This window comes from Cibotium barometz, chromosome 14 (genome assembly GCF_041138505.1).
Source record: "Cibotium barometz isolate CiBa-2024 chromosome 14, ASM4113850v1, whole genome shotgun sequence".
Classification (NCBI taxonomy): domain Eukaryota; kingdom Viridiplantae; phylum Streptophyta; class Polypodiopsida; order Cyatheales; family Cibotiaceae; genus Cibotium; species Cibotium barometz.
The window spans coordinates 39,308,074-39,452,252 of NC_141059.1; the positions used below are offsets into that span (position 1 = coordinate 39,308,074).

A 144,179-nucleotide genomic window follows, 5' to 3' on the forward strand; every position below is an offset into this window, starting at 1 on the left:
CCGATCCGTTGAGCTTGAGCTATGCTCAAGAGCTCCACCGTCGCGTGTGGATAGTCACTCGCCACACTGCGATCCTCCCACTCATCGTCACTTCGAGGCGGTTCCTAATCCTACAGGTGGTGCAACCTCTCTCGCACGAGTCTCATAGACCATATATTTGTCTTGAAAGTTTTGTCTTCACAAACATCTCATGTTATGTGTATGTGTGCACGTGCATGTTTGTGCTTAGAACCCCCCACCCCGGCATCCCCGGCGCAACCCGCCCTGCACGTGTCTAGTCACACAACTTTTCTTATCACACCTGCACTTATAATTGGCATCTATGTCTTTGCTAAAGGGTGGCATTAGTTATGTGTTCTCATTTACACTTATGTCCACTTTGCCTCACACCCAACTCCATGCAACTTGTCTCTCCTTCTCTCCTTTCCTTTCTCTTTCTTTGTTGTGTTGCAGAGCATCCATGTCTTTGCTAAAGGGTGGCATTAGCTATGTGTTCTCATTTACACTTATGTCTACTTTGCCTCACCCCCAACTCCATGCAACTTGTCTCTCCTTCCCTCCTCCCCTTTGTTTTTATTCGTCGTGTTACGGAGCAAAGGATGCATGGAGAGAGAGAGAGAGAGAGTGAAAAGAAGAGTCCAATAAGCGAACCATTTTTTTTTTGGAATATAAAGAATAAGAAGAGCCTTCCATGGAAAGAACACACCAAAGTTACACCAAACCATTGATCATAAGAGAACATCCCTAAAATTTGGCTGTACAAACTTGTCACTATATCTACTTTTCAAAGAAAGGCTTTAATAAGAAAAGCAAAACTACGAGGAAGACAGGAAGGCAAAAAAAGAGGGGTGAGGTGCATCCAATGTCTTTGCTTTTTGTGGGCTTTTTTTTTTTTTGTAATGCGAGATTTTTATTTGTACCAAGCAGTGTCCTTAAGGATGAGAGTTGGAAGTAAGACTCGATCACGAGACCTTACCCAAAACACACACACACACTTCACTAATTGCTCTACTGCACTGCTGGTAAAATTGCAAGCCAAGATTTACCATAAATAGATACTTGAAGGGAATAATTCTATATACCCTCAACAAGAGGTAACCCTAGGGCGGTCGTTAAAGTAAGTTATTGGAGAAGTGGCCGTGAAAGATAGGTGATAATGCGATCTCTAATCTATCTGTCTATGTCTCTTGTTAAGAAGAGGGTATTTTGAGGCCCATTGAGCATTCAAGAAAACAATCAACGCCCTCAAGAAATCAACGCGTTGGCGTGCATGCGCGCGCGCGAGAGGGAGAGAGAGTGTGTGTAAGAGCAGCTTGCTCGCCTCTTCATATAATTCAGGTAGCCCCCTTTTGCCATTCAACTACCCCCTTTCGCAATCCCATCTACATCTGCATCTGCATCTGCACCTTCATCGTTTGTTCCATTCACTCCCTTGCTTTTCTCTCCTCACGGCTGCTACACGTGTGTGTGCTTGTATATCCATTTACAACAATCTTTCTTAATACATGTATGTATGCTCTTTGACTCCATGTGTGTGTGCTTGTATATCCATTTACATCAAGATTCTTTCTTACTACATGCATGTATGCATCCTCTTATATACCTTCATGTGTTAATGCTTGCACACCATGCCCTTCACAAATCATGTAGAATACACACTTATGTTCTTTGCTTTTCAAATCACATGTATAGTTGTGTACCTTGGCAATCATATGTGTAGTTGTGTACTATGCACCTCATATGTATATATATATATATATATATATATATATATATATATATATATATATATATACACATTCTACATCATATGTATCTATATGTGCTTTGTACATCTCATGTTTTTGTGTGTACTTGTACACGTGTCTTACGTAAAATATGTATAGTACACACATCTTTGTGCACTTTGCTCATCATACATGTGTTTCTTTTAAGTACCCAACTATGCATTGTAATGTAGTTGTCTCTTGGATAACTCATCTATAATTTACACATTTTATGTATCTTGCTTATCATGTCTATAATACACCCCTCAATATGCCTTGCACTCTCATGCATTTTGTATCTTGAAAAAATTATGTATAATATAAGCACACCTTATGTGAGTTTATTTCCACAATCTCTCCCGATTCGATGGCATCTTGCTATTGAAATATTTGGTAATGGATGGTAATTGGATACTGAAACCAATTAGTCTTCGGATCGTCACCCGGAGGGGTTTACTCCATAAGGCCCTTGAGGGGACGCTGGCTTCTGCAGAGAGCGGAAGCTCAACTTTTGCCCATCATTATAAAAGTCTTGAGCCTAATTATCCACAATGTTGCTCCTCTCCAAGCCCGACCCCCCACAGGGAACAAGGAGAGTCCACCAAGTCCCACCTGAAGGCGAAATATAATCGGGGGTGTTCATTGGTTGTGGCAAGTGGAGATTGAATTAGATATCCCTGGCTCAAAAGGACAACCCATAGGCAATAACCCATAGGCAAAATACGATCGGGTGTCCATTGGTTGCGGCATTTAGTGGGGATCGAATTTGATATCCTTGGATCAAGAGTTCAATCACTTACCAACTCGCCTACATATTGGAGAGAGAGAGAGAGAGAGAGAGAGAGAGAGAGAGAGAGAGAGAGAGGTTTTTCAACTCCGTGGGGTGCCAAAATGGCCCATGAGACTAATGGTGACACATTATGTGAGTAATTTGGTGGGAGATACACATAGCATTCCTTGTAACCTGAATAAAGCATAATGAAAATGAAAAATAGATGGGAACTGTGAGGTTTGTTGAGAAGGCATTGATGGATGATGAAGGTATGATATGTCAAAGATTGTTAGGGTTGCAAAGCTATCTAAAGACCTTGTCCAATAACAAATATGAGGGGGATGCTAACTCATGTGTGAGAACTTCTTAGTCTATTAGTATATTAGGAGATATGTTTAGAGAGAGAATACATAAAGTAAAGACACAGAAAGCTGTGTTGTGTTCATTAATACACAAGGCCTTCTTAAATAGAAGTTGAAAAGTTACAAATGAAGAGGCACATCTTTGATGAAAGAGTTTGACTCTTGAATTGACTTATAGGGTTCCTTGAGAGGGCTGCATTGGACCGATGGACATTTCATTTGGTATTGGCAATAGGTCCAAGCGGGGAGCTCCATTGATTCCACCAGTACTCATGGATCATTCCACTTGTTAGGGTGGAAGGTAGTCAGTACCATATTTGGAATCGGTTGTTGTTGACTAACCTTGGCCACCCTTTTATAGGCTCTTGGCCGGTCATCGGGCATCCACACTTGGGTGCCCACTCGTCCATACTTGGGTGCCTGTCCTGTTAGCACATTCATCCCCAATTTCTACCCATTTCTTGTGTCCTTTTGGTCCTTTTTGCATGGCCCTTGATTGTGGGCTGGCCACTTTCTTGGGATTTTTCTTAACTTTAAGCTCTAGAAAGGCTCTTGATCAGCATTACCCGCATGAGGGTGGATACATGGGTGCATCATTCAACTACATTGAATGATGTTGGGATAGAAACAGAAGTGTTGAACACAAATCCTAGTTCAGCATTACCCGCATGAGGGTGGATACATGGGTGCATCATTCAACTACATTGAATGATGTTGGGATAGAAACAGAAGTGTTGAACAGAAATCCTAGTTCAGAATTCAAGAAGTTGCCAGAGAATTTGATGTTGTAATTAGACAATTGTGCATTAGAGAACAAGAATCAGTATTTGTTTGCCTATCTATCATTATAAGTTACCAAAGGAGTATTTAAGTTGGGATTTCTGATGGTGGTTGGTCATACACATAAGGATATTGATGCAATGTTTAGCAGGTTTTCTGAGAAACTATTGACTAGCCATACATTCACCTTCCCACATTTAATGAAAATATTCAAGGATAGCCAAGTATCTGCTCCAACCCCATTCTTGATGACAAATGTCCCCCCAAACTTCAAGGAATTCATCGATGGGTACTTGTCTGATGGAAAATAAGTGCTAGTGGGGCACTCAAAATGATTACAATTTAGATTCTTCATGCAGGACAAGGTTCCAGTCATGCAATATAAAGTGCATCCTAAATCCATTGAATGGTTGCCAAAGAATGGTGGTATTGAATTATGGAAGAAGGATAGTGATAGTAACACAATACTACCGACCGATAAGGGTTCCATGTGTTGTTCCAATGTTTGAGTACATTAAAGATCACTTAGAGGTGATAAAGGAATTAAGGATTACATACAATAGTGGAAAAGATGGGCTGATGTTCAAGGATCTGATGCAGCTTTCACCTTGTACATCAACCCAGTGGATTAAGTATTTGGAGGCCATGGTTTTGGCACTTGAGAGACCAAGTGTCTAGGACTGGGGCTTCTATCAAAACTTTTGGCCAAGAACTAAGCACACATGTGGATGACATAACTATTGATATTGATGATGAATTCTTAGGATTGGAGGAACTTGATGATCACTATTGTGGACCACAAAGTAAAAGGCCGAAGAAAGCTTTTCATTCCATGGTTGATGTTAGAAAGGGAGACTCTGTTCTTATTCGACCATCAAAACCAATATATCCTGTATGGTTGGGTGTAGCTAAGAGTAACATAGATGCCAACAGAACATCAGGAAACTACAAGAGGATTGTAATATAATATTGGGCACTAGTATGGAAAAAAAGAAATGTTATTGATGCTCAGGTTTATAGAGATTGTTGGAACAAATTCTGGATATGTAACAAGAAGGATCCTATGTGTCACAAGAAGGATCCTATGTGTTGAGAACTATCAAACACGATAGTTTTTGCGTGGGTCACTAAGGGAAAAAAGTACCAGGTTGTGTTCTTTCCACTCACACTTGACCACGATCTAATTAACCAAAATCTCACCCATGATAATTTGGCATTGTGCCAAAGTCATTTTTTAAACAGTTATCACCCAAGCGGGTCATCAATGTTCATAGCACTAGTTGAGCTTGATATCTTAACACTCCCCCTCGAGCTCAACTCCACATACTACACTTTAAGTATGCTCCTAAACCTCTAGAGCTTCTCTATACCAAAAGTGCCATATGACCCTCTGTGTTGTGAGAGATACCAAATCTACATCACCTGCTAAAACCTTTTTCCTCACAAAGTGATAAAACACCTCAATGTGCTTCATCCTAGCATGGTATACTATGTTACTTGTCACCTCAAAAGAGGAAGTGACCACACCTTAAAAGGCAAGGAGAAGACGGCACAAGAAGACATCATCAAAATCTAAGAAGAAGACACACTTGAGACTATACATAGACTAGCTAAATGGCTACATTGTCCAAAAGAATGTAAAGACCTCCAAAGGGAAGGTTCATTTCCTCTTCTACTCACACGAGTGTCTCTTATACTTGGAAGATCCGGATGCTAATGCAAAGCTGCAAGCCATAGGCATGCAAAGGCAAGTTGCTGTAAAAGTAATGGGTTTAGACAAGTATGCAGAGCAACTCCCGATGTATATCAATTTGGAATTGTTTCCAAAGTTTTTAAGGAACTATAACCAAGGCACAAAACTAGTCACCCAGCCAGATGGCAAAAGAGTAAGGGTTATGATTAAAGAAAATGATATCCAGGAAGCAATCCATCTGAGAGCACCAACTAGGACACACATAGTGGAGAACGGATCTTCCATTTATTGATATGCTCAAAGAGAGGAAGTACAACACCCCAATGGAGTAGAGTATAAAAATATAAAAGATCCAGTTACAAGAAAGTCTTGTCGAGCCTTGTTCATGATGATAATGCATATTAAACACGATGGATAGACTCAATCGAGTTGACCTCCATAAACTATAAAAATTGCATCTGGTTACATAAGATGAATGGGCATATTACATGTATATGAGGAGAAGAACAACTACCTCTAGGCCCATCAAAACAAAGTGGTAAATCCTTAGCTACTCACAAAGTTGATAAGTCATGTCAGTGCCATCCCCCTACCCACATCACCAATGAAAGTCATAAATCCTTATCTACTCACAAAGTTGATAAGTTATGTAAGTGCCATCCCCCTACCCACATCACCAATGAAAGATTAAACACCAACACCGTGGGGGGATTAGGAGGTAGAGGAAGAAGCAAGGTAAGAGTTAAGTGCTCTTATTTCTAGTACATAAGAAATCTTCTTATTTCCAGTACACAAGAAATCCTCTTATTGCTAGTACATAAGGAATCCTCTCATTTAAATTACACAAGAAATTTGCTTATTGCCAGGTTGCTCTTATTGCCAATACACAAGAAATCCTTGATAAATTGGGCAAAGAGCAAGTATAAATTAGGAGGGTAAAGAAGACACCCAAAAGCCAAAACAACCAAAGCCATGAGAGTATGCCCTAGAAGAAGGACCAAAATCCAAAGCCACAAAGATAGTCTGCCCTAGAAGAAGGAATATGAGAAAGTGAAAAATGAAGAAGTATGTATTTTTGATAATGAACCACTACTCCCCCTTTACTTCAAAGTATGTATTTCTGATAATGAACCACTATCTCCCCCCTCTACTTCAATGCGTGATTATGAAATGGAGGTAAATCATAATGGTTGACCATCAAACTGGTCTAGAGCATATAATCTTGTTGTCACACTCACACAAGATGTGATTGGTGCATATCAAGGGGCTAGCAGAGTAATAGAGTAAAGATACAAATCTTCAATGTAGGTTTGCAAACCACAGTGTCTGTATCCACACAACATGAATGCCTATGTAGCAAGTATGCCTATGAATTTGCCAAAAATAGAATCCATGCCAATTACATAGGCTATGGATGTATCTAGAAGTGTCTTGTATATGTGCCCATGCCATTGCCACTTATAGATGATATGTAAGTCACAGACAATGTAAATGCAAGTATGTTTGTAACTATGCTAACATCAACCCTAATGAGTTAGCACCAGAGGTTGATGCATGCCCTAACAGAATGTAACCAAGGAACATATTCATTTCAAATCTCCTATGCCAAGCCCCATTAACAATGCCAAGGAATAGATTCATCTCAAATCTCCTATGCCAACCCCTATCATGTTTATCAATGCCACTGCTAGTACTTCAGATAAACATGATAGGGATATAGGTAGCTCAGATGATGATGAAGATCCAAAAAGAAGAAAGATATTCAGTATATCACATGAAGGGTTGAGAATGCTAAATCTCCTCCTAATGCATCAAGTGGACAAGTTTTCCATAGAATTCACACAAGGTATGATAACCTTGATGTTAGAAGGGATTGCTTGACCACTCCATCTAAAGAAATTGATGAAGACCATGAGCAGTACCTACTCTTGCAACCAAGACACATGAAAATTGGATTGCACATTGCAACATATTATCAGCATGTCTTATGGATTGGAACTAAACATTACATAAACATATGATAAGTAGACTAATGAATTCAATCAAAACAAAAGACTTTGAGCTTAAATTATCTATTAAGAGAAGAAAATGGCACAAACAAAAGTAAAAAATCGCAAAGCAGGTCACAACGTAAAATCAATGAACTAGAACACACCAATAATTTAATAAGCATAAAGTTTGCATCATGAGAGAAAGAAGTGGAAGCTCACAAGGCACAAGTATGGGAGCTACAAAAGCTGTTACAAAGAGAATGACACATATATGAGAAAGATCTTTTAATTAAAAGGGGATGCATATACACAATGCAAGCAAGACTTACACATGTAGGAGAAGCAATGGTTGTATATGAGAAGAGAAATGGGAGCACAAGAATCCACCCTCAACCACAACAACTAAGTAGTCTCTCCAAAAGGAAAGAGAATTGTTGAAGAAATACTATACTCAGCTATCAAGACTTTGCACAAAAAGCTAGCACAAGCTCGTGAAGAAAGAGAATGGCTGCTTATAAATTTCCATCAAGATGTAGTAATCCATTTGTAGGAGCAAATGCGAGAGACCCATGTTGATGTAGTGAAGCTTAAGGTGAGCTAAAGCCCATGTAAAAAGGGAAATGCAAACATCATAAAACTAGATAAGAAAACAGAATTAGAAGAAGAGAGAACTAGTAAAGAGGTAACAATCATTGATTGAATGTCTTAAACTAGATAAGAAAGCAGAATTAGAAGAAGAGAGAACTAGTAAAGAGGTAACAATCATTGATTGAATGTCTTAAATTCAAAATTATACAATTGCAAAGTAGCTAGTTGAGTAAAATAAGCCACCACAAGTAGCAAAAGCCTGCAATAAAAAAATGGACAAGTTGATTGAGGGGGCATACATGCTTGCTACCTTACTAGTAACTCCTAGGGCCCCTCCACAAACTCCCTTTACATACATTTACTAGTATATATGCTTACTACCTTACAGGTAACTCCTAGGGCCTCTTTGCAAACTCTCTCTGTACTTTTCTTCACTAACCCTCTCACTTCTTCAGCATAACATAGACATTACCAAGGATCTTACCCTAGGGAACATAGTCTTAATAATTAAAAATATAGATCATGATCCCATAGTAGTGATGTATCCATGTTAACCTATACCTTCTAGACCCTACTACTATTTATTGTTTCACCCTTCATCTAACAATACCTAATTTCAAATATTAGTGTAGTATACTTCAAAACTCCACCATATTGGATGAAATGGAAGATTTCTTAGAAGTATCTATCCTAGATAACCTTCTACTAACTATGCCCGCTACATTAGAAATTATCCATGCTATGTTTAGACAGGTTCTAAACATATGACACTCACTTATATCTTAAACTTCATGAAATGAAAAATTTCTTAGAACTGTCTATCCTAGATAACCTTCTACTAACCATGCCTGCTACATTATAAATTATATACGCTAGTTTAGAATGGTTCCAAACATAGGGGTGGCTAGAAGCATATGCCCTTCTACTAACTATGCTTTCTACATTAAAAATCATCTAGGCTAGTCTAGAAAGGTTCCAAACATAGGGGTGGCTAGAAGTATATGACACTCTCAATTTATACCTTAAACTTCATGAAAGTACTGTATACCCCCCCACATGGAATTATTAAAGTATACAATAAGTTTGCAAACATCTAAAAGCCATGTATACTTCATTAATAAATAATTTTGCCTTGGAAAATATAGAATATCCCCAATTTGTAAATCAAAATGAGTGCTCAATTTAAACGCTTTTTTTACTCCATTGGAATAACCTCAATCTGTAAATCAAAATGAGGACTCAATTAGAAATCTTTTTTACTCCAAAAAGGCACCACCATTGCCTAGGGATGAAGAGAGAGGGGGTCAAAGGACATGTTGTAATACACTTATTGTATTCACCGCCCACAATATCTACTAAAATAGTACCTTCTCACCCTATTCCTCAGTCATCCAACAATGTCACTAACACCCATCTTATTCTTCACCATAAAAGGACTTTCTCACTAAGCCTCTAGACCCGGAAGAGTTACTGGCTCTAGATCAACCTCATGACCAATCAATGTGGTAAGTACATCACAAGAGGTGCAGGAATCAAGGTAATAAATGATACAAGCTTTACCACTTACAAATTATGAAGAGATGATTTGAACAAACCCACTATTGAAACCAAAGTATATGTTATGGAGATTACTCCATTTAATTCAGCTACAAGCATATGTCTAGTCGATAATCCAAAGAAGCAACCATGTATGTCGTATCCCATCAAAGCATTAAGGCGAGAGTGGATAGAGCTAATGACAATGGTAGGTTAAGGGACTCTATGGGAGAACATGGCCAAGCACACTAGGTTAGCCAACCCGTAAGTGTAAGACTTGTTGAAAATTCACTTGTGGTCATCTGCATCATTTTCCATGGTTACATACATTGGAAACATGTCATGCATGTAAGTGTTGTATATGATGGTGTGTTCACTTGTGGTCATCTACATCATTCTCCATGGTTACATGCATTGGAAACATGTCATGCATGTAAGTGTTGTATATGATGGTGTGTTCACTTATGGTCACCTGCATCATTCTTCATAGTTACAGGCATTGAAGCTTCTAGCATATAGCCACAGCATGGAGAAAAGAGTTCCTTTGCGTAAAAGAATGTGGTTGGATATACATGCATGAGATACCAGTGATGAGGGTTATCCATGCCAATATGCCCATGAAGAGAAGATACTCTCCACCTCATTGGAATTTGAAGAGAAGATACTCTCCACCTCATTGGAATTTGAAGATGAGAAAGAAAGGAATTCCCATGTATGCTACAATTTTCTAAACTTTTAGCCTACAATGTTCAACATAGTACATAATCAGAGGTAATCATAGGATGCTACTATGGATTAGATCTTGGTGAAGGATATGGTGTTAGTAGTGCTCTTCATACAAGTTTATGAAGCTGATTGTGGTACTTATCCACCAATGAAAGCAATGGTGTGAAGGCTATAACCCCAACATTCTCTCCTTCAAAATGAATCAAGGCCACACAAAAGAAGTAAAGTTGTAATACTATTATATCTTCAATACTTGCCATTTATATCCATCAAAATTTTGAAGACATTGTCAATACCAATTTTTGGATGCCATATCTATACGTAAAGAGAACACTCAAGAAGCTTGGTGATCAGGCTTTTAAGTTATAACCAAATTTTGAGGACAAAACTTGCATCAATGTTGACCCCATTTTCGGTTAACTAGATGCTCTCCGCCATACACATTGGGGTAAGGAATAAGTGTCATGAAAAGACACTATAAAAGTTGTAATCTTTATGTGAAAGTTAGCCACACCCAAGCCCATATAGTTAACTTAGGAGTTTTAGGGACCCAAGTGTAAAGAAGGGCCAATTGTATATAAGGCATAATCTCATAAAATGAATGGACACAATCCCCCTTTGTGATGCATGCGTTATCTAAGCTTTCTACTTACTCTTTTCTCTTGAAAAAGAGTTGAAAGTAGAGGTCACTTTGTTGCTTAGTACATGTTCCTATCTACACTTTGTGTGAGAGAGAGTGGATAGTGAGGAGAGTTATAAATGTGAAGCAAATTCCTTGGTGACAATAAATATAAGAGTTGAAAGGAGAGGAGCTAGCTTGGATGGATTCAAGAGACTTGAGCTTGGAGGCAAGATAAGTTCCCCACGCTGGTTTTTGTATGTTAGTGCTTTTTTTGTTGCCTGTGATGAGTGACGGAGTTTAGAGCTAGACAACACATGCGTCATCTAGGGTAGCACATTTAGGTATATAAGCTAAGTATCAAAAATCACAAAGCATCAATTTCACTACAAAAGCGATGCTAACATCTCTCCAAAAAAGTACATATTTTAATTTTATGGCCAACGCTTATATATCTAAGATGCACATAAAGGCAAAGCATGTTTTTGTAGTATCAACTACAAGTGCTTTTTTTTTTCAAAAGCGTACACATGTTGAATAAAAAAAACTTTTTTAGTCATAGAATTTCCTTGTGCATCACTTTTTCATTGAATAAGAAATGCATGGGATACAAATTAAGTGAAACAAGTTCTTTAAAATCCAACAATACCTTTATATGTTTGCAGCACTTGGAAGGAAGATCCCCACAATGGTCAGTGGTCCGGTTATCTCATGCATCAATTTTCCGTTGAGAAGGGTTGTGCATGGCATCCAAAGGACTTGCTAAGGGGCCTCAAAGTAAGAAGCAAAACAACACAGTGATTGGCAATGGGGATAAGTGGCACACAAAAAAATCTTTTTTTTGAAGCAAGTGCTAACATACATCACTTGTGTTTGTAATGGGCAAATCATAATATTAATGTAGATTATATTTTGCTCAATAAAATTAAACTACAAGCCTTTGGATGCTCTAGCTCAACCTTAATATGAGGAGAGGAATCACAAAAATAATCTTTATGGAATCTTTTTTTGGTGAAGAAAATTTCTTATTTCTTATTTTGGGTTCGTGGCCAGTTTCCCTCTTGGGCAATAGTGTAGGTGTGTTTTTGCGTTTTTGCTTTGTGGGCACCTGTACAGAGTTGTGTTAGGCTGCTGTGTCTCTCTCCAAACAGCATCGAACTTGAAACAGAAGAAGCTTCTGGAAGGTCAGCTGAGCCCCCTTACATTTTTTTTTTCGTACACACCCGGGGCCCACTCAAGTGGGTGGAGCCGATTTCGAGCCCCCCTTACATTATGCAGCAGCATCCTACTCAGAACCTTTTAGGGGGTGGCCACCCCCCCATTTCCTCTGCCACTACTGAGCTCGTCCAAAAGGTGGGTTTTTTTTTTCCCCTTTCCCTCCTTTCTTTTAAAGTTTGTTTCTGCATTGTGACTAAGCTAGACTCATATTATGTGCATGCTGTAGAGTTGTAGGTCCGAAGTATGCCCTTGCATGCTACTTAGCCAAATTCTAATTCTCCAGAGAACTATAAGCGTATTTATATTGATATTTTTACAACAGTAGTCATTTTGATTGGTAATAATGCAGCCCCAATGTGCAGATCTCAGCAGATCAATAGAAACCTTTTGTTCATGAATGCGGTTTAATGCTAACATGATAAGAGTTTGGATCTGAGCATTGTATATATTCATGTTCCCTCCCCCCCCCGCGCCAGCCGGTGGGCCCCGGCCCCCCTTTGAGGGTAGTCTTCTATAGTCTCAGTTTTGGAATTTGGTAACTGCTCGCGGTCCTCCTGGCTGAAGGCATTACAAGCTGACACGGCTAGGCAACATGTCCGTTGGCATGTATATGTTCATGTTTTGGCGATATGTAGTAGATTGGGTCCATTATCTTGTGTTTGCAACATGATGTGATTAGTGTTGATTAGTTCTTAATGAGCGTTTGAGCACGCATGTTACAATGGGTGTGCCCCTTGGAGGCTAATGGCTATAAATGCAATGGTCCATTGACCCAACTTTCTCCTTTGTTGGGGCAGGCCTGTCTGTCCAAAGTGAAGGTGATTAGTAAAGTATAGATAGCAACAGTGATCCAAAAGGCTGACCGACCAATGGCTATTCCCAGCACAATGTGGGAGGCAAGCAAGATTTCTAAGACACAAAAAGTTCTGGAGATGCATGTCAGCATTTTGCATAGGATTTTTGAAGACTACTGACCTTCTTGAGATACACATCAGCATTGTGCGCAGATGTAGACAAGCAGGTTAAAAGGATCATCCCACATTAGTAGGTACAAGGCATAGAGTTTAAGTGATGATGGAGGCGGGTGCACGAGATTTGAACTTTATTTTTTCTTCTAGGAAGATTTGTCCTCTGCCAAGCCACGATTGTGACGACTTAGAGAAGACACTTGCACACATATAGATTGCTGTGTTGGGTTAAGTGGGGCGAAATAGTTTTATGTACAAGCTTGCCAAATTGTAGCAAAAATAATGAAATGATCTATAGAACACTCAAAACAACCAAGTTTGAGAAGTCCTTTGCTTATCGATGAACAATAGCTAATGCTGTTGTGGGCTATTTGCTGACTGCTGTAGGCTGCTCTTAAGGGCTAGAGGTTGGGGTTGCAAGCAATGTCAGACGCTTTGATATCACTGCTAAGGTGTATGATAAATTGCTTTGGTGTGCTAATTGAAGAGTAGAGGAGAGAATGCACGAGACACGGCCTTGTCCCAATAACCCACTAAAGAGCTCCTACCTTTTGGTGTACTTGCTTGAATATGATGTTGAAATGAGTACAATGAAGGTGTTAATCCTTTACCTGAAGATATCTCCTTCCTTGTGTCACTTGCGGAAGAGCTGCCTGTATTAAGAACTGTGGAAAATGCAAAAATGAACAGAGAGAAAGAGAGAGAGACGTCGCTGTAGCAGTGTTTTCTGTATATATCTATCAATATGTAGATAGATCCTAGCCAACATGGCCTCCAAAAAGGATACACTAGGCCTATGACATGTCCCACAAACCTGAGATCAGATGACTAATGACCGTAATAGGCCTTGCTATTTATAGGCTCATGGAATTGCCCCTAGAACCACACGACTCATGTCTCTTGGACAAATAAATCCAAAAATCCCATAAAATGCTGGTCAATGCCTGAAAAGGCTCTTAATCATAGCCAAAACTAGGGATTAAACATGTCCACATGCCATGCATGTGGCATCCCCTCTTGTAAGCTTGATGATGGGAATCCACCTTCCTTCTAGATGATTGTTATCATCCCTTTGCTACATGTGGACTCCATCCTTGGCATCGTTCTTCCAAAACTTGAAGCACTCTTGACCACTTGGATCTTGTTTTGAAAACCTTTTGCCGCAACCTTGGTTTGCTGCAATCTCTAATGCTATGTTTTGCGTTGAGGAACGTGAACCTGTTCTTCTTGTCCCCTTCTTGAGTGGAAGATGACCTACATTCCTTGGGTGATGTTGAAGAACCACTTGGCTGCATTTTCCTGTCTGGACCAAAAACAGCCACCTTTGTACAATGCATTTTCCAAATTTGTACCAATTCAACACCTCTAGGACTTCTGCTAGGCTTTGATTGTCTCATGCATGCCTGTGCCATGGCTAATCTTGAGCATGAACATCATAATCCTTGATTAGGACATCAGTTAAGACAACAGATAGACAGCATTTAGGACATCATCACCATCAGTAGTAGTAGCATCATCATCAGCATCATTGCCATCAGCATCATCATCAGCATATGGAAGGCAGGGATGACCTATCCGCAGCGAGTAAGGCTGTCTTACAGCTGTCGGTACAGCCAGCCAGCCTGCCAGGCATCTAGGCAGCAGGTGGCCAGGTTCTAAACAGTGGCCAGCAGGTGTGGGCAGCATTGAAGTAAGCGTAGCAGTTAAAGAGAGAATTTTATTCAATATTTGTCCAAGCAAATAGGCCGACAGCCATGGGAGTGGACCGACTAGCAACTTCCCACATATATATAAGCGCAAAGTCATCATTGCATTCCTGATTCAGCATAATTCAGTCATTCATAATTGTAGAAGTCAGCAGAAGTCATGTAGGGGCCAGCGGTCACCCCTAAGGGGTTGACCAAGGGCCTATACCATGTCGGCAGCCAGCCAGCCTGCCAGGCATCTAGGCAGCAGGTGGCCAGGTTCTAAACAGTGGCCAGCAGGTGTGGGCAGCATTGAAGTAAGCGTAGCAGTTAAAGAGAGAATTTTATTCAATATTTGTCTAAGCAAATAGGCCGACAGCCATGGGAGTGGACCGACTAGCAACTTCCCACATATATATAAGCATAAAGTCATCATTGCATTCCTGATTCAGCATAATTCAGTCATTCATAATTGTAGAAGTCAGCAGAAGTCATGTAGGGGCCAGAGGTCACCCCTAAGGGGTTGACCAAGGGCCTATACCATGTATAGTCTTTCATGTCACCTTTTTGTACCATATAAATAAAGAAAACCTTGACACCAACTATCTCTCTCTTCTTCTCTCTCCTCTGTCATAATCATGTTTAATCAGCATCTTGTTCTTAATTAGGATGTCTTTTTTAAACTTAAATGGGGAAGATTTGCTGGCTCTTGCTTCACTTGTAGCAAATTTGGTCATATGCGATCAGAGTGTTCAACTGTGCTATTGCAACCACCAATGCAATCGAAACAGGGCAACCTCAAAAGGGGAAAAATGTACAACAGGCCTCAAATGTTAACATGGAAAAAGGCAAAACGAAAGTTGCATCCATTAGTTCTCCTATGCAAAACCCTAAGGAGAAAGAAAAAGCAAGATACAAATGCTTGGTAGGCTCCCAAAAAAACAGCAAGACCAAGACCTGATGTCTTTCGCAATTGGACAGAGGTTGCTTCGACTAGTGGATGTGAAACTAATGAAGTAGCTAATGACGTTATGGGTGTTGGTCAACTTTGGTAATTAGTTGTGAGGGCTAATTCATTATATGAACAAACCCAAACACTACTACTTGCAACAGAGGTTGCTTCGACTAGTGGATGCCAAACTAATGAAGTAGCTAATGACGTTATGGGTGTTGGTCAACTTTGGTAATTAGTTGTGAGGGCTAATCCATTATATGAACAAACCCAAACACTACTACTTGCAAATGTTGTGCATGACCCAGAAATGCAAGTGATTAAGATGCTATGGTTAATGTTGAGCATGGCTATTGCTATGTGGGGAGCTAGGCAGCCATGTTGGTGGAAACTTAAGAGCCGTTGTTGCCATTACAAAACATGTAAATATGTATATATCACTTAGACGTTTGACATATAATGTACAAGGCCTTTGTCAAATAAATAAATGGAGGCTGATTTGGGATTACATACATAGAACTTAGCCGCACATAGTTTGCTTGCAAGAACACAGTTTGCTTGCAAGAACACAACTAGCATTCCTTTGCTGGGAGGGAAGGGTTTTCGTATCTTTTATGTCGGTAATCATGCTAGTTGCTTGCAAGAACACAACTAGCATTCCTTTGCTGGGAGGGAAGGGTTTTCGTATCTTTTATGTTGGTAATCATGCTTTTTTTGGTGCTATTGGTTAGGCATGAGCTGCAACCTCAACTGGCCTATCACGATCCTCAGGCAAATAGATGATCGTTCAATGTATGGTGAATGGTGAAATATTTAAGTTTGCAATTGTATATACTTCACAAACATTTGCAATCCGAGCTCAAATGTGGCGACAATTGCCAGCATATCCATGGGTCACAAATGCTTTTTTATGTGGTGACTTTAATAATTCACCAGACTATGAAGACAATAGCTCTCACAGATCACACATGATTGCTTTTGAGAAAAGGACATGGCAAAATGTAATTCGAAGCACGAAAGCGTGTGACTTGTGGAAGCACATAATGCTTACGTGAAAAGGATATATCTTCCATCACAATGCAGTCAATGACTACTGGCCAAATTGGATCGATGGTGTATGCTAAATGCAGATTAGTTTGATGTTTTTACTTGCACTATGTCCATAGACTTCTCTATGCAAACTTCAGATCATTTCCCTTTATGGATGACTTTGTATTTTGACATGACTATGCATGATGTACCTTTGTCTCACAAGATATTGCTTATAGTCAATAACAACTACCTGACACATCAACAATTCAAAGTTTTGGTGGAGGCTGAAATTCAGCCTATAAAGCACCACATGGCACATGCAAATAGATGTAGATTTGGCGTAGTACAGATTTGCAATCAGACTCCACGATGTTAAGTAAAAATATGGGAAATGGTATATGGGCATGGAAAGGCAAAATGTATTGAATGCAAAATCAACATTACTGACAGGGTATAATTAGTATAGGAGACTAGCGCAGGATGATCTTCTAGAGGCCCAAAATTTCTTGAAACACAATGATGCCAGGAAGCTTCAAATTGGCTACTTAGGGCAAGACAAAAAACTCTTAAGGATAAAGGTTGCTCTTCAAAGGCCTTCTTTAAGAATATGCATACTTTTAGGCAGAGTCAGTTCATTCATAGACTCAAAAAGGACGATGGGTAGCGGACTCAAAATAAACATTAGCTAGAGACAGAAGTACATTTTACTGTCCCTACACAACCATTGTAGCAAGTCCTACATACACGTCGCGTTCTTTTGCAGCAGGTTAACCAAATTGTTACACCTTAGGAAGCAATAGAAATGGAAGTGTCTTCTAGAGTCTAGTAGACAAGTTGCATGATGCTTGTGTGGTTTAGGGAAATGGAAATCTCCTGGCTAGATGGCTTTAGAGTAGAGTTCTTTCTTGAGTATTGGGATTCACTAAAAAATGAAGTGTTTTATATGATTGGTATGCTTCGAGCCTCCTAGAAGCGAGGGCTGGTGCGTTTGCTCCCTAAAAACAGATATGTGATAAACTGATAGATTGGAGATCTATCACCCTTATGCTTGTCATTTACAAGCTAGTTGCTAACTGTTGGTTAACAGATTGAAAGATGTCCTTCATGATGGGCTGCACCCTGCTCAATATGGTTTTGTGCCTAGGTGGCAAATCATGGATAACATTGCAAATGGGCATTGAATATGCTAAATACACAAATCAAGATGTACTCATAATGCAAATATATATTGAAACGGTGTTTGACACAGCTCAATGGCAATTTATAGCTCAAGTGATAGACAAAATGGGTTTTGGTCCAAAAATGAGGAATATCATGTATTGCTGTATGAGGAAGGAACATCGCAATGTAACATTGGAAATAAACTCTCTGCTCCATGGAAGCTTGAACGATCCGTGAGACAGGGATGTCCACTGAGTGCCTTGCTTTATGTGATAGCTACTCACCCAATGCTCTTGTACATGGACAATTTGATTGTAGAAGGGAGGCCAATTTGTTAGTCAAGGGTATGCAGATGATTCCTTCTTCTTTCCTAGGAACACACAACATGATGTCAATGTAATCAAGTATGCCTTGAAGTTATATGGATTAGTTGCTAGATTAAAGATTAATTTCACTAAGTTGAAGCTGTTGCCTCTTAAAGAATGTGATTGGTATTCTATTCTTTGGTTAAGACTCATATTGTCTCCATACCAGATAGTACGGCATCTTGGGTATCCTATCGGATGGAAAGTGTCTCGTAGCAAGAAAGGCAATGGGTTATGGATAAGCTAAATCACAAGATGGAGTATTGGAAACTATCGACATGGCCATCGCATGTACGGTTGCGTATTGTCCAATCCATCATCATGGCCTATGTTCAATTGCACTTGCCTCGCCACCATTTGGTTCCTTCACCAGTCTTCACTAGTGTTTCATACTCTGAGCAGAGCCAAGGTGTGAACGGGGATTTTCCACAGAAGAAAGCTGAAGCATCTACCCGTAAAGTTTGGCCTGAAAGATTGCTACAAAGCACGAGCAGCTTGGGATTTTTATCAATAAAGTGACATAATGTTTATAAGTCGGTGTGTTCACACATCATTAAAGACGGGCTGGACTTATTATTATTTTGGGCATGGATCCCTGGACAGAAGGAGGCACGTACATGAAACTTGGGCAACAAGCTTGGCAAAAGCATAAAGTTGATATTTTGGGCAGAAAGGAAAAGCACAACTATTATAGAGCTGGTCGACCCTATTAAAGAGGCAAAAGGGAGGGCTGTTTTTATCATCATGCGCTTGCAGCCCTGGTCGACTGCACCTTTTCTCCTCTCTTTGAGCACTGGCCTTAAAGCATGTCTCTTTCAACGCTGGCCATACATTTGCTGTTTGCTAGTCGTACAAAGCTGGCCATAAGCACAACTCTCTCTCATCTCTTCCGTGTGCTGGTTGTTCGCAGCAGCAATGATCCGAGCCAACGATAACCATATAGATGCGCCAAACCATCATATATGTATAAATCCTCGAACAAAGATATGCCATAGTCCATAGTCACATCCGTATGAAAAACCATGTAAACCAGGCTTTTCAACCATAAATATTGTTTACTTGAAATAGTTTTAAGGCAAACAACACACAATTCTCCTTGAACGGGCATACAAGGATTAAGTGTCCAAAAACTCTTTTAACAAATTTCAAAAAGCAGCAACTTTGCAAAACTCGTAGTAAACTTAGCTTTTATTTACCGGGTTTGTCATGAAGCCAAAAGAAATTTCTCCTCAACATACATAGAAGATATCTAGAGAGAGAGCTCCATGTAGTTTCCTCAAAAACTTGATTTATAATCCACAATAATCCATACAGAAAGAGTGTTGAACATGGGCACATAAATCCAACTCCATACTTCGAGGATAAATACTGTGAATCCATAAATCCTTAGACCAAGCTGCCTAATGCACATGCTCTTGATGCATAATTGCTTCCATAAGGTCAATAGGAAAACTGTCTGTCGGTGTAATCCCCACTTTTGATCTTTTCTCTTTCTCTTTGTTGAAAGGAAGCCTCTGCTTCTGAGAAAGCCTATGCTTTGGTACCAATGTCACCGAAATTGGGAACCTGGAACAATAGACCAACACTTCAAGTATGCAAACAGAGAGTACTCGGGCAGGAAGCCACGAGAAATATAAATAAACAGCCCACTGAGTCGGAACGGCCAGCCCCTCGTAGGAACTTCTTTATTTAGAGAGAAGCTTTTACAATAAACCAAGGTGCGGGTGCATACAGCAGAGGATTTTCCACAAAGCATACACGAGACTTTTTCACAAAGTCCCCTTCTCAGAATCAAGACAAAACAATCCCGCAAAACAGCTTTCACAAAGTCCCCTTCTCAGAATCAAGACAAAACAATCCCGCAAAACAGTCCCAAATCTGTCCAAAAACTATCTCAAAACAGCCCAAAAATCAGCCCCAAATCTGCCGGGGCCCATAACAAGGCCAGGACTATGAGAGTGAAGAACATCATGTGACAACCACACGTGTGGCTGTTGTATGGCTGTACAGATGCCAAACAGTAGCTGAACAGCCAGCTGATGATTCATGGGCTTTCTATACAGCTCTATCACTCCCTTTACTGGCACAGAGAATGTTTTTGGCATCCCTTTATTTGGGATGCACCGGAATCTTGGAATCTATGGATATCTTATGAATTGAGGATTTTTCTATGGATTTCTTGTCAAATCCCCACGGATCCCCTCGTGATCGATCTTGGTTCGAAACTCCAATCCTGCAAACAAACGAACAAACAAACAAGCAAGGGGGTGCAGGCTTGACTCACCTCCCAACCATGACAGCCGTGGGCAAGCCCACAGACTTGGCTGTCCCCACCGAGCCACGAGCTGAGCTAACTAGGATGACGTACCGACCAATCTCCTCCTCGCGACGTCCCATACCGCCACGAAGCTGCCCTCGCGGGCCTCGAGATTGCTGCCGGCCTCGACTGCGTAAAGCAGGTGCACGTCTGCACTAGATCCAGGCTCCAAGACCATAGAGCTCTCACAAACTCGCGAGACTCTCTATATCCAATAACTAACCTTGGCCACCCTTTTATAGGCTCTTGGCCGGTCATCGGGCGTCCACACTTGGGTGCCCGCCCGTCCATACTTGGGTGCCCGCCCGTTAGTATTTCCCTAACTCAGCTCGTCAATCGGCCTGCCTAGTTCCAAGCTTCCCCAAGCCTCGAAACTAGTCTTGCATGCGTATAGCACACGGTAGATACCCACTGTGCACATGACATTTCTATTGGCTGCCAAAATGCTTGTAAAACTATATGCTCCATGGAGCACTAGGATCTTTATGCATGTGACTCATTCTTATCTTATGTTCTACAATTGAACCCACCTCTCCTTCCAGGTTGTGGGTAGAATATCACCACGGAGTGCATATGGTAGAGTGAACTTGAGCCTATCTCTATGAGTCCAAGGTGTGTGGTCATAGTACCAACATGGAGTGTATGTGCTAGAGTGAACTCGAGCCCACCTCTCCTCCAAAGTGTATGCTTTGAGTACGGACACGAACTGCATGTGGTAGAGTCGACACGACGCCTTGTTGGTAGGGGACTTATGTCTACGCCAAGGGTCATGTGATCTAACATCTCGTTGGTAGGGGACTCTGTCTATGCCAACTGTGGATGGATTCACTCATGGAAGGCTGGTAACCTTGGTGAGTGATTACATGAACTCATAGAAGGGTGGAAGCCTTGGTGATAGTCACATAGAAACGCGTTTCTGGGCTGAGAAACTCCGAAACCCCGAAACGCCAGAAACGCGTTTTAGAAACGGGGATTTTTTTTTTGTTTCTAAAAAAAACAAATTTTCTTTTTTTAAAATTTTGTCAAGTGTTTTTTTCTAAATGTTGGGCTCTCTCTCTCTCTTTCTCTCTCCGCGCATGACCTGTAGCCCAAACATCCTCTCTCTCTCTCTCTCTCTCTCTCTCTCTCTCTCTCTCTCTCTCTCGCGCGCGCCACTCTCGCTGTTTGCCCCTGCTCGACGCCCCCCCTCTCTGCACCAGCCCCCTCTGCCCCCCCTCCCGCCAGCAACCCCCTCTACGCCAACCCCCTCTGCGCCAGCCCTCCCCCCCGCGCCCCCTCTCTCTCTCTCTCTCTCTCTCTCTCGCTACTCTCGTTGTTCGCCCCTGCTCGACGCCCCCCCCCTCTCCCTTTGTTCGCTTCCGCTAGCCTCTCTTCCGCCGTCTGCGTTTTCAGTCCCGCCATCTCTCTCCCTCTCTCCCCCTCTGCGTTTTTAGAGCCCCGCTATCCCTCCCCCACCCCTGCATTTTCAGCCTCCCGCCACTCTCGCTGTTCGCCCCTGCTCGACGCCCCCCCTCTCTCCCTTTGTTCGCTTCCGATTTCAGTCCCGCCATCTCTCTCTCTCTCCCCCTCTGCGTTTTCAGAGCCCCGCCATCCCTCCCCCACGCCTGCATTTTCAGCCTCCCGCCACTCTCGCTGTTCGCCCCTGCTCGACGCCCCCCCCCCCCCTTTGTTCGCTTCCGCCGGCCCTCTCTCTCTCTCTCTCTCCCTCTTCGCTGTTCGCCCACCTCTCTTCCCACCTGGGTTGGCCCGTCCCTCCGCCTCCCTCTTCCCACCCTGGGCTGGCCCGTCCCTCCGCCTCCCTCTTCCCACCCACCCTGCCTCAGGCCCCCAAGGCAGCAACATAACTCTCTCTCTGCTGAATCTCTTCTCTCTTTCTCTTTCCCCTACATGGCTTGACACCCCCCCCCTCCCCCTCCTTTGTTGGGTGTTGGACTCACACACTCACACACACAAACCTGCACATTAGGGTTAGGTGCAGGGTAGAGAAGCTCACACATAGAAATGAGAGAGAGAGAGAGAGAGCCAAAAGTGTGGTATCCACAAAATGCAAGTCAACCCTTGCATGTGTGCCACATCCATATAATATAGAAGTACAAAATATTATATGTTAGAGTGTCCTTTCACACTTGATGTCCAAGGGGAAAAACCACATGGGAAAAAGTGCCCTTGGTTAAGCCCTGTTCACACATAGCACTACCATAAGTGAGCATATGCCTACAAATCCCCCCTGTAGTGGAAGTGTGAACCTGTACAAGGTAGCAGATCACTCTCTGCATGAGAGTAAGCCCAAAGCTTTGCGGAAAGCTTCAAACTTTTCTCGAGGTAAAGCCTTTGTGAATAGATCTGCAACATTATCCTGTGTAGGGCAATAAGATAAACTGATCTCCCCTGCATGTAGCCTCTCTCTGACATAGTGATAATGAATCTCTATGTGCTTGGTACGTGCATGAAATACTGGATTTCGTGCCACGGCCATAGCACTCTAGCTATCAGTGAGAATGGTGGTGGGTGTCTGCTGACACTTACGAAGATCAGCCAATAGTCTCCTCAACCATACACAATCTACTGTAGCTGTAAAGACTGCCCTGTACTCAGCCTCACAAGTAGATGTAGCAACAGTGGGTTGCTTTTTACTCAACCAAGATATGCATGAGCTGCCAAGAAAAAAACAATTCCCACTGGTGGATTGCCTGGTATCATAATCACCAGCCCAATCTGAATCACTGTATGCATAAAGCTGCAAGCTGCTCCCCCTAGGATAGAACAAACCAAGATCGAGGGTACCCTTAAGATAACGAAAAATGCGTTTGACTGCTTGCCAATGCTTTGTGCCTGGGCTGTGCATGAATTTGCTCAACAAAGACACTCCAAAAGATATGTCTGGCCTCGTGTTATACAAGTAAATGAGGCATCCCACTGCCTGGCTGTAAATGCCGGCCTCAAAAGGCTCTCCAATATCATGCATAGTAAGCCGTACACCTGGTTCTACCGGAGTAGAAATGGGCTTACATTCATCCATGTGAAACCTTTTTAGCAAACTTTTTATGTACTTAGTTTGCTGCATAACAATGCCATCATCTGTATGCATAAACTGTATGCCGAGATAGTAGTGTAAAGGCCCCAAATCTGACATATCAAATTCAGCTTTCAAATCAGCTTTGAAATCTGAAATTTGTGCTTTGCTGGTACCTGTAATGAGCATGTCATCTACATACAAGATGACTATGAGAATATCGGCATCGGTTTTCTTCACATACAATGTGCTTTCAGCTGGACTATTCTCATAACCTTGGCTGGTTAGATGAGCATGTATCTTATCATACCAAGCTCTTGGAGCTTGCTTTAACCCATACAATGCTTTGTGCAACCTGCATACTTTATGTTCCTCACCAGGAACTACAAAACCAATGGGCTGTCCATCAAACATGTCCTGTATGCGTGTATCATTGCTTTTATACAAGCTGACCATGGGCTGTTCTGAATTTTCAGCAAATACCACATCTCTACTTACAAAAATCCTTCGTGTAGTTAGATTATAAAGACAGTATCCTTTGCTTTCATTGTTGTAGCCCACAAAAATGCATTTAATTGCTTTGTCATCAAGCTTTGTTCGGAGTTGTTCTGGCACATGTGCATATGCCAAACACCCAAATGTACGCATATAATCCACTGTTGGCTTTCGGCTATACCAAGCCTCAAATGGTGTTATGGTTTTCAAAGCTTTTGTGGGACACCTGTTCAACACATGAGTTGCACACATTATAGCTTCCATCCAAAATTTGTGAGGCAACTTTTGTGCTTTCACCATGCATCTTGCCATTTCCATGAGAGATCTATTTTTCCTTTCAGCTACACCATTCTGCTGCAGTGTATAAGGCACAGTACATTGGTGTTTGATGCCCTTTTGAAGCATATAATCCTTGAATGCATTTGACATGTATTCTCCACCTCTATCTGAGCGGAGTGTCTGGACTTTACATGCACACATATTTTCAGCCATTGCTACAAAGTGTCGAAAGCATGTAAACACATCTGCTTTTGCTTTCAAAGGGTAAGCCCAAGCAAATTTTGAGTAGTCATCAATGAATGTGACAAAGTAAAGATGCCCCCCTATGGATGGTGTCCGCATTGGACCACATACATCACTATGTATGAGCTGTAATTTACTTTCAGCTCTAACAGCTCCATCTTTGGGGAATGGTTTCCGTTGCATCTTTCCCAAAATACACCCCTCACATACATGTCTTGGTGGAGACTCAAGAGGCGGCATATTATCAACCATATGATGCTTTTGCAAAAGCATCAAACTCTGAAAATTTACATGCCCAAAACGAGCATGCCATAGCTCTGCATCATGCATAGCAGGAGTGTGGGCAGCCACTGTATTTGCATCATAAGTGCGCTTGTCATAGCTGTCCAGCTTATACAAGCCTTTGTATCGTGTTCCAGAAGTGACTATTTCATAACCCTTTGATGGGTCTTTCACCAAACACTTCCCATCTTCAAATTCAACCTTTAAACCTTGGTCGTTTATGGCTGAGACGAAGAGCAGGTTTTTCTTTATTCCTGGAACATACAATACATTTTTCATACATATATTGGCACCATTGGCTGCAATAAGTATGACATTACCAATTCCCTTTACTGGATATGTGGTATGATCTGCACATGATACAGTGCGGCCATTTGAAGCATAAACCAAGTGCTGAAATACATCTTTGCATGAAGTGATGTGGCTCGAAGCACCACTATCAAAATACCATGATGCATTCTGTCTGTCAGATGCAATGCAAGACATATCAGAGTCTGAAGCACCTGGTGTGTCACTAGTGCATGTGACCAAAAAAGTGTACTCTTCCTGGATTACATTAGCTGATTACTGTGCTTTGTCATCCGAAGAGTCTGCTACTGCATTGCCTGCTTCTTTCTTTTTCTCTTTTGCAATCCTTTTCCTACATTCACCGATGTAGTGTCCAGGCTTATGGCAGTAGTGACATTTGCCCTTCTTTTTGGGCTTGTTTGCATCCCCTTTGTCAGACTTTTCACCACTAGAAGAGGGTTGTCCATGACTAGCCTTGCTAGATTGTTGTCCCCTATGCCTAAAGCTCTTTGCTTTACCCTTATCCTTGGCTGTAAATGCCTTTTCTCCACCACGGTTGCTCGATAAGTTTGCTCTTGTTTACTCTTCCTGCAAGAGTAAACCCACGAGCTCTTCAAAGGTGACCGGATCACCACCTCCTCTCATTGAGAGGTTGAGAGAGGTGTGAAAGCCCAAGTAGGATATCTGAAAACCCGGCCTGTTCTCCAAACCACTTTGTCTCAAACGAAGATCTATGCATCTGTTCCATCTAGTCCACAATCCATTCCTGCCCTGACTCTGAACACCGTCTTAGTCTTCATTCCTGAGAAATGAGTCTGACACTCTCATATCACCCTTGGAGGATAAACCTCCCTTGGGACCGTTTCCTGAGAACCTATCTGGCTCACATGACTGCCATCCCCTTTGGCACTGTGGAACACCACCAACCAACCTCCTGGGAGCTCTTCCCGTTCCTGTGTTCCTTGCCTTGGGCTTCGTATCTGTGTACTTTCCTGTACCTTGGACCTGTACACCATCATATGGGACTGAATCAGCGTTTAGCCTTGCTGAGCCTGATGCTCTGATACCAATGTAACACGCGGAAGCTCTGGGAGTCTTCTTTTAGCCCTAAACGCTCTTGGAAACCATCTGATGCAAAACGCAGATATAGAGAGAGAGTAAAGAAAGAGAGATGTGCTGGAAATTCAGTATATTCATATGGTACAAAAAGGTACTTCTACTACAGCCATAGGCTGCCTTGTACAAAAGGTGGTGAACACCCAAAATCCTGTCCTAAACTAGGACCTAATGATCCACTCCATAAAGGAATGAATGATTACAACAAGGAGCACTTGGGCCTATTTATAGGCCCTTTGGACCATAGGAGTGTTGGCCGACTGCTGGTCGGCCAGCCAACTGGTCATAAATGCCTTTTATAATGATGCGCCTGCGGCCGCCTCCAACTTGGTTCAGCTGACACACCTCTGGTACAGCCGACTCCCTTTTGGTATAGCTGACAGGCTTTTCCTCTTGCTCTCCAAGCCTTGCTCCAGTCTACACTGCCAAAAGTGTTCTGTGCTCCATCATCCTGGTTCTAATACTCTTTATCTGGCTGCCTACTCTCGATCAGCGTCTGAAGATTGTCCATGGCATTGACCATGCACATGACATGTCGTGGGTCCTACGGGATATTCATGGGTGTAAGGCTTGCGAGCAACCCTGAGACTGTTATATTGGAGTAGGTAGAGCATCTTGAGGAGCATATTGTTTGCAAATGCATATATGTGTCATGCATATGTTTGTCATATGTTGTATAATGCATGGTTTTGTTTTTGGCTAACACAGGTTACGTGTTTCCACTTGGTTTTAGACTTTCGCTTGCAGGTTCTGAAGGAACAAGCAAGAGTGGTTTGTCACTTTGACGTGACAGTTTGGCCTTATTGTTCAGGATCATTGTTTCATCACCCAGATGCACTGGAGGGCCATTGCTTTGGTCATATGGGGAATCTTTTAGATGCTTACTCTGTTATTGAGTGCAATCGAGGACGCTTGCTATTTTTCAAGAGGGGGGTATGTTACGACCCTGTGTTTTTCCCTCAGGACAACAAGTAGGTGGGCACGGGCATGGGCACGGGCACGGGCACAAGATGGATGTCAAATCCCACGGATCCCCTCGTGATCGATCTTGGTTCGAAACTCGAATCCTGCAAACAAACGAACAACAAACAAGCAAGGGGGTGCAGGCCTGACTCACCTCCCAACCATGACAGCCGTGGGCGAGCCCACAGTCTTGGCTGTCCCCACCGAGCCACGAGCTGAGCTAACTAGGATGACGTACCGACCAATCTCCTCCTTGTGACGTCCCATACCGCCACGAAGCTGCCCTCGCGGGCCTCGAGATTGCTGCCGGCCTCGGCTGCATAAAGCAGGTGCACGTCTGCACTAGATCCAGGCTCCAAGACCATAGAGCTCTCACAAACTCGCGAGACTCTCTGTATCCAATAACTAACCTTGGCCACCCTTTTATAGGCTCTTGGCCGGTCATCGGGCGTCCACACTTGGCCGCCCGCCCGTCCATACTTGGGTGCCCGCCCGTTCCTTCCACCAAAGCAAAGCTTTGCCGGACAGGAAACCTGTTGCTAACTGTATCTTCTTTTCATCATCATATGGATGAAACTGAAAGTGAACTTGCCACTTGTGTAGCCAAGTGTCCACGATCTCCTTGGTTCTCTGCTTTTGCTCGCCCCCGAACGGTTCCGGAGTAATATTGGGGCCTAAAGCAGAAGCCAAGGTATCCATACCCGAGAAAGTAGAGAGGGTAGTGGTCAATAGAGCGATGGAGTTCTGCAAAGCCTGCATCTGGGCTGCGATTTGTGCTTGACGTTCCGTCGAAGAAGCTTCGAGAGCTACTTTGAACTCTTGGAAATCTGATTTTGACACAAACTCGTCAAAAAGATCGGCATCAGTGCCTTCCGTAGCCGGCAAGCCTTCGCGTTCCACGAGGGGCTCCAACTCTGATTCTTGGGTCGACATCGTGAAGAGGGTACTTAGAGAGAAAATTTGATCTTTGCACAATGAAAGTGCGAGCGAACTTGAGAGCTTGAGAGCTTGAAAACTTGAGAACTTGAGAACTCGAGAGATGTGTGGCAAGAAGCCCACTTGAGGGGGTTTATAAAGGTTCCCCAAAAGCCAAAAAAAAACTCGAAAAGCTAGGCTTAGCTTTTGCTTTAGCTTTTGTGTTTTTTTTTGTGAATATATATATATATATATATATATATCTTTTTTAATATATATATATATATGGATATATATATTCTCTTGTCTTTAAAAAAAATAACAACCTTGGAAACCTTAGAGAGGGGAAGACTTTTAAACCTTTTTAAAAAATTTAAACTCCCCTTTAAAAAAAAAAACGAAAGCACTAAAAACGATGCTTTCCTTACGTGTTTTTTTTCTCAAGATTAGCTGGCGCTTGCTGCTGACGTGGAGTGCTGGCCGTCGCTGCTGTCGTCTTTGTTGCCGGCGCCAGGACCTTCGCACTAGCCTGCGTGTGCGCCTACGCCAGCCGGATGGGATTCCTGCGCTGGGCCGCCTACAGGGCCTGCCTGGGCGCCTGCGTAGGCCTGGGCGCTGCCCGCCTGGCGTGGATACCAGCCCGCCTAGCCTGGGCACCAGCCCGCCTGGCGTAGCCTAGGCGCCTATGTGGCTTGGCTGCCTGGCCGCCTGGCGTAGGCCTGGGCAGGCCTGGGCGTTGCCCGCTTGGCCTAGGCGCCTCCAGCCCGCCTATAACCACTGCCTGCAGTACACGCCAGCGCCAGCGCACCAACCTGCCAGCGTGACAGCACGTCTCTCGCCCTCTCTCTCTCTCTCTCTCTCTCTCTCTCTCTCGTTCAACAACGAAAAGCAAACATGCTTTTTCGTTTTTCTGTTTCTCTCCCTGCAGGTTAAACGACTGCACAACAAACATGCCTCTTCTATGCAAAAGCAATCAACCCTATTCAACCTACCATCTCCCATCAACATGGGGTCCTTTGATGAAGAAAAAACACATACAAAATCTGAAAACTGCAGTATGCACAGAAAAAACAGCAAGTTTTTTTTTTTAACACATACCGTTCTTCGACCTCTTCTTCTCTACCTACCGACTTGCTCGTTCACGAGGTATGCTCTGATACCACTGTCAAATCCCACGGATCCCCTCGTGATCGATCTTGGCTCGAAACTCGAATCCTGCAAACAAACGAACAACAAACAAGCAAGGGGGTGCAGGCCTGACTCACCTCCCAACCATGACAGCCGTGGGCGAGCCCACAGTCTTGGCTGTCCCCACCGAGCCACGAGCTGAGCTAATTAGGATGACGTACCGACCAATCTCCTCCTTGTGACGTCCCATACCGCCACGAAGCTGCCCTCGCGGGCCTCGAGATTGCTGCCGGCCTCGGCTGCATAAAGCAGGTGCACGTCTGCACTAGATCCAGGCTCCAAGACCATAGAGCTCTCACAAACTCGCGAGACTCTCTGTATCCAATAACTAACCTTGGCCACCCTTTTATAGGCTCTTGGCCGGTCATCGGGCGTCCACACTGGGCCGCCCGCCCGTCCATACTTGGGTGCCCGCCCGTTAGTATTTCCCTAACTCAGCTCGTCAATCAACCTGCCTAGTTCCAAGCTTCCCCAAGCCTCGAAACTAGTGTTGCATGCGTATAGCACACGGTAGATACCCACTATGCACATGACATACTGTCAAATCCCACGGATCCCCTCGTGATCGATCTTGGTTCGAAACTCGAATCCTGCAAACAAACGAACAACAAACAAGCAAGGGGGTGCAGGCCTGACTCACCTCCCAACCATGACAGCCGTGGGCGAGCCCACAGTCTTGGCTGTCCCCACCGAGCCACGAGCTGAGCTAACTAGGATGACGTACCGACCAATCTCCTCCTTGTGACGTCCCATACCGCGACGAAGCTGCCCTCGCGGGCCTCGAGATTGCTGCCGGCCTCGGCTGCATAAAGCAGGTGCACGTCTGCACTAGATCCAGGCTCCAAGACCATAGAGCTCTCACAAACTCGCGAGACTCTCTGTATCCAATAACTAACCTTGGCCACCCTTTTATAGGCTCTTGGCCGGTCATCGGGCGTCCACACTTGGGTGCCCGCCCGTCCATACTTGGGTGCCCGCCCGTTAGTATTTCCCTAACTCAGCTCGTCAATCAGCATGCCTAGTTCCAAGCTTCCCCAAGCCTCGAAACTAGTCTTGCATGCGTATAGCACACGGTAGATACCCACTATGCACATGACATACTGTCAAATCCCACGGATCCCCTCGTGATCGATCTTGGTTCGAAACTCGAATCCTGCAAACAAACGAACAACAAACAAGCAAGGGGGTGCAGGCCTGACTCACCTCCCAACCATGACAGCCGTGGGCGAGCCCACAGTCTTGGCTGTCCCCACCGAGCCACGAGCTGAGCTAACTAGGATGATGTACCGACCAATCTCCTCCTTGTGACGTCCCGTACCGCCACGAAGCTGCCCTCGCGGGCCTCGAGATTGCTGCCGGCCTCGGTTGCATAAAGCAGGTGCACGTCTGCACTAGATCCAGGCTCCAAGACCATAGAGCTCTCACAAACTCGCGAGACTCTCTGTATCCAATAACTAACCTTGGCCACCCTTTTATAGGCTCTTGGCCGGTCATCGGGCGTCCACACTGGGCCGCCCGCCCGTCCATACTTGGGTGCCCGCCCGTTAGTATTTCCCTAACTCAGCTCGTCAATCAGCCTTCCTAGTTCCAAGCTTCCCCAAGCCTCGAAACTAGTCTTGCATGCGTATAGCACACGGTAGATACCCACTGTGCACATGACAATGGACAAGTGTGAATAGGCATCAAGTTTGGGTATGAAAAGGAAACCAATAGGTGGCCACCCCAAGTGTGAAAGGGGACAAAAGGAATTTTGAGTTCATAAGGTTTTTAAACCTTTGATGATTTAAAATATTATTTTTATGGAGGCATGCGTTTTTAAATCCTTGCTTTTGGCGTTTTTGAGAAAAAGCGCATCACCTCCTTATAAATTGAAGGGTGGCGAGCATGAAGGTGGCCGTGTGGAGATCGCCATGTGGGAGTCGCCGGCTGGATTATACTAGGTGCTGCTGCACGTATGGCTACAGGCGGCGGGTGGTGCTACTGCGCAGGAGCCAGGCCACTGCTATTGCTGCTGATGCCACCGCTAGGAGGTGCTGCTGCCGCCGCCAGGAGCCACTGCTGCCGCTGCTGCTGCTCCTACTGCCGGGTGATGCTGCTACTGCTGCCGCTAGTTGCTGCTGGGCGCTGTCAGGTGGGCTGTGAACAGCTCTAGGCACCAGATGGATTGCTGCTAGCACATGGATATCAAGAGTGCTATATGCACGGGCTGCCAGCATCCGGCGACCAGATAGGTGGGCAGCCAGGCAAGCAATCAGTTAGGTGGACAGCCATTTGGGTAGTCAGATGGACGCCGGGTGTGGGAAAGCGGTGCAGAGGATGGCACACAGCAATGAATTTGGCTAGGTACTGGTGGTCGTGGAGCAGGTTACTTGCATGTGACAGCCAGGCGCACGATTTCCTGCATCATGGAGCAGATTGCATCGCTGAGGCATCTCTGTAGCCAGACTGGACAGGCTTAGACCAGCATGATGGAAGCGGGTCTATGGGTTTTTGGCATCGTGATTGGATGGTGCATATGAGGATTTATCTGTCATGGAAACAGGACATTGGTCTTTCGAGAAGAAACACGACTTTGGTATCGAGGATACAAGTATATGGTTTATCAGATACAGGTCCTTGGTTTCGTGTGGAAAGCATGTCTTTGGATTCATGTGAACGGGTTATAGTTTTCTCGAGGTTACATGCAAGCTGTGACTATAGGAAGGACATGCTTTGATACAGCCCTACTGCTGTTTGGGAAAGGGTTTGTGGGGATCCATGGTTGAGATGGAGAAAACCTTTTCAAGCAGGGAGGTGTTGTACAGGTGTGCCTTCTCTATGGGTGCCTGTCCTGTTAGCACATTCATCCCCAGTTTCTGCCCATTTCTCGTGTCCTTTTGGTCCTTTTTGCATGACCCTTGATTGTGGGCTGGCCACCCCTATTTTATATATTTTTTTGGGATTTTTCCCAACTTGTATGGTTTTTTTCCAGTCGGCCAGCTTATGTAGTTCCAGTTGGCCAGCTCTCCCCACCTATAAATAGGTGAGCTGGCCTCTCACCTTTTCATCTTGCCTAGTCTATCTTTTGCTCCCTTACATATGAGACTGCTTGTGTCTCTTGCTTGGGACTGTATTGATTCAGTATAGTCAGCATAGTTGCTCCATATCTCTCTCTCTCCATTAACCCTCTATTTAGCACACTCTAGTGCTCTTTTGCTTCCACTCTGTGCACTCTTTCATGGTATCAACGCTCCCGGTTCAGCGATTCCATCTATTGTCCCAGATTTAGCCCTATTTACAGCCCCTTAACCTCCGCGTTTTTCTCTGATTTGCAGCCTTCTACTTGCTGCATTTTCTGGACAGCTTGTGCTGGTTGTTCTCCTTCAGTTTGGCTTCATTGCTTGCAGCTAGAAGGTAACTTTTTCATTAGCGTTTCACTTCTACTTGGAGTTTGGATCTAGGCGGCCTGTTTTTTCATGACAGCAGCCCCTCTTTGGCTGCGTTTTTCTCTCCGGTGGACATTCCCTTGTGCAGAGGGGGATTGTGGTGGTTCAGGCTTTGGTGGCACCCTTGGTACCTGTGGTGGACACTTCTTCTTAGATTGTGCATTTTTTTCTTGAGGAGAGCCCAAGCTTCAGTCCTAGTTGATGTCTTTCCCTCTTGCACCCTCTTACAGCATATTCCCAGGCCATGTGTGGCTGCCTTTTCTCTCTATATCAAATCTGCATTTTTTGCTTTCCTCTTCTGGTGGCCTCAAGGTTGGAGGTACAGTCGACAAAAGCTTTTGTGTTTTTTTTTGCTACACGAGGATTTTCGGGTGCTGTCCAACCTCTTAGGGTTGCGTTTTGGTGGGAGGAAGGGACCTACATCAGCGTTTTCTGATTTGGATAGTTTTTTATCTTATGAGGTTTGGTCCTATTGGTTGGATCAATGATGATAGCTTCAGATTTGGCTCTCGTACCACTTTCTTGTTATTTCCTAGATGAGGCAGACAAGTTGGATGTTGGTAACTTTTAGTCATGGAAGTTGCAGGTTACTTCTATTCTCAAGGAGTATGATTTGATGGAGTTTCTCTCGTACAAGAATCGGTGCTTGCCGGACCTTGCCTCTGCAAAGGATGTGTGTTGGTGGAGGAAGACTGACGGACAGATCTATGGCTTTCTCCTCCTGAATTGTTAGGATTCGGTTCTTCGACATTTCATCTATGCTCCTGACGATGCTTCTACTTTCTATGTGTGGCAGTTGCTTTGTGACCTATATGGTGATGCCAGTGATCGGCATATGGTTTCTACTTATGGGTGCTATGCAGCCAGTGATCTTATGGATACTTCTTTTGGAGATGTTCCTGCAGCGAAGGATAGTGGTCTAGTTTTGCTCACTGCATCTGAGGAGTTTGTTTCTCATGTTGCCTTGCCTTCAGTTTCTGTGCATACTTCTCCTTGCCAGGATGATATATCTGGTAATGTTTTTGAGGAAGACAGTGGGCTATCTTTGCTCACAGCTTCTGAGGGGAATTTGTCTCCTATTGCTTTGCCTCCGACTCTTTCTTCGTCAACTAGTGACCAGGATGTGTTGCTGGTCCCTTTGCCTTCTATGGAGGAGCCTGCTTCTACGCTGTATGATACTACTGAGGAGGCTACTACTACTTGAGTTACCACTACTGTGAAGGTTCCTATTTTCCTTACTCTGTGTGAGGATTCTGGATTGTGTTTAGGTGTGTCCGTGACCGTGCCTGGGGCACAGTGATACTTCCAGGGATTGAAGGATTGGGATTTGGATTTGGTTGGGCTTGTGGAGTCCCAACATCCGTTTTTAGAGGAGGCAGTTGAGTTCTTACATCTGGCGATGCCGACCTTCGAGGAGGATGCTATTGTACAGCATTTGGCTACTCTTGGTACAGAGTTGGAGCAAATGGATTCTATTTCTTTAGAGGGTGTTATCTTCTTGGCATTGTGTTTACATTTGGGTTTAGCATCGATATTTGGAGCAACACGACGTAACCTACAGGGTTGTTTTCTTCTAGAGCAACAGTGTACCTGGCAGCTTGTTCTGTTGCTTTTGTAGCTGAGTTGCTGTGGAGATTGCTTGTGAAGCTTTCCTGGTACCTGTTGTTGTTGCATTCTTTTGTCTTTGACAGAGGACGACTTCTTCGGCTTCTCGGAGTTTGTTCAGCATTTGGTGTTAGCACATTCATCTCCAGTTTCTGCCCATTTCTGGTGTCCTTTTGGTCCCTTTTGCATGGCCCTTGATTGTGGGTTGGCCACCCCTATTTTATATATTTTTCTGGGATTTTTCCCAGCCTGTATGGTTTTTTCCCAATCGGCCAGCTACAGATGTCCAGTCGGCTAGCTTATGTAGTTTCAGTCCGCCAGCTCTCCCCACCTATAAATAGGTGGGCTTGGCCCCTCACCTTTTCATCTTGCCTAGTCTATCTTTTTCTCCCTCACTTATGAGATTGCTTGTGTCTCTTGCTTGGGACTGTATTGCTTCAGTATATTCAGCATAGTTGCTCCATATCTCTCTCTCTTGCACTCTCTATTCAGCACACTCTAGTGCTCTTTTGCTTCCGCTCTGTGCACTCTTTCATGTCCATCAGTCTATCCCTAGCCTACTATCCCTAGTCTAGCTCGCCAATCAGCCTGCCTACCTCTAATTAGCCTGTGAAACCGGCCTTCAGAAATCTGATGGGCGGTGGAAAAAACACTCGCACACAAAACACTTCATCACCCATGGGAACCTGGAAAAGTAAAACAAACACGGGAGCTAGAGTGCTCCTGCAAATACTACAAGGACACCGATTGGCCGCAAAACGCAATGGCATCCCTTGCGGTATTTCTTTACTTGATCAGATATAAGTACAAAGTACAATTTGTTGAATCCTTTACCAATAGGATCACTTATAGCTTTTCACCCAGGACTTTCCAAATAAGAACTCTCGTTACTACAGCAAAGCACTGGACGAGCGGGCACCCAAGTGTGGACGCTCCGTGACCGGCCAAGAGCCTATAAAAGGGTGGCCAAGGTTAGTCAACAACAACCGATTCCAAATATGGTACTGACTACCTTCCACCCTAACAAGTGGAATGATCCATGAGTACGGGTGGAATCAATGGAGCTCCCCGCTTGGACCTATTGCCAATACCGAATGAAATGTCCATCGGTCAAACGCAGCCCTCTCAAGGAACCCTATAAGTCAATTCAAGAGTCAAACTCTTTCATCAAAGATGTGCCTCTTCATTTGTAACTTTTCAACTTCTATTTAAGAAGGCCTTGTGTATTAATGAACACAACACAGCTTTCTGTGTCGTTACTTTCTGTATTCTCTCTCTAAACATATCTCCTAATATACTAATAGACTAAGAAGTCCTCACACATGAGTTAGCATCCCCCTCATATTTGTTATTGGACAAGGTCTTTAGATAGCTTTGCAACCCTAACAATCTTTGACATATCATACCTTCATCATCCATCAATGCCTTCTCAACAAACCTCACGGTTCCCATCTATTTTTCATTTTCATTATGCTTTATTCAGGTTACAAGGAATGCTATGTGTATCTCCCACCAAATTACTCACATAATGTGTCACCATTAGTCTCATGGGCCATTTTGGCACCCCACGGAGTTGAAAAACCTCTCTCTCTCTCTCTCTCTCTCTCTCCCCAATATGTAGGCGAGTTGGTAAGTGATTGAACTCTTGATCCAAGGATATCAAATTCGATCCCCACTCAATGCCGCAACCAATGGACACTCGATCGTATTTCGCCTATGGGTTATTGCCTATGGGTTGTCCTTTTGAGCCAGGGATATCTAATTCAATCTCCACTTGCCACAACCAATGAACACCCCCGATTATATTTCGCCTTCAGGTGGGACTTGGACTCTCCTTGTTCCCTGTGGGGGGTCGGGCTTGGAGAGGAGCAACATTGTGGATAATTAGGCTCAAGACTTTTATAATGATGGGCAAAAGTTGAGCTTCCGCTCTCTGCAGAAGCCAGCGTCCCCTCAAGGGCCTTGTGGAGTAAACCCCTCCGGGTGACGATCCGAAGACTAATTGGTTTCACTATCCAATTACCATCCATTACCAAATATTTCAATAGCAAGATGCCATCGAATCGGGAGAGATTGTGGAAATAAACTTACATAAGGTGTGCTTATATTATACATAATTTTTTCAAGATACAAAATGCATGAGAGTGCAAGGCATATTGAGGGGTGTATTATAGACATGATAAGCAAGATACATAAAATGTGTAAATTATAGATGAGTTATCCAAGAGACGACTACATTACAATGCAAAGTAAATAGTTGGGTACTTAAAAGAAACACATGTATGATGAGCAAAGTGCACAAAGATGTGTGTACTATACATATTTTACGTAAGACACGTGTACAAGTACACAAAAACATGAGATGTACAAAGCACATATAGATACATATGATGTAGAACGTATATATATATATATATATATATATATATATATATATATATATATATATACATATGAGGTGCAAAGTACACAACTACACATATGATTGCCAAAGTACACAACTATACATGTGATTTGAAAAGCAAAGAACATAAGTGTGTATTCTACATGATTTGTGAAGGGCATGATGTGCAAGCATTAACACATGAAGGTATATAAGAGGATGCATACATGCATGTAGTAAGAAAGAATCTTGATGTAAATGGATATACAAGCACACACACATGGAGTCAAAGAGCATACATACATGTATTAAGAAAGATTGATGTAAATGGATATACAAGCACGCACACATGTGTAGCAGCCGTGAGGAGAGAAAAGCAAGGGAGTGAATGGAACAAACGATGAAGATGCAGATGGGATTGCGAAAGGGGGTAGTTGAATGGCAAAAGGGGGTTACCTGAATTATATGAAGAGGCGAGCAAGCTGCTCTTACACACACACTCTCTCCCTCTCGCGCGCGTGCACGCCAACGCGTTGCTTTCTTGAGGGCGTTGATTGTTTTCTCGAATGCTCAATGGGCCTCAAAATACCCTCTTCTTAACAAGAGACATAGACAGATAGATTAGAGATCGCATTATCACCTATCTTTAACGGCCACTTCTCTGACAACTTACTTTAACGACCGCCCTAGGGTTACCTCTTGTTGAGGGTATATAGAATCCTTCCCTTGAAGTATCTATTTATGGTAAATCTTGGCTTGCAATTTTACCAGCAGTGCAGTAGAGCAATTAGTGAAGTGTGTGTGTGTGTTTTGGGTAAGGTCTCGTGATCGAGTCTTACTTCCAACTCTCATCCTTAAGGACACTGCTTGGTACAAATGAAAATCTCGCATTACAAAAAAAAAAAAAAGGCCACAAAAGGCAAAGACATTGGATGCACCTCACCCCTCTATTTTTGCCTTCTTTTAGGGTTCCCTTTCTTTGGGTCTTCCTCGTAGTTTTGCTTTTCTTATTAAAGCCTTTCTTTGAAAAGTAGATATAGTGACAAGTTTGTACAGCCAAATTTTAGGCATGTTCTCTTATGATCAATGGTTTGGTGTAACTTTGGTGTGTTCTTTCCATGGAAGGCTCTTCTCATTCTTTATATTCCAAAAAAAAAATGGTTCGCTTATTGGACTCTTCTTTTCACTCTCTCTCTCTCTCTCTCTCTCTCTCTCTCTCTCTCCATGCATCCTTTGCTCCGTAACACGACAAAGAAAAACAAAGGGGAGGAGGGAAGGAGAGACAAGTTGCATGGAGTTGGGGGTGAGGCAAAGTAGACATAAGTGTAAATGAGAACACATAGCTAATGCCACCCTTTAGCAAAGACATGGATGCTCTGCAACACAACAAAGAAAGAGAAAGGAAAGGAGAGAAGGAGAGACAAGTTGCATGGAGTTGGGTGTGAGGCAAAGTGGACATAAGTGTAAATGAGAACACATAGCTAATGCCACCCTTTAGCAAAGACATGGATGCTCTGCAACACAACAAAGAAAGAGAAAGGAAAGGAGAGAAGGAGAGACAAGTTGCATGGAGTTGGGTGTGAGGCAAAGTGGACATAAGTGTAAATGAGAACACATAACTAATGCCACCCTTTAGCAAAGACATAGATGCCAATTATAAGTGCAGGTGTGATAAGAAAAGTTGTGTGACTAGACACATGTGCAGGGCGGGTTGCGTCGGGGGTGCCGGGGTGGGGGGTTCTAAGCACAAACATGCACGTGCACACATACACATAACATGAGATGTTTGTGAAGACAAACCTTTCAAGACAAATATATGGTCTATGAGACTTGTGCGAGAGAGGTTGCACCACCTGTAGGATTAGGAACCGCCTCGAAGTGACGATGAGTGGGAGGATCGCGGTGTGGCGAGTGACTATCCACACGCGACGGTGGAGCTCTTGAGCATAGCTCAAGCTCAACGGATCGGCAACTTCCCACGGCACATTAGGGTGAGCTTAACATCTTTGGCACTGCTGCCAAGGAACGCAAATCTGCTTCTTGTCGAAGCTTTCCTTGTTCGAATCCAACGGAGTCTCCATTGCCCAGTGTCAAAAGTAAGTAATTATGGCATTCAGTTTTGGGTTTGATTTATTTTTTTGACTCTTTTGGTTGTTTTTGTTGTTTTGTTTTGATTTTGTGCATAGCTTATGATTGGAAGTAGGATAAGCAAGTGTTTAAGCTAAAAAAACTAGAGATTTGAATGAATATAGAGCTCAAAAGAGAGGGTTTTTGCTTAAACCTAGAGTGTTTTTTTGCTAATTTTTAGCTTTCAATCATGTTTTTTGTTAGATTTGTGTACATAGGTAGGCTAGGAATGTAAGATAGAACCCTAATAAACGAAAAAAACATACAAAAAAAAGAATCACAAACAATCTCTTAATTTTCACTAATTATCACTACTCTACTGTGGTTAATGTGATTAGTGAGCTTAAAGAGAGTAAAAAATCAAAAAAATTGAGCCTAATTGCTTACAATTGGACTAATTGGAGTGCCATTAGTGTTCTAAACACTTGTCTTGACCTAAATCCATTCTTAGACCACTCTAATTTTTTATCTTTTGAGTGGGTTAATTAGACTTAATTAGAAGGGTTAATTGGGGATGATCGCATCATTAGATTAGCCTTGGCATTGTTAATCCACCTATCAAATCTCCATCTCAAAACTCCCTGACATTAAGGGGAGTAATTAGAGAGCAAAGAAAGAGGGCTAAAGGGTGATTAATAGTGAGATTAGGGAAGATTAGTTTTTAGTTAAGCTAGAGAGTCTCTAGATTAGTTGAAAACCACTAATTTGGAGTTAACCTCTAACTTTAGCCTCTTTCCACCTACTTGTTATTAAGAGGGAATCTTAGTTGTCCCCCACTTCAACTTCAAATCTTCACCCACCCTAAGTTTGAAATCGCGCGGCGTACGAGCATATGTACATGAAAAAAACTTTTTCCCAATTTTTTTTTTCCAAAAACATTCACACACGAACCCATGACTGTTCACACCTAAATCCGCAACCATTCACTCCTAAGCGTACGGACGTACGCTTCAAAAAAAATTTAACTTTTTTCGTTGAAAAAAACGTACACTACTTAGCCACGGTTGTTCACACCACCTAAAGCCACAGCCGTTTTCACACCCAAAGCCACGGTCGTTCACTCCTAAGCGTACAGATGTACGGACATATGCTTAGGAGTGAATGGCCGTTCACACCTAAAGCCACGGTCGTTCACTCCTAAGCGTATGGACATACGCTCCCCAGAAAAAACTTTTAAAACAAAGTGCACTCATTCTTGACCATTCACACACGAACCCACAACCATTCACTCCTAAGTCCATGGCCATTCACACACGAACCCACAACCATTCACTCCTAAGTCCACGGCCATTCACTCCTAAGCTAAGGATGTACGCTTCCCCAAAAAAAAAAGTGCACTCCTAAGCCACGGCCGTTTTCACATGAACCCACGGCCATTCACTCCTAAGCTCGCAGGCGGCCGTTCACTCCTCAGCAACATACGAATGTACGCTTCTAAGGAAAACAAAACGTGTACTCCTAAGCCACATCCATTCACACATGAACCCACCGCCGTTCACTCCTAAGTGTACGGACGTATGCTTCCAGAAGTGTACGGACATACGCTTCCGAAAAAATAAAAAAATCTAAAATTTTAAAAATTTTCAAATCTTTAAAGGTACTTAAGGTCTACCTCCCCAACCCACTAGGGTGGTTTTTACACACATGAAACATTTAAAAAGACCTTATTTCACCTTGAAGGTGCATTCACGCGCAAGGAAAAAGAGAGCCAAATTTTATATTTTGGATCCGCGCGTGCACAGTTAAAGCTTTTCTAAGCCTCAATGCACACCATGGACACCTTTTGATCATAGTTACATGCTTCAAGTGCCCCCATTCCATTGGGTGGCACCTCGACCATTATACATTTACATGTGGCCGACATGCTAAACATGTTTGGCCGTGAGGGCAAAACGATTTATGAAGAGCCCTCATCTAGTGGTGCACCTCTGTACATGCACCCTAATGTGAATAAACGCCCTGAGCACACACGTGTCTCCTTCTATAACCACGGGCTTATTCTCACCCCCCCCCCCCCCCACGTACCACCTCCCCTTGATCCCAAATTGACATTGTGATCTTCGCACAAGCTATAGGAAGGAGAGTGGCATACCAATTGCACCCACAGATATCACATACACAACCAATGTGGGTGAACATCTTCAAACTCGTGCCGAAATTCCACAATGTTAGAGACCCTATATCCCACATTGAGGTCTTTAAACAGTTTGTTAGGCATTTGAATTTTTTGATGATGCAACAAAGGTCCATATCTCTGGACTAAGCCTTGAAGACAAGGCATTGCAATGGTTCTAATCCTTTAACCCTCGGCACAAAGGCACTTTTAAAGTAGTAAAAGAGGCCCTCACTCTTGGATTTACACCATATGATCCCAAATGAAGCCATGTATCCAATTGTTCCACTTGGAACAAAAGCCAAAGGAAACCTTATGTGACTACATAGCACAAAATAAGTACCTCGATTCTCGTTGAAAGGGAATGATTGAGTGACAAGCAATTAATGCTCTTGGGTTTGCACAATCCAAAACTTCATGACCATCTGTTAGTGAAGGACCCCTTAACCTTTGAGCAAGCCAGCAAATGGGCAATCTTTCTTGATGACAATATGTGAGAAAGCGATTCCACGCAATTGGCCACCGAGCCAATGCCAACCCAACGCCCATTTATAACCCTCATCTCCTCCTGGGCACCATGCATTGATGGTGGCACCGCCCCCAACCAATCACTTACATATAGAGCCACCACAACCGAGGTGGGGGGTTCTAAGCACAAACATGCACGTGCACACATACACATAACATGAGATGTTTGTGAAGACAAACCTTTCAAGACAAATATATGTTCTATGAGACTCGTGCGAGAGAGGTTGCACCACCTGTAGGATTAGGAACCGCCTCGAAGTGACGATGAGTGGGAGGATCGCGGTGTGGCGAGTGACTATCCACACGCGACGGTGGAGCTCTTGAGCATAGCTCAAGCTCAACGGATCGGCAACTTCCCACGGCACATTAGGGTGAGCTTAACATCTTTGGCACTGCTGCCAGGGAACGCCAATCCGCTTCTTGTCGAAGCTTTCCTTGTTCGAATCCAACCGAGTCTCCATTGCCCAGAGTCAAAAGTAAGTAATTATGGCATTGAGTTTTGGGTTGTTTGATTTATTTTCTTGACTCTTTTGGTTGTGTCAAGATATAGTCAAGAGTGGAGAAACCTCTCCTGAACCCTGCCTGCCCTGATGCACGTATGTGCTCTCTCTCTGCCCATCTACTCAACTCCTGCTCAAGAATAGATGCATATAATCTAGCCAATGTGTGACCAATCATGATGGTACGATAATTCCCAGGAAGCATGGGATTCCTTGACTTGAAGATAGGCACAATCGCGGATATATTCCAAGTCTCAGGAAAACCCTCACACATGGCTCGGTTAAACATCATAGCAATAAGCTCTGCAAGCATATCTCTGGCATGAATAAAGTGTTCTGCTACCAAACCATCATGATCATATGCTCTCCCAGTCCTCATCGTGTCATAGCTTTCCTTACCATCTCAGCAGTAAAGAAAGCACATGTCTCTGGGCATGGCTGCGATGGGTCTGGCAGGGGCGGCTGTCCTGGTGCTGTGTACAGGGATGCTGCATACTCACCCCAAATCTCTGTGGAGGTAATGGCTGGTGATGGTGAATGCTCATGGAATAGTCTCCATGCCTCGCCTGAGTCCTGACTCATAAATAACTGATACAAATCCCTCTCTAACTGACCAAGATAAGCGCTTTTCTTCCGTCGTCGCACTAGGTGCCGGAAGGTAATCCGTGACTGTCTGTGAGTGGTAACACCCATGAGCACCTCTCTCTGTAATTTGATCCTCATCTCTCTGCACCACTCATCATACCAACTGTTCTTGGGCATGTTCCCAGATCGTCTCCATGTAGGCTGACTATGGGGATATGCCTCTGATGTTGCAGCATGAAGCATCTCTATCAATATCTGAGTGAGCTCATCTAATGGCCGTCCCGGTTCCTCGGCACATAAGCGTCTGTATATCTCATCCGTGTACACGGTGTCAGTCTCCCTCGTAAAGGTATAACGAGTGTGTGTGGAGACCTGTCCCAATGGAGCGGTGCTGAACTGAAATGTGAGAGTGAAGGACAAGATAGCATGATCCACTGCTATTCCAACCGGCCTAGTGCCTTCCATAAAATCCTGAAAAGAGGGAATGAGATTGGGCTAAGCCATAACATAGTCCATTGTACTAGCACCATGCCGATGTGGAAAGCTAGTGAAACCGCCCGATGTCGAGAATCTCTGTAGGCCATTCAGGATGGCCAATCCATATGCAGTTCCCATGTCTATCAAATACCGCCCATACACTATATGTTCCTCATCCTGTGAGAGTCTAGATAGGCCCATATCCCTAACATCAAGCTCCCTCAACATCTCCTCAAAGGTATCATAAAATACTGTCTGGTTATGGGCGGTCCTGGCATTCAAGTCCCCCAGGAGAATGATGTCACCATCCCTGGAGAACTCCCAAATGTCATCATCCAAAATAGAAAAGACAGACTGCCCGCTAGGTGATGCATACATTGATGTACAAGGAGCAAAATAGCATATAGCAATGTAGAGATATATGCTCGTCTCTGCCCTCAGTCTAACCCACATGTACCTAGCCTGCTCATCTCTGCGGACTATATGTATCAGTGGCTGTAGCTCTTCTCTAAACAATATTGCCACTCCTCCTGAGCCCCGTCCTCTATGCTCTGAGAACGAGTCTCCTGTCTACAAGCTGTCTCCCATCGGTATCCACTAACATGTGGCATGGACTGTCCAGGAGCCTGATGCGTCTCACAATAGAAGATGATGTCCCTCCCAGTGAAACTATCCTCAAAAGCCCCTACATCAAGGCGTAGAGATCCATTACAATTCCAAGTAGCAACTTTGAGTGTAGTCCCATAGGTCTCGGGCCGTCATGAAGAGCGCCTCTCCATAATCACCACTCTACCATCTCTATAGAAGGCCACTTTCCCTTTCTCTCGGGCTGCCCTTATCTCGGGCATAACTTCTTTCATGTGGGCAAGTTGCGAGAGTGTGAGGTCATCTCCCAGAAATATTCCCGTCTTCTTGAGTGTAGGACGTCTCTTCAAGAAGTCCTTCTTCGCTTCCATGGAGAGGAAACAAATGATAAGTGCTCTCTCCTTAGAAGATTCGCCACTACCTTCTCTCCTCTTCTTTCCCACTCTCCATGCCTTTGTGTGCATGGCTTCAATGCCCATCATAGAGAAGAGCTCCTTGGTTTCCCCTTCCGCATCATCACGGTCTTTTAGACCGGACACTCGTACATGTAAGGCACGGGTCTTCCTCCTTTGCTCCTCTTCAAGGGTCATGTTGATGATGGTGGGAGTGGGGATGGGTGGCGATTCTTTACCTTTCCCTTTCTTGGCGACCTCGATCCATTTCTCCGCCTCGTCCATCTTCTTTTGTGTCTTTGTGATCACCTCCACCCATGAAGATGTCTTCTCTTTATGTTGCTGCTCCTCCTCTCGAATGATCCTCATTTGTTCCTTGATGATATTCAGCTCTTCAATAAAGGAGGGCTGAAATTTTCCATCCTCAAGCTTGCCTTTTGAAGTGGCTTCCAACTCCTTTTTGAGGGCTGAGATTTCAGCCGCTTGACTTTTAGCATGCAATTTGGCCTCCACTAGTTCCTCCTTTAAGGCTGAAATCTCAGCCTCTTGCTTGGATGTTCTCTCTTCAAGCTCTTGGATTTTGTCAAATCCCTTCTCGAGTTTGGAGAGGCGGTTTATGATTGCGGTAACGGAAGAGTCGACCATCTTCTTGTTTTCTTTGATAATTGTGCCGAGCTTGTCCTCCACCTTCACGAGCTCCTCTTTAACTCCGGTCTTGGCCATGACTTTTTGCAAAACTTCCCACAGCCAATGGACTGGAAATTAATCCATGACACCAGCGCGAAACAGCAGCAGCAAGGATGTAGGCATATGCTCACTTATGGTAGTGCTATGTGTGAACAGGGCTTAACCAAGGGCACTTTTTCCCATGTGGTTTTTCCCCTTGGACATCAAGTGTGAAAGGACACTCTAACATATAATATTTTGTACTTCTATATTATATGGATGTGGCACACATGCAAGGGTTGACTTGCATTTTGTGGATACCACACTTTTGGCTCTCTCTCTCTCTCTCTCATTTCTGTGTGTGAGCTTCTCTACCCTGCACCTAACCCTAATGTGCAGGTTTGTGTGTGTGAGTGTGTGAGTCCAACACCCAACATTTGGTATCAGAGCAGGGAGCTGGGAGCTGGCCCTGATATTCTGTTGCTGGAAAAATTCCTGCGAAATTCCGTCCACAGGCTGCCAAATTCCGTCGCCTGTGTTTTTCCGTCCGTCGGATTCCGTCGCCGCTGTGTTTCCGTCCGTCGGAGCTCAGCCGTCCGGCCGCCAGAGACGGGCGGCACTAGTGGGAGCCCACCACCTCAGCCCAGCTCCCGGGCGGCACCTCCTCTGCAGCCGGCGACCCAGCACCACCACCGCCCAGCTCTGTCCCGCTTCTTGACACTCTCGCCGTCAGCGCTCCATCCGGTCGCCCAAGACACATCGGCGCTCTGCTCCCGTTCGGCCTCCGTCGCCGTCGACCTTCCGTTCCGTCCGTTCGCTCCCGCCAGCAAGCCGGCCCCAAGTGCCGGCTCTTGCCCATTCCGACTTACCTGCGGCTCGCCTTGTTCTGAGCGCCCGCCTCCGTCTGACGACTCGCCCGACGCCTGCCCAGCACGACGATGACTCGACGGCTGCCATTGTTTTCTGTTTTTCGCTGCCGCCGGGCCCAGGTGCAGCTACACGTGCAGCTAGCCTTTGGCTGCCGCCTCCGTCTTTCCCATCAGCTACGTAAGCTCCAATCCCAGCTCCCCGTCGGCTGCCCATAGCCATCCACCTTCTCCACCTGCAACGACTCCCTCCAATGTCTCCACCTGCAACGACTTCCTCCATCGCCCAGGTTCTTTTTCAATTTGTCTGCTCCAAGCCTGCTGCCCTTGCCTGAAGGTATTTCTCTGTACAAATTTTTGGTCAAACACAAATACAAGATTTTGCAGCCATTCCACCATATGCAGATTTTGCAGGCACTTCTGTGCAAGTCAAATTCACAGGAAAATTGCAGGTGCAATTTGGGGAATTTCTCGATTTCAAGACAAATTGATAAAATTGGGCATGTTGCTTTGACTGCAATTTGGGGGTTTTCGAAATTGAGGTCATAATCAGCAAATTGAACCTCTTTCATTTGCAAAAATTTGGGGGTTTTCAAAATTTTGAGGTCAAAATCAGCAAATTGAACCTCTTTCACTTGCATAAATTTGGGGCTTTTGTGAAAATTGGCCAATTAGATGCACATTGAAGCGATTGGAGTGCATAAAAATTGGGGATTTTCTGATTGGAGCATGTAATTGGGCATTACAGCTGCGATTTGTCGCGTATGTATACACATTGAGTGTAATTGGACAATTTGGTGCAGGTTTACACTTGCTTTGGTTTGCAGGCATACATTTGCACAGGACATTTGGTTGCCTGGCAGTGCACATTGGTGCTTGGTTTGCTTGCAGTTATACTTTGTTGACATGGCACAGAATGCTACAGATGTATTTGGTGTGCTCACCCAGGAGGACAAGCTGGATGGATCTAACTACTCCCTCTGGAGTTTTATGATCCGTAATTTGATGGTAGCCAAAGGGCTTTGGGGCATCGTGTGTGGTGATGACACACGCCCACATACCATTCAGCCAGCCACGCCTCAAAGGGGAGGTGCTCAAAGAGCTCCTGATGTAGATCCTGCTCCCACACAAGAGCAGAAGAGATGGGACTCTAGAGATGCACAGGCCATGTCATTGATAGCCCTTTCAGTGAAAAGGACTTATTCCGCACATTCGTTCATGCAAGACATCGAAGCTTGCATGGGACACATTGGAAGCAATGTATCAGGTACGCAACGAGGCAAGAGTTGCCTACTTGAAGAGGCAATTGGATCTTCTTTCTATGGATGAGGGTGACTCCATGGCAGATCATCTCACCAAAGTGAAAGATTTGAAGGAACAATTGCTAAACATTGATGAGGTTATCCCAGACAGACAGATGGTCACCAACACTCTTCATTTAACAAGGGAGTGGAGGCGCTACCCCCCTCTTGAGCATCAGGCAATGCTCCAGACCCCATTTCTGCTGAACGTGAATGAGCCGTAACAAGAGTCGGCTCTAACTCAAAGGCCTGTATCGTGACTTTTATACAAGCTATACACAGGCTGCACTGAATTTTCAACGAATACCACATCTCTATTGACAAAGATAAAGCTGCAATACCTAAGGTGAATCTGCTAAGTCACCCTCCTCCTTCCACTTCGCATCCATCGCTGAACAGTTCTTGAACTTCACAGGATAGCGATGGGAAACTTTACCTTGGTACCTTTCTTTCCTTATGTGCCAGTATGTGCTTGGGAATAAGAACCTCATCAAGTTCCTTCGCTTCCGTTTGAGCCTCATCTGATACATCCTCAGGCACCCAAAACCTGCTTGTACTCCACCCAAGTGGTAAGCACAAGTCCCCAATGAAGCATAGTAGATCACCACTGCTAAACATAGAAAGAAGCTGTCTTCCGAACCCATGAAGCCTCCGTGAAGATACCATCGGTGACAAAGTGTTGAAAGCCATAGCCTTCAATCCATCTTTTGCACCATAACACTTCAACTGCTTTCTTGTTCCTAGCTGACTACTTCCTGTCCTTGGTGTCTTTTCTCCTGAGCTGCATCTTTAGCTTTTGCTCTTCACCTCATATAGGCAAAGACTCATAATCCTGCACTCTCCTGTACCTCCTTTTCACTTTCCTCATGTAGAAGCTTTTGATGTGACAACCACGGGCTCGCCTCCTTGAGAAAGTCGACGATATCCCGGCAATGGAACCATGAAACCGGCCTTCAGTAATCTGAAGGGCGGTGAAACAAACACTCGCACACAAAACACTTCATCACTCATGGAAACCTGGAAAAGTAAAACAAACAGGGGAGCTAGAGTGCTCCTGCAAATAGTACAAGGACATCGATTGGCCCCAAGACGCAGTGGCGCCCCTTGTGGTATTTCTTTCCGTGATGAGATATGAGTACAAAGTACAATTTGTCGAATCCTTTACCAATAGGATCCCTTATAGCTTTTCACCGAGGACTTTCCAAATAAGAACTCTCGTTACTACAGCAAAGCATTCCATAGAGAAGGCACACCTGTACAACACCTCCCTGCTTGAAAAGGTCTTCTCCATCTCAACCATGGATCCCGACGAACCCTTTCCCAAACAACAGTAGGGCTGTACCAAACCATATGTCCTTCCTATAGTCACAGCTTGCATGTAACCTCGAGAAAACTATAACCTGTTCACATGAATCCAAAGACATGCTTTCCACACGAAACCAAGGACCTGTATCTGATAAACCATAGACTTGTATCCTCGATACCAAAGTCTTGTTTCTTCTCGAAAGACCAATGTCCTGTTTCTTCTCGAAAGACCAATGTCTTGTTTCCATGACAGATAAATCCTCATATGCACCATCCAATCACAATGCCAAAAACCCATAGACCCGCTTCCATCATGCTGGTCTAAGCCTGTCCAGTCTGGCTGCAGAGATGCCTCATCGATGCGATCTGCTCATGATGCAGGAAATCGCCCGCCTGGCTGTCACATGCAAGTAACTTGCTCCACGACCACCACTACCTGGCCAAATTCATTGCTGTGTTCCCATTCTTAACACCGCTTTCCCACACTTGGAGTCCATATGACTGCCCAAATGGCTGTCCACCTAATTGATCGCTTGCCTAGCTGCCCACCTATCTGGTCGCTGGATGCTGGCAGCCCGTGCATATAGCACTCTTGATATCCATGTGCTGGCAGCAATCCATCTGGTGCCTAGAGCTGTTCACAGCCCACCTGACAGCGCCCGGCAGCAACTAGCGGCAGCAGTAGCAGCATCACCCGGCAGCAGTAGCAGCAGCAGCGACCAACAGCAGCAGTGGATCCTGGCGGCGGCAGCAGCAACATCTCCTGGCGGCGGTAGCAGCACTTGGCGGCGGCAGCAGCATCTCGTGGCGGTGGCATTAGCAACAGCAGCAGCAGTCGCCTGGCTCCTGCGCAGCAGCACCACCCGCCGCTTGTAGCCATACGTGCAGCAGCACCCTGGTATAAACAGCCGGCGACTCCCACACGGCGATCTCCACGCGGCCACCTTCATGCTCGCCACCCTTCAATTTATAAGGAGGTGATGCGCTTTTTCTCAAAAACGCCAAAAGCAAGGATTTAAAAACGCATGCCTCCATAAAAATAATATTTTAAATCATCAAAGGTTTAAAAACCTTATGAACTCAAAATTCCTTTTGTCCCCTTTCACACTTGGGCTGGCCACATATTGGTTTCCTTTTCATACCCAAACTTGATGCCTGTTCACACTTGTCCATCCCGTGTCCGTGCCCGTGCCCACCTGCTTGTTGTCCAGAGGGAAAAACACAGGGTCGTAACAGCCTGCCTAGCTCCAAGCTTCCCCAAGCCTCGAAGCTAGTCTTGTGTGCGTGTTGCACATGGTAGATACACTCTGTGCACATGACATACTCCCCTTCCTCTGTCCAGTCGGCCAGCTTATGTAGTTCCAGTCGGCCAGCTCTCCCCACTTATAAATAGGTGGGCTGGCCTCTCACCTTTTCATCTTGCCTAGTCTATCTTTTGCTCCCTCACTTATGAGACTGCTTGTGTCTCTTGCTTGGGACTGTATTGCTTCATTATATTCAGCATAGTTGCTCCATATCTCTCTCATTTTTGCACTCTCTAAAAGAGCACACTCTAGTGCTCTTTTGCTTCCGCTCTGTGCACTCTTTCATGTCCATCAGTCTATCCCTAGCCTAGCTTGCCAATTAGCTTGCCTAGCTCCAATCAGCCTGCCTAGCTCCTGTTAGAAGTCATCTCCTGTCTATATTTATACACCAGGGCCTCTGTTGTGGGTGTGCCCGCCCTGTATAAGGTGTTTTATCATTTTTCCTCACTCCCTTTATTTTTTCCTATTTTTTTCCATTTTTTCTAGTGGCGGGGAGGGATGCCAGAGGTTGGCAAGAGCACTCCAGGGCTGGCCGACTGTCCCAACAGCAGTCCTGTGGCTGGCTGACTGCACACAGATGATGCGTAGGCTTCTGGACTGCTGGCCGACTGCATTCACACAGTCATGGGCATTTTTTGTGCTGGCCGACTACTCTCCTAGGGGCATATAAATAGGCTCCTTGCCCCCACCACTTCCTCATTCAGTTTTCTCGGGATCTTGTGTATAGAGAAGAGTTTACACACCTATCTCTCTGTGTTTCTTGTGCTGTTTTTTTTTCTGCAGTCTACTTGCTCTTGTCTACCCAAGTTTCGTTATCATTTCCGCTGCATATTCTGACATGGTATCAGAGCCGTAGGCTCGAGATAGATCTTGGGAGTTTTTCCGAGCAAGAGGGGGAGCGTTAGGCTCCTGATTGGTGGACTGTTTTGGACTGTTCGGGAAGAGAAGGTGCAAGAGGAAGGTGGGCTAAGGTGCTGGACAGCCACTTGCAGGTTTTCATATTTTTTTTTCCCACCCACCCACCCTTTCAGGTTACTCTCCGCGATGGCAGATTTACTAGAGATGGCTGAGAAGCACGTGAAGATTCCGACTCTCCCCACGTTCCTAGTGGATCGTCAGTTGGACGGGTCCAATTACGGCATCTGGAAGGTCATGATGGAGTCGGTGCTGGAGTCATATGACCTTGCTGATTTCATCATCATCGGGGTTCCACGACCGGAAGCTGAGGACGGGGAGTTACTGTCGACGAGGAAGGACCGAGAGGCACAGGCACACGTGGGATCGTGTCAACGCCAGGGTCCGGTCGTTTATTTTCCTCAATTGCACACCACAAGTGATCAATCATGTGAAGCACATGACGCTGGCGAAAGGCATATGGGAGCACTTGGCTTCTTTGTATAATAGGGTATCCCCCATGAAACGGATCTCCTTGGAAGTGCAGATGCGGGTTATGAACCCTGCAAAGTCTTCGACGATGCGGGAACACATTAACAAGCTGCAGGCCCTTTAGCAGGAAGTCCTACAAGCTGGGAAAGAGATATCATCTGAAGACATGGCCATCACTTTGCTGTCCCACTTGCCTGGTCAATATTCTGCTTTCTATTCCTCATTGATTACGAGTGGCAGGCTTAGTACCATAACCTGGGAGGAGCTTGTGCCAATGGTCTTGGACCAAGAGGAACGTTTCACGAACCCTCCTCACAGCGGAGGTTCGGATGCCTTAATTGGTCAACGGTCGAAAGGCCGGAATAACAACAAGGACAAAGGGAAGGCTTCACCGGAGAAGTCTTCTGAGAAGAAGCCTGATTCAGAACGAGAGAAGCTGAAGGCCGAAAGATCTTGTAATGATTGTGGCGAGAAAGGCCACTACTGGAGGAAGTGCCCTAAGCGGACAGGGAAGAGTGCTGATTTCTCAGCCTCAGCTGCAAAGACTCCGGCATTTGTGCACTTAGAGATGGTGGACTCTGATGCTTCATCATCTTCGAGCGATGAGGCAGTTGGCTTCACCGCGAAGGATACCCGGGAATGGATTCTCGATAGTGGTGCTTCCAGGCACATGACTCCATCCCGTGACTTCTTTCTGGATCTGAAACGGCAGTCAGGTCGCATCTTTATTGGCGATAACTCCACTATTCCGAAACATAGTGAGGGCCGGATGGAGATTATTCTCGACGGCAAGGGGGGCAAGCATGCTTCCCGTGTTCTTTATGTCCCTGCTCTGGGTTTTCATCTTCTGTTAGTGCATGAGGTATGCAAGACTGGCTTTCGGGTGGAATTTGAGGAGCATTCAGTTGCTCTAAGGGACCGTGAGACTGGCCAGGTTGTTTGGGAAGGCGGTGTGGAGAATGGTATCTACAAGCTCTCTGCACTCTCCACATTGACAGGTTCTCAGGTCGGAGATTTGTGGCACTTTCGTTTTGGCCACTTAAATGTGGATGCATTGAGGCGAGCTTTCCGGGACCAGATGGTGGTTGGCTTGCCAGATGTTGGTAGTAGGCAAGGGCGTTGCAGCTCTTGCATACGTGGTAAGCAGCATAGGAAATCTTTCCGAAGCGGCTTCCAGGCGGGCTTCGAAACCATTGGAGTTGATTCACACTGACTTGTGTGGACCTCAGTAGACACCATCTTTGGGAGGATCTCGCTACTTTATGCTGCTTGTTGATGATTGTACCAGATTCACGTGGGTCTACTTTCTTTCCCAGAAGGACCAAGCTTTTGCTCGGTTCAAGGATTGGCACGTGATGGTGGAGAAAGAGTCTGGATTTCAGGTCGAGACTCTCAAGGCTGATAAAGGAGGTGAATTCTCCTCGACTGTATTTCTCAGATTTTGTGCAGATCATGGCATCAAAAGGGAACTGGCCAATACTGGATTGCCTTCGGAGAATGGAGTTGTTGAACACAAGAACAGGACTGTGGTGGAGATGGCGAGGACCATGCTGGAGCATCGTGATCTTCCTCGTCCACTTTGGGGCGAGGCTGGGGCAACGGCTGTCCATACCATTAACCGATCTCCGACGACTTCAGTACCCCATATGACTCCATTTGAGGCATACTTTGGCAGGAAACCCGATGTCTCGCACTTCCGTGTCTTTGGGAGTGACGCGTATGTACATATTCCGAAGAAGCAGAGGGGAAGCTTGACTCCAAGTCCCGCAAGCTGGTATTTGTGGGGTATAATTCTCTTTCCAAGGGATACAGGTTGTATGATCCTGATAGGAACGAGATTGTTGTCAGCCGGGATGTGGTCTTTGACGAGCATGTTCCAGCATCCACTCTGGAGGAGCCGCCACTTCTTGGAGATCGAGAGGAGTCTGATGATGATTCCCAGTCTATCATTCCAGTTGATCCACCTCAGTCATCACAGGAGGTTGAGCCCGCAGCTGGAGTAGAGCTCTCGCGACCACAGGAGGCTCCACGATCTGTTCGAGTACCTAGGTGGTTGTTAGACACCCTTCGGGAGTCAGGTGTCACGGAGCCACTTTTTGAGTGGACCACAGAGGACAGCCCTCGAAGATCACATAGAGTCCGAGATAAAAGCAACACAGCGGAGCTTCTTCAGGTGAACTATGCTTTGATGTCTCGTATCATGCGGGATAAAGAACCCACTTCCGTAAAGGAAGCCCTTTCACAGGATACTTGGAGGAAAGTTATGCAGGTGGAACTTGATGCCATCGAGAAGAACACTACTTGGGAGTTGGTACCGAGGGCGTCGAAGCGGTCAGTCATTGGTGTCATATGGGTCTTTAAGACCAAATACGCGTCTGATGGGTTGTTGGACAAACACAAAGCCAGACTTGTGGCTAAAGGTTATGCTCAGCGGCCAGGCATCGACTACGAGGATACCTTTGCACCGACAGCGCGGATGTCCACGATTCGGACCGTTCTTGCCCTTGCTTCTTCTCAGAGGTGGCCGGTGTATCAAATGGATGTAAAATCTGCGTTCCTTAATGGTGAGCTGCAGGAGGAGGTATACGTTGAGCAGCCTCCAGGCTTTATTGTTCCAGGATCGGAAGGGATGGTCTACAGGTTACGTAAGGCCTTGTATGGTCTTAAGCAGGCTCCCAAGGCTTGGAATCAGAAGATTGATTCCTTCTTTATTCGGACTGGATTTCAGAGATCGGTTGCAGATCCGAACCTGTATCTCTTTCGGGAACGCGGCATGGTCACGCTTATCATCCTTTATGTGGATGATCTCATTCTCACTGGCAGTCATGTGGAGCACATTGGAGTGACGAAGGCTGCCTTGTCAAAGGAGTTTGAGATGACCAACTTAGGCTTACTCCACTTCTTTGTGGGATTGGAGATCTGCCAGACCCAGAGGGGGTTTTTCGTCTCTCAGCAGCGGTATGTTCATGAGTTGCTTGAGGCCTTTGGGATGGAGAACTGCAAGCCTATTACTTCGTCGATGGACCCGAACACAAAGTTAACCGTTATTGATCCTTGTGAGCCAGTTGATGCCTCGCAGTACAGGAAGTTGGTTGGTTCATTGATCTGGTTGCTGAACAACAGATTGGACTTGAGCTTCTCCGTGGGGCTGTTGAGCTCTTTTATGCAGACGCCATTGAAGTCTCATTGGGACGCAAGATTGTGGATCTTGCGGTATCTGCAGAGTACGAAGGATCTGGGACTCTTTTACACAGGAGGGAATGGAGTCAGGCTTCAAGGTTGGAGTGACTCAGATTGGGGAGGAGATCCAGACACGAGGAGATCTACTTCAGGATACAGTTTTACCCTCGGCTCAGGAGCAGTTTCTTGGAGCAGCAAGAGGCAGCCAACTATTGCCCTTTCTTCGACAGAGGCAGAGTATCGGGCTGCTTGTGGTGCTGCTTGTGAGGTTGTATGGTTGCGGAGGCTGCTAGGCGAGATTGGGTTTCCACAGAGGGAGCCCACAGTCATCCAGTGCGATAACCAGAGTTGTATAGCTATTGCTCGGAACCCGGTTTTCCATGCCCGGACCAAGCATATAGAGATACAGTATCACTTCGTACGTGAGAAGTCTTGGCTGGTGACATCTTGCTACTTTATTGTTCGACGGAGGACAATGCGGCGGACCTCTTCACGAAGTCTCTACCTCAGGCTACGCTCAGGCCGTTTTATCATTTTTCCTCATTCCCCGTATTTTTCCTTATTTTTTCCCATTTTTTCTAGTGGCAGGGAGGGATGCCAGAGGTTGGCAGGAGCACTCCAGGGCTTGCCGACTGTCCCAACAGCAGTCCTGTGCCTGGCCGACTGCACACAAATGATGCGTAGGCTTCTGGACTGCTGGCCGACTGCATTCACACAGGCGTGGGCATCTTTTCTGCTGGCCGGCTGCATTCACACAGTCGTGGGCATTTTTTGTGTTGGCCGATTGCTCTCCCAGGGGCATATAAATAGGCCCCTTGCCCCCACCACTTCCTCATTCAGTTTTCTCGGGATCTTGTGTATAGAGAAGAGTTTACACACCTATCTCTCTGTGTTTCTTGTGTTGTTTATTTTCTGCAGTCTACTTGCTCTTGTCTACCCAAGTTTGGTTATCATTTCCGCTGCATATTCTGGCAGCTCCAAGCTTCCCCAAGCCTCGAAGCTAGTCTTGTGTGCGTGTTGAGTATCTAGGGGGTGCAAGCCTGACTCTGTTGGTGGCCATAGCTAGGATCTTTGTTGTTGTAGCAGAAGATCCGACAGCATATGAGGTGCCTACACAGCCGTCAGTACTCGCTTCCTTTCTTTCTCTCGTTGTTTCATATAGCTGGCAGGGTCTCCTCTTCTCCTCTCTTTCACTTGCTGATTCACAGCGGACTGCACTCTTGCTTCTCTTCTTGCCAAAACAAAAGCTCTTCTCAAGCAATCTAATCGACCCTTTGTAAGATCAAAACCCAACCCAGGTTCCAACAATGCAAACATGATACTATATGCATAATTTCTGAAAAAATAGTATATATACGAAAAAACAGCAATCATCTCGAACTCATACCTCTTCCTTTGACCTCGTTCTTCTCTACCTACCGACTTGCAGGCTCTTCGAGGCATGCTCTGATACCACTGTCAAATCCCCACGAATCTCCTCGTAGAACGCTCCTGTAACATGACTCAAACCTCCAAAACAAAGCCAAATAGCGTGAAGGGGGTGTAGGCCTGACTCACCACCCAACCATGACAGCCGTGGGCAAAACCCACAAGGCTTGGCTGTCCCCACCAAGCCACGAGTTGAGCTAACTAGCAAGACGTACCGACCACTCTCTACCCCGTGACGTCCCATACCGCCACGGAACTACCCTCGCGGGCCTCGAGACTACTACCGGCCTCGGCTGCATGAAGCATGTGCACGTCTGCACTAGATCCAGGCTCCTGACCATAGAGCTCTCACAAAGACTCGCGAGACTCTATGAACAATTGACTAACCTTGGCCACCCTTTTATAGGCTCTTGGTCGGTCATCGAGCGTCCACACTTGGGCGCCCGCCCGTCCGTACTTGGGTGTCCGTTCATTAGTCTATCCCTAGCCGAGCTCGCCAATCAGCTTGCCTAGCTTCAAGCTTCCCCAAGCCTCGAAGCTAGTCTTGTGTGTGTGTTGCACACCGTAGATACACTCTGTGCACATGACAAGAATAATGGAGTAAATAAATTCTCTGAAGATGCAGCTTGTTGTTGAAAAAGAGAAGCCCAAAGAAAACATCTCAGATTTGGTACAGATTCTTCTCACTATGGAGGAACAAAGAAGAAAACACGAAGATCGACGTGAAGAAGCAAAAAGAAAAGAACAAAGAAAAAAAGACGAAGAAGCAAAAAGAAAAGAAGAAGTAAGACACGAAGAACAAAGAAGAATAGACGAAGAAGCAAAAAGAAAAGCAGAATAAGAGAAAGAACTAGGACGTGCAGAGGAACAATGAGATAAGGAAGCCACACGCAAATATGAGGAAGACCAGCGTCGTCGAGAAATCGCCGACCGAGAGTTTCAGCAAAGACTTGATTGGGAGGCTATGCAAATCCAGCATCAGCAAACGATGGCACAGATTTTGGCATCCCTACCCTAGCAGGCTCTGAATTCCTCGTCCTCCACCGCCCCTACTACCACCGTCATATGAACCTCTCCAAATTTTAGTAAGTATGATGGTGAGTGTCACTGATCATGCTTTTGTTACTCAATTTATTCATCAATTTGAAGCTTTAGATAAAATTACAGATCCACAAGAAAAAGTCCATGTAGCAGCACCCCAACTCATTGGGGAAGCTGTTAGTTGGTGGTAGCATTGGTCACAACTTCACATGGACCCCATCACAGGTCAATTCCACTTTCATTGGACTACGTTCATGGCTGACCTCAAAGCCCGTTTTCATCCACCACAGTACATGACCAACCTTAAGGATGAGTTTTACAAACTCACTCAGAGTGGTTTCCCTATTTTGACCTATACAATGGCCCAGCAGTTGGGGCATATCGGAGGAAGATAAGCTCAATCAGTTCATTCGAGGTTTAGACACTACCATTAGGTACTGAGTTAGGAATTTTGAGCCTCAGACTTATGCACGGGCACTCACCCTTGCTCAGAATCAGGAATTGATGCTGAACGGAGGTAAGCCCAAGCAGGAACAATCTTCCCAAAGCCCCAATAGCAGTCATCTACCCAGGGTAAGGGGGCGTGGAACAACAAAGACCAAAAGGACCAAAAGAAATTCTCTGGGTCAATCGGGCAATACGAAAGATTCTACGCCCAAGAAGACTCCTAAGGAGAAGCTAAGGAGGGTATCACTGGAGGTTGTCTCCGGCCGGATGAACAGACCCGGTACAAGACAGAGAACCGTTGTTCCTTTTGTAACCCTGTGGGACATGTGAAGAAAGATTGCACTAAGTTTCAGGCTAAAAAGTCTGCTAAGGCATCCACTTTCACAGTAGCAACCATAGCAGCCTCGTCCACACCTCTGTCGTCAGTCTCGAATGCCATTCAACTCTTGCCCTCTTTGAATTCAGTGCCACGAGTGACTGAAATTCAACCAGTGATTCTATGGTCCATATCGGGTTCTCAAATCCTACAATGGAGTTACTTACAAAATAGTGGTATTTGATGATAAGTAGGAGGGTGAGGCTGAGGGTAAGACAAAGGCATGTTAGAAGTCATCTCCTGTCTTTATCAGACACCAGGGCCTCTGTTGTGGGTGTGCCCGCCCTGTATAGGTGTTTTATCATTTTTCCTCACTCCCCGCATTTTTTTCCCATTTTTCCCCATTTTTCCATGGTGTGGGTGGCTGCCACAGGCTAGCAGAAGCTTCTAATGCTGGCCGACTACACTCTTGTTCACCTGGAGCTGGCTGACTTGATCATCAGGAGTCGTGGGTTTTTTCTCTGCTGGCCGACTGGCTGTGCCCAGTCGTGGGGGCATGATGCGCTGGCCGACTGCACTCATGGGGCCATATAAATAGGCCCCATAGCCCCCACATTGTACTCATTCAGTTTTTCCTCGGGATCTTGTGTATAGAGAAGAGTTATACGCCTATCTGTCTCCTTCTCTTGTGCTGTCTATTTTCTGCACTCTACTTGCTCTTGTGGTATCAGATTTGGTTATCATTTCCGCTGCGTATTTTGACATGGTATCAGAGCCCTAGGCTCTTGAAGATCTTGGGAGTTTTCTGAGCAAGAGGGGGATAGTTACGTTGCTGATTGGTGGACTGTTTGGACTGTTCGGGAAGAGAAGTTGCAAGAGGAAGGCGGGCTAAGGTGCTGGACAGCCACTTGCAGGTTTAAAGTTTTTTTTCCCACCCACCCACCCTTTTCAGTTACATCCCCGTGATGGCAGATTTGTTAGAGATGGTTGAGAAGCATGTGAAGATCTCGACTCTCCCCACGTTCCCAGTGGACCGTCAGTTGGACGGGAACAATTACGGCATCTGGAAGGTTATGATGGAGTCTGTGCTGGAGTCATATGACCTTGCTGATTTCATTGTTATCGGGGTTCCAAGGCCGGAAGCAGAGGAAGGGGAGTTACTGTCAATGAAGAAGGACCGTGAGGCACATGCACAGGCACAGATGTGGGATCGTGTCAACGCCAGGGTCCGGTCATTTATTTTCCTCAATTGCACACCACAAGTAATCAATCACGTAAAGCACATAACGCTGGCCAGAGGCAGCACTTGGCTTCTCTTTATAACTTTGTATCGGAGGATCTCCTTGGAAGTGCAGATGCGGGTTATGAACCTTGCAAAGTCATCGACAATGCGGGAGCACATTAACAAGTTGCAGGCCCTTCAGTAGGAAGTCCTCCAGGCTGGGAAGGAGATATCATCTGAAGACATGGCCATTACTTTGCTGTCCCACTTGCCTGCTCAGTATTCCGCTTTCTACTCCTCTTTGATTACGAGTGGCAGACTCAGCACCATTACCTGGGAGGAGCTTGTGCCCATGGTCTTGGACCAGGAGGAACGTTTCATGAACCCTCCTCACAGCGGAGGTTCGGAGGCCTTAACTGGCCAACGGTCGAAAGGCCGGAATAACAACAAGGGCAAAGGGAAGGCTTCACCGGAGAAGTCTTCTGAGAAGAAGCCCGACACAAAACGAGAGAAGCTGAAGGCCAAATGATCGTGCAATGATTGGGGCGAGAAAGGCCACTATTGGAGGAAGTGTCCTAAGCGGACCGGGAAGAGTGCTGATTCTTCAGCCTCAGCTGCAAAGACTCCTGCATTTGTGCACTCAGAGATGATGGACTCCGATGCTTCATCGTCTTCGAGCGAGGAGGCAGTTGGCTTCACCACGAAGGATACCCGGGAATGGATTCTTGACAGTGGTGCTTCTAGGCACATGACTCCGTCCTGTGACTTCTTTTTGGATTTGAAACGGCAATCAGGTCGCATTTTTATTGGCGACAACTCCACTATTCCCATACACAGTGAGGGCCGGATGGAGATTATTCCTGACGGCAAGGGGGGCAAGCATGCTTCCCGTGTTCTTTATGTCCCTGCTCTGGGTTTTCATCTTCTGTCAGTGCATGAAGTATGCAAGACTGGCTTTCGGGTGAAATTTGAGGAGCATTCAATTGCTCTATGGGACCGTGAGACTAGCCAGGTTGTTTGGGAAGGCGGTGTGGAGAATGGTATCTACAAGCTCTCTGCACTCTCCTCGTTGACAGGTTCTCAGGTCGGAGATCTGTGGTACTTTCGTTTTGGCCACTTAAATGTGGATGCACTGCAGCGAGCTTTCCGAGACTAGATGGTGGTTGGCTTGCCAAATGTTGGCAGTAAGCAAGGACATTGCAGTCCTTGCATACGTGGTAAGTAGCACAGGGAATCCTTTTCGAAGCAGGCTTCTAGGCGGGCTTCGAAACCGTTGGAGTTGATTCACATTGACTTGTGTGGACCTCAGCAGACACCATCATTGGGAGGATCTCTCTATTTTATGCTGTTGCTTGATGACTGTACCAGATTCACGTGGGTCTACTTTCTTTCATAGAAGGACCAAGCTTTTGCACGGTTCAAGGATTAGCACGTGATGGTGGAAAAAGAGTCTGGATTGCAGGTAAAGACTCTCAGGGCTGACAAAGGGGGTGAATTCTCCTTGACTATATTTCTTAGATTTTGTGCAGATCATGGCATCAAGAGGGAGCTGGCCAATACAGGATCGCCTTCAGAGAATGGAGTTGTAGAATGCAAAAACAGGACTGTGGTGGAGATGGCGAGGACCATGCTGGGGCATCGTGATCTTCCTCGTCCACTTTGGGGAGAGGCTATGGCAACGGCTGTCCATACCCTCAACCAGTCTCCAACGGCTTTAGTACCTAATATGACTCCGTTCGAGGCATACTTTGGTAGGAAACCTGATGTCTCGCACTTCCGTGTTTTTGGGAGTGATGCGTATGTACATATTCCGAAGAAGCAGAGGGGGAAGCTTGACTCCAAATCCCGCAAGCTTATATTTGTGGGGTATAATTCTCTTTCCAAGGGATACAGATTATATGATCCAGACAGGAACGAGATTGTTGTCAGTCGGGATGTGGTCTTTAATGAGCATGTTCCAGTATCCACTGTCGAGGAACCGCCACTTCTTAGAGATCCAGAAGAGTCTGATGATGATTCCCAGACCATTTCTCCAGTTGATCAACCTTAGTCAGTTCAGAAGGTTGAGCCTGGAGCTGGAGTAGAGCCCCTGCAACAGCAGGAGGCTCCACGATCTGTTCGAGTACCTAGGTGGTTGTTGGACACCCTTCGGGAGTCAGGTGTCACTGAGTTACCCTCCGAGTGGACCACAGAGGACGGCCCTTGAAGATCACAGAGAGTCTGAGACAAAAGCAATACAGCGGAGCTTCTTCAGGTAAACTATGCTCTGATGTCTCGTATTATGTGGGACAAGGAGTCCACTTCCGTCAAGGAAGCCCTCTCACAGGATACTTGGAGGAAAGCCATGCAGGTGAAACTTGATGCCATCGGGAAGAACAACACCTGGGAGTTGGTACCGAGGCCGTCGAAACGGAAGGTCATTGGTGTCAAATGGGTCTTTAAGACCGAATATGCGTCAGATGGGTCGGTGAACAAACACAAAGCCAGACTTGTGGCTAAAGGTTGTGCTCAGCGGCCAGGCATCGACTACGAGGATACCTTTGCACCGACAGCACGGATGTCCACGATTCGGACCGTTCTTGCCCTTGCTTCTTCTCAGAGGTGGCCGGTGTATCAAATGGATGTAAAATCTGCGTTCCTTAATGGTGACCTGCAGGAGGAGGTGTATGTTGAGCAGCCTCCAGGCTTTGTTGTTCCAGGATCAGAAGGGATGGTTTACAGGTTACGTAAGGCCTTGTATGGTCTTAAGCAGGCTCCCAGGGCTTGGAATCAGAAGATTGATTCCTTCTTTGTTCGGACTGGATTTCAGAGATCGGTTGCAGATCCTAACTTGTATCTCTTTGGGGAACGCGGCATGGTTACGATTATCATCCTTTATGTGGATGATCTCATTCTCACCGGCGGTCATGTGGAGCACATTGGCGTGACGAATGCTGCATTGTCAAAGGAGTTTGAGATGACCGACTTAGGCTTACTCCACTTCTTCTTGGGATTGGAGATCTGGCAGACTCAGAGGAGGTTTTTTGTCTCTCAGCAGCAGTATGTTCATGAGTTGCTTGAGGCCTTTGGGATGGAGAACTGCAAGCCTATTACTTCGCCGATGGACCCAAACACAAAGTTAACGGTTAATGATCCTTGTGAGTCGGTTGATGCCTCGTAGTATCGGAAGTTGGTTGGTTCATTGATCTGGTTGCTGAACACCACATTGGACTTGAGCTTCTCCGTGGGACTGCTGAGCTCTTTTATGCAGACGCCATTGAAGTCTCATTGGGACGCAGGATTGCGGATCTTTCGGTATCTGCAGAGTACGAAGGATCTACGACTCTTTTACAGAGGAGGGGATGGAGTTAAACTCCAAGGTTGGAGTGACTTAGATTGGGGAGGAGATCCAGACACGAGGAGATCTACTTCAGGTTACAGTTTTACCCTCGGCTCAGGAGCAAGAAGAGGCAGCCAACTATTGCCCTATCTTCGACAGAGGCAAAGTACCGGGCTGCTTGTGCTGCTGCTTGCGAGGTTGTGTGGTTGCGGAGGCTGCTAGGCGAGATTGGGTTTCCACAGAAGGAGCCCACAGTCATCCAGTGCGATAACCAGAGTTGTATAGCTATTGCTCGGAACCCGGTCTTCCATGCTCGGACCAAGCATATAGAGATACAGTATCACTTTGTACGTGAGAAGATCTTGGCTGGTGACATCTTGCTACTTTATTGTTCGACGGAGGACAATGCGGCGGACCTCTTCACGAAGTCTCTACCTCAGGCTACGCTCAGGCGGCACTCCAGCTCCCTTGGGTTGATTTCACAGTCAGGAGCTGAGAGGGGGTGTTAGAAGTCATCTCCTGTCTTTATCAGACACCAGGGCCTCTGTTGTGGGTGTGCTCGCCCTGTATAGGTGTTATATCATTTTTCCTCACACCCCGTATTTTTTTCCCATTTTTTCCCATTTTTCCATTGTGTGGGTGGCTGCCACAAGCTGGCAAGAGCTTCTGATGCTGGCCGACTGCACTCTTGTTCACATGGAGCTGGCCGACTTGATCAGAAGGAGTCGTGGGTTTTTTCTCTGCTGGCCGACTGGCTGTGCCCAGTCGTGAGGGCTGGTGGGGCATGATGCTCTGGCGGACTGCACTCATGGGGCCATATAAATAGGCCCCATAGCCCCCACATTGTACTCATTCAGTTTTTCCTCGGGATCTTGTGTATAGAGAAGAGTTATACGCCTATCTCTCTCCTTCTCTTGTGCTGTCTATTTTCTGCACTCTACTTGCTCTTGTGGTCTCAGATTTGGTTATCGTTTCCGCTGCGTATTTTGACAAGGCTCTCATCCGTGCCTATGAAAAGGTGATGTCTCTTTAAAGTCAAAGTTGCCAAAAAGTTGGACTATGCACAATGTCTTTCATGTTTCTTGGTTGAAGCCATATGTAGATTCAGCATTGCAGGATATATCAGAAGAGCAACAACCAGATATGATTGACGAAGCTAAAGTCAGAGCCAGAGCAAATTCTCCTCCACAGATGGAAGCTTGGATCTGGTTGAAGAATTCAACAGTTTTACACGAAGTCTAGAGACCACGGAACCCATGAAGCAGTTTAGCTGAATGAAGAGTTCTTTCAGGAGTACCCCAGTTGTTGGCGGACTACTTGGAAGCCTTGAACCTTCCCCCAAGTTTAGCAGGAGGGAATGTCATGTGCACCTTTGTCACGTGCACACCCATGAGGTGTACTAGTGACATGGCATCATCAAGCATTCATAAGTATTCAGTAGAGAGCATTCATGATCGTTAAGTATTATTCAGAGCATTTTAATTATTATCCAGGCATTCACAGCATGTATGGGACTGGTTAAGCCCCATCCTCAGCACATGAGTCATTAAGAGCATTTAGGGCACATATGCATACCAGATAAAACAAGATGACAAAGTTGCACAGTACACCACACTAGGGGCAAGAAGATGGGCTGACCCCCCCCCTTTATGGTTAGATTACCAAAAAGGAGTCTGCTTCCAATACAACTTTGCGGGTGCCCAGGGTTCACCACTGGCTGCACCTATTTCTTCCAATACAATATGAAAACAAGAAAAACATCACAATATCTGAATTTGCTGACAATTTCAGCACAAGTGAGCGTTCCCGGCATCAAGCACATGCAGGACAACTATGGACAGCCCATAGCACTCCCACATCAGCCCGGGACAACTCAACATCATCATCTTTCTCCTGTCTGGCTCATAAAGCAAGTCGACCAGCCCTCAAAGGCTGTTTTCAGCAGTTGACCAGCCCTCGGTAGCCACAGAAGAAAGCGACCAGCAGTTGTGCACAAGATTCAAATCTCTGGTTGGAAGGAAAACTGTCTAGAAGCCCACGACCAGCTCTTCCTCCCTGTTTGTAACCTCTTTCCAGCCTCTATTCAAGTTGTTATTCCACCGGCCATCAGTGGAGAACATGCAGAAAGAGTCGGCCAGCTTCTCCCATGCATCCGGTGAACTTCAGTCGCGATGGATGGTTGTAGAAACTTGCCAACAGGCTGAAAACCAGCCGACCAGCCCTCATGCACTCCTGAAAAGCATGTGCCCCCCTCCAATCTGGAGTTTTCTCAATAATAGAGGCTTCCCTGCTGAAAATAGCCCACACGTGTGCTTTTTTGGTCCAGAAAGGGGCGCCTACATGAAGGGAGTCCAAATAATGTCCAGTGCTTGGTCTTTGGCCGCCACGTGTATTAAATAAGTCTTGCTCAATGTGTACTCACTTATAAGTTGTCCGGTCACTTATAAGTGAGTGTGAACTTGCATCCATAATTATTAACATGTGAACTGATAAAGCTGTAAATTGAGTTTTTGGGAATACTTACCACCTGCAAAACACATGTAGACCACCTGTCAGTCCCAAACAAGTGTGCACATACACGTCCACAAGGTGCCCAGGCATCCCGGCCCCATGGACAACACAGGCATAAATCTCAAGCATTGTCCAGGCAAACAAGACAAGTCATCCAAAGATAAAATCAAAGTCATGCACACACATGAGTGCAATTATATTGGAAGAAACACCCATCTGCTCAGTTGTATCCGATAAAATGTCCAGGGTTCATGATCCTGTCGGAACCTTCCCTGAACATAAATACACAAGATCTCCAAGATAGCTAGTCCCAGAGACTTTCATCATGTTAGGCTCCATGGCCATACATGTACACCATGTCAGGCCCCACAAGCCACACATGTATTATCATGTCAGGCTACACCAGCCATACATGTACTGTCATGTCAGGCTCCATATGCCACACAGACACACCATGTCAGGCTACAGCAGCCATACATGTATGTCATGTCAGGCTCCACATGCCACACAGGAACAATAGAAAAATAGAAGCTGTAAGGAATTTTGAAACAGGTGTCACGTGCATCTCGCACTTGGATGCCACGTAGACGTATCTGAACAAGAAGGTGTAGGACCTGGGGTGGAAAACTAGTCCCATGTGAGCCCCGTTTGGGACGAGTCAGCCAGGGTTCCACTCCATTTGTCTGAGGTTAGGTGTGCATTGTCCTGCACATGAAACAGTGCCAGTCCGCGCTGTGAGTCTCCCTCTGGAATGATGTCAGTTGCTTTGTGTGTTTGGTGTGTGACCAGATGCCAGACATCTGTGTAGGGCATGTAGGTTGCATGTAGAAGGGGGCATCCCTTAGGGCTACCCCAGAAAGGGGTATTATATCCCATGTTTGGGCAAGGGGTAGGCCTTAGGCCACACCAAGTCCATGGCCCTTGCCCACCAGCCCAAGGAGGTTCTGGGCAGGCTGTTGGCCAGCCCAAGAGTGCTTGGTCAGGCAGCTGACTAACCTATAAGAAGCCTGCCCAGCCAGGCGGCCAGGCTTGGGTGCTGCCCAACACCCAATCGGCCAGCCCAGAAGGCTGCCCAACAACATGCGCAAAGTGGCCAGGGATGTAGGTGTGAACATGTGGGAATTATTCAGCATTTATTGCCACTTTAGCAGGTCGTGGGTCTTTTTTCAGCAAACCGACCTGGATAAACCAGCCGACCAACATCTTTAGGGGTATAAATACCCAAGGCATAATTCAGTCCTATTCATCTCATATTTCACGAAGTGCTGAAGCCACTCAAAGGGCCAAGACAGCCAAGGAGAAGCTAACACAAGGGTGGATTCTACAGGTCAAGGGCAGAGGATTATCCTCAGCCAAGAAGGTTCAGGTTCAGTCTTTTATTTCAGATTTTGCTTCATTCTAATAAAAGCAAATACACCATCCGTGGTGGGGGCCCTACAGAGGGTATTTGGGACCCAATACTGTGTCCTCTTCTACCTCTCTCTCTCTCTCTCTCTCTTTTTTGCACATCTATATTCAGTTTTTGTGCGTTATTCTTGTCATGAAAAGTGTGCTGATTTCTGAGCATTGAAGTTACCGATCTCCCACGAAGCTTCCGCATGTTACAGTGGTATCAAAGCCTACTTCAAGTGTAAAGGTTCAACAAGAAACCATAATTTTTTTCTTGCTCGTGTGGTTGGTTTTCAGACTCTGGTGGACCACCCCTTTTCGGAGTGACTCTTGTCCCTTGAAGGATGGTTGGTTTTCAGCCTTCGGAAGTCTCCCACACACATAGTGGATGGTCAAATTGCGCTCTGGAAAGGAGGTGCATTTTCTTGCTATGGCGAGCTACGATGGCGAGAGAGACTAAGAACCTTGGGACCAGAGTGCACCAGGCAATCCAGCTAGGGCATCAGTCATGAGTGTAAAAGAGATGTTCCAACAGATGATGCGAGCAATTGCAGACCAGAGGACCAAGTTGGAAGAGCAAAAAGCGCAGATATTGGCTTTGGAAGAGCGCACTCGTTCTCCAGCTCCGCGTTTTCCGTCTCCTCCTCCCTCTCCCTTTGTTTCTCAGATTCCAGATCGTCCACACAGGGACCCTTTTGAAGGGTCACAACCGCAGTTGAGTTCGATTCTTGAGTTGCAGATGCGTGCATTGGAGATCCGACAACGTGAAGACGACGCCATGCGACGTGTGGAACATGAGTGATACCTTGCGGCTTTGGACGCAAGACTGACACCAACGGCTTTCTCAAATCATTTTTCCGATAAAATGAATTTCAGTAAGTATAATGGTAAACTCGACCACACAACTCTTTATTCATGGTTGCATCAATTTGAAGCTTACTTTGCCGCAGTTAGGAAAAATGATATAGACAGAGTGATCTTAGCTAGTTGGTACTTGGAAGGTGAGGCCATTCCTTGGTGGACCCAGTGGGCTCATGTCCACACTAGATTAGGTATGGCAGCTTATGTTTGGGACGAGTTTGCCGCGACCTTAAGCAGCGGTTTTCACCGCCCCATTACCTTGAGTGACTCGAAGACGAGTTTAGGGAAGCGCATTAGAACACGTAACCAGTCCTGCAGTTTGCCAACAAAATTTCAAACTTATGTTTGTAGTTAGGCTTATCTAATACAGACAAGAAAGGGCAATTCCTGTATGGCCTTGACATGCAAATCCAGTGGGAGGTGCGTATGTTTAGGCCAGCCACCTTTGAAGACACACTCTCGCTTGTGTAGAGTGTGGAAATGAAGCACAATGGCGGAAAGCCCAAGACTTCCCAGCTAGCTACTCCCAAGGCTACCACCTTAGGGGGAAAAGGCCAAAACCAGACAGGGTCTTCCCTAGGACAGAGCATGGGAGTCTCTTGCTCCAAGAACTCGACCAATGGGCCTAAGCTTACTCCAGACCAGAAAGCGGAGGCAGGTAAGACCGATGGCAAGTTGAGTACTGAGGAGATTGCTCAATACAAGGAGGAGGGTAGGTGTTTCTTTTCTCACAGGAAAGGACACACTTCTCGGGAGTGTTCTAAGAAGACTACCACTCCAAAGACCCGGTCATACACGGGTGGCACCAGTATGGACCTTCTATGACGTGACAATCCCATGGATAGAACACAGTCCAGGTCATACACGGGTGGCACCAGTCTGGCTCCCGTCCATACGACACCATCCTGCTAACACACGGGTGGCACCAGTCTGGCTCCCGTCCCTGTTATGCAAAATACTGGCTCCTTCACATGAGACACCGGCCTGGCCTCATGTGAACAAGACACAGATCTGGAGATGGACCAAATGGTCGGCCAATTGGTGACTCCCCCCGGGCTTCTAAAGAGTTGTCCTCAACTGAAAAGCCTCAAGATATGCCTGCAACAACTGTGGCTAGTCAACAAAATAATCTTCTTTTACCCACTTTGCATCAATGGGCAAATAATTCTTGAACTTCGCAAGGTATCTCCCGGAAAGCTTTCCTACAGGTAGCCTTCTCTCCTTGTGAAAGACAATCTGCTTTGGCTGGAGGATCTCCTCAAGCTCATCTTCTGTGACAGGCTCGTCAGGATCTGGTCCGACATACTTCCGCAAAAGACTCACATGAAATGCATTGTGAATCTTCCAATGACTAGGTAAAGCAAGCCTGTATGATCACTTCATTGATCTTTTGAATCACCTTGAAGGGTCCAGAATAACGAGTAGAAAGCTTAGGATATGATCCTTCTCGTCCTGGCCTCTTCCGAAGCCTAGCTTTCTCAAATTTCAGCAAAACCCAATCACCTTCTTTGCCTTGCATGTCCCTTCTATGCTTGTCAACAGCCGTTTTATGCTTATCTTGTGACCTTGCAATGGCTGAGCAAAGGCTACATCCAAGTCACGTACATACTCATCAGCTTCAAAAATATCATTCTTTGTACGAAGTATGGGTGGCAAGACCACTTTGCCATAAATAATCTCAAACGGAGCCTTTCTCGTGGAGGCATGGACCGTATTGTTGTAGGCAAACTCAACAAGTGGAAGATACTTCTCCCATGCATTCTTTTGATCTGCGACATAACACTTCAACAAATCCAACAGGGCTGAATTTGCAGTTTCACTCTGGCCATCCGTTTGGGGATGATAAGCTGATGAAAACTCAAGTTTAGTGTCCATGTTATCAAATAAAGCCCTCCAGAAGAGGCTCGTAGTCCTGGGATCTCTATCCCCAATAATGGACTTAGGCATACCATGATGCTTGAAGATGTTAGCAAGAAAAAGCTTCACCATATGATCAACTTTAATGGTTTTCTTGACGGGCAAGAAATGAGCTTGCTTGCTAAACCTGTCCACAATGGTCCAAATAGCATCATTCCCATGCTGGGATCTAGGCAAGTCATAATAAAGTCCATAGTAATACTTTCCCATGGCTGCAAGGGAATAGGTAATGGCTGAAGCAAACCTGGAGGTTTTTGCCTGTCAAATTTCACCTTTTGGCAAGTAATATATGCACGTACATAAGCGTCAATGTTCTTTCGTATGCTTAGCCAAAAGAAGTATCTCTCAATCATGCGAGTTGTAGGCATGATACCACGATGATCAGCATAGGGTGCGGCATGACATTCCTTTAAAACCTTGGGACGCATGTCCTTCACCACACATAGGCAATTTTCATTCATGAGATAGCCCTCTTTGATCACATAAGAGGCATGAGTGTGACCAGTCATCAAATCAGCCCAAATATGACAAAAATCAGCATCCAAATGATACAAATCACGCATAGTAGTCAATTCCCCATGTGAGGCTACTGAAATTGCAGCCACATATCGCCTCCTGGACAATGCATCTGCTACCAAATTCTTCTTTATTGCTTTATTAATAAGGATGTGTGATACAATAGGGATGGAATCTCCCTCTTTGCCAGCATGATCAACACTACCTTGCATATTGGGAACTGCATGCACATTAGGCGTAGACTGCTTGTCCTCTTGCATCTTGCTTACGTTTGGGGCATTGCCGAAACATATGCTCTTTGCTTCCACATGCATAACATTTTTCCTCTTTCGCATATTGCTCCCTTTGCTCAAGAGTCAAGCCAAACCTGTTCTTCTTGAGCACACTATCCATGGATGAGGTATTTTCAGCTTTACCTCCCTTCTGGACTTCCCTGAAGCTCTTTTTAAGTGGCTGTCCACCTTTTTGCAGGTTTGGGACAGCCTTATCTTTGCCCTTAGAACCCCCTTGATCTTGCTTAATTTGGAGCACCAATTGCTTCGTAGCAAGAGCAGAGGCTATAAGCTATTGCAAAGTGTGTTTCGGGTGCAATTCAATGCCCGAACGATAAGCTGGTTGCAATTCGGAGCGAAACTTCCTCTTTCTTTCATCCTCAGTGATTTGCATAAAGGGAGTTACCTCAAGCAACACTTTCCAAAACTTATTGACATACTGCTGCACACTTTCATTATCTCTTTGCTCAAGTCTATCCCACTTTTGGGTGAGAGTTTGCTCCGCATGAGGTGGCAAGAACTGGGCATAAAATCTGTCCTTAAACTCTTTCCAAGTGCAAATGGGGTCTTTGGTGGTTTTTTCAGTGATCCACCAATGAGCGGCTGTCCCCTTCAAGAACATGCTAGCATGGTGTACTTTAGACTTCTCAGTGAAGTCCTCATCACTAAAAGCAATATCAAACTGTGCCACAAATGCTAACACCTTGGAAGCATCATGCTCTCCATGAAAAACATCAAACTTAACGGACTTGTCACCTGCGTTGAATTCCTTGAGCTTTCTGGCATGAGGCTCATGGTCCTCTCTTTTTCTTTTCCCCTTATCCAACGGGACAGCCCTATCTACATGGGCTCCATGGGCCATCATGGAAGTTTCATGAAGCACAGTGGCATGTGCTCCACGAACTTGAAAATCAGATGCATGTGACCTTCTTGCATAAGGCAATGTCTCTCCATGAGACAACTCAGTAGGCAAGCTCTTCTAGTTGCAGACTTGTCACCCCCTTCCATAGGATACATGCCTTGAATACATGTGACCATCATGCCCTCCACAAGCACTAGCATACATATACCTGTCACCCTTTGTGCCTTTGCACCCTCAAATCACTATCATTCACCCTCTCAAGGGGCTTGTGCCTTCCCTGCAAAGCATCAGAACCACGCAAGGCACTCGATGGGCCCCTCGAACTAGGCACTTCCAAAGGGTTGCCTTGGCTGTCCATTGTGTTAAGTGTGCTAGAAGCGGGGTGTCCAAAACACAGGTTCGTTTTCCCACTAAGAAGAGGGAAATAACCGTGCTCTGATACCAATGAAACCGATCCCGTCAAGTAGGAGTAGACTCCGTTGGATACCCACACGCGTAATAGCACAACTTAAATATCACAATATGAATGGACAACTCAATAACAACTGAAAAACTGAAATGAAATGATGATCAATGGACACCAGCACTGGGGCCGGAAAGGGCCGACCCCCCCCTCAATATATAATATATTATTGGGAGTATTTAAGTGATACAATGCTCCATGGGTTCAATGAACCAGATGATGTCCATGTACAACTGAAATGAATACAGTTACCAAACAAGAGACTTGAAGTAGACGTTCGAAGTAGAGCGATCCACTTGAAGAAGTCTAGTCTCTATGGTCCCGTGCCTTCACTGGAATCCGCAGAGAGCGCCCCACTGGTGTTCCAGGACCACGCACAAACAGGCGCTCCCATACTAACGCCTGGCTCTCCCGATCTCGGCACCCATGGACTGTGGTTCTCCAAAAGCTTGGACTACCCGGCACCGAACGGGTGTTAGCAGTAGTGAATATCCCTCGAATGTTTTATACCAAGGACCTTTGCTTGAATCCCTTCCAATAAGCTTTGCAAAAACCTTTGGTATCAATAGAGTATAAGCTGGACAATATGTGTGAGTTCGTGGTACTATACCCGGGCTGCAGCATCAAGTATTGAGAGACCTGAATATGGGACTGTTTTGGGTCTGAATCAGGCTGCCACACATAGACGATTGGAGCTTTTGTTTGATGGAGAGATGGGCTGCTGCAGACTGTTGTTGATTGGCTGTGCTTGCACGGAAGAAAGCCCTGAACAGCAGCCCAATAGCCAGCAAGAGAGTGAATCACCTGGTTGCTGCCCGCCAGCCAGCAAGAGAGTGAGAGTGTCGTCTGTTGAAGCCTGCTTGAGGGTAGAGAATGGATCGCCAGCAGCTGCCCGATAGTATGGGGAGCAAGAGTCGCCTGTTGAGTAGCTTGCTTGTGCGCAAGCAAGAGAGGTCGTCGCCTATGAGCACAGCTGCCTGCAGGCAAGAGAAGAAGACCTGTGCGCAGCCGCCTGCGGGCAAGAGGAGACGACCTTGCGAAGGTGGCCGGGACACATACTGCTGGTCGACTCACCCTTTGCATGGGGGGGTGGCCAGTTTGAAGGCTTCCAAGGGGGGATGGTTAGGTGACCATGCACCCACCACCACACACGGTTAAGGGAGGGCTTCTCTCCCCACCATGGCCCAAGTGTGGGTGCCCATAATGGGTGCCCTCCCTAGAAAGGGGCACCATGAGGTATTGGGGAGGCCGCCCACTCATTAATGAGTGTGAACCTGCAACCTTATAAAAAAAAAGGTTAGAAATAATGCCATAAAATAAACAAATGGAATACACTTACCACTTGTTCACACGCAACAAAACTCGTCAAAAGACAGAGCAAACTTCACGACTCACTGGCAGGCGCCCCCGCTCAGTAAGTGGCACGCCAAACAGACAAACACAAGAATACAAGTCACGCGAAAACAGTTCCAGGCATGCAAACATGAATGCATGTGCAAACAGTATCATGGACATATCTCCCGTTCATGGAACAAGTACTAGACATTCTTGTCGGGCACAATGATGGCACGACAGAAAGTATAAATCCCGGTCTTCCTATGGAGTGACAGTCCCATAGGTAAGACACAGATCCAGGCACGAGCTTCCCTATGGAGTGACAGTCCCATAGGCAAGACACGGCACAAATATTGGCTCTTCTATGGCGTGATAATCCCATGGATAGAACACAGTCCAGGTCATACACGGGTGGCACCAGTTTGGCTCCCGTCCATACGACACCATCGTGCTAACACACGGGTGGCACCAGTTTGGCTCCCGTCCATGTTATGCAAAATAATGGCCCCTTCACATGAGACACCGGCGTGGCCTCAAGTGAACAAGACACAAATCTGGAGATGGACCAAATGGTCGGCCAATTGGTGACAGATATATTATTAGTGCAGAAGGCATCTGACTTGATCCAGCCAAGGTGGCCGGGACTGTGAATTGGGAAGTACCTCATACTGCTTATGACATCAGATCCTTTTTGGGTATATGCCAGGCATACTCCTCCAACATAGACAAGTTTTTTGACCTCTCGGCGGACCTCATCGATGTGCTAAAGGATGTCAAGACAAAAAGGTAGTGGATTTGAATGACTCCACGAGTGTTGGAGGCATTCAAGAACCTCAAGGTGGCTTTATCAGAAGCGCCTTGTCTAGCACTTGCCTCGTGGAACGAGCCGTTCCAGGTGATCACCGATGTGAGTAACATTGCAATTGGAGGTGTATTACAATAGAATGGTCATCCAGTAGCTTACATGTCTCGTAAGTTATTGCCCGCAGATAAGAATTACTCGATCTACGATCGAGAACTCCTCGCATTTATATAGGCCTTGAAACATTTTTTTATGGCCGTGACTTTGAGGTTTGCACTAATCATCAGGCATTACACTGGATTCAGACAATGCCAGTGTAGGCATATGCTCACTTATGGTAGTGCTATGTGTGAACAAGGCTTAACCAAGGGCACTTTTTTCCATGTGGTTTTTTCCCTTGGATATCAAGTGTGAAAGGACACTCTATTCATATAACTTTTGTACTTCTATATATATGGATGTGACACACATGCAAGGGTTGACTTGCATTTTGTGGCTACCACACATTTGGTGTTTTGGCTCTCTCTCTCTCTCTCTCTCTCTCTCTCTCTCTCTCATTTCTGTGTGAGCTTCTTCTTCTTGCACCTAACCATAATCTTTCTGTGTGTGTGAGTGTGTGAGTCCACGAACAATTGGTATCACAACTGGGCTGCTGCTGTGGATTTCCATCGCTGCAATCCATCGAACAGACAGGCCGGTAGCACGCAGTCCGTCCGGCAGTGCAACAGTCCGTCCGGTAGCACGCAACCCGTCCGGCGGTGTAATAGTCCGTCCGGCAGCACGCAACCCGTCTAGCAGTGCAACAGTCTGTCCGTCGGCTCTGCACCCTTGCCGTCGCCGCCAATTTTGGCCTCTGAGCCTAGCGGTGCAAGTGGAGAGAGCTCCGTCCGTTCCACCCTCCCGCACCGGCGGAGTTACTGCCGTCGCTAGGCTCCCTAGCGGCGCTCGTAGAGCAGGTGTCGCACCCAGAGGGAAGATCCGCCAGCCCGTAGTTCTTTCGCCACCACCGGTTCTGTCCCCGACGTCGCCAGCCTCCGGTTCTGGCAGCTGCCAGACTGCAGCTCCGTCAGCGGCCTGCAATCCCATCTGCCGCCAGCCTGCTGTTTGCAGGTTCAACGAATTTTGGGGGTTTGGCGAAAATTGCAGGTGGCACCACACGTATTTGGTGCAGAATTGGCAAAATTGAACATGTTGCTTTGGTTGGAATTTGGGGGTTTTTCAAATTAAGTTCAAAATCAGCAAATTAAGCCTCTTCTACTTGTAGAAATTTGGGGCTTTTGTGAAAATTGGGCAATTGATTATACATTGAAGCAATTGCAGTGCATAAAAATTGGGGCTTTTCAGATTGGAGCATGTAATTGGGGATTACAGCGGTGATTTGTCACATATGTTTACACATTGTGTGTAATTGGACAATTTGGTGCAGGTTTTCAGGTTGCAGGCAAAAATTTGCTCCGGACATTTGGTTGCATGGCAGTGCACATTGGTGCTTGGTTTGCCTGCAGGTGTATTTTGTTGACATGGCTCAAAATGCTACAGATGTATTTGGTGTGCTCACCTAGGAGGACAAGTTGGATGGATCAAACTATCCCTCCGGAGTTTCATGATCCGTAATTTGCTAGTAGCCAAAGGGCTTTGGGGCATCGTGTGTAGTGACGATACACGCCCACTTTCCATACAAACAACAACGCTTCAAAGGGGAGGTGCTCAAAGAGCTCCTAAGGTAGAACCTGCTCCCACACAAGAGCAGAACAGATGGGACTCTAGGGATGCACAGGCCATGTCCCTGATAGCCCTTTTAGTGAAAAGGACTATTATTCCACACATTCGGTCTTGCAAGACATCGAAGCTTGCATGGGACACATTGGAAGCTGAAGGCACAAGGGGTATTAGGGTTAGGGTTTGGAGATGCTGCAAGCAGGCGTGGAGAGCAACAGAGAGGGAACACGATTTAGTGTATTCAGCTTGATCAAAAAAGTGAAGTACAATAGCCACATAATAGTGACCTAAAGAGATGTGTTCACATGTCCGGCCATAAAATGTGCCGGGTGGACCAAAACACCTATAAACTGAATATAAGTGAAACTAAGCTAAACTAGGGGAAAAAACCTCCACTAACTGAAGTAAAAAGTGCCCCAGTAATCTACTGATGATCACTAGCACTCCTCTGGGTGCATACACAGCATAAAACCCAACAAACTCCCCTGGAGTGATATGTGATCACTGTACATCATCCACCAAAAGGAAACAAATTCAAAGCACTACGGAATGCTTCCTTGGTGAAGATGTCTGCCACATTCTGATCTGTAGGACAGTAGATCAGACTGATATCTCCTGCCTGGAGACTCTCCCGAACAAAATGATAGTGAATCTCAATGTGTTTCGTACGAGCATGAAACACAGGATTCTTGGCCACAGCTGTAACGGGAGGCGGACGCGTGTAATGGAATCGTATAAATGTGAACAAGATTCTGAGCACTTAACACTTGAGCATTACAACCACAAAGCTGAAAATGACAGTACACCACATAAAGGGGCCGATGATAGGCTGACCCCCCCCTTTAGGTTATATTACCAAAAGAGTCTGCAAAGTACAAGATTACGGGTGCCTGGGGATTCACCACCAGCCTGCACCTGATTCTTCCAAATACATCATGAATGAATACATTTCAAACAAGAGAATCTGTAGGTACATCCGCCCTACACACAGGTACATCCGCCCTGCACAAGCCTCTTCACAGGTACATCCGCCCTGCACAAGAGTATCACAATCCTCACAGGTACTCCGCCCTGCACAAGATGTAAATGGATCTTTAGGCCCTGTTTCCACGCGAGAAACTGATCCAGAAACCTGTGTTCTCCGCGAGCAAGTGTCCCCAATGCTTGCCCTAAACACCTGTTACACCAGGAATCCTTGAGACACATCCATGCTCACATATTCCATTGCTGTCCGGCCTGTTTTGTACAATAACCAGTCCAAAACAGCAACTTTCTATCGCGAGAAATCCACCTGTAAGGGGTCCTACAACCCTGTGGAGGTCCCTAGAGCTGTCCTGTACTGTCCAAGTTGTCTTTGGACACCTGTAACCAGCCCAAAACTCGCAATAACCAGAAATTACAGGTCTGAAATTTACCAACCAGCCCTTTAGAAGAGTGTGGGGATCGATATCCAAGCTTGTGTGAGTCCGAGAAGCAAGCAACCAGCCCTGTAGCAACTCCCAAAGCTTCAACCAGCTCTCCAATGTGTTGAGTTATGAATAAAACAGCCCAAAAGGCCTCTTGAAGGAGGCGCCTTTCTCCAGTGCCACCTAAGGGGCTTGGTGGGTACACATACAGGCTGACAAGTGTCCCCATAAGGTGTCCAGGTAGGTGTCCAGCCCATAGTGCTCCATTTGTCCTGTTTGTATAAGTTTAGGTCCAACCAAATGGGAAATGGCCATAAGCTGTCCGGACTTCATTAATTTTGGTCCAACCAAATGCGAACGCATTATAAGTTGTCCGGCCACTTATTAATGAGTGTGGACCTGCAAACCAATAAACTTTAGTAGTAAATGAAATAAGCTGTAAATTGAGTGTGGACGCACTTACCACCTGCAAAACCCATAAGCCCACAATTTTAGGCCCAAACAGGAGTGCACACACGTGTCCACAAGGTGCCCGGGCGTCCCCGGTCCCTCGGGTTTCACAAGCCAAAATAACAAGCATTGTCAAGGCAGCAAGACAATGTCACACAAAGTAAAATAAAGTTATGGCATGCATCATTTATGCATTGTGCACATGTAAACTTGGAGAACCACCTATCATCATTCTTGTACTTGAAAATATTCCGCCTGCCATCATAACACACCATGTGTGCATGGCCGGAATCCACACGGGCACCGCCCGAAAGTCCACAAATGTCCTGCCATGTCCTTGGACTCATATGCATCCACTCATATGATCCATACACATGCCCAGGTATAATACATACATGCTCTGCATGTTTCTAGGCCTGACACGCATCCGCATGTCCCTAGAATATAGGGATTTGTGACATCCCCCCGGCTTCTAATCAGTTGACCGCAACTGAAAAGCCTCCAGATAGGCCTTCAAAAGATCTGGGTAATCCTCGAAGTATGCCTCATCCATCCATTTCGCATGCAAAGCTGAATAATTCTTGAACTTCACAAGGTACCTACGAACAAGTTTGCCTCCCGCAAGCTTTCGTTCCTTGTGAAAAACAATCTGTTTAGGTTGAAGAATCTCTTCCAGCTCATCCACCTCGGCGGGTGGGTCTTCCAAAACCGGCTCAAACGGTGTCGGTCCCACATAAGGCCTCAATAGGCTCACATGAAAAGCATTATGCATGTTCCAATGATCTGGGAGTACAAGCCGAAATGCAACATCATTGATCTTCTCCAAGATCTGAAAAGGTCCATAATACCTGTTGGAAAGTTTAGGGTACTTTCCCTCTTTTCCTGGCCTCTTCCGAAGGCGTGCCTTTTCAAATTTCAGCAAGACCCAATCACCTTGTTTGAATTGTACATCCCTTCTATGCTTATCAGCTACCTTTTTAATCATGGTTTGAGACCTCTCTATGGCTGTCCGTACCTGTGCAAATGCAGTATCCAAGTCTCTGACATACTCATCTGCTGCAAAAATCTCATCTTTTGTACGAAGGATGGGTGGTAGTACCACCTTGCCATAGATAATCTCAAAGGGCGCCTTGCCCGTAGAAGTATGTACCGTATTGTTGTAGGCAAACTCCACAAGTGGTAAATACTTCTCCCAATCCGATTTGCGGTCGGATACATAAGATTTCAGCAAGTCGAGGACGGCTGAATTTGCTATTTCACTTTGCCCATCTGTCTGTGGATGGTAAGCTGATGAGAAGATCAGCTTTGTACCCATATTGTCAAACAATGCGCGCCAAAATAAGCTTGTGGTTCTAGGATCTCTATCCCCCACAATAGATTTAGGCATGCCATGGTGTTTGAATATCTGTGCCAAAAACATCCTAGCCATATGATCTGGCTTTATTGTCTTGCGTACGGGAATGAAATGTGCCTGCTTGCTAAACCTGTCAATGATGGTCCAAATAGCATCATTTCCCTGTGGCGTCCTTGGCAAATCCATAATGAAATCCATAGCAATGCTTTCCCATGGTTCATTTGGTATAGGCAAAGGCTGAAGCAATCCAGGTGCTTTATGTCGATCAAACTTGACCTTTTGACACACCATACATTCACGTACATATGCTTCAATATCCTTGCGAATATGTGGCCAAAAGAAATACCTCTCCAAAGCTTGTGCTGTGGCCAAAATGCCTCTATGACCTACATATGGAGGAGCATGGCACTCATCCATAACCTTATGGCGAAGGTTCTTTACCACACACATACGATTTTGCATCATGAGATATCCATCTCTTATGGCATAAGATGGGACAGCAATACCCTCTTGCAAATCAGCCCATACATGTGCAAAATCCTCATCCAAATGATAAGTATTACGCATATCCGATAAGTCCTCATGGTATGCAACTGTAATAGCATGAACCTGTGGTCGTCTAGATAAGGCATCTGCCACCACATTCTTTTTCCCTGGAGTGTGTAAAATCTGAAAATGAAACATTGAGAGAAAATTTGCCCATCTCATATGCTTCTCTGAGAGCTTACTTTGAGTCAAAAAATATCTCAAACTTTGATGATCAGTTTTGACCATAAAATCAGCCCCTAAAAGATAGTGTTTCCAAATAGTAAGGACATGAATTACAGCCAACAACTCCTTCTCATAAACCTGTAAGTGAAGCTCTGCATGTTGCAAGCGTCTGCTCTCATAGGCAATGGCATGTCCTTCTTGGTTCAAAACAGCCCCTATCCAGTCCCCACTTGCATCACATTCCACGACAAAAGGTTTGTGCAAATCCGGAATAATGAGTACCGGTCCCGAGATGATTGCACTCTTCAACTTTTGAAAGGCATCTCTCTCTTCTTGTGTCCATTTAAAGATTGCTTTCTTCTTCGTTAAATCATGTAACGGAGCGGCAATGAAAGCAAAATGCTTGACGAACCTCCTGTAGTAAGCACATAAACCAAGGAAGCTCCTGACTTCATGGACTGATTTCAGCTCTGGCCATTCTTGCATGGCTTGTATCTTTGCGGGATCCATGCGCACACCATCCTTTGATACAATGTGACCAAGATAGTGAATCTCTGGGAGGAAGAATTCACTCTTTTTTGCATTTATGTAGAGCTGATTTTCCTTAAGCTCTTTAAACACAATAGCCAGGTGCTCACGATGTTGGGCTTCATTCTTTGAGAATACAATAATGTCATCAAAGAATATACCTGTGAACTTTCTATGCTTTCTGAACACCCTGTCCATCATCCTGTTGAAGGTAGCGGGTGCATTTGTAAGGCCAAAAGGCACCACCAAAAACTCATAAAGACCAAAGGCTGTCCTGAATGCAGTCTTGTGTACATCTTGAGGTGCCACTCTCACTTGATGATACCCACTCTTGAGGTCTATTCGGCTGAAACATGCCGAACCTTCAAGCTTGTCCAAGATGTCATCAATACGCGGAATGGGAAACCGATTCTTGATGGTTATCTTATTGAGGGCACGGTAATCAACACACATCCTGTAAGTACCATCCTTCTTTTGAACAAGAAGTACCGGCGAGCAATATGGCGAGGAACTAGGCCGAATCAAACCCTTTTCCAAAAGTTCATTCACCTGTGCCATAATCTCTTCTTGTTGACTAGCACTCACCCTGTATGGTGGCCTATTAGGTGGAGAGCTACCGGGAATTAGATCTATGCAATGATCTTCCGGCCTCTCTGGTGGCAACCTTGCTGGCAAAGCATTTGCAAAACAATCTTTGAACTCATTCAAAAAGTTAAGCTTGTCTTGATCTAATGCACTAATATCAACACTAGAATGTTCAATGGTATCACGTACAAAAACCAAGTAAGAACAAGCTGATTTCTTTATTGCCTTATTAATTTGTACATGGCTTACAAGAGGTATGGTACTTCCAGTAGTACCAGCATCTATAGAGTGCTCACGGCCTCTATGTACAAAGCTGATTTTCTTCTCTTTGTAAGCCTTAACAGGCTCTAAACGGTGATGCCAGGGCCTCCCCAACTAAACATCACAACCTGTAAGAGGAGCCACTAAAAAGCTCTCATGGTCGAGGTAGTTCTGTATATGTACACGGAGCTTACCAATGACCGGAGTTACATCAACCTGTTTGCCCTCAAAGGCGGCATCTGCATTCATTTGCATTCCCATGTCTTCCACATTAAGACCTATGGCGGCAGCCATCTGTACGGATATAAAGTTATCTGTGGAAGCATCATCAAAAAGAAACAAAGCGGGCTGATCCTTCAATTTGCCCCAAGCCTTGCATATGACTCTACTCTTGGGCTCATGCCCTGTATTACCCTGCACATCGGGTACAACATTCACAAGAGGCTTTTGCACATTAGGCTCAGCATTCTTAGGATTCTGTGGGCATTTAGGATATATATGATCTTTACTGCCACACTTAAAGCATTTTCCAGCCTTCCTGTACTATTCCAATTGCTGTTTTGAGAGCCCAAAATTGTGGCGTTTACCCCCCGGCTTCTTTTCGGAGTCATCCTTTGCATCTCGGCCATCTTTGGGAATACCTTTAGGTGGCTGTCCACCCTTTTTCTGGTCATAACCAGCCCTGAATTTGCTCTTGTTTTGACCTGCAAATGGTTTATTTGTGGGTGCTTTTATGTGCAAGTTCTCCGCAATCATGGCTGAGTGTATAAGCTCTTGTATGGTCTTATTTGGGTACACTCCCAAGCTTTGTTGGATGATGTGATGGAGCCCCGATTCAAACTTTCTCTTCTTCTCGTCCTCTCCAATCTTCATGAAGGGAGTAACCTTGAGAAGGACTTTCCAAAACTTTGCTATGTATGAAGCAACGGACTCTCCCTCATCTTGGGACAGCCAATCCCACTCCTTGCGTACATCCTTTGCAAAGTTTGGTGGTAAGAATTGATCATAAAACTGAATTTTGAAAGAAGACCAAGTTGGGGGAGCACTTCCATCAAGTATTTTTGCAAGCCACCAATCACTTGCCGTATCCTTGAGATGCATTCCCACATGCCTGAGCATAGACTTTTCCGAAAAGTCTTCATTGCAAAAAGCTATCTCAAACTGTCTAATGAAAGCAAGTGCTTTGGTAGAGTCCATCCGTCCCTGAAAGTTTTCAAACTTTACATCCTTGTCACCGGACTTGAACTCTCGAGGCTTCTTCCTTCTATATGCATCCCTATGTACATCCTGTTCATCGCCATGGTGATGATGCCGCGATGAAGATTCACGATCCCTCTTCGTTCTCTCTTGAGCCACACTCTCCAAATGAGTGGAAAGCTCAACACGAGAACGGACATGTCTTCTTGGAGCAAAGCGGGAATGAGTAGAGGATCCCTCATCCTTACTCTTCTCTTGACCTGCATCAAGCCTAGCACCAGGGACTCTTGTCCTTTCAGCATTTGGCACTTGCTGTGCTCTTTCTGCTTGTTGTGTATCATGTGCATCACCACGGGCAGCCATGAGGGGTGGCTTCTTGAAAGCCAAACTACCATCTCCTTCAGTGTATACATCACCCTTAACCATTAGGTATGCAAGTGCAAGCTCTCGGGGTTTCTCAACATCCATTTCCTTTGCAATTGCTTCAAAAGTGACTTCATGGACCGAAGCCTTTGCCTTCGCAGCCAACACCCTTTGTACATCCGGGTCATTTTTCAATGACCTAAGCTCTTCGGTTTCAGCCCTATAGCGTCGCACTTGACGCCTCAAAGATTCCAAATCAGAATGCATAGTGTCATGAGTACCTGCATCTCCATAGACATCATTGCCTGCAGCATCTCTTGCATCCTTTGTACCATGGAATTCACGGTCCTGTGTGTTCTCCACACTGTCAGAAATGTGGCTGTCCATGACACTCAAATCAGGTCACCACTTATGATTCCAAGCCTCAGACCGTTTTCCAATAAGGGGAAAAACTGAGCTCTGATACCAATGTAACATGAGGCGGACGCGTGTAATGGAATCGTATAAATGTGAACAAGATTCTGAGCACTTAACACTTGAGCATTACAACCACAAAGCTGAAAATGACAGTACACCACATAAAGGGGCCGATGATAGGCTGACCCCCCCCTTTAGGTTATATTACCAAAAGAGTCTGCAAAGTACAAGATTACGGGTGCCTGGGGATTCACCACCAGCCTGCACCTGATTCTTCCAAATACATCATGAATGAATACATTTCAAACAAGAGAATCTGTAGGTACATCCGCCCTACACACAGGTACATCCGCCCTGCACAAGCCTCTTCACAGGTACATCCGCCCTGCACAAGAGTATCACAATCCTCACAGGTACTCCGCCCTGCACAAGATGTAAATGGATCTTTAGGCCCTGTTTCCACGCGAGAAACTGATCCAGAAACCTGTGTTCTCCGCGAGCAAGTGTCCCCAATGCTTGCCCTAAACACCTGTTACACCAGGAATCCTTGAGACACATCCATGCTCACATATTCCATTGCTGTCCGGCCTGTTTTGTACAATAACCAGTCCAAAACAGCAACTTTCTATCGCGAGAAATCCACCTGTAAGGGGTCCTACAACCCTGTGGAGGTCCCTAGAGCTGTCCTGTACTGTCCAAGTTGTCTTTGGACACCTGTAACCAGCCCAAAACTCGCAATAACCAGAAATTACAGGTCTGAAATTTACCAACCAGCCCTTTAGAAGAGTGTGGGGATCGATATCCAAGCTTGTGTGAGTCCGAGAAGCAAGCAACCAGCCCTGTAGCAACTCCCAAAGCTTCAACCAGCTCTCCAATGTGTTGAGTTATGAATAAAACAGCCCAAAAGGCCTCTTGAAGGAGGCGCCTTTCTCCAGTGCCACCTAAGGGGCTTGGTGGGTACACATACAGGCTGACAAGTGTCCCCATAAGGTGTCCAGGTAGGTGTCCAGCCCATAGTGCTTCATTTGTCCTGTTTGTATAAGTTTAGGTCCAACCAAATGGGAAATGGCCATAAGCTGTCCGGACTTCATTAATTTTGGTCCAACCAAATGCGAACGCATTATAAGTTGTCCGGCCACTTATTAATGAGTGTGGACCTGCAAACCAATAAACTTTAGTAGTAAATGAAATAAGCTGTAAATTGAGTGTGGACGCACTTACCACCTGCAGAACCACTAAGCCCACAATTTTAGGCCCAAACAGGAGTGCACACACGTGTCCACAAGGTGCCCGGGCGTCCCCGGTTCCTCGGGTTTCACAAGCCAAAATAACAAGCATTGTCAAGGCAGCAAGACAATGTCACACAAAGTAAAATAAAGTTATGGCATGCATCATTTATGCATTGTGCACATGTAAACTTGGAGAACCACCTATCATCATTCTTGTACTTGAAAATATTCCGCCTGCTCATAACACACCATGTGTGCATGGCCGGAATCCACACGGGCACCGCCCGAAAGTCCACAAATGTCCTGCCATGTCCTTGGACTCATATGCATCCACTCATATGATCCATACACATGCCCAGGTATAATACATACATGCATCCGCATGTTTCTAGGCCTGACACGCATCCGCATGTCCCTAGAATATAGGGATTTGTGACAACAGCAATGGCACTCTGACTATCAGTATAGATAGGTGTAGGCTCCTCCACTGAAATATCCATATCAGTCATGAGACGACGCAGCCAAACACACTCAACAGTAGTAGTGTAGGCTGCTCTGTACTCTGCCCCACAAGACGAAGTGGCCACTGTGGTCTGTTTCTTGCTTAGCCAAGAAATGCATGAAGAGCCAAGAAAGAAACAATTTCCACTAGTGGAATGTCTGGTATCAAAATCACCAGCCCAATCTGAATCACTGTAAGCGTATAACTGCATGTCACCCCCCTCAGGATAAAGCAATCCAAGAGACAAGGTACCCTGCAAATAACGGAATACACGCTTCACAGCTTGCCAATGTGACAACCGCGGGCTGTGCATGAATCTGCTCAACTGAGAGACTGCATACTGAATATTTGGCCTTGTATTACACAAGTAAATGAGGCACCCAACAGCTTGAGCATATGTAGTGGCATCAAAGGAAATACTGTCATCTTGTAGTGACAGTTTCATCCCAAGCTCCATAGGAGTACTAATAGGTTTGCAATCCTGAAATTTAAACTTCTCCAGAAGTTTAGCAACATACCGTGATTGCAACAACCCAATGCCTCTGTTATCCTGCACAAACTGTATGCCCAAATAGTAATGTACAAGCCCCAAGTCAGAGATGTCAAATGTCTGTTGCAGTATCTCCTTAAAAGCTGCAATTTTGTCATCATTTGATCCCATGAGCAAGAGATCATCCACATAAAGACTGATGACCAGCAGATCTGTCTCTTCTTTCTTTACATACAGAGTGGCTTCTGATGGACTGTTCACAAATCCCTGAGTGAGTAGGAAAGCATCTATTTTTGCATACCAAGCTCGTGGAGCTTGTTTCAAACCATACAAGGCCTTTTTCAGCCTGCATACTTTCCCCTCATGACCATGTTCTGCAAATCCCATGGGCTGAAATACATAAACTTCCTCCTCGAGGTCCCCATGTAAGAATGCAGTCTTTATGTCCAACTGGTGAACAACCCAACCACGATGTGCAGCCAATGCAATGACACACCTAAGTGTCGACATACGGGATGTAGGAGCAAATGTCTCCTCATAATCAATGCCCTTCTTCTGTGCATAGCCCTTTGCAACTAGACGGGCTTTGTACCTGTCAATGGATCCATCTGCATGTCTTTTCAACGTATAGACCCATTTAGTACCAATTGCTTTCTTGCCTTTGGGCAGATCAACCAAATCCCATGTTTGATTCCTTTTAATAGAATCAAGCTCATCCTGCATGGCTTTGTTCCAATGCACATTATCTCGTGCATCCACAAATGAATCAGGCTCATCATCATCCTGTAAACTGGTTGCCATAACCAGATTCAAATCCATGATGTGTGCATGCTCATTGGTCCGTGTCTCCCTACGAGTACGACCAGCAAGAGGACCCTCTAAATGGCTGTCCTGTAATGTCCTCAAATACCATCTAGGTATGTGTCTGACCCGTGGTGCCTGCTGCCCCATATTTGGTTCAGCTTCTGGCTCATTTTGTTGCTGAATTTCTGCACCACCTACATCATTTGCTGGCTGTCCTGTACCCTCATGAGTTGGATCACCAACTGTGGAATGAAACTCCATAGGTAGTAGACCTTCAAACACATCATTTTCAGCCTGATTTGCCTCATAACCAGCCATGGATATTTCTGATTTTTCATCAAAAATCACATCCCGACTAGTGAATATCTTCCTGGATAGTGGGTCATATAACCGGTAGCCCTTGCTCTCACGGCTATACCCAACAAAGATGCATTTTGTGGCTTTATCATCCAGCTTCCTCCTCAACTCTTTGGGTATGTGTGCATATGCAAGACACCCAAAGATACGAAAATGTGATACAGAAGGCTTGCGGCCATGCCAAGCCTCAAAAGGAGTAATGAAAACCAATGCCTTTGTGGGACATCGATTCAAAATATGACAAGCACACATAACAGCTTCCACCCAAAAGATATGTGGTAGCCTCTTTGCCTTTAGCATACATCTGGCCATCTCCATGAGTGACCGATTCTTCCTTTCTGCAACCCCATTCTGCTGTGGAGTGTAAGGAGTAGTATACTGATGTTTTATACCTCTACTCCCAAGAAAGAAATTCAGCATATGTGACATATATTTCCCCCCCTCGGTCAGAACGGAGAGTCTTGACCTTGCATCCTGACTCTGTCTCAGCAAGTGCTACAAAGGCCAAAAATGCATCATATACCTGTGATTTCTGTGTCAAAGGATAGACCCAGCATATACGAGAGAAGTCATCAATAAACGTTGCAAAATAGAAGCAACCACCTAATGACTTTGTCTGCATGGGACCACAAAGATCACTGTGTATAAGCTGCAACTTTGCAGTTGCTCTTAGAGCCTGATCACGTGGGAAGGAAAACCTGTGCATTTTTCCCAAAATACATCCTTCACAAATGTGATCTGGAGGCTTCTCCATGAGAGGTAGATTTGTAAACATGTTATGTCGCTGCATAAGCATAAGACTACCAAAATTTACATGCCCCATGCGAGCATGCCATAACTCCGCATCAACCATAGCTGGAGTAAGAGTGAATGCATTATAAGCAGACTGATCCACTGGCTGAAATGCATCCAACTGATATAGTCCATGACATAATGTACCAGTAAGCATCAAGGTCAAGGCATTAGCTTTGTCTCTGACCATGCATTTATCATCATCAAAGTGGACTTGCGTACCACAATGTGCTAAAGAAGAAATGGACAACAAATTCTTCTTTATCCCTGGTACATATAAGGCATCTGTAAGGTGGAGAATGGAGCCATCAATGGCTGTGAGTTGAATCTCCCCGATGCCACGAACTGGATATGAAGCATTGTTGGCACACTGAACAGTTTTGCCAACAGGGGCAGGGCCAACATGACTAAACAAATCCCTGCGAGATGTGATATGCTTTGAGGCACCACTATCAAAATACCAAGTACATGCATGCTCTGTCATACTGAGTGCCTGTGAAGACCAAGAGGCATCATAGCTGCATGTATAAAAACAGTAATCCCTGTCCTCAACAAAAGAAGCAGTCTCTGGAGGAGCTTTAGAAGCATCATTAACAGACATCCCAGCTTCCTTTGCCTTCTCTTTGGCAATCCTCTTCCTACATTCAGTGATGTAGTGACCTGGCTTCTTACAGTAATGACATTTTCCCTTCTTCTTGGGCTGTCCATCACCTTTCTTGGTATCCTGTGAAGAACCACCATCATCTGAATTTTGATTTGAACTCTTTGGCTGAGTTTTTCCTTTCCCCTTTTGACCTGTAGTAAATGCTTGTTCAGCATTTGTGTTCATATTCATATTCTTCCTCATTTGCTCTTCTTGTAGCAAGAGAGCAACAAGTTCCTGATACTTGAGGGGTTCAATAGCATTCCTCATGCTGAGGTTCAAAGAGGTATGAAAAGCCAAGTAAGATCTTGGCAAAGAGTGCAAGATGGTGGACACAAGCTGTGTCTTAGGAATAATCTCATCCACATTGATGAGTTGCTGCAGCTTGTTTAAGTGGCTAGACATATCATCTCCTTCATTCATTTTCTGATTTTCCAGCTCTCTTTTCAAAAATGAGATCCTAGCCTCATTACGAGCAGCATACATCTGCTCCAAAGTCACCCATGCATTCTGTGAAGAGCCACCTGAACGAATATGAGGTATAATAGACCTCTGTACTGACAATGCAATGAGTGACAAAGCTTGTGCATCCCTGGCATCCCATGTCTTTTGAGCATTTGTTCTTTGAACAGGCAATGGCTGCCCTGGAGCTTGTACCTGTTGTCCTCGTCCACGAGCACCCCCTTGGGGAGGAGTTTCTGGAGCCAATGGACCTGGACGTGGTTCATCACCACTAACAAAATCCCAAAGACCTTTTGCCACAAGCACATTTTTCAGCATAAAACTCCACAAGGAGTAGTTTGTGCCGTCCAATTTGTCTTCCTTAGACAAATACGTGAATACATCACTCTGCTGTTGATTTGCCATTATGCCTACGCACAATGTTGTACCTGTGTATCAAAAAACCCAATAGCAAGGACCCTGAAAACAACTGTACTCCACTGAATACAGTTCACCCAAATATGCCTGCACTCTCAATCCTCTGAATGTGCAGCTCAATGCACCAATGACTGAGTAGAGCAGCAAATGGCGTACACAATGCCAAAATGCCCCAAAAATGCCCAAATTTGCTGCACGCAAAACTGTGCAAAAAACCTGTATAGTTCTTTGCTAGAAAATCTGCCTGTTGTGCCTGTAGATTTTCACAGAGAAAATAGTATTGCCCAAAAACAGAATATTTAATGCTTACCACAGATTGACTGAGCAGGTTGTGGTACATATGCAGGTACAGTCCACCAAAAAGAACACGTACTGTTGACTGTACTGTGCAGGTACAGTCGACTTGTACTTTACAGGACTGAAGGCGATTGCAGGCTAATACTTTGCAAGTACTGCGCAGGTACTGACAAGGCGGCGTTGCTGTGCAGGTACTGACAAGGCGGCGCTGACGTGTGCTGACTGGTACGAAAGGAAGGCGACGCCTGACAGGTACCACGGGTACAGAATCAGTCGACTTAATACAGTCGACCACTGCAGTTCGAAGCTGGTACACGTGCGCTGACAGATACAGTCGGCGCTGACTGTACGGAGCAGGTACAGACGTACGTATCAGGTACGGGCGCTGACAGGTGCAGTCGGCGCTGACAAGAAGCAGTCGGCGCTGACTGTACGGGCTGTACGGATGGCTTCAATACTCCAGCTGACGGCGGCGAGCAGGTACAGCAGCGGCAGGCGAACAAGTACAGTCGGCAGCTGTACGGTTTGCAGAAGGCGCACAGTGTACGGGCAGAGCAAGAATGTACGGGCAGATGTACGGGCAGTTGTATCAATTGAAAGCAACTGTGTACAAGCAGGGCAATGGCAAGCCTTCAATGCTCTGATACCAAATGAAGGCACAAGGGGTGTTAGGGTTAGGGTTTGGAGATGCTGCAAGCAGGCGTGGAGAGCAACAGAGAGAGAACACGATTTAGTGTATTCAGCTTGATCAAAAAAGTGAAGTACAATAGCCACATAATAGTGACCTAAAGAGATGTGTTCACATGTCCGGCCATAAAATGTGCCGGGTGGACCAAAACACCTATAAACTGAATATAAGTGAAACTAAGCTAAACTGGGGGAAAAAACCTCCACTAACTAAAGTAAAAAGTGCCCCAGTAATCTACTGATGATCACTAGCACTCCTCTGGGTGCATACACAGCATAAAACCCAACAGAAGCAATGTATCAGGTACGCAACGAGGCAAGAGTTGCCTACTTGAAGAGGCAATTGGGTCTTCTTTCTATGGATGAGGGTGACTCCATGTCCTATCATCTCACCAAAGTGAAAGATTTGGAGGAACAATTGCTCAACATTGATGAGGTTATCCTAGACAGACAGCTAGTCACCAATGTTAGCACATTCATCCCCAGTTTTTGCCCATTTCTGGTGTCCTTTTGGTCCCTTTGCATGGCCCTTGATTGTGGGCTGGCCACCCCTATTTTCCATATTTTTCTGGGATTTTTCCCAGCCCGTTTGGTATTTTATGAGTCGGCCAGCACTCCCCACCTATAAATAGGTGGAGCTGGCCTCTCACTTTTCATTCAGTCTTGTACATATTATGCTCCCTCACTTATGAGACTATTTGTGTCTCTTGCTTGGGACTGTTTTGCTTCAATATATTCAGCATAGTTGCTCCATATCTCTCTCTCTCTCTTACACTCTCTATTCAGCACACTCTAGTGGTCCTTTGCTTCCGCTTTGTGCACTCTCTCATGGTATCATCGCTCCCAGCTCAGTGACTCCTCTGCTGCCCCAGATTCAGCCCTATTTTCAACACCCTCTCCTCTGCGTTTTTCCCAGATTTGCAGCCTCTTTGTTGCTGCGTTTTCTGGACAGCATCTGCTGATCACTTCCTCTTCAGATTGGCTTCATTGCTTGCAGCCATCAGGTAATTTTCTGATCAGCGTTTCATTCCACGTGGAGTTTGGACATGGGCGGCTTGTTTTTTCAAGACAACAGCCCTTCTTTTGCTCCGTTTTCCTCTCCAGTGGTCATTCCCTAGTGCAGAGGGGGATTGTGGTGGTTCGGGCTTTGGTGGCACCCTTGGTACCTGTGGAGGAGACTTCTTCTTCTGAGATTGTGCATATTTCTGAGATTGAGCCCAAGCTTTTGTGATGGCTGCTCCGACTTCTCTTCATATGTTCTCTGAGTCTGCAAAGCTGGATGGTTCCAACTACAACTTATGGAAGGTGAAGGTGAAATTGGCCTGGCGTGGATCTTTGGGATTGGCTTGTTACACTAGCCAATGCCACCCCTCCCACCCTTGCTTCCGGTGGTGTGACTCAGGCACAGATTGATACTTGGTAGGCGAATGATCGTCGAGTTTTCTCCTTTCTAATGTTGAACTGTCAGGATTCTGTTCTCTCTCATGTGCGTACAGCAGATGTTGCACATGAAGTTTGGAAGGCTTTTGCAGATCTCTACGAGATTAAGTCTCCGGGTCGGATTTTGGCATTGGAAAAGCAACTTATGAACTTATCAGTTTCTGCCTTTCCATCTTTATCTGCTTTCATCTCAAAGATGAAAGATCTCTGTGACGAGCTTGTTGTTTGTGGCAAGGACATCTCTACAGAGGACATGGCTATTCGGCTTCTCTCCAAACTTCCAGAGAGGTTTGATGTATATTTTCAGTCTCAGTCTCTTGTTTCTTCTCCTCGTCGTGTTCCAGTTACTTGGGAGGAAGTTCTCCCTCCGTTATGCAGATTGAGTCTCGCTTTGAGGAGCGGACTGCACCTCTGGTGGCCCTGATGGAGCTTTGGCATTTCCGGATATTTGGGTGTTCGGCGTATGTTCATGTGCCTAAGGAGCATTGCTCCAAGTTGGACTCGAAGTCTCAACGCACATGACTTTTCTCGGATACGGCACTGTGTCCAAGGCATATCGTCTTTATGATCCTCAGGCCGGCAAAGTTGTTGTGAGCCGTGATATGGTGTTCGACGAGACTCCTACATCTTCAGAGGGGAGTGGTGAGCTTCTTCTTCCCCCACCTCTGTCTCCGCCTTCTCCTCCTCCTCCTCTCGCTGCTTCTGTTACGCCTCCAATTGTGGATTCTCAATCAGATGATGATGACTCTGCTCCTCCTCCAGCTACTTCGAGCAGATCTGTGCCTGGATGGTATTATCAGACAGTTCGTGATTCTGGGTTATGTGAGCTTCCTATTGCTCCTTCGCTTGGTTCTCTCCGGCGTTCTTCCAGAGTTACAGGGAAACAAATTCATGAGGGCAACATGTTTGTTAATTATGCTCTTATGTCCTCTATCATTAATGGTCCTTCTGATACCACTTCTGTGGACGAGGCTCTTTTACATGAGCCTTGGCATCGTGCTATGCAGGCAGAGCTGGATGCTATTGAACGGAATGACACTTGGATTTTGGTGCCTAGGCCACTGCAGCGTAAGGTGATTGGTGTGCGCTGGATCTTCAAATTGAAGTTCCGAGCTGATGGCAGCTTGGACAAGCACAAGGCGAGGGTGGTTGCCAAGGGTTATGCTCAGCACCCTCGAGTTGACTTCGTCGATGAGACCTTCGCTCTGACGACTCGGATGACTACTTTCGCACCGTTCTTGCTCTTGCAGGTCATCATAGATGGCCCGTTTTCTAGATGGACGTCAAGTTGACTTTCGTGAATGGAGAGCTTACATAGGAGGTTTATGTTGATCAGCCATCGGGATTTGTTGTTCCAGGCAAACAGGATCAGGTGTACCAGCTGAAGAAGGCTTTATATGGTTTGAAGCAGGCTCCGCGGGCTTGGTACCAGTGGATTGATGAGTTCTTTCAGAAGCTCGGCCTACGTCGTTCTCATGCAGATTCGAACCTCTATGTCCTCCTTGAGAGGGGGTTGGTTGTTATCATTGTGGTCTATGTTGATGACCTCATCTTTACAGGTTCTTATTCTGTGAGAATCGGTTGTGTCATGGATGCTTTGGAGACAGAGTTTGAGATGACGGATCTTGGCCTTCTACATTATTTTCTCGGCCTTGAGATTTGGCAGACCTCGAAGGGCATTTTCTTCTCTCAGCAGAAGTACACATGGGAGGTTCTCGACAGATTTCAGATGACTGGATTCAGACCAGTATCTTCTCCTATGGATATTAGTGAGAAGCTTTCTCTACTTGATGCTTCTCCAGGGATTGATCAGGGACAGTATCGGGTTCTCGTCGGTTGTTTGGTTTAGTTGACCTACTCCCGATTGGACATGTTTTGCAGTCAGTTTATTGAGTTCTTTCTCATCCAAACCCTGTCAGCAGCATTGGTGGTGTACTCTTAGAGTTCTTTGGTACTTGCGTGGCACTTTGGACTTTGGCATCTTCTATGGTTAAGGATGCACTCTTTTTTTTTTTTTTTTTTTTTCCGAAAAAAAGATCCTTCTTTTAGTTAATGAGAAGACGCCATAAGGCTACAAAGCTCACCTCGCAAGGAGGGATAAAAACACAGTGAACTCCTGAGCTCCACCCCCGTGGCTGGCCGCTCTCTGGGGGGGGCTACCTAGTAGTACATGTGGGAGGTGAGAAAAGCCAAACTGGAGGCCTTTAGTGCCAAGTGACATCCTCACCCCTCGCGGTGAGGAAAGGGCCAGGCTGCCAAGTGCGGAGGAAAGCCTTGCGGCGCCCTCTCATGCGATCCGAGTCGCCCTGGAGTTTCCCCCAGTGTCCTCTCAAGGTGTGAATGATGTCCACCCAGAGGGCCTGTATGACCTTCGCCGGTGGAGTCGCCTGGCGGTCAATGGCCTCCCTGCATCGGGCTCTCCAAATGTGCCAAGCCGTCATGCTGCTGATCAACTCCCATCTGTGCCCGACCCCCTCCTGAGGGGCTGCCGAAGAGAAGTCTGGCGTCGGAACCACCGCCATCACCCTGTCAGAGACCTGGATGGTCGCACTGCCAGGGACGTCCTCATATCCAAGGGCCGGGCCGCTGTCCGTGGCCCAAGCCACCGCACCCCACCTCACCAGCATCTCACTTGGTGAGCCTGCAAAAACCATCCTGAGAGCGCGCTGCCAGACCTGCTGTGCCTGTGGGCAATCCCATAAGCAGTGCCGCTGCGACTCCTGTGCATGGCCGCACCGAGGGCAGGACGCTGGGTGACTGCCGAAAGCTAGCCAAGCCCCCACAGCCAGTCCTCTATGCGCTGTGAGCCAGAGAAACAGCGTCACCTTCCGGGGCCGGAAACCGGCCCAAAGGCGCTGCCAGAAGTCCCTAAGAAAGGCAAGGGAGAGCCCCTGTCGCCGCCAATGCTCGGCCGCCGCCGGGGTGCTCGCTATCCTGTGTCTCTGAATCCGCCGCCCCAGCCTCGCTGTGTACTGAAAAAAGGGGATGCCTGGGTTGGTAGGGGCCAAGTAGGGATCTCGCCAAAACCACTCACGTGGATCCCACTGAAGGCGAATAAGAGGCCTGCAGTCCCAAGCCCATAATCTCCAAGAATAGTCCTCCCCTATCGAGGCCGGTGAGGGGTCTACATGCCACTGTCTCTGATGAAAGCCGACCACCCGCACCCTCTGAAGAATACATCCCTAGAGCCCATCCAAATCTAGTCGTGTCCTCTGAAGCTGGCCACCCTCTCCCACCTCGAAAGTGAGTGGGGCGACTCTCTCCGCTGTGCCGCAGACCGCTAGAAGGATCTCATGCCGAGTAAAGACACCCATCCACTGTGGAGGTGGAGGGTCCTGTACTGGGGTCCGCCACTCCCGGGGGATGGCCGCCTCAATGTCCTGTCTCATCAACTCTCTGCCCCTCATCCCACTGAGTCTCCTCTCTTGAGCCTCTAGAGGCAGCTGCTGAAAACCTATCCAGTCGTCTAGGGACTGGGCTGGGCCAGAGCTCAGTAGGCCGCACGACACGTGAGACCGCGATCCAACCATATGGCCACTGGGGAGACGAATCAAGGGGTTCCAGATCAAAGGCTGCCTCAGGCGCTCCTCATCGGTGCCCGGGGGAGTCTGGAAGAGTGACGGCCTCAGATGCGACCAGGCCCTCAGAAGGCTAGCTGCAAAACGCTCCTCGAAGCCAAGGCCCACTCCTCTGGATCGCTGCTCTGTAAAGATCCACCTGATGCTGGGGGTCCAGGGGCCGCTAAGAGAAGGGGTGCGGCTGAGCATCCTGGAAACAAGAAACTCCTTCCACGGCTCAGCGCCTGGGAGGAGGCCACGAACTACCAACTTGCCAAGCAATGCTCGGCTTTGGCAAATAGGATCAACAATGCCCAGGCCGCCTCTCTCCCTCGGCTGAGTGATCACCGCCCATGCCACCTTGGCCCTGGCGGGCCGCCCGTCGCCACCGGACCAAAGAAAGTTCCTGATGAGCCTCTGCACCTGGCCAATGCACGCCCGAGAGAAGGCCCAGCAAGAAGTGATGTACCACATAGTAGCAAGCAGAACCTGGTTGGCCACAACCACTCGGCCAGCCAGAGATAAACGAGCGGTACTCCAATACAGAAGCTTCTTCCGAATGCTCAGAAGAAGGGGGGCTATCTGCTGCTCCGGAGATATGTCAATGCCCACATAGCATCCCAAATAACGCACTGTAGTGCCGGGGGGCAGCCACTGAAAACCGTCAACTGGCCTCCAAGTCGGGGGGGGCATAGAGCTAACCCACAACCCACACGACTTGTGCCAGTTGATCAAAGCGCCCGAAGCTCTGCAAAACCTGTCCATGGCTAAGGCGAAGCGGCGGAGGTTCTCCTCACCTCCCTGAAGATAGACAGCAGTGTCATCCGCAAACTCCGAGTCTAGGAGCTCCTCCGAGGTGCGGATGGGAAGCTGGAGGCCCCGCAAACCTGTATCCTGTGCCGTCAAAAAAGTGCTCATGGCCTCCGCCACAAAAAGAAAAAGAAAGGGCGCCAAGGGGCACCCCTGCCGCACCGAGCGCGAGAGCTGGAACCTCTCTCCGCGCACGCCCTGTATCAGCACCTGGCTATGAGCCGATGTGTAGAGTGCAGAGACCCCACGGATCCACTGAGGGGGGAAGCCCATCCTCTCCATAGTGCCTTCCAAGAAGGCCCAGTCCACCCGATCATATGCCTTCTCGAAGTCGAGAAGGAGCACTGCCAGATCCTCCTGTCGAAATCTAGCCAGAGCCGTAGCCTCCCAGAAAGAGAAAATGTTATCCAGAATGCTCCTATCCTGGATGAAGCCTGTCTGCGTGAAGTGGATGATGTCCGGAAGGTGAGGCTGAAGCCGCCTGCTGATCGCCTTAGCTAGGACCTTGTAGGCCGTGCCTAGCAAGGTGATCGGTCTCAACTGTCTAATCTCCAGTCTGTCTCCTCCCTCTTTGGGGATCAAGTGGATCAACCCCTCTGCCATGCTGTCCGGCATGACTCCTGACTCCATAATCTCCTGGAATGCCAATCTGAAGCCCCTATGTAAGAGGCCCCAGTACCTCTGGAAGAAAGCCACCGAAAGACCGTCCTCTCCTGGGCATTTGCCCCGAGGTAATGCCTGAAGAGCCTCCTCCAGTTCCGTATCCGAGAAGGGGGAGAGAAGGGAGTGCTGCAAATGGGCCGGCACTACCGGTCTCGTGAAGCTCCAGACTGCCTCCCGAGCCTCTCTCACCCTGTCATCTACTGGCTCAGCAGAGAGAAGATCCCTGTAAAAATCTGTGGCTATAGCCCGAACCCTGGGGGGATCCACCACAACCTGGCCATTCAGCCTGCCGAAGACGCCTGAGACCCTCTCGTCTGAAGCGAGGCCCAGTCGCCTCAGAGGAATCTCGAGTCACTCTGTCTCCAGCCTGTGTCCAAAAAGAAGCCCGAGCATGGAATCGGAACTCCACCCTCCTCTCCTCGATGGATCTGATCTCAGTGCGAGCTGACTCCATCTGCTCTGAGATCCAAGGGCTCGTAGGATCCCTCTCCTGGAGTCTCTGGAGGGACGCTAGACTCCTCCGTAGGCTCCTCTCCTGCTCTCTGAAGGCCTCCAGCCGGTCCAAGGCAGCCTGTCTGAGCATCTGGCTGATCTCCTGCAAGCCACTGGCAAGATCGCTGGCTGCCGATCCTCTCCTGAACTGCAGCTCCTGCCAGACCTGCTCAACTCTGATCGCAATCTCGGGCTCCTCTATGAGACAATCTGGAATCCGGACGCTCTGGCCCTGCTCTCCTCTCGTGGGGTCCTCGATCTGGAGAAGCACTGGAAAGTGGTTTGAAAACGAGGAGCCTGCAAGTATGCCCACTGTGCCACCTCTATCACAGGCCCACTCATCAATGTAAAACCTGTCTTAAGGATGCACTCTTGTTGGATGGTTTGATTGAGATTGGGCTGGAGATCCAGTTACTAGGCGTTCGACCATTGGTTCTGTTTTTACACTCGGGTCTGGAGCCATTTCATGGTTTGATTCAGATTGGGCTGGAGATCCAGTTACTAGGCGTTCGACCATTGGTTCTGTTTTTACACTCGGGTCTGGAGCCATTTCATGGAGCAGTAAAAAGCAGCCTACTGTGGCGCTTTCGCGGAGTACCGTGTGGTTTGTTATGCTGCATGTGAGGCGATTTGGTTGCGGAGATTATTGGAGGAGCTTGGCTGTCCTCCTGCCGAATCTACTCTTCTTGGTGTGACAATCAGAGTTGCATCGCCATCGCCAAGAACCTTGTGTTTCATGCTCGTACGAAACACATTGAGATACAGTATCACTATGTTCGTGAACGGGTTCTTGTTGGAGATTTGCGTTTGGAGTATTGTCCTTCCACGGAGAATGCTGCAGATTTGTTCACCAAGCCGGTTTCTCAAGCTTCATTGGCTCCTCATCTTCGGCTTCTCGGAGTTTGTTCAGCATCTAGTGCTGAGAGGGGGTGTTAGCACATTCATCCCCAGTTTCTGCCCATTTCTGGTGTCCTTTTGGTCCCTTTTGCATGGCCCTTGATTGTGGGCTGGCCACTCTTATTTTCCATATTTTTCTAGGATTTTTCCCAGCCCGTTTGGTATTTTACCAGTCGGCTAGCTACTGTGCTCCAGTTGGCCAGCTTATTCAGCTCCAATAGGCCAGCAGTCGCCACCTATTTATAGGTGGGGCTGGCCTCTCACTTTTCATTCAGTCTTGTACATATTTTACTCCCTCACTTATGAGACTATTTGTGTCTCTTGCTTGGGACTGTATTACTTCAATATATTCAGCATAGTTGCTCTATATCTCTCTCTCTCTTGCACTCTCTATTCAGCACACTCTAGTGCTCCTTTGCTTCCGCTCTGTGCACTCTTTCAACCAACACTCTTCATTCTTTACCACCTTCCTACTTGGGCTTTCACACCTTTCTCAACCTCTCTACGAGAGGAGGTGGTGATCCCGTCACTTTTGAAGAGCTGGTGGGTTTACTCTTGCAGGAAGAGCAAACAAGAGCAAACCTATCTAGCAACCGTGGTGGAGACAAGGCATTTACAGTCAAGGATAAGGGAAAAGCAAAGAGCTTTAAGCATTGGGGACAACAATCTAGTAAGGCTGGTCATGGACAGCCCTCTTTTGGTGGTGAAAAGTCAGGCAAAGGGGATGCAAACAAGCCTAAAAAGAAGGGCAAATGTCATTACTGCCATAAGCCTGGCCACTACATCAATGAATGTAGAAAGCGGATTGCAAAAGAGAAAAAGAAAGATGCAGGCAATGCAGTAGCAGACTCTTCTGATGACAAAGCACAGCAATCGGCTAATGTAATTCAAGAAGAGTACACTTTTTTGGTCACATGCACTAGTGACACACCAAGTGCTTCAGATAATGATGTCTTGCATTGTATCTGACAGACAGGATGTATCATGGTATTTTGATAGTGGTGCTTTGAGCCACATCACTTCATGCAAAGATGTATTTCAGCGCTTGGTTTATGCTTCAAATGGCCGCACTGTATCATGTGTAGATCATACCACATATCCAGTAAAGGAAATTGGCAATGACATACTTGTTGCAGCCAATGGTGCCAATATATGTATGAAAAATGTGTTGTATGTTCCACGGATAAAGAAAAATCTGCTCTCCGTCTCAGCCATAAACGACCAAGGTTTAAAGGTTGAATTTGAAGATGGGAAGTGTTTGGTAAAAGACCCATCAAAGGGTTATGAAATAGTCACTTCTGGAACACAATACAAAGGCTTGTATAAGCTGGACTGCTATGACAAGTGTACTTATGATGCAAATACAGTGGCTGCCCACACTTCTGCTAGGCATGATGCAGAGCTATGGCATGCTCGTTTTGGGCATGTAAATTTTTGGAGTTTGATGCTTTTGCAGAATCATCATATGGTTGATAATATGCCGCCTCTTGAGTCTCCAACAAGACATGTATGTGAGGGGTGTATTTTGGGAAAGATGCATCGAAAACCATTTCCCAAGGATGGAGCTGTTAGAGCTGAAAGTAAATTACAGCTCATACACAGTGATGTATGTGGTCCAATGCGGACACCATCCATAGGGGGAGCATCTTTATTTCGTCACATTCATTGATGACTACTCCAGGTTTGCTTGGGTTTACCCCTTGAAAGCGAAAGTAGAGGTGTTTACATGCTTTCGACACTTTGTAGCAATGGCTGAAAATATGTATGGATGTGAAGTCCAAACACTCCGCTTAGATAGAGGTGGAGAATACACGTCAAATGCAATCAAGGATTATATGCTTCAAAAGGGCATTAAACACCAATGTACTGCCTTATACACCGCAGCAGAATGGTGTAGCTGAGAGAACAAATCTCTCATGGAGATGGCAAGATGCATGGTGAAAGCACAAAAGTTGCCTCACAATTTTTGGATGGAAGCTATAATGTGTGCAACTCACGTGTTGAACAGGTGTCCAACAAAAGCTTTGAAAACCATAACACCATTTGAGGCTTGGTATAGTCGAAAGCCAAAAGTGGATTATATGCGTACATTTGGGTGTTTGGCATATGCACATGTGCCAGAACAACTCCGAACAAAGCTAGATGATAAAGCAATGAAATGCATTTTTGTGGGCTACAGCAATGAGAGCAAAGGATACTGTCTTCATAATCCAACAACATGCAGGATTTTTGTCAGTAGAGATGTGGTATTTGCTGAAAATTCAGTACAGCCCATGTACAACTTGTATAAAAGTCATGATACAGGCATACATGACATGTTTGATGGGCTATTACCCATTGCAATTAGGGGGGATTCAGATCCTCCAACCCCTAAACAAGAAAATCCTCATGTAGAACATGTGGAACAGCCAGCAATTCAGCCCCCTTCTATGGAAGAAGTAGAAGATCTTGTTAGGGAAGAACAAACAACCATAGACATAGCCAAGTCGGTGCCAAGATGGTTGCTGAAAACTTTGCAAGAAAGCAAACTTGTAGCTCCACTCCCAGGTAGAACAAGGGCTAGTTCCAGCCATGCATTGAATATGCATCATGGGGAGTCTGCATTAGCCATGGGTGGTCTCTTTGATTCAGAAGAGCCTTCTTCTTATGAAGAAGCACATGAGAATGAGCACTGGGTGCAAGCCATGCAAGATGAAATCTCTTCTATCATGAAGAACAATACTTGGGATATTGTGGACTTGCCGAAAGGCAAGCATGTCATTGGAACAAAGTGGGTGTACAAAGTCGAAAGGAAGTTTGATGGTACTATTGACAGGTACAAAGCAAGACTTGTGGCTAAAGGCTACTCTCAAAAAAAGGGAATAGATTATGAGGAGACTTTTGCTCCTACTTCGAGAATGACTACAATAAGATGAGTGATTGCATTGGCTGCACATTAAGGATGGAAAGTGCATCAATTGGAATTTGGACATCAAAACTGCATTCTTAAATGGGGATTTACAGGATGAAGTATATGTAAATCAGCCAATTGGTTTTGTAGTTCTTGGTGAGGAACATAAAGTATGCAAGTTACACAAAGCATTGTATGGGTTAAAACAAGCTCCAAGAGCTTGGTATGATAAAATACATGCTCATCTAACCAGCCAAGGTTATGTGAATAGTCCGGCTGAAAGCACATTGTATGTGAAGAAAACCGGTGCCGATATTCTCATAGTCATCTTGTATGTAGATGATATGCTCATAACAGGGACTAGCAAAGCACAAATTTCAGATTTCAAAGCTGATTTGAAAGCTGAATTTGATATGTCAGATTTGGGGCCTTTACACTACTATCTCGGCGCCCATTTCTACTGGAGTAGAACCAAGTGTACGGCTTACTATGCATGATATTGGAGAGCCTTTTGAGGACGGCATTTACAACCAGGCAGTGGGATGCCTCATTTACTTGTGTAACACGAGGCCTGACATATCTTTTGGGGTGTCTTTGTTGAGCAAATTGCCCAGGCACAAAGCATTGGCAAGCAATCAAACACATTTTTCGTTATGTTCAGGGTACCTGGATCTTGGTTTGTTCTATCCCCAGGGGGGTTAGCTTGCAGCTTTATGCATACAGTGATTCAGATTGGGCTGGTGATTATGATACCGGGAAATCCACCAGTGGGAATTGTTTTTTTCTTGGCAGTTCATGCATATCTTGGTTGAGCAAAAAGCAACCCATTGTTGCCACATCTACTTGCGAGGCTCAGTACAGGGCAGCCTTCACAGCTACAATAGATTGTGTATGGTTGAGGAGATTATTGGCTGATCTTCGTGAGTGTCAACAGACACACACCACCATTCTCACTGATAGCCAGAGCGCTATGGCCGTGGCAGGAAATCCCGTATTTCATGCACGTACCAAGCACATTGAGATTCATTATCACTATGTCAGAGAGAGATTACATGCAGGGGAGATCAGTTTATCTTACTACCCTACATAGGATAATGTTGCAGATCTATTCACAAAAGGCTTTACGTCGAGAGAAGTTTGAAGCTTTCCGCAAAGCTATGGGCTTACTCTTATACAGAGAGTGATCTGCTACCTTGTACAGGCTCACACTCTCACTACAGGGGGGATTTGTAGGCATAATGCTCACTTATGGTAGTGCTGTGTGTGAACAGGGTTTAACCAAGGACACTTTTTCCCATGTGGTTTTTTTCCTTGGATATCAAGTGTGAAAAGACAATCTATCCATATAACTTTTGTACTCCTATATTATATGGATGTGACACACATGCAAGGGTTGACTTGCATGGTATTTTGGCTCTCTCTCTCTCTCTCTCTCTCTCTCTCTCTGAGCTTCTTCTTCCTGCACCTAACCCTAATCTTTCTCTGTGTGTGAGTGTGTGAGTCCACCAACAGCCAAGTGCACAGTGGAGTGACCGATAGCACCGTTGGAGCTAGATATTCCAGCAATTTGGTGGTATGATTGAGTACCTTCCAGGAAAGGTCAATCCAGTGGTCGATGCTTTGAGCCGGAAGGGACGTGTGACTTTGATTCAGACCACTAGACTCGACCTTGTTGGTACGGGACTAGATGACATAAAGCACGCGTACGTGGATTCCAAGGAATTCAGTACACAGTGAGAACAGGCATTGGATGCCACAGGACCATGCCACTTTTTGATACGCGAAGGTTGGCTTTTTTACAAAGGTTGACTATGTGTCGTGAAGTCGTTTAGGGCAGCTCTTCTCCATGACACCATGATGCCATTACTGGTGGTCATAGGGGCATGAATTCGACTTTGGAGAAATTGGAACGGCAATATTATTGGCCAATGATGAGGCGAGATGTGTTTTTATATGTACTAACCCTGTGATATTTGTCAAATGGTGAAAGCTCCTCGTGGGAAGCAGATAGGGTTGTTACAGCCCTTGCCAATTCCTAAGGGACCTTTTCAAGATATTTTGATAGATTTTGCCACGAATTTGCCTCCCAATCTGGGTAAGCGTAATACTCAGTGCTTGACTATAGTTGATAGATTTAGCAAATTTGTTGTGCTTATTCCATGCAGGGTCAATGTGACCGCTGTAGATGTTGCCCATTTGTTCATTCGGCATTGGTACCCGATTTGCGGGATCCCTAAGACCATAGTGTCAGATCGAGATCCCAAGTTTACCAGTCATTTTTGGAGGGCATTGTTTGATAACTTTGGTACTAAATTGAATTTTTCCAGTGCATTTCACCCACAGACGGATGGCCAGACAGAAATCTATAACCAGTTGGCCTTTGATGTGTTGAAGTGTTATGTCCGCGATCAGCAAGGTAAGTGGGAATCATATTTGCCTTTAGTTCAAGCTGTTTTGAATGATTTTTCTTCAGCTATTGGTAGGACTCTATATGAGGCAGGGTTTGGAAGACCATTCCAGTCGCTAAGAAGTCTCTCGTGACTCTATTGCCAGCGTGGGTCCAAAAAGAATCTTTGGCATGGTATGTGTACTCCACCCTCCTCTCCTCAATGGATCTGAAATCCGTACGGGCGGCAGCAAGTTGACTCTCAATCCAAGGGCTATTGGGGGAACTCTCCTGAAGCCGTTGAGGAGAAGCAAGACCCCTCCTCAGATTCATCTCCTGCTCACGAAATCCCTCCAATCTGCTCTGAGCTGCCTTCTGTAAAAAGTTGCTTATCTCACCAAGGTCCGCATCCAAGGTGCACGCAACAGAGCCTGAAATAAAATCCAGTCCTGCCTAAATCTGCTCTGTCCTACTGCAGATCTCGAGGTCTTGAATAAGGCTATCAAGAATCCTAGAGCTCGTGTGCCTGGCTTGCCTCCAAGGGTCCTCTAAGGTTAGAATAACTGGAGCTTGATCCAAGAAAATAGTGCTCGCCAAGATGCTGATCATGTCCCACAGCCGCAAGCCCACTCATCCACATAAAACCTCTCAAGTCGAGAGAGGTTGGGGACGGTGCTCCTCCTATCAGACCGTGAGAAGCATAGGCTCCCAGGGCTACGCCCAAACTCTGGAAGATGCCAAGGATCCTGTCCCGTGAGTGTCAGGAGCAGATCCTCCCATGCAGAGTACTCTGTGCCTGAGATTGTGTCCAAGCCTCCTCCGAGTCTGTCCTCTACTGCCTCAATCATGTTAAAGTCACCACCCATGCACCAAAAGTCAGCCTGAGGAAGAGCCTGACGAACTGTGCTCCATAATATGGCTCTACCTGCTACGGTGTTCGGAAGCCCACACAATCCTCTCCAATCATAATGGTAACCCACTGTACTTGCCCAGAGACTATGACACCTGAACTTGTCACTGCTGGCAAGAGCTCCTCATTGACAGGAATACAAACTACTCCCTGCGTCCTTGAGGGGCCGAAAGAGGGCGACCAAAAAGTGTGGCTCCTGTTTGGTAAAATCTACCTGCAACGGCGGGTACGCCCCTCGGAAAGGTGATGCTCCTAGAGGAAAAGAATGTCGATGGGTCCCCCAACTGGAGCTCTATGAAGCTCGCCTCTGAAAGCAGTGAGGCCCCCTAAAACCTTGAATGTTCTATGAGGCTATCCCCACATCTATCTCTGTGGGAAGTGGAACTATCGGAACTGCCCTCCACTCCAAGAATCTTGGGTGTGGGTTTAGAAGGGTAATTTTCACAATTAGTCCTGGAGCGAAGGCGTGCCAAGTGGGCGCAGATCTTGTCCTCCATGTGTCGCCACTCTGTCTGAGCGCGAGAGTAGGCATACTTTGAACTCCATTGATCACAATGGAGGTATCTGTAAGAGGGGGGGGGGGAGTGCTACTGTGACTGAGATATGTAGGAACACGAAGAGGTGCACCTCCAGGCTGGAGGCCACCACCTCCCCGTCTTGGTCCCTGTGGCCTGAACCTCCAATCTCCATCCTAGCCAAGGGCCAAAGGTGGGTGAGCACGTCGGTGATGTGAAGATCGTGAAGATGGTGTGAAAGCTCGACACGCAAGGCCGACTTCACCTTTACCTTCCATAGGGTATAGTTGGAACCATCCAACTTGGCAGACTCAGAAAACACATGAAGCACAGTCCAAGCAGCCATCGCTCTACTCGGGCTCAATCAGAAAAAACGCACGACTCAGAAGAAAAGCAAGTGTCCATGGACCACAGCTACCAAGATGCCTCAAACAACCAGCCACACCGGACCCCCTTTGCAAGTGATATGTGTCCACTGGAGAAGAAAACACAGCCAAGAAGGGGCTGCTGTCCTGAAAAAAACAGGCCAACCAGCAGCAGTGAATCTGAGAAAAATGCAGCAAGGAGAGGCTGAAAACAGGGCTGTAGATGAGGCAGAAAAAAAGCAAAAGCCTAGAGGTTAGAGCGATGATACCATGATAGAGTGTGCACAGAGCGGAAGCAAAGGGAGCATTTGAATGTGCTGAATTGAGAGTGTCACATGTATACATCAAGATTGCTGGCCCTCAGTATGAAACCATCCTCTGTAAGCCTCATGAAAGTATCCATGTAGTCCTGCCTTTGTGTGTGAGTGGCTCATGTGTTGTGATCCAAGTATCTTGTATGTATAGTCCCAATAAATCATATCTGATCACCCGGTTCCTGTCATCCTGAGAGAGCCTGATGAATGGAGAGTCATCCTGAGTCCCTCTCTCATGAATCAGGTGCATACTCGGCTATACCATGACTCGTGCCTATCTGCCGCTAGTTGCTGGGAGGACTGTAGGGCGAGTCACTGATCCTGTGGATGTATGTGACTGTCCCAAAGAGTGCCTCTACTACCATGGGTGCTATAGCAAACTCTGCTACGTATCATAAGGGAGAGCATCATGATCTGAGGCCTCTATTGTTGGCCATTTGGCCGCTGTAAGATCAGGTGCCCAAAAGGGTGCTCCATTCATCAATGCTGGAGTGACCAAGGTGTCAAACAGCCACATCTTGGTCCTTGGCTCCTGGAAGTGGGCGTGGAAGCACTGTCTCTCCATGAGAGTAAGAGAAGCATACCCTCGCATCAATCTAGCCTTTGCAGCATGGCTCATCGAGAAGACGGGTCTTGTAAAAGTGACTCTGAAGTACACATATGAGTGTGCAATCTCTATTGGGCTCATGTAGGTGAAACTCAGCCGAGATGTGAAAAGAGGGGATGTGTGAAGACCATAACCTTGGTTTTCCCAAGGTTTACTATGAGATCTTGGTGTGCACAAAAGTCCTGTAATGTGTGAAGATGCCGCTAGAGAGCCTTTGGAGAATCTGCAGTAAGCACAATGTCATCAGCATAAAGTAGTATGAAAACAAGGATGCCTGCTAGTGATATGCCTCCTCCCCCTCCTCTATCAATGAAGGCGTTGATGTAGAGGTAAAAGAGAGTGGGAGACAGTGGGCATCCTTGCTTCACTCCAATGGTATTTGAGATCTCCTATGATAATCCTCCTGGGCATCTCACCCGCCCTATGACCGACTCATATAACTCCATGATCCCCCAAATCATGTCTGATGGTATCCCCAAATCTTGGAGTCTCTATTGTCACCAGCTTGGACATTTCCCAGTATGAAAGGGGTTTGGGGGACTCCAAGATGTCTAAATATTTGGAAAGTACAAGCTTTGGGAATGGGGGATTATCCTAGAATACAAAGGACCACACTCCTAAAATTTAGGAGAGTTGCTATTTTTGGCCCGACTCCGCCGATGGAAATTCTGTTCGTGTCATTACATCTGGAATTGAGCAGATACCAAGAGTTGGCAAAGTGCCTATGACAGAATGTCTACCAGTTGGGATATTTTTAGAGATAAAGTTTATGGAAGGACCCATCTCTTAGATTGGGACATGTGGCAAGAAAGTGGACCAAAGTGAGACAAGTGGCTTGACACTTGTTAGAAAGTGGATCAAAGTGAGACAAGTGGCCTCACACTTGTCACTTCAGCTATTGTGTGGCTCTCCACTTGTCATTGTAGCCTTCTCTTGCCATTTTAGCTCATGGGAGGCCCAAATCTATAAATTGGAGTCCTCTCTCTTTATTAATAGAGGCTCTCTTGCTGCACACTAGCCTCTACCACCGTTGAAGACTTCCCTAATGATGGCTACTCTCTTTCTCTCTCTCTCTCTCTTGAAGGCTGCCCATGAAGAATACCGGCTGTTGGGGACTGTTTTGGAGGCTTCCATCGCGAAGAAATACTGAAGGCAAGGGTATTTAATCATTTATTATGATTTCTAGCCATTGTAGTTGTACCAGCATTTGTACTTGCTGTACCAGCCATCGTACCGGTTGTACCAGCCACTGTATTTGCTGTACCAGCCACTGTACCGGTTGTACTAGCTTTTGTACTTGTTGTACCAGCCACTGTACTTGCTGTACTAGTCACTGTACATGCTGTACCAAGATTTATACTTGCTGTACCAACATCTGTACTTGCTGTACCTACTATACTAGCCATCGTACTGGCTGTACCAGCCACTGTACTTGCTGCACCAGCCATTGTACCGGTTGTACCAACCATTGTACCTGTTGTACCAGCTGAATGGAGAGTTGTACTTGCTGTACCAGCTCTATTGCATGAAGACCCGTGGTTTTTGGGGAAGAATCAGTACCCACACGGAGGTATATGGATTATATTGTTGGCTCAGCATTTCTACAGCCTATGTTCCGGCTTGGTAGCCTCGTGTTGGGCTGTGTTATGGCATTTGTATATGGATAATCCGGCATCTCCCGTGGGGAGAGTAAGGCCCTCAAAGCTTGTACATGATATTATTCTCCTTGGGTAATAAAATACTCCAAGGGGGGGGTCGGCCCTTCCGGTCTCTATGTGGTGTCACACGTGCAAGCTCCATTTTCAGCATTTGTGGATGTTTTGTCCATCTTTATGTTTTATGCAAAGTGATGATGGATATGTGTTAAGGTTGTGGCCATGTTTAAATGTTTTAATATGCATTGATGGTATCAACAAGTGTGTCAAAGGCCCTAGTCTCCTGGGCACCCGCCGCGAGTTTCTTTGGTATCAGAGCATAGGCTTTCTTGGAAGCGGAGGCTTCCTTCTATCAATAAGGAAGAGAAAAGATCTCAAGTGGGAACCACACTTACCATCATTGCTATTAAGCATGGCCAGCCACTTCATAGCCTATGAAGCAAGAGCATGAGCAATAGTTAGCTTGGTCTAACGATTTATGAATTCACAAAATTTATCTTGGAAGTATGGAGTTGGCTTTATGTGCATACGTTTAGCACTCTTTCCATATGGATATTGTGGATTATATTATCAAGCTTACAGGCAAGCTATATGGAGATATATCTCAGGATATCTTAAGGATATGGTGAGGAGATATTTCTTTTGGCTTCATGACCAACCTGGCAAAGAAAAGCTAAGTATACTTTGAGTTTGCAAAGTTGGTGCTTTGGCTATTTACTATGAAGTATTTTTTGTTCACTAACCCTTGTATAGCCATGCAAGGAGAAAGGTGGTGTTGTTTGCCTTGAGATGGTTTCAGGGAAACATTGTTTATGGCTCCCTTTATTGGGATGGATTATATCTATGGAGATTTCTTTCTTGGACGAGATTTATATAGATATTGGGCTTCACAAGTAATTTCTATGGACGAATCTGTCCGGGTTTATAGAGAAGAAATCTTTGGATATCTCATGGATATGATGCTTTTATGGATAAAGTCCACCTCTACTCCAAGGTGTGTGGTTAGCACGGAGTATGTGGTAAGAGTTATGGTATACAAGGATTATGGTATACAGGTCTATGGATTCTAAGGACTTCTTTGGATCTATCCTCAGGTTTATGGATTATTCTTTTTGGCATCCCTTTATTTGGGATGCATTGGACTTATGGAACTCATGGTTCACATACCTTGTGTAGGTGTTCTCTTGTCCTACGTGCTCTCTTGAAGATTGTTTCTACCATGTGTGGGTGGAACAATAGAGAGCAGATGGAAGGGAACATGGGTACTTCAGAGGGTAGTGTGGAGCCCAACATACCGTGTGTAGTGTTCTCGTCTTACGTGCTCTCTTGAAGATTGTTTCTACCATATCTGGGTGGAACAATAGAGAGCAGATGGAAGGGAACATGGGCACTTAAGAGGGTAGTGTGAGTTGGTGGCCGAAATGCCTATAAACTATGTGCAGCAGAAATGCTTATGGAACACTAGGCTATTTATGCCTGCGAGTGATTGATTTATCTTGTTACTCGAGACCACCTCTCATCCAAGGTGTGTGGTCAGAGTACCAATACGGAGTGCAAGTGGTAAAGTGGACATGATACCTGGTTGGCAAGGGACTTATGTGTACGCCAAGGGTCATGTGGATTGGCACATGTTTGTGTGCTTTGAGCTTGGATCATGATATCTCGACTTATGGGATTGTTTTGTCTCGCCCATTTATTTGGGACATAGATTTATTTATTTTTTAAAGCCATATTAGAATCACTATCTCCCCATACAGAGGCCAAGAGGTTCATTGTTCATCTCACCATGCATGTGGATTCATGTTGGGATTGTGAGAGGGCAATTCAATGAACACTCCACCATACACGTGGATTCGTGTTGCGATTGTGGAGTGAGTGTTTCATTGTTTCCACACCATGCTTGTTGATCAGAGTTGGGATTGTATGGGAGAACATGGGAACTGTTGCGGATTGGGAGAAAGGATTGCCAGAACTATGGAGAACCAGCTTTTCTGTCACCATGGTTTGTGCTCTTGAATGGCACCAGTTTGTGTGCATAGCACATGTTTCTGTGTGAGGCACTAGTTTCTTGTGCATGGCACTTATTTAAGTGTCTTAGCACTTGGTTGGTGATTTTCATTGGCATATGATTATCTCATTGATATTGGTGATTGAGACACAATTGGCTCTTGTGCCTGTGTCTAGCATATCTTCCATGGAATTCTCGCCCCAGTATTTTGGGACTTGATTTTGATATTGGTATTATGGAGACTTATTTAGTCTCACCCATTTCTTTGGGACATGGATTCTTCAGTTATATTGGATTTTTGAGACTGTCTCATCTCACCCACTTGATGGGACATGATTATATCTTGGATATATGGCTTCAAGCTTAAAGTTGCGGACAACTTTTAAGAAGCTGGGGAGGATGTCACCAGCCTAGACATTTCCGAGTATGAAAGGGGTCTTGCGGACAACTTTTAAGAAGCTGGGGAGGATGTCACCAGCCTGGACATTTCCGAGTATGAAAGGGGTCTGGTGGACTCCAAGATGTCTAAATATTTGGAAAGTACAAGCTTTGGGAATGGGGGATTATACTAGAATACAAAGGACCACACTCCTAAAATTTAGGAGAGTTGCTATTTTTGGCCCGACTCCGATGGAAATTCTGTTCGCGTCATTACATCTCGAATTGAGCAGATACCAAGAGTTGGCAAAGTGCCTATGACAGAATGTCTACCAGTTGGGATATTTTTAGAGATAAAGTTTATGGAAGGACCCATCTCTTAGATTGGGACGTGGCAAGAAAGTGGACCAAAGTGAGACAAGTGGCCTGACACTTGTTAGAAAGTGGATCAAAGTGGTCTCACACTTGTCACTTCAGCTATTGTGTGGCTCTCCACTTGTCATTGTAGCCTTCTCTTGCCATTTTAGCTCATGGGAGGCCCAAATCTATAAATTGGAGTCCTCTCTCTTCATTAATAGAGGCTCTCTTGCTGCACACTAGCCTCTACCACCGTTGAAGGCTTCCCTAATTATGGCTAATCTCTTTCTCTCTCTCTTGAAGGCTGCCCATGAAGAATACGGGCTGTTGGGGACTGATTTGGAGGCTTCCATCGCGAAGAAATACTGAAGGCAAGGGTATTTAATCATTTATTATGATTTCTAGCCATTGTACTTGTTGTATTTGTACTTGCTGTACCTGTTGTACCAGCCGTTGTATTGGTTGTACCAGTCGTTGTACCGACTATACTAGCTTTTGTACTTGTTGTACCAGCCACTCTACCTGTTGTACTAGTCACTGTACATGCTGTACCAGCATTTGTACTTGCTGAACTTGCTGTACCAACCATCGTACCGACTGTACTAGCCATTGTACTGACTGTACCAACCATTGTACCTGCTGTACCGGCTGAATGGAGAGTTGTACTTGCTGTACCAGCTCTATTGCTTGAAGACCCGTGATTTTTGGGGAAGAATCAGTACCCACACAGAGGTATATGGATTATATTGTTGGCTCGGCATTTCTACAGCCTATGTTCCGGCTTGGTAGCCTCGTGTTGGGCTGTGTTATGGCATTTGTATATGGATAATCCGGCATCTCCCGTGGGGAGAGTAAGGCCCTCAAAGCTTGTACATGATATTATTCTCCTTGGGTAATAAAATACTCCAAGGGGGGGGTCGGCCCATTCCGGCCTCTATGCGGTGTCACACGTGCAAGCTCCATTTTCAGCATTTGTGGATGTTTTGTCCAGCTTTATGTTTTATGCAAAGTGATGATGGATATGTGTTAAGGTTGTGGCCATGTTTAAATCTGGCATCTCCCGTGGGGAGAGTAAGGCCCTCAAAGCTTGTACTTGATATTATTCTCCTTGGGTAATAAAATACTCCAAGGGGGGGGGTCGGCCCATTCCGGCCTCTATGCGGTGTCACACGTGCAAGCTCCATTTTCAGCATTTGTGGATGTTTTGTCCAGCTTTATGTTTTATGCAAAGTGATGATGGATATGTGTCAAGGTTGTGGCCATGTTTAAATGTTTTAATATGCATTGATGGTATCAATAAGTGTGTCAAAGGCCCTAGTCCCCCGGGCACCCGCCGCGAGTTTCACTATAGTAGTCTGGCTCGAGGCACTCTATCAAATGCTTTGCGGAAACCCACAAAGCAACAGTAAACTGTTCGGTGTCATGCTCTGGCCTCTGCAATGATGGCTCGGAGGGTGAAGATGTGATCCAAAGTTGAGAATGACCTGTGGAAGCGTGCCTGCCCTGTTGCTTTTTGCCCATGTCTCTCTGCTAGTGTGTGAGCTTAATCTCGAGTACTGACCCATAAAGTTTGGCCAATGTGTGGCTGATCATAATAGTCCTGTACTGACCCATAAAGTTTGGCCAATGTGTGGCTGATCATAATAGTCCTGTACTGACCCATAAAGTTTGGCCAATGTGTGGCCAATCATAATAGTCCTGTAATTGTTGGGTCCATGGGATCTCCAGTGTATGGTTCCACAGACCCCGTGTCCCTATTTGGGATGCCGCTCTGTGATGATGACTTGCCCGACCCTGTATACTACCCACTTCCTTGCCTTGCGGGCCTTGTGCAGCTTGGGCTTGTTTGCCCGCCTGTGCTCTAGCCTCTACTTGGGTATGGGTAAGATCATCCCCTAGGTATATCTTCTCCCCTCAAAGAGTTGTCGGTGTATTCATGAAGGCCTCTTGGCTAGCAAGGTCCGAGAATTATGAGGGGGCAATACCGTGAGGTGGAGAGAGAGAGAGAGAGAGAGAGAGAGAGAGAGAGAGAACAAAGACAAGTACACCCTGTTGGGTTCCAAATACCCTTTGAAGGGCCCCCACCAAGGACTGGTGTATTTGTTTTTTTGAATGATGAAAAAGATTGACTTCTTGGAGATCTTGCTTGGCTGTAAATCTGCAGCCTTAAGATGACCTTCAAGTTCACCTTGCTTTGGTTCTCCCCTTGGCTGTCCAGGTCCTTGGAGTTCTTCAGCACTTGTGAATAATGTGATGATTAGACCATTTGCTAACCTATGTTATATAGGGCAAAAAGGTGCTGGTGGGTGGGCTACAAGAGCTGTTGGCAAGTTCAGATAATCTCCACGACCTGATTTTCCTCATAAAGGCTGGCGCCTTTCACATGTGGGCTGCTGGCCGGTGTCTGGGTGCCCACAATCTGGATGCCTTGTGTCTCTGCCCATAAGGCCTGGCCACCTTGCTGCTGAAAGCCCCCAGGCCTCGCTGACTGTGGCCCTGGCTGACAGTGGCCCATGCCTCCTAGAGGCAGGTCAACTGGGCATATGCCCTATAAGGGTTGGCCGACAATGCTGTGGGACTTGTGTCGGCCAATGCCACGGCCCATGGGCTGCCCCAACTGTGGTCCAAGAGTAGGGCAGCATGGGTAGCCCCATGCCCCTGCTCTACATGCTTTTCTACATGCATCTATTTATATCCTAGGTGCCCTTGCATCTGGCCGCAAGCCTATCAATGCCCGGAACACCTGTCATCATTCCAAAGGTTGACTCACAGTACGGACTGGCACTGCTCCATGTGCGGTACATGCACACCTAACCAAGACCATGTACGGGACTTGTATACTTGACTTTGGAGGCTTAGAGTGGAACCTAGCTGACTCCTCCTAGACTAGGGCTCACGAGGGGCTAGTTACCACTGTAGGTCCTGCACCTGCTGTACAGATATGTCCACTTGGCATCCAAGTGCGGAATGCATGCGACATCATTCTCCTTATTTAGGCCGAAGAGAGCTGAAGGGTGGGATGATGGCTGAGTGTGGAGATGGCTGTATATGTTTGTTGCCGACGTATAGTGCTCCGGTTTGCATTGCCACTTCTAACATGGGCCAAATGAATGAAAGCAGATTAGACTATGATATCTTTTCTGTTCAGTTCCATCAAAAATTTTTAATAGCTTTTGTATCAATAATCAATGGTGTGTGCCGGAAATGTTGGTTTATGTGAAGCAGATGCAACCATTGACTGGAACACGGGCCTATCAAGTGCTCTGAAAAGTCTCACAATGCAAAGAGGCATGGGAATGGCTGAAAGGAGTAACGGAGCCAAACGGAAGGAGAATAATCACATGGCTCAGACAGATGATATCAGGTAAGGCATTGAAGGTTATTCTGACGTTGAGGCTTTTCAATTGAGCTGCTTAGGAACAACCTGTTGTCTGTGATAGTGCAGTTTATGTGAAGCAGATGCCTCAAACCAGCATGATGGGAATGGCTTCCCGATAATTGTGGCACTCGGACAAGACATGCAGCTGGCTACCACGACAGTCAACAATAACTATGAAGCTCAGAGAATGCAGCTGGACCCCCATCAGCTTCTGGGAGATAGTACCCCAAAGGAAGATCTTATGGTGGCTGTCCATAGGCTTCTTGAAGCTCGCGATGAGAATGAAACAATGCCTTTACCTGTTCTTCTAGGAGGAAAAGAAGTTGACATGGCACGACTGTGCTCAGAAGTAATGGCTTATGGGGGCTATGAGAAAGCCACGGATACCTTAATGTGGTCAGGCATTTCTGAAAATCTTGGCTTTGGGCAAGACTCCGGATCTGCCCTGAGAGTGGTGTATGCAAAGTACGTGAAGGTGTTAGAGAGCGGCCAGGCAGCGCTGAAAAATGGGCTGCATCCATCCGGGACAAGTGTAGAAGAGTCTTGTACTGAAATTTTAGAATGTGATATTGCTGAAAGCGGTAGTCTTTCTCCTGATTCAAGTGACAGTCATCAGGAAAGTAACGGTGAGACTCCTAAACGGCGAAGGTTATCTTACTTACAGGAAGGGCATGCCATGGGCTGCTCTACATCAGAACAAAGGGTGCCCGTATCCAAGGGGACTGACACACTTGCAGATGTGATTGAATGGGTAAGACGGCTAGCTTTGAATCCAGGAGATCCAAAGAAGGGTCAAGGTCCTCCAGGGTCCAAACAGAATGAAGCTTGGGTGGAGAATTGCTTGACAATGGTTATCCAGGTGAGAGCTGTTCTGTGGGGCAGAAAGGAGCTGATTTATTATGGGAGCTCATCAGGAAACATGGTAAGACTTCTGCAAAACGAACTCTCAAGCTCTGTGTGCATGGTTTTAAGCTGTATTTTTGAGGGTAGGTCTCATCATGACTTGGCTGGTCTGCAGAGTAAACAAAGGATCCCACCTGCCTTATATTATAAGGAGCTTCCTAAGCCTAACAAGAGAACACTTGAAAAGTTAAGGGTCAATCAGACACGGGCGATCAAATGTGGATTGCATCTTTCCGGGAATGCCTTTGATGTACATGCATTTGGATCAGCGTGGTTGTACCAGTCCCCCAATCAGATGTTTGCAGTTGGTGGTGGTCAGTGTAGTGAACAGGGATCAGACCACTCGAGTGCCTACATGAAGTACATGAACGAAGCCCTGAGTATTGGATACCTTTTGAACAACAAAGCTTCTCGGAAACGGATACCTATTGGCGTGCACTTCCAGTCCCAAATCCCTCCGTGGACAGGTAAGGCTGAGCTGACTATGAAGGAAAATGATGGGCGGCTCAGTGGTGTCAGGCAGTCCTGTGACTCAGCAATTACGGGGCTTGGTGGAAGCCTAGTGTGGCCTCTTCCGAGCTCTGAGAATATGGCCACTGACAATGGAAGAGTAGGTAGAGGCCGGCCTCTCACTTGTGTGTGTGCAAACCCCATGTCGCTAGAATGTGTGAGATTTCATGTGTTGGAAAAGCGAGAGAAGATAAAGGGAGAACTAGGTGAAGCTTTCAACAGTTGGGGCTTCAATAACATGGGTGAGATGGTGTCGGGGGGTTGGACAAAGGATGAAGAACTGGCTTTTGATCTAACAGTCAAGATGAACCCGTCATCGTTGGGGAAGAATTTTTGGGATGAGCTGCCCATTGCTTTGCCTTCCAAAACCGTTAAGGAGCTGGTGAGCTATTATTTCAACGTTTTTGTTGTCCGGCGCAGGGCAATTGAGAATCGCATGGCGCCTGAATCAATCGACAGCGATGATGATGAAAGGGAGCTTCTAACCACTGATTGTGACAGTGCTTGTGGAGACAGTGCCAGGATAGAAAATGGAAAATCAGTTGAGAAGGATGGGGCGGTGCTCAAATGTTTCCCTTTCACACTATGTCGGGAAGCTACCCTATCAATGTCAGCTACCAGCCACCCACCATATCCATTGGCGAAAGCTGATGAAGGTTTTACATGGATTGAGAGAAAGCTATAGTCAGAAAGGAGGGGCTTTCTGCTGCAACGTGACGCTAATTGTAGAGCTTTGTGCATGGTCAGCAAAACCAAAGCTTGGAATGTTCGTGCTTATTAAGCAGATTTGGTGGGCAGCAGTCAAAGTTCAAAATGAGTTCTTGAGATGTACTCGGTGACATGGAAAGCTCCATGAGGACAGTTTTGTGGTAGTTTGCGGGCAATATTGCATGCTGTGTTGATGCCGCCTGATGGAATGGCAGGTGGAGCTGCCAAACCCCAATTGCCTGTGGGAAAGCAGAAATAGGAAAGAATATCCAGAAAATTGGAGGAGCTTGGTCCCTTCAAAAATTGGTAAGAATAGAGGCTGTATTTCCAATATGTAAAACCCACATGATACCGTTTGGAATGGGCATCATCACACGTTGTGAAGTGATGCAATAAGTATAATGTGATGGCTTGGTGATGCCTTGGGTTCTAAAATGGAGGTGGGCTCTTGTAATTGCTCTGGCTGTTTTTCAAGTCCTAGGTATTATGCTAGGACCCGAGTTTTTATTTCTTAAATTCCTTGGCATGTGCTTTGTGGGATATTGAAATTTGTTAAACATGACATATCTTCAAATGAATAGTTGTTTTGTTGTGGGATGACTCCAGCACATGGCTTGGGGTATAATTTTTCCTTTGGACAAGAAAATTCATCCAAATTTTCATGCCCAAAACATGATGTGAATCTTTCTTTTCAAAATTCTTTGAATGAGAATTTTTTCTTTTCTTTTTTTGGTTTCACGTGGGCATCAAATGAACTTACAATATGACCATGTTTCTTCTTAGAGAGTAAAAAATAAATCCAAAATTGTATGCTAAGGATAGTCTGTCATTCCCCATTTTAAATAATGTAAGCTTGTATTCTTTGCCTTGTGTGTACAAGTGGTTGTTCCATGTAGATTCTTTACCTAAGTGTCCATACGACAGAAGCATTTTCAACACCTTTGGTTGAGGATTCTAATGATAGGCGTTTGCGATAGATAAAATTTGTTGTAAGGATGCAATTTGTTTTGTGTTTTTAATCAAGCCTTTCTTTTCCTTAGGTCTTGGCCATGATCATAGGTCTATATCTACTAATGGATTCCTCTTGTGCCTTCTTTAGCTGCCAATCTGTTGCCCTCTTATTTGGAGGGAGTGGAAGCAAACCACATGTTGTGACGCAAGGCTTTCATCCCTTCATTCATTAATATGACACATAAGATGCATACTTGGTTCACATCATCGCGTCTAACAGGCATAAGATGACAAGATATGACTTGAGTGTATGACTGTGGCCTCCTCTTGTAGCCTTGTACACTACTTGGTTCACATCATTGCGTCTAACATGCATAAGATGACAAGATATGACTTGAGTGTATGACTGTGGCCTCCTCTTGTAGCCTTGTACACTATAGGAGGAGAACCATCTAACCCCCCATGCATGACGTATTGCTCAAAAAGGTCACTTCCACACCCAACATCAAACACCCCCCCCCCCCCCCTCTCTCTCTCTGTCACACACACACACACACACACACACACACATACACACACATTTTTTTTAAATGTGAAAATAAACCTTCTATTATGGAAAAATATTACAAGGAGCTAACCCAAGGTGGGATTAACTCAGAAGCATTGGAAAAATAGCTCAAACGGGGCAATAGAACTTTCCTCCATTCGAAGGCTATCAGGGAGCGACTATCTAAGATGGACTTTGAAAAAGGGATAAGGATCAAAGTTTGGTTGATTGAACATGGTAGCATTGTGCATTTGCCATATTGTCCAAAGTTCCCAAAATCTAACCCAAGAAAAGAATGTAGTGTTATCCTATAATCCCGGATTACCCACACCAAAAAGCCAAAAGTTCTTGGAGCATCTTCTACGAGGAAAATGAAAATGAGTAGCCATATCATCAAGTAGACGTGCCAAGAACTGTCTGGAATAAGTACAATGTCGTACTAGATGTGGCACAATCTTAATGTGACTGACATCTACAACATCTATCAGATGCAATACAACATTTCATAAGAATATTAGAAACCACATTTCATAAGAATATTAGAAACTGGCAACGTTCTAGTCAAACATCTCCACAAAAACAATCTTTGTTTGAGTGGAAGACCATTTTTCCATATACATGTAGGCATTTCTTCCACCAACTTTGAGGTTTATTCAAAACCCATAAATGATTCGCATGCTCCTGTATCCATGTCCATGGAAGTAAATGGTGGTACATGGAGCCTGCAATAATCGTATGCAATCGTAATCGGCTTCCATTAGGATGTTGGAAAGCCCAATCATGTAGTCTATTATGCGGATCTAAAGGGGGCACTGGTTTGAGGGGATGCAACATATCTCTGAGCTTTCTCCATAGTGGCCTATGGTGCATACCAAGTCCATATATTCTAGAAGCCTGCAAAAAAGAAAGTACCATGCCACTGTCATCCACTACATCTTCTATTTGATTTATGGCAAATCTTGCAAGGGAATATGCTTTTCAAGGCTCTTGAAAGTTTAGGGACTTAGGATGTAGAGAGGACTAATACTTTCCAAGTGCATGGAATTACCTTGAGGAGCTTCCCTACCATACCATGAAATAACGGACATTATATCCTTCCAGTCCTTCAACATGTGGTTCATATCTGAGCAGCCTGCCATACAACCTATAATTTTTCCAACTATCACATCCCAGTGAGTGGGAATCTAGTTACCATATGGAGAAGTAGACATGGTATATATGATTGACGCTTAACGTTTTTTTAGTGTCGAGACCCTAGTGCCCAAGACACGTGCCTGCCCAAACCTCATAAATGAGAATAAGCCCATTGGGCATGATTAGAACCATAAAAATAAAAGGCATTTGGATGGCCACCCAAAAATAGAAGTAGCTGTTACCAGTTTTAGTTAAGAAAAGGAGAGGCTAGGAGATGAGTTGATGATCGTGCTTTTTTTAGAAAAAGGAGGAGCTTTTGTATGCACGGGATAGAGAGCCGAGAGAGAGGGGTGAAGAGCCAAGATTTTGAAGAAGATTTGTGAAAGCTTGTTAGAACTGTGTTTTTTGTGGAAGAAGACGCGGGAGTAGTGTGAGGTGGCTTGGGTTTGTCTAGAGTAGAGGGTGCAAAAGGAAGCAGAGGATCTTTAGGAGGCTGAGGTGCCCTAGGATCTCTGGGAGTGCAGCTATGTTAGAACTTGGATCAATCCAGTGCTTTGCTCAATTATTCCTTTGTGTGATTGAAGATACAGACCTGCAGAAAGTGGCTGTAGATTCCATTGATGTTTGTACTTTTGAAGAGGAAGACAGGTCTGAAGAGCTGTTGGTTGGGATATACTTGTGGAGGATCCCTTAGGCTTTTGGCATTTCTTCTCTTTTGTTTGAACCCCATGTCTCAGGGTTGTTGAGATTGAGTGTGAGTTTTAATCCTATGAGTTGGATTGATGAGTTTTTATGATCTAGTGTTATATTTGTGTTCTTTTGATGGAATTTGTTGAGACGAATCAATTGTGAGTAAAAGTCTCTGTTAGTACAGAATTAGAGTTGAGTCAAATAGCTTTAATTTTGAGTCAGTAGTGTCGGACAGAGTCAGTTGGAGTCAACCGTGAATCTAGGTTAATCAGCTGATGCTGTTGAAGAGTAGATCTTGTCTTGTTGGATTAAAGGGAAGCCTCTGAAATCTGGTATGACAATCAGAGGGCTGTCAGAAGTCAGTCAGATAAGTTTGTGGACTAGATGGTGGTCTAGGTGTCAGCCAGCTTTGAGGGCTGATTCAGGTCAGAAGGGTGTTAGATAAAGTTAGCTGTGCATCCAGGGAGATCAGCTGGAGGTGTAGAAGGGTAGATATGATCCTTTTGGGTTGAAGGGAAGTGGTTTTGGGTTTGGTATGATGGTCAGAGAACTGTCAGTAGGTAGTCAATCGGATTGATTTGTGGGCTGAAAGTGTTCCACAGTCAGTAGACAGTCAGCTGTTGTCAATTTGGAGTTTGTTGTGTTGAATCTTTGTGGGATTTGAGGTATTTATGGGTGTGGAAGTGTCATAGGACATTGGAGTGGAGATATTTGATTCAGCTGAGTCAGTTGAATTAGATAGGTCTGATTCAGCTGAATTAGATAGGTCTGATTCAGCTAAATTAGATAGGTCTGATTTGAGTTAGTAGGAAGTCAGTAGGGAGTCAGCAGGAAGTTAGCAGGGGAGTGCTAACAGGATCAACGAGGTTTTGAGGCAAGGCATTTGAAGGTTGCTGACACTTGAGGACATTTTGGGAACTTGGAGGAAATGTATTTGACTGGGGTCAGCAGAGCAACATGTATTTGATTCAAGTTACAATCAGCACAACTGACAGCTGGGTGTCAACAGCTGAGAGCTTTTTTGGTGAGCTGGTTGTCAGAGAAGGTCAGTTGAAGAGTTAGGAGTGAAGATCAGAGTTGTGGAAGCTTAGGTCCAACCTGGGAGGACAATTGGCAGAGTTAGCTGAAGGTCAGATGATATCAACTGAGTTGTAAATTTCCTTGGAGTTGAGATTTTGGTATTCCGCACATTTGATTCTAGTATATATTCTTCTTGTGTGGTTGCTGGTGGTGATATAGGTGTTGTGGCGCTAACATATAGTGTCCTCCCTCCTACTGTGGTGTGTTGGGACGAGCTATAGAGGCACACGCCCCCAACGCATCATTGTTTTGGTGCCCCTACTAAGGGCTTTGAAAGCACCCTTCATATTACTTGCAGGCTTGGAAAAATACTCGGCAATTGAGATGGCTGGTATGATGATATATCCAATGTTTCATGGCCATGCTGGTGAAGATCCAGAAGAATTCTTGGCAGGGATGGAACTTATAGCCTTCACCTTTAGTAAAAGGAGAGGGATGATGCTAAGCTAACTTTGCTGACTATGGTGTTGAAAGGTGATGCTAAAATATGGTTGTAGGCATGGAGAGCCTAGCCAACCTAGGGGCAGACATATGAGGATATTAAGGTGATGCTAAAATATGGTTGTAGGCATGGAGAGCCTAGCCAACCTAGGGGCAGACATATGAGGATATTAAGGTGGCTTTGGTGGAGAACTACAAGTAGAGTGAATCCCATCATGCCTTATGGCAAGAAATTCAAAACTTAGAGCATAAATTATTGGATGTTTTTGATAGGTTTGTAGATCACTTTGAAGATTTGTGGGGGAAGGTGGGACACCTCCGAGGAGTACAGCACCCACCATTTCTTCTAAAGAAGGACATGTTCATCGAGTCTCTCCATGCAGACTTGACAGAGAAGGTGGAACTAAATAGGCCAGGGACTTTTGAAGAAGCTTTGAGGATTGCCTGGGAGAAAGAATGGAGGTTGCAGAGGATGGCTTAGGAACAAAGAGAGGTCCAAGATGAAGGAAGACCAGTCATGCCCGTGGAGAGAAGAGCAGAAGAAGGGAGAGTTACTCTAGTGGTATCAGTGGTCACAAACCAGCACATGCAGGGAATCACCCATCTGACTCAGCAGATGGAGAACTTGAATTTGAATCTTATGCAAGGGGGCACGAATGCTCCTAGGGTAGGAGACATGGGTGGTCCAAGAGGCAGGGGAAGAGGAGGACCTAATATGAATGTACAGTGTTTCAACTACATGGAGAGAGGCCACATCTACCCTTTGCCACCTGGGAGAGAAGACAGACATGATGTTAGGAGGGAAGAGGAGATGACAAACCAACAGGTACCACAGGCTCAACAACAACCAGCGAATGGTCCTAGATAGGGAGAGATGAACTTGATGAGGATGGATGAAGAGGCAGATATCTTAGCCGATAAGAGGAATAGAGGGATAGAGGTTGAGGATGAGCCATGACCTTCCAAAGGAAGAAGGGGAAGTAGGTGGAAGATCATCCCAAGGAAGGTAAGAAAAAGACCAGATCTGAGAGACATATTGGCATACAAGACTTCCCCTTAGGTGCTCATGAGGAGGCTTATGATCTGATGAGAGATCTTTAGCATAAAGGACCTACTTTGACCTGGCCTCAACTCTTACAGTTATGTCCCAGACTTAGGAGAATTGGTCAGCACGAGAAGCTCCAGGAAAGAGAAGAAGGAAGGAAGCCGGATTAATGTGGTGAAAGTAAAAGAGGATAAATACTATTTGCCAATCATGGATGCTTGGGTGAATAACCACAGTCCCAAAAGTGTGTATAGATGGTCGCGCACAGGTATGCGTGATGACACAACAGACAATGGAAGCCTTGAGATTGAAGGTTGGTTCACCCTCTGAATTTAGAGTCAGAATGGCTAACAGTGTAAGGGTCACATGCCGGTCAGATGCCTAGGGATTGTGAAGAAGCTACAGGTGAATGTATTGGGACAAGAGGCTGAATTGGATGTACATGTGATGCAAGCCAAGTCAGAAGCTTACCCACTTATCCTTGAGAGGCCATGGCGGATATGAGGGCAGGACAAGACTAGTGGAGAGGGCATTTGATTTTGGGGCTGGACCAGTCTGTAAGGAGGCAGATTAGTTATGATATGGCCAAGGAAAGGGAGCTGATTCAGGACGGTAGCACATTAGAGGAAGAGGATGAGGAAACAAGCTCTGCAGAAGACTCAGAAACTGAGGAAATTAGCTAAGGAGATGATGGGGCAGAGGTCCAATTGTTAGAGCCAGATTCAGACCTTTTGTGCATGTCTGTGCAACTATGTGCAAAAGAAGGAAAGAGGCTAAAATTTGAAACTGAAGCCAGCCAAGTAGGGAAGAGATTTTGCAAAAGATGTTGGCCATGGACCTGACTGAGGCAGAGAAGGGAGAGTATGTGGGCATGCTGTAGAAATTTTCAGATTTGTTTATCTCTTCTTTTCCTTTTGTCCCAAGCCTTGCATCCTTTGCAGCAGGCATCCCAGAGGGATCCTTTTAGTTGGTAGAACAAGGAGGAAGAGGCTTTCATGCAAGTGAAAGAGATTCTGAGTACCCTACCCGTGATTATGCCTCCTGACTGGGATAAAGAATTTTTTTGTGAACCCAAGTGTGGGTGAAGATACTGTGGGTGCAATGTTGTTGCAACACAGGGGAAAGAGCATTCATACATGAGGCCTGTGTACTTTGCTAGCAGGACTAAATTATAAGGGGAGAGGACATATTCAGAGGCAGAGCAGGTCACGGTGGCTGCTATTTTTGCTCTTATAAGATTTAGTTCCTAGCTTCTCCCTAAGCCATTCACCATCCTGACCCATTATTCTCTTCTCCCTCATCTTATCCAATCTAATATCGCTTCCAAGAGGTTATCCAAATGGTTGATAGAATTGCAGGAGTTCCAGTTTACCTGTATGGTGGAGGACAACACCATAGCTACATTGACTGACATCTTGACATATAGGAAGAACCCTTTGGTATTAAAGGAGGAGACAATAGCAGAGAAGAAAGTGACTAGATGGAAAGACCTAGAAATAGGGCTGCCAAATGCTTATACTTTGTTCTTTGATGGGGCTTTCAAGAGGAGCTCAGGAATGGCAAGTGGAGGCATTGTTCTACTAGATCCAAAGGGCAAAGAGGTGTTTAAAGAGGGGATTGAACTGTAGGTATAGACCAGCAATGAAGCTGAGTATGAAACTTTGGAATATGGACTTCATTAGTGCATAAAGAAGGGGATCATTAGACTCATCACTCATCATCAAAAGGGAGAGCTTCCTGGTTATTAGGCAGCTTCAAGCTGTTTGGAAGGCCAAAAACCCCAAACTAAAGGAGTGTAATTTCCAAATAAAAAGGATGCTACATAGATTCCAAGAAGTGCAAATTCAGCATGTAAAGAGAGAGTAAAATCAGGCTGTAGATGCACTATCAAAAGGGGAGTTGGGCAAGGACTTGGATGTACATGCCATTATTGTTGTCCATCCCAGTTATGCTGGAAGAGAAAACTTGGAGAAGATAGAAGATTTTTTATATACAGGCCATGCAACTTCAGGTATATTCAAGAGACAGAAGTATGGATTCATAAGGAAAGCGTTGTAGTACATCATTATGAATGATGTACTGTACATGAAGGGAAAAAAATTAATTTTGAGAAGAGTTCCTAGCAGGGAGGAGATTTTTGCCATTTTGGCCTCCTGCCACATGAAGGTGTGTGTGGGGGACATTTTGCCTTGAAGATAACACTTAGGAAAATCTTAACAGTTGGATATATTTGGCCTAACTTAAGGAGGGATGTATATCATTCGTGCAGGAGTTGTGAGCCATGTCACAGAAGCAAGGCAAAAGAGTTTTGCAGTATGAGCTGAGGAAGAGCATTGTGTCCTATGGAGCTTTTGAAAAGTGGGGACTAGATGCCATTGGTCCTTTACCCACTACTACTAGGGGGTAAGACTTACATACTAACTGGAGTGGATTATCTCACAAGATGGGTTGGAGCAAGGTGTGTGAAAAACATAACTACTAAAGAGGTGGCCAAGTTTGTGTTTGAGGACATATGTGCCAAGTTTGGCATGCCTTTGGAGGTGTTGACTGATTAGGGGCCAGGATTCAGGGGAGAGGTAGTACAAGACCTGATGTAAAGATTACATATTACACACAAGTATTCCACTCCATATTACCCTCAGTGTGCAATGGGGCTAGTGGAGAGGTTTAATGGAGAAGTGTGCACTATGTTGACCAAATGTTTGGAGGAGCATCCCAAGTAGTGGGATCTGTATGTATCTTTAGCTTTATGGGCTTATAGGATAGCAGTTAGATCAGCCACTAATTTCTCACCTTATCATCTTGTATTAAGGAAAGAAGCCATGATGCCTATTGAAGTAGAGATACCTAGTTTGCAGTTCCTTTTGAAGCATCAAGAAAGTGGCCAGGATGAGTATGTAGAGAGGCTGTTGGATCTTCAAGAATTGCAGTTGACTAGAGAGGAATCCCTAGATCATTACATTCAGCTAAGAAACCAAAGGGCTGAACATTTCAATCAAACTGTCAAAGACAAAGGCATTTAGGAGGGATACCTAGTTCTCAGGCACAACAATAGGCTAGATAATACCTTCCAAACTAAGTTTCAGATCAAATGGGAGGACCCCTTCAAGGTAGTGCATGCATATGAGAATGGTACCTATTAGTTAGCTGATTTGGATATGATCAATGGCATTCCAAGAGAGTGAATGGCTACAGGCTCAAGCCATATATACTAGTGTAGGGTCATGACTATCCAAAAGGATTTAGTGGTGGTGATGGATACCAGCCTGCATATTGATGCAGACGTTCCAACTGATCCTGAAGATACTTCTTGGGACTTGGATCTATTCTTCCTTCAGGACCATCTAAGTGAGCCAGTAGGATGTGGTTGAGCATGAATGCTTTAACCAAGGGGACTTGGGCAAATAATGATGGGTTTTTTTAGTGTCTAGACCCTAGTGCCCAAGACACGTGCCTGCCCAAACCTCAGAAATGAGAATAAGCCCATTGGGCATGATTAGAACCATAGAAATAAGAGGCTTTTGCATGGCCACCTAAAAATAGAAGTAGCTATTGCCAGTTTTAGTTAAGAAAAGGAGAGGCTAGGAGCTAAGCTGATGATCGTTCTTTTTTTAGAGAGGGTGAAGAGCCAAGATTTTGAAGAAGCTCTGTGAGAGCTTGTTAGAACTGTGTTATTTGTGGAAGAAGACGCGGGAGTAGTGTGAGGTGGCTTGGGTTTGTAGAGGGTGCAAAAGGAAGCATAGGATCTTTAGGAGGTTGAGGTGCCCTAGGATCTCTGGGAATATAGCTCTGTTAGAACTTAGATCAATCCAGTGCTTTGCTCAATTATTTCTTTTTGTGATTGAAGATAGAGACCTCCTATAGTGGTTGCAGATTCCATTGATGTTTGTACCTGTGAAGATGACGACATAGGTTTGAAGAGTTGTAGTTGTTGGGATATACTTGTGGAGGATCCCTCAGGCTTTTCATGTTTCTTCTCTTTTTTTTTTTGTATCCCATGTCTCAGGGTTGTTGAGATTGGCTTGATTTCATCTATATGCAAAAGGCTTGAGTGTGAGTTGTAATCCTATGAGTTGGCTAGGAGTGAAGATAAGAGTTGTGGATGGTCAGGTTCAACCTGGGAGGACAATTGGTGGAGTCAGCTGCTCTGAAGGTCAGAGGATATCGGATGAGTTGTAAAGTGCCTTGGAGTTGTGATTTTGGTATTCCCCACATTTGATTCCAGTATATATTCTTCTTGTGTGGCTGCTAGTGGTGATATAGCGGCCATCACCTAGGACCATCACATGTTTTAGGACAAAGTGTGTCTAATATATGTGTTTTTTTGGTGGTGTTGTGCTAGCATATAGTGTCCTCCCTACACTGGCGCGTCAGGACGAGCTATAGAGGAAGACTCCCCCAACACATCAAAAACAATGATGCGTCAGGGGAGTCTCCCTCTATTGCTCGTCCAACACACCACCGTAGGGAGGACACTATATGTTGGCACCACAACACTAGCAAAACACATATCTTAGACACACTTTGTCCTAAAGCATGTGATGGTCCTAGGTGTTGGCCTCTATATCACCACCAATAGCCACACAAGAAGAATATATACTGGAATCAGATGTGGGGAATACCAAAATCACAACTCCAAGGCACTTTACAACTCATATGATATTCTCTGACCTTTAGCTGACTCCACCAATTGTCCTCCCAGGTCGGACTTGACCTTCCACAACTCTAAGCTTCACTCCTAACTCTCCTGTTGACCTCCTCTAACAACCAACTAACCAAAAGAGCTCTCAGCTTGACACTCAGATTTCCACAAAGATTCAACACAACAATATACTCAAAACTGATAGCAGCTGATTGTCTACTGACTCTAGAATACTTTCAGCCCACAAATCAATCTGATTGACTACTGCTGTGACAGTTCTCTGACTGTCAAACCAAACCCAGAACCACTTCCCTTCAACCCAAAAGGATCATATCTACCCTTCTACACCTCCAGCTGATCTCCCCGGATGCACAACCACCTTTATCTGGCAGCCTTTTGAAGCTGACACCTGGACCACCATCCAATCCACAAACTTATCTGATTAACTTTTGATTGTCCTCTGATTGTTTGACCAGATTTTAGAGGCTTCCCTTCAATCCAACAAGATAATATCTACTCTTATACAACATCAGCTGATTAACCCAAATACACAGCTGACTCTTGTTGACTTTGTTAGACATTGCTGACTCAAAATTAAAGCTATCTGACTCAGTTTCGATTCCGTACTAACAGAGACTTTCACTCATAATTGATTCCTCTCAACAAATTCCACCAAAATAACACAAATATAACAATAGAGCATAAAAAACTCATCAATCCAACTCATAGGATTAAAACTCACACTCAAGCCTTTTGCATATAGATGAAATCAAGCCAATCTCAATAACCCTGAGACATGGGGTAAAAAAAGAAGAGAAGAAACACGAAAATCCTGAGGGTTCCTCTACAAGTATATCCTAGCAACAACAACTCTTAAGACCTATGTCTTCATCTTCACAGGTACAAACATCAATGGAATCTGCAACCACTGTAGGAGGTCTCTATCTTCAATCACAGAAAGGAATAATTGAGCAAAGCACTGGATTGATCCAAGTTCTAACAAAGCTATACTCCTAGAGATCCTAGGGCACCTCAACCTCCTAAAGATCCTCTGCTTCCTTTTTCACTCTCTGCTCTCTCTGGACAAACCCAAGCGACGTCACACTACTCTCGCGTCTTCTTCCACAAAAAACACAGCTCTAACAAGCTCTCATCATAGAGCTTCTTCAAAATCTTGGCTCTTCACCCTCTCTCTCGACTGTCTCTATCCCATGCATGCAAAAGCTCCTCCTTTTTCCAATTAAAGAATGATCACCAACTCAGCTCCTAGCCTCTCTTTTTCTTAACTAAAACTGGCACAACAGCTACTTCTATTTTTAGGTGACCATGCAAAAGCCTCTTATTTCTATGGTTCTAATCATGCCCAATGGGCTTATTCTCATTTCTGAGGTTTGGGCAGGCACGTTGATGTGTCTAGGAGAACCTACCTTTATAGCCCCATCCTAAGCACACCAACGTGAGGAGGAAACTATCACTAGCACCACAACCCAGCAGAAACAGCAACAGAGGGCACTAACACCCCCAGCTAAAGTCCTCAGATCCTTAGCCAATATAGTTGAGCAGTTCAACACCCTCCCAACCTTCCCATTAAATCCAATTGCCTATTCAAAATTTCCTCCTAGGTCAGCTCTCACCTCGAGTATCTCTAATCTTCCAACTAAGAACCCCTCCTGACCTCAGCTGACTACTCCCAGCTAACCAAGATAACTTCTAGCTACCACAGAAGTAGCTATAAACTATTTCCAAAGTCCTCTACTTGTTCCCAGTCAAAAATCTATCCTCCAGCCTCCCAGAATATCCTCCTATGTCAGCTAGCCTCAAAACCTTGCAGCATAACCCCTCAGAACTAAGCAGCTGATAGCAATAGCTAACTAGTTGAGTTGACATCAATTACTCCTGGCTATCACAAACAAGTTAGATACTAACTCTTCACCTACTTCTGAATTCTGATGGCTTACCTCAGTACAAATCGGGTCCTTGAGTATCCTCTATAGTCCTCCAGCATCAGTGGACCTTATAGCTACAATCCCTAGACCTTCATGGATTATTTGCTGACCCTCTTGTGACCTTTTCTTGAACTTCTACTTGTTGCTGAGTGCTGCCTTAGGAATCTAGCATAGAACCGTCTACCTCAGAAGCCTACAGTCAATCACAGTCTCCCCCAAATGTCCTCAGACACCCACAAATGTCCTCAGACACCCACAAACCCTCATGTATCTCTCAACTTGAAGGGATATCACACAATTAACCTTTTGCTAACTACAACTGGCACCTAGCTTGCCTTCAAAGTGATTGTCCCCAACCAACCAACTAAGTTGATCCAACGGATGTAGGTAACCTCTCCTCTACTTCAGCTAGCATCTCCAGAGCCTTGAAACTCTTAAACCAAGCTAGAACCCAACCTTAGAATCACTTAGCTGACAACAAGTGTTTCCCTGCTCTGCCATAGAAACCTTGTCAGGCTATAAGGCCTTCTGACCAGCTACTAATAGATATCCTCTATCGTACCTCCAATAGTCACCTGAGACATAGAACCACTTCCTCTCAACTCAAACAAGTTAAATCAAGGTCCGTGCACCACCTGTTTTTAATTCTGATGTACACCTGACTATGGTTAACCCCCTACAGAAGCTAATTGACCCAACACACACTCAACTAGAGTTAGTTCTTCACTCATAGCCTTACCTTCAATAGAATTCCATACAAACAACACTGATTGGACTAAAACAAACAAAAGAACTCTTCAATTCCACACAAATTTACCTTCTAAGATTTTTTAAGAAAACTTTGCAACTCACCCAACAGATCCTAAGAATTGGGAATCGAGCACATGAGAGAAAACAACAACAGATCAAAAGAACTCTCACACAAATAGCTTCAATAGAAACCAAATTTGTATTCTCAACCCTATTAAGATATCAATAATAACAAAGAGCTATAACAACAGCTTGCAGGGTTTAATCATCCAACACAACTGGGAAGTGTTTTGAGCAATCCTTAATCTTATCCAAGTTCCAACAGTGATGCAACCTGAGAGGTTCTAGGACACCACTTTCCACACAGAACCCTCTATCACTTCTGCAATCCCTACTCTGGAAAGATCTAAGTCTCCTCTAACAGTCCCCATATTGCTTTCTTCTTAGAACAATCCAACTGATATCCAACAAGCTTCATAGCAAACTTCCCAACAAAACTAGCTCTCTTGCCACTCTCTTCTTCAACACTCAATCCTCTCACCCATACAAGCTTTCTCTCTTCTACCTCTTCACGTGATTGCACTCTATCTCCATGCATACCTCAACTACTCTACCCAATCTTGTCGGCTATTGTCCATGCAATAGTCCTCGCTTCACCTAACAACAACAAATAACAACTAGTGTACTAATACACAGATATCCATGCAACAATCCCCTATTTCCTAAGGTCCCTAACCATACCCAATGTGTTATTTTTCCTCTTGGGGTCGGGGTGGGCATCTCCATTGAGCATATCCCTTGGTCCCCAAAAAATCCTATCATATTTTTCTAAACCCCCCATGGTTAGAGCATTTATGCTCTAAACCATATGCTATGGACTCATTGAGACAATCTTCTACAAAAAATGCATCGAGGTCCCAACAACAAGCTTCTTCATGTTCTTCTGCAGAGCAGTAGTTGCATATCAGTAGGCATGCCTACATCCACTATCTCTGAGTCTTTTTGAACTATCATGATTCTACACCAATATGGCTTTAGCCTGTAGCCATTAACTCTTTTTGAATGGACCTTGCCATCCAAATCTGCAAGCTGATACGTACCATTCTCATAAATATGCATAACCTTTAAGGGACCTTCCCAATTGCTTTGGAAGTTGGTTTGGAAAGTGTTATCCAATTTGGTATTATATCTAAGCACCAAATCTCCCTCCTTGATGCCTTTATCCTCCTTAACTGTCTCACTGAAAATCTCAGCTCTCCTATTGCTTAACTGGATGTGGTGGTCCAAAGCTTCTTCTCTAGCTTGCTGTATTTCAATTTCAATGAGAATCAAGGCTTCTTTCCCAGGGACCAGGTGATAGGGTGAAAAGTCTGTAGCTGTCCTCACAGCTATCTTGTAAGCCCACAGAGTTGAAGATACATGTAAGTCCCACTGTTTAGGATGTTCTTCTAGACACTTGATTAACATGGTACACAACTCCCCATTGAATTTCTCTACTAGCCCATTACACTATGGATAGTAAGGAGTTGAAAATCTGTGTGTTATATGCAACTTATGCATAAGCTCTTGTACAATTTGCCCTCTAAACCCAGGCCCCTGATCTGTCAATAGTTCTAATGGCATACCAAACCTTGCACAGATGTCCTCAAAAACAAATCTAGCCACTTTTTTAGCAGTAATACTCTTCACAAATCTAGCCACTTTTTTAGCAGTAATACTCTTCACACATCTGGCCACTTTTTTAGCAGTAATACTCTTCACACATCTAGCCTCAGCCCATCTAGTCAGATAGTCTACTCCAGTCAAGATGTAGGTCTTGCCCCTAGCAGTTGTGGGAAAAAGACCAATTGCATCTAAACCCCACTTTTCAAAATCCCCATATGATACAATGGTTTTTCTTAACTCATGATGCAACACCCTCCTACCTTGTTTCTGATAGGGCTCACAACTTCTACACTAATGATAAACATCTTTCCTCAAACTGGGCCATACATAACCTATAGAGTCAAAAACTTCCTCAGAGTTAGTTTCAAGGCAAAGTGCCCTCCACAGACCCCTTCATGGGTAGGAGGCCATAATGGCAAAGATCTCCTCCATGGTTGGAACCCTTCTCAGAATCAAATCCTTGCTCTTCATGTAAAGTTGATCATTCACAATAGTGTATTGCAAAGCCTTCCTTATGAAACCATATCTCTATTTTCTGGATGAGCTTGAAGGCACCGGACCTGTGTGCAAAAACTCCTCAATTTCTTGTAAACTCTCCCTTTCAACATAGCTGGGGTGGGTTACAATCATGGCATATACATTCAAATCCTTGCCTAACCCCCCTTTTGCTACAGCCTAGTTTGATTCTCTCTTCACATGTTGAATCTGTACCTCTTGAAGTCTCTGCAACATTCTTCTTACTTGAAAGCACATTCTTTCAAATTGGGGTTCTTGGCCTTCCAAACATTCTTCGTACTTGAAAGCACATTCTTTCAAATTGGGGTTCTCTGCAACATTCTTCTTACTTGAAAGCACATTCTTTCAAATTGGGGTTCTTGGCCTTCCAAACAATTTAAAGTTGCCTGATGACCAATAAGCTGTCTCCTTTAATAACAAGCCTGCTAATTCCTCTCTTAAGACACCGTTGAAGTCCATACTCTAAAGTGGCATACTCAGCTTCATTGTTGCTAGTCTCTACACTTGCAGCTTAATCCCTTCTTGACATACTACTGTACCTTTTGGATCCAACAAGACTACTGTACCTTTTGGATCCAACAAGACTACTCCTCCACTCGCCACCCCTGAGCTTCTCTTAAAAGCTCAATAAAAAAATAGAGTAAAAGCATTTGGTAGATCTGCTTCAGGGTCTTTCCACCTGGGCACTTTCTTCTTCATCATCATCATTTTCTCTTCCGTTAATATACCAAAGGATTCTGTCTGTATGTTAGGATATCTGCCAATGTAGCTCTTGTACTATCCTCCACTATACAAGTGAATTGAAACTCTTGCAGTTCAATCAACCATTTAGACAATCTCTTGGATGGAAGGTTAGACTAAATCAGATGAGGACGCAAAGACTAATGGGTGAGTATAGTGAAAGGCTTTGTAAGTAAATCAAATATGAATTTCCTTAAAGCAAACACCACAACCACCATTACTACATCTGCTTTTAGGGTAAGTCCTTTCTCCTAATGTCTTTGTTCTACTGACAAAATATACTGGCCTCATATAGGAATGATCCCTTTCCCTGCTGCTGTAATAGTAATGCACCTATGGCATCCTCACCCACACTAGGATTTACACACCCACACTAAGATTTACATAAAACTCTTTACTCTAGTCAGGGGGCATGACCATTGGTAGAGTGCTCCAAATCTTCTTAACCTGTAGAAAGGCTTCTTCTTCCTTGTCTTGCCACACAAGGAATCCCTTTGGGATGCTTGTTGTAATGGATATAAAGCCTGAGAGACAAAAGATAAATGAATCTGGCAAGGTATCTTAACTTATGTGTGAATGTCAACAACTGCTTCACATTCTAAGGTGCCTCTAATAAGAGCAAAGCTTCTACTTTTGTAGGATTAGCCTCAATTCCATTCTCATAAACCACATTTCCAAGTAGAGTTACCTTGGCTTGAGTCAAATGACATCTGTCAGGGTTTAGTTGACCACCCAGATCATCTAGCCTTTTCAGAGCCATCCTCAGCTTCTCGTCGCAATGGACCCATCTGCCATTGTAGATACAGAGATCATCAATAAACACTTTGATGAGGGACCCAAATAGGGTTCAAACACCAGATTCATAAACCTTTGGAAGGTAGCAGGAGAATTTGTAAGCCCAAAGGGCATAACCCTGTATGCAAAACATCCCTATGGGGTAATGAAAGGGGTTTTCTTCTGATCCTCTCGGGAAATTGAAATTTGAAAGTATCATGAATATCCATCACAGACACTATATCTTTCATGCCTAGCTACACTATCCAAATCTCATCTTGGAAGGGCAGTGGATAATGATCTCTCTTGGTCACAGCATTCACAGGCTTAAAGTCAACATAGACTCACCATTTTCCATTCTTCTTGGGAGTGATCACTACTGGAGAAGCCCACTCAGAATTGTATTGGGAGTCAACAGCATTTAGAGGCTTAAAGTCAACATTCATAGGATGGAAGATGAACATTGCTTTCAATAGCTTATTCATTCCTGGAGAAGCTCACTCAAAATTGTATTGGGAAGATGAACCATGCTTTCAATAGCTTATTCACCTCCTCTCTCAATACATATTGCTGCATAACTCCTAATCTTCTCAATCTTTGCACAACTGGTTTAGCTTTTGGCTTCAACTATATCCCATGTTGCACAGCTGACACTCCTCTAACTTGAGTATAGGAGAGTAAATGAAAAGATTTGGAAACTGCTGCAACATAGTCAGATACTCTTTCCTCTCAACCATTTCTAGATCCTTGGCAAGCATTTTTTGTAAGAATTCTTCCTTATCTGACTGTATTTCAACTTCAATTTTTTGCTTCTCCCCTTCCTCTACACATAGTTGTAGAGACATGCACACGAGGTTAGAATCTGGCTCCAACAATTGAACTCCCCCTCATTCATCATCTAAGCTATCCTCTTCTGTTTCTGAATCCTCTGTTGAATTGGTTTCTTCATCTTCATCTTCTGCGGTCCTCTTTGGAATCAATTCTCTCCCCATGGCCACCATGAAATATCTGACTTGTTTTCTGGTAGGCTGATCTAGCCCCATGATAAGGTGTCCTCATTGCTATCACCCATGGTCTCCCCAAAATTAATAGATAAGCTTCTGTCCTTGCTGGCATGACATGAACGTCCACTTAGCTTCCTATCCAAGAATAGTCACTTGCAGCTTCTTTACCACCCCCAAGCATCTAACTTTGGCATTAATTTTCCATTCTAACTCTAAACTCAAAAGGTGCACTTACCTTCAACCTTAAATCCTCCATATTCTGCTAGGCCATTACACAAACCTTGGCACCACCATCAGTGTATACTTTGGGAACTTTAAATTTATTTACCCAGGAATCCATGATAGGAAGATAATCCTTCTCCTTTAGCACACACTACATTCAACTGAACTCCTTTCATCTCTTTAGCATACACTACATTCAACTGAACTCCTTTAGCACACACTACATTCCAATAAGCCTTCTGGGTCTTCTCTTCCTCTTACCCTCTTTGAGCTGGTCCTCCACTTGCGTTCCCTTCTTCCTCCTAGATACTGCTTCATCTTCACCCTCTCCACCCCTAGTTCTTTTGTTAGCTAACATATCAGCTTCTTCATCCATATACCAACAATCAGATTTACTTCACCTTGTCTAGGTCCATGGCTAGCTGTGTGGCTGAACGTGAGGTCCCTATGGATTTCGAATATCCTCTTCCCTTTTGACATCTTTCCTTTCCTCCCTTGTAGGTGCTAAAGGATACACATCTCCTCCCATTCTCCTAGGGTAAGGACATTGAGGTGAGATATGACCCCTTTCAGACTATACAATTGAAACATTGGACATTGATGTTGGGTCCTCCTCTGCCTCTGCCTCTCATTCCCTTTCTATCTCCTACCCTAGGGGCATTTCTGCCTTCTTTGCAACAAACTCAGATTTAAATTCTCCATTTGTTGAGTCAGCTGATCAATACCTTGCATCAATTGGTCAACAACCACTGGATCTAGAGCAGTCCTCCGTTCCTATATCCTTCTCTCCCCAGTCATAGCAAGTTTGTTCTCAGCTAGAACCTCCCTTTGATTTTGATCCAACCTCTGAAGCTTCCATTCTTTCTCTCTTGCAATAATCCTTAAGGATTTATCAAAGGTTCCTGGTTTTTTTAACTCCACCTTCTCTTTTAGATCAACATGAAGGGATTGAATGAACATATCCTTTTTAAGGAGGACAAGTGGGTGATCTACTCCCAAGGAAGCATCCCATCTTACACAAAGATCCTCAAAACGATCAACAAATCTATTAAACACATTAGATAGGCTATACTTTAATTTTTGAATGTCTTGCCATATAGCATCCGGGGATTCACCCTTCTTGTAATGCTGCACTAGAGCTCCTTTGACATCTTCATATGCCTGCCCTTGATGTGGCTAACCTTTCCAAGTTTGGAACCACCTCTTGGCGCCCCCTTTCAACAACATGGATAGCAGTGTCAATTTGTCCTCATCTCTATCCTTACCAAATGTAAAAGCTGCCAGCTCCATTGTTGCTAAAAAGTCCTCTGGGTCCTCATTAGCATGAGACCATGGAACACGGGATAAGACATCATTGCAGCCATCTCAACAACTGACACTCCTCAGCTTCTGCCAATAGTCTGAAGAGTGCCTTGAAAGCCCTCCTCTATGGAGGCACCAAAACAATGATGTGTTCGGGAGAACCTGCATTTATAGCCCCATCCGAAGCACATCATTGTGAGGAGGAAACTGTCACTAGCACCACAACCCAGCAAAAACAACAATAGAAGGCACCAACACCCCCAGCTGACATCCTCAGATTCTTAGCTGACACAGTTAAGCACTTCAACACCCTCCCAACCTCCCCATTGAATCCAATTGCCTATTCAAATTTCCCTCTTAGGTCAGCTCTCACCTCCAGTATCTTTGATTTTCCAACTAAGAGTCCCTCTCGACCTTAGCTGACCAAGATAGCTTCAAGCTACCACATAAGTATCTATAAACTATTTCCAAAGTCCTCTACTTGTTCCCAATTAGAAATTCATCCTCCAAACTCCTAGAATGTCCTCCTATGTTAGCTAGACTCAAAATCTTGCAGCATAACCCCTCAAAACCTTGCAGCCTTGTAGCATAACCCCTCAAAACCAAGTAGCTACCATTAGCTAACCAGCAGAGCAGCAGCTGACATTAATTGCTCCTGGTTGTCGCAAAAAGTTATTCAAATTTTGATGGCTTACCTCACTCCAAATTGGGTCCTCTAGTATCCTCTATAATCCTTCAACATCAGTGGACCTTATAGCTACAATCCCTAGACCTTTCTAGATTATTTATCGACCCTCTTTTGACCTTTCCTTGTACTTTCACTTGCTGACTGTCTTCCTCAGAAGCCTATAGTAAATCAGAGACTTTCCCAAATGTCCTCAAACACCCACAAACCCTTAGGTATCTCTCAACTTGAAGGGATATCACACAATTAACCCTTTGCTGACTACAATCGGCACCTAGCTGCCTCCGAAGTGATTGTCCCCAACCAACTAAGCTGATCCAATGGATGTAGATAACCTCTCCTCTATGTCATTTAGCACCTCTAGAGCCTCAAAACTCTTAAACCAAGCCAGAACCTAACCTTAGAATCACTTAGGTGACAACAAGTGTTTCCCTGCTGCCATAAAAAACCCTATCAGACTACAAGGCCTTCTGACAACTAACAACTATCCTCTGACAGACCTCCAATAGTCAATTGAGACACAGAATCACTTCCCCTCAACTTAACAAGTTAAAACAAGTTAAATCAAGGTCCCTATACCACTTGCTGATGATTATGATGTATAACTGACTATGGTTGACCCCAACATAAGCTAATTGACCCATCACACACTTAACCAGAGTCAGTTCTTCACTTAGAGCCTTACCTTCAATAGAATTCCATCCAAACAACACTGATTAAACCAAAACAAACAGAAGAACTCTTCAATTCCACACAACTTGACCTTTTGAGATTTTTAAAGAAAATTTTGCAACTCACAACAGATCCTTAGAATTGGGAATTGAGCAGATGAGAGAAAACATCAACAAATCAAAAGAACTCTCACACAAATAGCCTCAATAATAAAAACCAGATTTGTATTCTCAACCCTATCAAGATCAATAATAACAAAGAGTTGTAGCAACAGCTTGTAGGCTTCAACCATCCAATATAGCTGGGAAGTGTTTTGAGCAATCCTTAATCTTATCCAAGTTCCAACAGTGATGCAACCTGAGAGGTTCTAGGACACCACTTTCCACACAGAACCCTCTATCACTTCCGCAATCCCTGCTTTGGAAAGATCCAAGTCTTCTCTAATAGTCCCCACGTTGCCTTCTTCTTAGAACAAGCCAACTAATATCTAACAAGCTTCACATAAAACTTCCCAACAAAACTAGCTCTCTTGCCACTCTCTTCTTCAACACTCAATCCTCTCACCCATACAAGCTTTCTCTCTTCTACCTCTTCACATGATTGCGCTCTATCTCCATGCATACCTCAACTACTCTACCCAATCTTGTCGGCTATTCTCCATGTATACCTCAACTACTCTACCCAATCTTGTTGGCTATTCTCCATGCAGTAGTCCTTGCTTCACCTAACAACAACCTCGGGGGGGGGGGGGGGGGGGGTCACTATATGTAAATCCTCTATATCACGTGCGTTCAAGGCCTATTTAAAAAGTCCCTTATCTGTGAATTTTTTAGTGAATATAATGTATCCTTTCCTATTCAAATCTATATTTTTTTTAAAATACAATAAATAAATCCCCTCTGTAAATATATTTCTGTGAGTTTTAAATATTTAAAATGTCCTTCTGTTGAACCCACGTGATACTTACATATTTATACGAGTGACCCCCCCTGAGACAACAACAAATAACAGCTAGTTTACTAATACGCAGAATCCCCCAATTTCCTAAGGTCCCTAACCATACCCAATGTGTTATTTTTCCTCTTGGGGTTGGGGTGGGCATCTCCATTGAGCATATCCCTTGGGCCTCAAAAAATCCTATCAACGTGTCTTGGGCACTAGGGTGTGGACACTAAAAAACCCATCAATGCTATGGTTTATTTACTAACCTAGCCTTGATGAAAGAAGTTGTGGAGACTACCCAGCTTGGTACCTTTCTATAGCTAGCACATGGAAATGTAGATTCATGACATTAAGACTTCCATGTGATTTAGGCAAACATATATACTGATATTTTTACGAGCCTCAAGACTTTCTTAATGGGGTTTGTTTTCTAAAATAGCTTCATGGCTTCCATAATGTAAAAGTGTAAATCCACCTTTTGCCAGTTGATCAATGGAAGATAAAACTGAATATATGCCATAATGATCGATTGGTCTATGTGCACTCGTACATGCAATGGCTATAAAGATAATTTCATGTACTTTAATTTTTGATTTGAGTCTTTGGAGCACCCAATCACATGCTTGTTTGGCTTTCAACCCCCAACCCAAGGGGTATCCCAAGTGTCTAACAATGCCATCTCGAGGGATTACTTCTTTAGGGCATAAATTAAAGAGAATGTGGGGGAGAGAGAGAGTTTGAGTTCCTTGCAAGCAAACACACACACACACACACACACACACACACACACACACACAAGAGAGTGCAAGACACAAGAGAGAAGGATGGCTGAATTTTCGTCTATCTTCTTCTCTTCTCTATATCCATATAACTAAAAGATAAGAGTACATACATAAAGGAAAAGTACTCTCCTACAACAACATACAAAAAGTAGTCGGTCTATAGTGTGAACCCGACTAGATGAGTTGGCGTTATAACTATGCCATAACTCTATTACTCCAAAGTGGCTGTCACACAGCCTGTCATCCCCTGGCAGCATATAAACCATAATCGCACCAACCATGCCAATGATATAAGTGTGTAAGCTATCACCTAGGCGGGTTATCAATGTCTGACGTTACACTAGTTGAGCTCGATATCTCAACATAAATTATAGTGCAATTCCATGCACTTCATTGGGAGCAATTTGGATTTTGAGAAATTTATACATAAACTAGCAACATTGCCATACATGTCTAGCACTTGCAAAATACATGTAAGATTAGAAGGTGTATTCAGAAGGTATCATTAGCACATGCCTCCACCAGAATGCATTTATTTTCTAGAATGCAAACCCCTGTGAGCTGCCCTATATGTTAATCCCATTTTGGATTAACAAAGATGCTCATCCATTTGAGGACATAGGCACTATAAAGGTTATACATTATGAGATACTGGCCAGCCAAGGCTTTAGTTTGGGCACCAAAGCATGAATAAGGGCCAGTTGTATAAAAGGCATTTTCTCATAATAGAAACACACAATCCCCCTTTGTGCTATGAGAACTCTTGCTTTGTCTTGTGTGTGTGTGTGTGTGAGAGTGTACTCTAGTGCATGTTCCTCTTCTATGCATGTGTGTGGGGGAGAGAGGAATATTTCCTTGCGTGTGGTGGTGTGAGAGACTCTGTGATGACAACGTGGAGGTGGAGATTAGAGGAGTGGAGCTTCCAAAAGCGAGCGTGGAGAGCCTCAAGGGACGTGAGCTCGAAGCATTGGTAAGTACCCAATGATAGTTGTTGTCTACTACTTCTTCCGACTGTGGATGTGTGGAGTTCCCTCTTGGGAGGTGCAGTAGCTCATAACATTTTTGGCACTGCTTCTGGGGAAACAACCATTGTTTCTTCCATCCTCTTAGAACTCCAGCTCCCATTATGCAAGATTCACTATTGGCTTTGCATTATGAAGGTGCATTGTGAAAAACTGTAAAGATAAGTTTGTGTGGAAGAGAAGAAATTAGAGTAGTTGAGGAAAATTGTGTGTTTGGAAGTGTGGGTGAGGACTTGGTATTGCCTAGAGGGAAAGCTACACTAGGATTTCCTTTTAATTTCACTGTTTTTACACCAAATTTTCTACCGTGAGAGCTAGAAGTGGTGACATTCTTTGTTTTGTTTTTTCCAAAAAATCACAAAAATTACAAAAACAAGGAGCCATTGGTTGTGTTGGTGACTTGCATTGCATTCTAATTGCTAGGCACAACCTTTCTAGATCTTTTGGGTAAGGAAATCACACTCTTTTTCAATCAAAACATCATTTTGTTGACTCGACTGTTAAACCCGTGAAATTGCATGAATGCGTTTCATGGCATGAAACATAGTTCATGACGTGAAATACTATCCGCCCCCATCAGCGTTGAAAATTTTGGGATTACCTTACTAAAGTTAGGGCGTCTTATCCTGACACGTATGACACAAAGAAACGAAAATTTTTGGGATTACCTTACTAAAGTTAGGGCGTCTTATCCTGACACGTATGACACAAAGAAACGAAAAATCTTATCTCGTGAAAGAGCAGTGAAATAGTTCACGGCATTCTATTTCATGACGTGAAACATAGACTGATACTTCATGACGTGAAACATAGACTGATACTTCATGACGTGAACTATAGTCTTCTATCTCATGGAGACTTGCTAGCTCACGGATTAAGGATTGTCAGACCAGAGTTAAGAGAGGACCATATTTTCACTATAGGAGTCTCCACGACTCGGATTAATGCAATTCTAAACTGAAATTTTGAAGCATGAAACACAAACAGTTCACGACGTGAGACACAGACTGCCATTTCACGATGTGAATTGTAGTCTGCTATTCCATAAATGAGAAGAGTCAGTTCGATAGAAAACCAAGCCAATTCACCGAGAAGAGTCAATTCAACAAAAAATCAAGCGTAATGGTTGGAGTAGTGATTTAGCCCATTGAATCATATTCTCATGCACTTGAGGTCAGGGAAACTCATTGGAGATAATCTTGCCCCCGACGAGAGTGCATCAAATCACCCAGGTTCTTCCTACCAAAGAAGTGTGGGTTCAGGTTGCTCAGTGAGTGCCCAATTGAGTGTTGTAGCTTGGAGAAGTCTAACCACTATAGAAACCAGCAGTGAAGAATCCATGGAAGAAGGGCTAAGATTCTCTGGCTTTGGAGAAGAAAAACCAACTTCTCCTGTGAAGTCCAACAGAATCTTTGATATTTCTAGGGGATTTTTTGGTCCCCAGCATGGCACAGAAGATGAAGTGCAATTTGTGGGTACGGGCCCATCAACAAGCATGGGACATGGTCTAAGACCAAACTTACCAACCCAAACATTCCTAACTTTTGACCCGAGGAATGCTAACACTGTAAGGATTAGTAGAATGACTCCTAGGCATTAGGAACTCAATGGAGTCTTCTTGGGCCCTTTTATTTGGCAGTTTAAGGGAGTCAAACCTTTTCTCTTAAGAAGAAACATTTTCTAATTTGAAGCTTCAAAACGGCTACTTTATTCGAATTTGAATTTTGGGGGAAAAATGGAATTTAAAATCTAGCGGATAAAACCATATCATGTAACATATCTATGGAAAGCTCTTGATGCGTAGATCACGGATCTGTAATCTCCGCTCAAATCGGAGCTTGTATGTAGAAGTTATGGAGGTCCGAAAATTGTAAAATTGCCCCCTCCCCTTTTTGGGAGAAAAAGTGCACCCTTTGACCACTCTTAACCTCTCTTACAAACCATTGGTTTTTGCTTACATGGCGGGCTCCTATTTGTCAAAAAGTTAAATGTTTCCATAACCTCATGGCAAATTAAAGGGCCCAAAAAGACTCCATTGAGTTCCTAATGGTTAGGAGGGACAAGGAAAATACTGCCTAGATGGGTCAAATATTCTTCCCCACATCGGATGATATGGACATTGACATGAAACTGATTGAAGCTGAGCACCAATTGCAACTACTGGGCTTAAAAAGGCAAGAGCTCAATACACGAAGAATGATGGCAGAAGACAGAGGGAAATTGATAATTTGAATCTATTTCGACCACGTGGCAAGGAACCAAAAACATCTAGAAATGCCTGATAACATGTGGATGGGAATGGCAAAAGGAGGAATACTAGCCTTAGAACCCATAAATGAGGGACCCAAGGCTGAGGAAGTCCTCAAAACACAAGAAGAAGTGGACAATCTACCTAGGGCATCTGCAAGAGGAGAGGATTGGCTCTACATGAGAGAGGATATACATGAAATATTCAATGATTCCACATTCTTGCAAAGCATGAAACTTCTAATTCAACAAAGGCGACCTGAGGCCGCTAATGATGAGCTAGGTGATGAGGATGTGCTCGAACCCAGCCATAGACTTGAATTGATTAGAAGAACCTATTGCAGGAAGAGCCTGAGGTCTAGGTAGGGGGTAGCTCCTCGAAGGCCAATTGTGGATCCCAATGCAGATCTAAATGCGGTCAACACAATGGGACAGATCTCTTGAATATGGCCGTAGAAATGGGCAAAGGCATGGTTAGGGAACTAGGCAGTGCCCTTGAATCCAGACCATCTCAGATGAAGCCACACATCATTTCAAAGCTTGTGCAAAAGTTCTCAAGAGATGGGGACCCGATCCAACACATAGAGATTTTTGAGTCAACTAGTGAAACATGTGGGCTGGTAAGCGATGCTACCATGATACATGCATTTTTTGTGACCCTAAAAGAGAAGTCCCACCAATGGTATCGAACCTTAAAGCTTGAGGATAAAGTCAATTTCACTCGGCTTAAGAATGTGTTCATACCAAGCTTTGCTCAAAGTGGTGATAGATGGAGTCTTATGGCACAGCTCCACAATATCAAGCAAAAAGAAAATGAGTCCATGTGGGATAATGTTTCTCGGCTCAAGCACCTGAACTCAAGATGCGAATTGAGGGAAAGGCTAACTGATGATCAGTTATGGTCCTTCTTCTAGAGAGGAGTCTGAGATCATAAGATGCATGATTATTTGGTGTTAGCCTGCAACCGACTACTCTAGATACATGCTGTAAGTTGGTGATTGAATATGAGGATAACATGCTTGAGTTGCCGCAACAAGAAGACGCCAAGGTAGCTTTGGTGGTAGCAAGATCACGAGTCTTTAGTCATCATCAGGACGCAGGATCCAAGAATAAGCAAGTTGGCAACATGACAATTGAGGAACTCAGTACTACCATTTTGGAAAAGTTGAAAGTCAGGGATGGGAGAGAAGCATCAAGAAATTCCCATCTCTATCCCAGGAGAGAATTGATTTGGTGCTCAATCTGTAGACAAAATTATACAAGCACTGAATGCCCTCACCCAAGGTAATTACTTTATTGTGCTCATTGTCAAAGACTAGGGAACCATGACATTGCCATGTGTAGATATCTGAGGATCCAGCCTTTAGCATAATCGCCAGCACCCAAAGTGTCGCTAGCCTTACTAGCACCACCGATGCAAACCAATGTGGTTGTAGGGAAGCCAAACACGTCTTACTTACCAAGAGGAATGTTTAGAATGCAGGGAAGGCAAATACGTCCTACTTACCAAGAGGAATGTTTAGAATGCAGGACATGTCGCCATTGCCACCGCCTGTTCTGCCATCACAACCAGCACATGCCAATATCAACCAAGTGTTGATTGAGGAACCCTTGGAAGAGGGAGAAGTCATGCATGAAGTAGAAGTTAATAATGACTACTACAAGGAACCAATAGAGATCACACCAGAGTATTATATTTTACAAAACAGCACGCCAGTACCAGTGTTTCAAACCATGATACAGTGGAAGGGAAAAGACATAAACTCGACTATGAGAAGGGGACCCATACAGTGTTGTTTTCATTGTAATAGACCTCATGAGTAGTAGAGTGTCGTCTAAAAACTGTGACTAATGCTGGCCAAGCTCAACCGATAGCAATGTAGACCAACGCCATGCCAACTCTTTCATGTGTTAAGTGTGGTGTTGATCATCTGATCAAGGACTTCCCATATCGCGCCAATGGCTCTATTTCTACTTCTTCTAACCATGCCACCATCAGGACTATAAATGTGCAGCCTAGAAATATCACGCCACAGAATGTTCTCTTATGTTCAAAAGAGAAACAGGTGGACAAAGGGAAAAACCTAGGAGGTATTACAACCTCTAAGACGACTGGAGAAGGAGAAGAGTAAAAAGGGTGGGCAAGGATGATACCATGGTCATAATTCAGGATGGATCGGAGGAAGATACAATTGACACCGGATCCACCCAATCAAAGGAAGGAGATGACCAAGTGCCAAAATTGGATGAGTAGGCAAAAGAGAGACCAGAAACCCCCAAGGGTGTTGGAGAATATCCAAATGCTAAAGAGGAAATAAGGAAGCTAAGGCCCTTATTGAGGAGTGTCAACACAACCATGTAGACAAATTGAGGGTGACAAGGCAAGGTATTAATGTACCCACGAAATGAGCTATTAAAAGAAAGGAAGTTGGATGTGCCTACTCCAATTCTAGAGGGGTCTGAGAAAGGAACTCATAATGACCCGATGGTAAGAATGTTTGAGGATAATAGTATTGCTGAGATACTCCCTAGGATTGAATATGAGACAAACACGTGGAAGGAGCCCTCACTTTCCAGAGAACCTAGAGACATAGGTAGTATCTCAGCAATACTATCGACATCCATCAAAATGTCGCTAGGACCATTTCTACACAACACGCCGGCATTGTGGGAAGATGTCAAGGACTAGGTAGAAGGAAGAATGAACCCAATGTCCGCTATAGAGGAGAGCCAATCATATCTGGTAGAGAAAAACCTAGTGTTTGAGGAAGGCGGAGAACCCAGATTCATCAAAATCCCTGTCAACGAATTGGGGAGGTATTATGAGAGTGATGATACAAACACTACAATTCTAATCCACCACAACAGGTACCAAAAAGCACTTGCTATCCTTGATAGAGGTATGGGTTTGAGCATTATCACCAAACGATGTTGGGAAAACTAGGGAAAACCAGACCTTCGTCAAGATGGCAGCTGGAACATCCTCAAGACCAATGGGGCTATTGAAAAACATTAACTTAAGGTCTTTTTATTCCGTTACCATCACACATTTATTGTAATGGACTTTATGCACCAACCTGATTCATATGACATTATCTTGGGCAGACCCTTCATGAGGAAAGCTAAGGTGGTGCATGATTGGGCGTTCGACCAAGTGTATATTCGAAAGGATTCGTAAATTTTAAAAATCGATCTCCATACATGGAAGGCACACCCCATGGAAGGGCAGTTGTTTGGGAACGATTCAGTCACAAACAACTAAACAAACCGCATCCTTACAAGTTTGCCAACCAGTTAACGAACACTCATTGGGAAGAGGAAGAGGAAGAGAATGAGATGTATGCATCACTTCCACCTCCAGACTTTAGTGAAAACTGGATGCATGTACTTGCCACCATAGATGGGTTTTCACCGAGAGGAACAAAGTATGTTGAATTGCAAACGATTCCCACAACCTCAGTGCACATGGTAGATGTGCAACCCAAAGAAGAGGAAACAAAGGATGAAGCCTCAAGCACAATGATGGTTGGACCGCATGATTGCAAACAACAGTATCCAACACCTTAGGAAGTGGTGAAAACAAAAGAAGTATATCGCTCAATGCAATGCCCTATTTGCAAGTAAACCCATGGACGCCCCAGTGGCTAAGATATCTCGAGGTCACTAGGGTGCACGATGAGTTTTCTAAGAACTGGGGTAAGGAGTTGAGTAAGATAAACTTTGAAGAAAAATAGGAGGAGAAAACTACGATTCAAGAGCCTGATACGCCTAAACTCACTAAGGCAGGATGAAGGAAACGAAACAAGGCTCTAGCTGAAGCCAAATGAGAGGCAAGGAAGGCGAAGGCTCAGACAGAGGATGATGAGAATGACAAGCCAGACTTGCTCTCAGTGCCGGACCATTTCAAAACCTACACCATTGATGAATGAAAGGTGGTCCAATTGATGGCTAAAAGAGTAAAGGTGGTCCAATTGATGGCTAAAAGAGTAAAGGTAAATGGCTAAAAGAGTAAAGGTGGTCCAATTGATGGCTAAAAGAGTAAAGGTAAATGGCTAATCCATGTCTTATGATGGGCCAACACAAGTTAAGGAGGTAGACATTGTAGAGCCAGGGGAGGATCCCAAACTTGTCTACATTGCTAATGAATTAACACGGCGGCTGAAGAAAAAGAACTCATTGCTCTCCTAAAAGAGTTCAAGGATTGTTTTGCTTGGAAATATAC

General features: G+C 45.2%; 1 protein-coding gene across 2 annotated transcripts; it reads left to right on the forward strand.

The window, feature by feature from the left end:
• Positions 1-11,828: 11,828 nt before the first annotated feature.
• On the forward strand, positions 11,829-114,893 carry LOC147632007 (AT-rich interactive domain-containing protein 2-like). 2 transcript variants are annotated; one of them, XM_086808585.1, is made up of 4 exons: positions 11,829-12,186; positions 111,883-112,021; positions 112,103-112,958; positions 113,055-114,893. In XM_086808585.1, exons 2-4 carry the CDS (start codon positions 111,936-111,938, stop codon positions 114,132-114,134), a joined length of 2,022 nt encoding a protein of 673 aa, XP_086664711.1. In that variant the 5' UTR covers positions 11,829-12,186; positions 111,883-111,935; the 3' UTR covers positions 114,135-114,893. The 2 variants fall into 2 exon arrangements, with proteins under 2 accessions (XP_086664711.1, XP_086664712.1); XM_086808586.1 differs by having other exon boundaries at positions 11,891-12,186; positions 112,098-112,958.
• Positions 114,894-144,179: the final 29,286 nt, after the last annotated feature.

Excerpts from the sequence above, each read along its gene's own strand:
- LOC147632007 (XM_086808585.1), top strand. The coding sequence starts at position 111,936 with ATGCAAAGAGGCATGGGAATGGCTGAAAGGAGTAACGGAGCCAAACGG. Across the intron at positions 112,022-112,102 it reads GCTCAGACAGATGATATCAG|TTTATGTGAAGCAGATGCCT; the intron begins GTAAGGCATTGA and ends GTGATAGTGCAG. Across the intron at positions 112,959-113,054 it reads GGAGCTCATCAGGAAACATG|AGTAAACAAAGGATCCCACC; the intron begins GTAAGACTTCTG and ends GCTGGTCTGCAG.